Raw genomic sequence first — 142796 nt, 5'->3', positions numbered from 1 at the left:
CACCCACAGAGTCTATGGGAACACTCAGATAGAGAGACCTGCTAACCAGTGACATCTAATCAAAATCCTTGAATTTCACTCACCTAATCTGGAGCACCACCTACTTGGACAGTCTGTTAGTACAGTAACCTCACAGCAACTGTATTATTGGTCAGATGATGTCATTAAAATCGCTCCAACAGCACAAACATGGTCCAGAGGTCCAGTTCAGGTGAAAACAGCTAGCAGCTACAGCCGCCTGCCAGTCAAAGAGGCCACGTCCCTAATAATGCAAACGGTGAGCTTTGAAAACATTGTCCCCCTGTACAGATGTTATGAAGGAGTAAAGTATCTGTATCATCCTGTAAACATGTTTATTTCCTCTGTAAATTTTTAACATGGGAGTCTGTGGGACTGACTCAGTGCTGCCTCTGCTGGACGTCCTAAGAACTGCAGGTTCGGAGCTGGCTCACTGGCCTCATCTTTCAGCTGGAAGTTGCTGTTGCTGAGATTTAACTGGGACCAAGTCAGGGTGAAGCTGCTGATCTTGCCATTAGTGGCCGAGCAGCTCGACCAGCTGAGCCTCGGCTGCAGTTTCTGATATTGTTTTCCAGTCGTGGCTGCGCGTGCACGACGTGTTTTATTAACGCTCAATAGGAGAACATGTGTCTGATGAATATTAACTCGGCCGTGGATGCAGGCAGCTGTTAAACACACATTTACAACTTGTTCCAGCAGATAAGCCGCCGGAAGACACGGCTCTCCAAATCAAGTCACACATCTGCTGTTTGTGTTTGTGCGGCTCAGGGAAACACTCGGAGGGCCGAGGACACGCACATCACAGTACACTGTTAACACCCGGGCCGAGCGACAGCAGCAGGCAGCGGGAGAGAGAGAGAGCGATCGATTCGCAGACAATGAAAAATAGATTACAGCAAAACAGCTGCCACAGTCAAACCCAGCCGCCGCTGATGGATGATCGTTTCAATTAGGGTTTATTGGAGATAAAGATGGATGTGGAAATAAAAAGGTGAGGAGAAATACCAATAAACACGCGACTACACCGAGGATTATCTGATGCACCTGACAATCAGCAGCTGAGCCTACAGATTTCACAGGTTTGCACATTTAACTCAGAGACTGATGCACAACTTAGAGGTACTCCAGGATGTCACTGCTGCTTTAACCTTGTAGTCTTCTACCGTTAGGAAGCACTTAGCGTAAAATGTGCCATTGTAAATAAACAATGGTTTTATGAGGTTTGAAAATCATTGCATTCTCATTTTATTTACAGTTTTAATTATATATCACCAAATCACCACAGCAGTCACCTCAAGGCACTTTATAATGTAAGATAAGGAAACCCCAACAATCAGATGCCCCCAGCCGCTGCCCCATGAGCAAGCACTTGGTGAAAGCAGGAAGAAATAACTCCCTTTTAACAGGAAGAAACCTCCAGCAGTCCAGCAGAACCAGGCTCAGGGAGGGGCGATCGTGAGGGGGTGAAGACAGGACAAAGACAAGCTGAGAGGAATAATAACTAATGACTGAATGCGGAGAGGTGCATAAATAAATAAATGATGCTAAATGCTTTTGTTTGAAGTCTTTTGGTGTATTTATCTTTCATGATCAAAATTATATACTTTTTCTTTTTTTATCTCTAAATTCCTGAGTTACTGTGAGCACTGATGTGATGTGTTATATCAGAGAGTTAAAGCATGCTGCTGAAGCTCAGACAATGTAAAAGTGACATTTTTGCTGTTTTTGTGGATTTCTTTGAGGAATTTCAGAGTTCGGCTCACATCAGGAGAGTCATGTCCTTTACTTTCTGTAGTTTCTGTCCACAGCCATAACACCAAGTTTAATATATTAGCTAAGAGTCTGTCATCACTAATATCCATGAAAATCAAAGAACTATTTGTTTGGTTTTCTTTTCGAGAGTGAAATTAAATATGAGGGAAAAGCCTCCTGCACTCCTGAGAAAGTCACACTCTCCTTCTCTTTTATGAACCTCTTTTCTCTCGGATCATTTTCACATGGTCTCTAAACGAGGAGAGAAACCCGAACGTGGCTTTCACTTTATGGAAGTTTGAATTGGACTGCTGGGAGCTCGGCCACGTTGGTGATGTGTGTCTAATATAAGGTGGAAAGAAAGGCGCTCTGAACTCTGCACGGCTTGAACCAATCTGCAGGTAATGGGCAGCGAATGTGTATGTAGGTAATAAATGTTTAATATACTCCAGCACGGCCTTTTTACCCTCTGCAGCTGCCGGAGGTGCACAGAGCAGCCTCCATCTGTTAGCGCTCGCTGATGGTGTCTGACAAACTGCCGCGCACTAACAGCTTACTGAACTCCGAAGTTTCTTACCCAATAATCGAAGGTGTTGAAAACCTTTATTAACATCACTCACTCTGATCTGAAGCGTGAAACTCTGCCTGACCCACCGGACAGGGTTTACCTGAACAGGGCCTCAGCAGAAAAACAGCAGTGATCGATTCTTAAAGCTGCTGCTGTCTGCTCTGCAACCTCTGCAGGCTGTGTGAAAAAGACATTCGAGGAACAGAAGAAGTTTGTCTGCTGAACGTACTTTAAGCTCTACATTTGGCACAACTCTAAACTCTGTGGTCCGAGGCTGAAGACAGAAAGTCTGCAGTCAGGTCCTGGAGCTCTGCTCGAGGAAATCAGGTCAGCTGAGTCAGTGACCTCGTTTAAGTCACAAGACTGCACTTCAGTTTCCTTTGAACTGTGTTTGATTTACGTTCAAAGGAATGCTAACGAGTACAAAGACATGCATGTCTCGTTATATTAACACTGATGCTTCGTTAAAAAAAGAGTAGGTGCGCAGTGAAACATGCGACATGGAGGAAAACATGTCGGCTCCATCTGAATACAACTGAGGAGGCGAGCGCAAAAGACTTAAACTATCATTTCAAGTCTTTGGCTTAATTTAATCTGCTTTCTGATTAATCCATGACATTGTATGTTTGTTGTTCTCATGAGGAAATTTGTTTATTGTAAAAGAGTAAAATAAATAGATGGAGCCAGACCACCACTGTCAGCTCAGGGACGAAGTGCTGAGGGTGTTTTTTAAGCTAACAGCTGGTGAGCAGGTACGAGCTCCGTCTCATAGCAGCATTAATCTAGATAACAGCAGGTATTCACTCTTATCTCATGCCAGTGAGCAGTTTTAGAGATTATTTCTTTATTCTTTCTTTTTCTGTGTGTGAAACTGAGCAACTTGTATGGACCACAGAACCACTCATGACCGTGAAGTGGGTGGTCTCGAGTTAAACTTGTTGTGACTGAAGTGATCACCAGTGATAGTGAAACAAACCTCGGCTGTTTGAAGGTAAAAAAGTGTTGCCCACAATGTTGCAGGTGTTTGGAGGTGAACGGAGCAGTGCACTTACTGAATTAATGATGGTTACAGTGGTTACGAGCTGCTGAGCTTCTCCAGCATTGGATAGCTGCAACCATCAAACCTCGCCTAGATTAAAAAAAGTACACTTCCTCCTTTGCAAAAGTTGAAATCTTACATGAGATGTGTCAAAGCAGCAGATAAAAAGCTCACTACATCTGAACAGGTATTTGTCAGCAGGCCGACCCTCCGAACTCCTCCACACTTCCTTGTCTGCAGCTCTTTGTTTCCTGCTCGTCTTTAAGGAGTCTGACTTGTTCAGCAGCGCTCGCTGCAGGACTCCAGAACCAGAAAACACCTGCCGTCACTTCGAATCCACAGATGGAACAAAGCTCCTTCCTCTCTGCCCCCTTTGAAGCTGCAGGCTGGATCTGGTCTCTCGTGTTTACCGCCCACGTCAAAGTTTCTGAACCCATCAAGGTCTTGTCAAGTATCATGACACAGCTCTCCTGCTTTCAAGGCTCACTTTCACTCCCCGCTGCGCCTCCCTGAGAGTCTACAACACCTTCATCCTCCTCTTACATGAGACATCTACCATCTTCTTTTCTCTTCAGAGCTCTTCACTCGCAGTCTTTCTCTGTTTTGTGATAAACATTTCAGCTGAAGCGTGATTTGTCTCTCCTGCCATGTGAGCTGCCGTTATTTCAGCATGACCTCGGTTATTCCTCGTTTGTCTCAGACCTTCCAGATTACCGGATCCTGTTCTCTGGAAATATTGCAGAACAAGTATGGCGCTTATGTGCCGAGGAAGCCACAGCTAACGACTTCATGCGCTGTCGGATAAATCTGTTTGTATAAAGAGAAAAATTAAATCTAAACTTAAAAATTTAAATATTAAGGACTCTCTTTTAAAATAATAATTGAAATGCCTTCATTTGTCATGTTACATGTCATGGAAACAGTGACTCTTCTCCAAATCGTCAGGACTTTGGTGAAGGTGTAGAGGCTGAACGCATCTTCTGATCTTGTTGGCCCAGAAAGACCAGCCATGAAAAACAGGAGTACATCCTAAAACACAGAGAAGTTTATACAGAAGCAGTTTATATTCATCAACATAACCAAAATATGACCAGGAGCTCAGACATCCAGGAGGAGCTCTGAGCTGCTCCTCCGTGTTGGAAAGGACCTAGATGAGGTGGTCGGCGACTTTGTGTGTCTCCTTCTGGAGAGAAGAATATCTGGAATACCTGCTTAGCCAACCACTCCAACCACTCTTCAGGTAAGTGGAATATAATGGGTGGATGGAAGTTAAAGAGAAGATGATTGACCAAATTCACATCACACTGAGTTTTTATGAACCTGTCCTCAGAACCTCGTGATCGCACCTTCGTACAAGAGGACAGCAAGCGATTCATTAATGCTGCACGTGCCTGGAGATGACCGCGACAAGAAGTTTCAACCAGCCAAGGCTTTTATTTTTATGGACCAACTTTGTATACAGTCAGAATGTATGCACACACACACACACACACACACACACACACACACACACACACACACACACACACACACACACACACACAGTGCATTTCTGAAATGCCTTCAGGAGGAATGATAGAAGTGCCCATTATGAGCCATTACAGATGATTTGAAGTCATTATGAGCACTCCTCGCTCTAAATGGGTATCATTGTGTGAAATGCTCTGGCATCTTAGAGACCTGTCCAACTGTCAGAAATAAGTAGAGAGGAGAGGAGGCGAGCTGGGAGACAGCAGGGGAGGAAGGACGAGAAGGAGAAGAAGTCAAACTGAGAGCGAAAGAAAAATCGAGAAAGAGAAAAGCAGCAGCATTACTGTCAATAGCCACCCAGGCCAGGTTATTGTAGCAGCGATCAATCTGAGATAAGACTGGAGTTCAGGTCAATCTCACACTCGACACCAGAAATAAATAAATAAAACTCAGCTCGGCACATATTTGAGAAATAATGGGAAATTGAGCGGCTGCACACGCTCTGAGAAAAATAAATGTTTCTTGTGTTTCTGAGAGGATTTAATGGGTTTGCAAGGGCAGACAAACCACAGCTGTTTGTGTCGGGCGGGTGTGTGTGAGCAGATATCACTGCTGCAAACACTCCAGCATGAGTCACGAGGTCACAGAGAGTTAGATACATGCTGCCGGGGCTTTTATTTTGTAGAGAACACGGTGAAAAACGGGCGAATCTTCAGGAGCAGCTGATATCTGTTTCCACCTCTCCTGTTTCATCACCAGCTTCAAGGATTTCTACACCAGCAGCCTTTAATGTGGCATATCTACATATCTCAGCTCTTATGAACTGCAGTCACACTCAAAATTATGGATGTGATTATCACAGCTTTCAACATATTCTGAAGGAAGGGGATTTTCTCAAACATGTAGTCCATATATTTGCCTTCATCCAACTGCTTTCATGCTCATAAAGGCAAAAACACAGCAGACCCCCGTTAGATTCACCTTAGGTGACTTTGGACAACCTGCTTGCTTTCAGCTCCACCCACTCCTCACTCACCCCATCAGCTGTGCATGAGTCACCGTTCAGAGGCCTCACGACTTCCTAGGCTGTCATCAACCAATCACGTGACTCCTCAGAATGAACTTTACATAAATGAAGACATTTATCTAAACAGATGCAGAAGAATTCACTAAAACAAAGGTAACAGGTGAGGACTGGCCCTGCCTCGTGCAGCTGGGTAAAGGTATTCTCAGGTTCAGACCTGAGAGGTGAACGAGCTGTGGGTGTCGGTCTTTCCCGTGAAGCGCCTCACCACATTAACCAGGTTCATCATCAGTGTCACAGCTGTGAGTTTGTGTCTGCAGATTTTTTTGGCCCGGCTCTCTTTAAGTTCCCCTGATGAAGGAAGTCCTGCTTTGAAGCTCACACTCAGGTTACTGTGTGGGCAACGCTTCAGTCATTCGAGTACTGAGACGGCAGTGAAGCCTCTGTCTCCCTGAGTGGCCATGATGGTCTTCAAACACTCCTCGTCTTCAGAGTGGGGATGGCCATCAGTTCATCTCAGACAACCCACTGTCTGACTTCCTGTTTCACAAGAAGTAGAATGAATGGAGGTGCATGTATGTGAGAGGGGGGCTCGAGATTTTTATGGGCTCTGACTGTAGTAAAACTCCCTTCTATTAGTATCAAGTTTGTCACAGCACCATGAGCTGCTTTACTGTATCCTCCATTTTGATTTGGGGCGTGATGAGAGCAGCAGCCTCCTGATTGAATCGCCTTCAACCACCACAACCACCCACCCACACACCACCCACACACCAGCCACAGGAAAGCTGCTGATGGGCTTATACATCTCATTTCTCTTCATGACATAATCAGATGTTAACAGTTGTACAGCTGAACTGCAGGAGATGTGCACGAGACTCTATTTAGAGGTCATTTCTTCTTTTATTCAATATGATCTGAAATGAGAGGACCAGACATGATGAAGTCCTCTTCAATACTGTGTTAACCTTTCATTGTTTTTAAACCTGCATCTTTCAGTCAGCTTTAGAGCACTGCGTTTGTTTGATGCTCTCTGTGTTAACTGGTGTTTTTACTCGGACGGCTTTATGGTGCAAAAATCATCCCACTGCTTCTGAAAGAGGACTGAGGTTTTCAGTCCACATGCAGTGTGAAAGCACAGCAGCTCTTTCATGTGAAATCTCTGGCAGCGGAAGAACCAGGAAGGCTCCATGGAGCATGCAAAGAATTGCACGCTCCATCATTCATCCTGCTGCTGGCCCCTGTGGCGCTCAGTTGAAAGGAGATGTTGTTAGTCAGAAGCAGAGGAGCTGGATTATCTGCTGATGAGCGGTGAGAAGCGCTGCAGTGTGAATTTAACGTCACACACTGATGCAGAAATCTTCTCTGTACTGGTGAGAAGAACTGCAGCTGAGCTCTGGTTTACAGGTTTACAGCTACAAACCCGACTGAACTCACAGAAGTGACCAAGTGGACCAAAAGGTAGAATTCACTCACAAACCCAGAGCTCAGATGCTCACAGTAACCTCACAGCAGCCATTTTATTGGTCACAATATCTTATTAAAAATGACCCAAGAGCACAAACATGGTCCAGAGGTCCAGTTCAGCTGATGCTAGCAGACAGCTAGCAGCTACAGCCACCTGTGTCGCCATCCACCTGTCAGTCAGAGAGGCCACGGCCCTAATGATGCAGACTTTAAGCCACATAGAGCTTTTATGAAGGAGGACACGTTTTGTGCTTTGCCAAACAAGAATATAATTTAAAGGTGGATTAAAAAGTAGAGGATTATTAACAGAGCCCTGTGGAAGACCACAAGCTGTAAGAAAACACCTCATACCTGTTTTTGTTACTCGCAGTGATCTCTGAAGGTTTCTGTAGGTTTGTGTATCAGGGTATAAACATGGTTATTTCTACTGTAAAGTTTCAGCAGGGAAGTCTATGGGGGACTGACTCAGTGCTGCCCCTGCTGGATATCTGTGAGTTTACTGTCATGGTACTGGGTCTGCGACCCAGTGTTGTGTGCATTTTAGTTTTATTTCGTTGATTATTGTGCTTTTTCTCCATGTTTCCCATTTTATTTTGAAGGAGTCTTATGTTCTTTGTTCATTGTATTTGGTTTCACTTCTCCTGTCCTGTCATTAGGTTCATGTCAGTCAGCTGTTTCCACATGTGTTCCCACTACCCCTGATCGCATCCCGTGTGTCTTTAAGTCCTCTGTTTTCTGTATGCCTTTGTCAGGTCGTCTGTTATCCCCACCACAGTCACAGTCTGGTCATAGTGTTTCATAGTTTTCTCGTAGCTTTCTTAGTTTACTTGTTTTTCATGTGCATCACCCAAAATAAAGGCATGCCTTTTGTTTCACCTGCAACTCCTCTCTCAGTGTCTGCTCTTGGGTCCGTTAAACAAAACACCGGCATACCCCGCCATGACATTTACTAGTTTCCAGATATTTTCTGTAATACTTTTCTGTCCTTGAAGTCTTTTGCTGGATAATATTTTTCCTATTATTATTTGTAATAATATGTAAAAAAAAAATTGTAAAAAAAAAAAAAAGAAATTGCACATGTGGGACTAATAAAGGTTTATCTTATCTTATATTTAACTATCTGAGCCTACTGGGATCATCGTGGACATCTAATTGCCCACAGTTAGTGGAATTTCAATAATATTTTTGACGTCAGCCATGTGCCATGACTGGTTTGAGGTGAGGAGAATGAGAAAAAAAATCTACCGTTAAATTTCAGCAGATTTCAAAGTAATATTGGTGCATTAATGTGACCTCACAGTATCATCGTCATAGCATAAGAACAAGCTGCTGTGATGGACTTTAACTGCACTCGAATGTTTGATGCGTTCTGTGAGGTCCTGATTTGAAATGTGACGCATTAATGACAAATAGCATTATTGGTAATATTAGTATTAATGAAGCTTTGTTCTCTGAAGGGACAGACTTATATTTTCTTTGATTGTATTTAAACAACATTGAATTTTTCTAAGAAAGCTGACCAAAGGTTTCCTGTTGGAGTTTCCTGCTCTCTGTTGCTCTTCCCTGGACTTTCACACTGATGCTGGCAGCTGATTCCTTTCTCAATTAAAATGACAAAGTGTTTTTGAGTCCTGGGCCCAGCACTGAGTTCATCTGTGTGTGCAGACTGGAACCATTCATCTGGTGGATCTGCACAGTGCAAACATTATATTTACTGTTAACGAAGCCAGCTTGCAGAACACAAAGTTTTAATTTGTCTCCTCTCACGGTCCCCAGACGCTGCAGCATAATCACCTCAGCTCGGCTCGTGGAGCGAGAGTCCCAGGGAGGCAAGGAATTGCAGAGAGGCCGTTATTATCTGAACCAGTAATGTAAAGATTTATGTCATCTTGAGAAGGAGCTTACACAGCAGAGGCTAAATAACAAGTTTAACCTCAGATACGCTCTCACACATTCACTGTGTGAATGAAAGTGTTTCAGCTTCATGGTTTCTGCTCTCTGGCAGCTCCGCAGAGGCTGGATTTGTTGTGAGAACCGAAACTTTGCTTCAGAAGTTTTGTTGGAGCCGAGCCCAATGAAAGTGACTGAGTTCACCCACCACCAAATTCAGCTGCTCTCTCCTCCGGCCTGCAGCATGCGCCATCCGTCTCCCTTCTCTGGCACTGCCTGTGAGAGAGGTGAAGCCTTTATGCTTTACATGCAGCTGTGACCACTCGCCTTACCCTGGTGCTCCCCAGGCTTTGCTGATCCAGCATGCTGCTGACAGGAACACTCAGATGTGAGGACGTTAGTCTAGTCGTGCCTCTTTACACTGGTTGTGAGTCCATTTTAGAATCAAGTTTAAATGTAATTGTTTGATGTAAAGGTTTTAGCAGCAAAATTCTGCACACGCTCACAAAGGTCTCTCAGACTGAAGCACCTTTGTTAAGTACCAGAGTTAGCCACTAGTCCCTTTTTAAATGTGATGTCTTTTCTGTTTGCGGCTGGGATCATATCCAGAGTCCTGGATGAAGTGGATGGATTTTATTTCTATTTTTCCTTTTGGTTAATATTTTTTATTTCATGCTGTCTTTTACATTGAAAGCACTGGTTAACTACATTATTGTTTTTGAAGTGCTCTATGAATAAAGTTGTATTGGATTGAATGTCCCATTTCACTGGGATCTATTTCCTTTTGTCTACATCACCTACACCAAACAGCAGAAGCAGCTCAGCCAATGGGACATCATTAATGTCACCCTGTTGCAACCAAGAGCATCTCATCACAGAGACCCACATCCAAACATCTCAGAGGTTTACACATATGAACTGCAGCCTGACTGTGGGTCGAGGCTTTGGAGTGCAGACGCAGGCCGTTGACCTGTCAGGATCTGCAGACACTGAAGTCTCTCTTTGACCTCTGGATTTTTTCAATCCAGCCCTGAAACGGATGATGGTTTTCACATCTACTGACTGCTGGTACTTCATGAAGTTCTGATTTTGTGTGTCATATATAGGTGTATACCAGGTAAACCTGAGAGGTGAGGTCAATGTTTCCTGTATAGACTCATGAATTCAGTCTGTGTATCCCAGTCTGACTCACTGATGCTGAGATTTGTCCTCTGTCTGTTATCTGGTGGAGCTCCTTGTTCTTTTCTGGTCGGATGTTTTGAATCATCATCCTGTTGGAGAAAAAATCAGATGCCTAGCTAATGGTGCAGAGCGTTGGAACTAGTGACTGAAACTTTTCACTCAGTGCTGTAAATAAGAATGCGGAGTGAAGGAAGTGACTCAGCTTCACCCAAATCTGTCAGCATGATCGCTGCCGTGTTTCTGTGTCATTACCTGTCAGCCGCTGACAACCTGCCTCGTCTGAAGTCTTCAGGCTGAACTCTGCTCTGCATACAAACCACACCTGCAAAGCTTTCTTACACACGTGCCGTCATCATGGAGCTGTTTGAAAATCATTTAAAATGTCTCTGTGTGAAGATTAATTTTAAACAGTCATGTTTGCCTGTACATGCCCTTTCCTGCTGCCATTATCTCTTCCTCTCCCATTTAGCAGAAACAACAGCAGCTCTAGTGTGTTGTGACAAATGCTTCCACCTATAGACACACACACACACACACAGCTGATCATTTAGCTGTACAGCTTTTTCAAAGTAGCAGCAATTATCAGCCGCCTAACCGGCAAGTTAATTATGCAGGCATCTCTCCTTTTGTGGTGTTCTGAGGTAAATAAGGTGGGGGAGGAGGAGGAGGGTAGGAGGGGGAGGGCGTTTGAAGGGAAAATGTCACCTGTTAACTGAACAATTGCTACAGGCTGCATTATCAGAGGTGACGGATTAAGTGACTTTATCTGGCGGCCTCCTGCACGGACGTCAGCGTGTCTACAGCCTCAAGCCACCGGCCACGAACATGGGAACTGAAACAGAAGCCTGATCGACTAAAAGACGTTGCAGCACACAGACTAAAAGCTGTAAAATACCACCGAGAGCAGGCGACGCCTCATTCAGACACGGTCTTTATCTCCGATTCCTGCAGCAGCCACACTGAGGCCAGGTTAAGGCCCCGAGCTTTCAACCCTCCAACAACACGGCTTCAAACACAATGACCACAAAAACAATAGCAATAAACAATTATGTTAACTAAACACCTCCAAAAATGTATATTGTGAATTAAAAAATGCAAAATGACAACAAAAAGATAGAAAATCAACTCAAAATGATTAAAAAAGCAGTCAAACTTGGATCTGCGAGTGAAACAAAGACTAAAGCACCTTTGTGAGCTGCAGTGCTGTATAAACTTTGTGTAAACCTGCACACACTGGTTTTTATTATTTACTGTCAACCTGTAACCTTCATGGAGGAGGATCAGTTTCAGCTAGGTGACCTTAATAAACAGGAAACTGGGTCCATATCGCACACAGGTGTGTCAGACGTGCTTCGAAGCTGTAAACAGGAAACTGATTTTAGAAGATGATGTCCAGCTCATCACCGCTCTACCTTCTTCCTCTCCTCCCTCCCTCCCTCCCTCCCTCCCTTCATCTGCCTCACACACACACACACACACACACACACACACACACACACACACACACACACTCTCGCAGGCTGTGTCCTTGAATGCTGAAAGCCAGAAATAGACCAGTCAAATCAGACACCAGGCTGCCTGGAGGTAGGAGATGGGAAAGTCAACCAAACTTAAACTTCCTATTCCGGCCTGAACCGGCCTGGTAGAGGAACGCCAGCTCACCTGGCACAGACAGAAATAAGTAGATAAACTGTGTGCAGGAGATGGAGCCCAGTATCTCAAAATAGGATCAAATTTGAACCATCAGCTTCACCTTGAAGCTTTGCTCTGAACAAGAACTCAGGGAAAACTTTGCACAGTCATCCTCACAGCCGGGCCTCACACGCCATGGCCAAGTCCTGGACACAAGCCTACCAGAGCCAGATCTTTTGTTAAGCTCTGTTGAGCCAACCATTTCTTTAACGTTAACCAGTAACTAGCTAACTAGTTAACGTTAGCTTCATGAACTTCTTCACAAATAAAGTTTTAAGCATTACTGAAAAAATGACTCAGAATTATCTCACAGACATAACATTATCTACAGCTACTTTCAGTACCATGGATATTTATTTAGAGTTTTTTCTCCAATTGATCTTTCTGAGTTAACTTCAGTCATTACTTCCCCCAAACCATCAATGTATCTTTTAGAGCTCATTCCTACAAGACTGCTCAAAGAGGTCCTGCCATTAATTAATGCTTCAATCTTAAATATGATCAACCTATGTCTTCATGCATGCTCAATCATCCAGGTAAGTAAATTCCAAAAAGTTGATTCTGTTTATCTGGACATTGCATTAATATGCAAATTGTCGTGACAGTTTGCATATTAATTTGCATATCTGACAGCCCATTGTTCATTCAGTGGTGCTAGTTTCAGTCATTGTGCAAATGTACTGTTTATATTGTTGGGGAAACCTGCAGTCAGCTGAGACTAAAGAAGTAACTTGATGAGTGATGAAACATTTCTTCCACTGAAAACACTATGTCCAGATGAACAGAATCAACCTTTTGGGATGATCAACCCATCTCTAATAATCGGCTATGTACCACAGGCCATCAAGCTGGCAGTAGTTAAACCATTCATATTCAATTTAAAGCATCATTTCAGCTCAGAAGAAACATCTGTCAGCTTCAGTGTCCACCACAAGCTCTCAGTCTGCTGTGGGAAAAGGAAATTCAGGTGAGTTTCTTCACCTGAGGCCTTTATTACTGTGTGAACTGTTGGGTCTGTTCCCACAAACCCCGCTAATTCTAGAGACTTATTCATCATGAATGAAAACAAGACAGTCAGTGATCGATCGATTACTTGCGCAAGGGAGGCCTCATCTATGTCCAGCATGGAAATGACCCCAAATCCGGCCTCCTCTTGCTGCCTTTTATTGAGAGACAGTTCACACAAAACACAGCAAAGCAACGCCCACATGGTTCTAAGGCATTGTATGTATATGTGTGTGAACCTTTATATGTAAGTAGGAATGTGTGTGTGTGTGTGTGTGTGTGTGTGTGTGTGTGTGTGTGTGTGTGTGTGTGTGTGTGTGTGTGTGTGTGTGTGTGTGTGTGTGTGTGTGTGAGACCTCCTGCTGACCAAAGGGTCGTAAAAGCAGGAAGCTTACAACACAAGAAACAGATCTTTCAGATAGGATGTATCTACAATAAAACCTCCCCCAACACAAAGTGGTTAGAGGTGCTCAGGATCAAAGGAATGGCTTTGATAATACTGCTTGAACTAAGACTGTACAAATTTAAGAAACACAATGGCAACATTCAACAATTAGACCTAACAGAACTTTACCCACACACCACTCTTCACTCCTCCCACCTGCTGCATAAAGTCACTGAGTATAAATTCCTGCAGAGGCAGCAAACACAGACACACAGCTGCAGATAGAGGCGGAGCAACAACTGAAAGACGAGAAGTTCAACGTCATTTTCCAGAAGTGAAAGTGTGAGAGAGCAGCAGCAGAGCTGCAGTTGAGTCCTGTTTGTCTCTAAAAGAAGACTCACCGGAGTCCATCGGGTTTTTCTCAGCAACAGTGGTGAGTGCAGCTGAGTCTAAATAAATATCAATGAAAGTAGCTGTACATAATGTTACATCTGTTAGATAATTATGAGTAATTTTTTCTCTAATGGTTAAAAAAAAATTTGTGAAGAAATTCATGAATGGTAAATGGCCTGTATTTATATAGCGCTTTACTAGTCCCTAAGGACCCCAAAGCGCTTTACATATCCAGTCATTCACCCATTCACACACACATTCACACACTGGTGATGGCAAGCTAGTCATTACTAGTTAATGTTAAAGGAATGTTTGGCTCAACAGAGCTCTGACTTTTTGTCAGCCTGGCTACAGTGATGAAGAGAAATCTAGGGTTGTTCTCATTTTCTTCAATCATTAATGAATAGTAAGATGTTCTGGCTTTACGTAGGGCTTTCTTATAGAACAACAAACTATTTCTCCAGGCTAAATGATCATCTTTTAATTTGTGACACGCCATTTCCTCTCCAGCTTACGAGTTATCTGCTTTAAGCTACATGTTTGAGAATTATACCACGGAGTCAAGTACTTCTGATTTGAGGTCTTATCACTTTTCACAGGAGCTACAGTATCCAGTGTCAAACATAATGAGGACGCAAAATTATTAACAAGATAATCGACCTCTGTTGGAGTAGCGTTCAGGTAGCTACTCTGCTCTGTGTTGGTACAGGGCATTGAAGATGCTAACAGTGGGTGAATTATCTTCTTAAACTTAGAGCACTTTCAGAAAGACATCTACTGTGATGAAATCTTCTCCCCACTGCTGTGTAGTCAATTACTGTCAATTTAAATGTTACTAGGAAATGATCAAACTAAATACAGTGTGTTTGTTACTGAGTGAGTAGAGCTTGTTAGCAGAGCTATTCTTCTGTAATATCAGTAAATCAGTGAATCTCAGAATTTTTATTTTATTTTATTTTATTTTATTTTATTTTATTTTATTTTATTTTATTTTATTTTATTTTATTATCATGAACAATAAAAACAGGAACAGGAAATTAAATGTAAGTTAAATAAGGGGCGGTGCAACAACATCAACAAAACCTCATTCATCAACTTTCTGAACTGCTGATCAAATTCAGGATCCCAGACAAAGAGCTTATTCCTGTGCTGCCATGATTAGTGCCTCTGTACTGTCTTTCAGTGCAGGTTTGACCAGTCACTGATAAGATTTCTGGATGTCAGCCACTTCCTCTATCTGCCATTGGTACATACCCTACAGGAGCCTGTCCTTCCATTATGGTGGCTCCTCTTGCTTCTCTTCTTTCTTGAGTTTCTGCTGCCTGGGGTATTTACTAAGCACACGGTCAGTTGTGCTTAGTAAATAACTAAGCACAACTGTGGATATTTGTTGTCTCATATTATCCCAGCGGCGTATCTAATCCACGGCAGGGTGTAGGCGTTGATTGCCCAGGTCTTGTTCTTACCACTCAACTGACTCCTTAGCGCTTGCCTGACCCTCTGCAGGTATTTGGTGGTTGCGGCTTTCCTAGTGGCCTCTTCATAGTTTCCATTTGTCTGTGGGATTCCCAGGTACTTGTAGCTGTCCCCAATGTCTGTAGTGTTCCCTTCTGGTTGTGTGATCTCCTCAGTTCTGACTATATTCCCTCTCTTTTTTTTTGCCATCCAACTACACTTCTCCAGTCTGAATGACAATATTATCTACAGCTACTTTTAGTACCATCGCTGTTAAGTTAGACTCTTTTTCTCCAATTGATCTTTCTGAGTTAACTTCAATAATTACTTCCTCCAAACCATCAACGTGTCTTTTAGACCCCATTCCTACAAAACTGCTCAAAGAAGTCCTGCCATTAATTAATTCTTCAATCTTAAATATGATCAACCTATCTCTAATAATCGGCTATGTACCACAGGCCTTCAAGGTGGCTGTAGTTAAACCTTTACTTAAAAAGCCATCTCTAGACCCAGCTGTCTTAGCTAATTATAGGCCAATCTCCAACCTTCCTTTCATATCAAAAATCCTTGAAAGAGTAGTTGTCAAACAGCTAACAGATCATCTGCAGAGGAATGATTTATTTGAAGAGTTTCAGTCAGGTTTCAGAGCTCATCACAGCACAGAAACAGCTTTAGTGAAGGTTACAAATGATCTTCTTATGGCCTCTGACAGTGGACTCATCTCTGTGCTTGTCCTGCTAGACCTTAGTGCTGCGTTCGATACTGTTGACCATAATATCCTATTAGAGCGATTAGAACATGCTGTAGGTATTACAGGTACTGTGCTGCAGTGGTTTGTATCATATCTATCTAATAGACTCCAATTTGTTCATGTAAATGGAGAGTCCTCTTCACACACTAAGGTCAATTATGGTGTTCCACAGGGTTCAGTGCTAGGACCAATTCTATTTACATTGTACATGCTTCCCTTAGGCAGCATCATTAGAAGACATAGCATAAATTTTCACTGCTATGCAGATGACACGCAGCTCTATCTATCCATGAAGCCAGATAACACAGACCAATTAGTTAAACTGCAGGAATGTCTTAAAGACATAAAGACCTGGATGGCCGCTAACTTTCTGCTTCTTAATTCAGATCAAACTGAGGTTATTGTACTCGGCCCTGAAAATCTTAGAAATATGGTATCTAAGCAGATTCTTACTCTGGATGGCATTACCTTGGCCTCCAGTAATGCTGTGAGGAACCTTGAAGTCATTTTTGACCAGGACATGTCCTTCAATGCACATATTAAACAAATATGTAAGACTGCTTTCGTCCATTTGCGCAACATCTTGCGCAACAAGTTAGAAATATCCTGTCTCAGAGTGACGCTGAAAAACTAGTTCATGCATTTATTACTTCCAGGCTGGACTACTGTAATTCATTATTATCAGGATGTCCTAAAAACTCGCTGAAAAGCCTTCAGCTGATCCAAAATGCTGCAGCAAGGGTACTGACAGGGACTAGAAAGAGAGAGCATATTTCTCCTGTTTTGGCTTCCCTTCATTGGCTTCCTGTTAAATCCAGAATTGAATTCAAAATCCTGCTCCTCACATACAAGGTCTTAAATAATCAGACCCCATCTTATCTTAATGACCTTGTAGTACCATATCACCCTATTAGAGCACTTCGCTCTCGCACTGCAGGCCTACTTGTTGTTCCTAGAGTATTTAAAAGTAGAATGGGAGGGAGAGCCTTCAGTTTTCAGGCCCCTCTTCTGTGGAACCAGCTTCCAGTTTGGATTCGGGAGACAGACACTATCTCTACTTTTAAGATTAGGCTTAAAACTTTCCTTTTTGCTAAAGCATATAGTTAGGGCTGGACCAGGTGACCCTGAATCCTCCCTTAGTTATACTGCAATAGACGTAGGCTGCCGGGGGATTCCCATGATGCATTGAGTTTTCCTTTCCAGTCACCTTTCTCACTCAGTATTTGTTAATAGACCTCTCTGCATCGAATCATATCTGTTATTAATCTCTGTCTCTCTTCCACAGCATGTCTTTATCCTGTTTTCCTTCTTTCACCCCAACCGGTCACAGCAGATGGCCCCGCCCCTCCCTGAGCCTGGTTCTGCTGGAGGTTTCTTCCTGTTAAAAGGGAGTTTTTCCTTCCCACTGTCGCCAAAGTGCTTGCTCATAGGGGGTCATATGATTGTTGGGTTTTTCTCTGTATTTATTATTGTGCTATCTACTGTACAATATAAAGCGCCTTGAGGCGACTTTTGTTGTGATTTGGCGCTATATAAATAAAATTGAATTGAATTGAATTGAATTGAATTAAAAAGCTGCAGAGGATCGTTACCAGACTGGACAACGACAGACAGACTCCAGATAGTCACTCTGAGTGCCTGCGTCACTCAGAGTACCTCTGGCAATGTGGGAAGTGAGAACAAGTAGCTGTGGAGCACGTGGAGAGATAGAGGACCTTCCTCATCTTTGTGCTACTGCATTCAGAGCCAGGGGCGGATCTAGAGAAATTTTCTTAGGGTGGCATGAGGGTGGCAAAGAAATCAAATGGGGTGGCAAAATCAAAGCCTTTTTTTCCCAAACACATATGCAGGTGGTTACATATGGTTAAAATGATTCAAATGCAGTCAGTATACACGTTTTTCATATAAATATAGTCTATAACTTAATTATTGTCTGTAGCCCACATAATTACACACTTTAGTTACATAAAACATGTGAGTTTTGATCTTATGTACTGTATAGCCTGTGTAATAAATAAATATGTAGCCCAATAAGTATAAAACCCAGAAAGCTACACAACATGGGGCGGTTCATTTACAAACACAAGTCTAACTCAGGTTTCACACTGTTTTTTGTTAGAAAACAATCACATTGTTACAGCTTAAATTACATAAAATGTCAGAAATCTGCACTGTCACAAACAAAAATTTAAACCTAATTTTTCATGATTTGTTGGATTAACCCACTGAGGTCTGAAATACAACCGGCCATTTTTGACTCCTTTTGCGTTTACGTTTGTATTTCACCCTCAAATTGTTTCATTTTATTTTTTTCCCCTTGCCTTGTTTGGTATCATTCTTTTCAGCTCAACTGAATTTAGTTTTTTTCACTGACATACTGCATTAGTATTACTGATCTGAAATCACACAAAGAACTTCAAATCCTAGTAGTATTTTTTTTACTGTAAAAAAAAAACAGGCATGTTGACTAAATTTTTATAACTTGAAATGCAAATATAAAATGTACATTTTGTAAACATATACAACTATTTATCTAAAAATGCAGCCAATACACCTGCCGTTTCTTTCATTTTGTACAACCATTTAAAAATATTACTAAAACTAAAATGAGAGAACAATCAGGTGTTGCAATAAGATGCCCCACAAATGATGTGTGCCAGTAAAAAATATTGTTGGTCCACCAAAAGACAGAGGAGAACAGCACAGGGATAAACCTGCAGGCCTGACAGCAGCAGGTGTATCACTCCGCTGGTTTTCTACTTAGTGACAGTGTGTACGTTGCAAATGTGCCTTTGTGACATTCATTAGTGCCCTCACTGACACACAAAACAAAACGACTACACAACAGAACAACTACACAAGACAACACAACACACTCCACACTAAACGTCACAAATCTCCCACATCTCCCACATTATTATTATTATTATAATTATGTAAAAACTCTCTCTCTCTCTCACAAGCTCGCTCTGTCTCGCTGCTGTTACCGTCACTCCCAAAACTCTCCTCTCTTCCTAAACAACCAAATCCCACGTGTTGACTTTTTTTTAATTGGTCGACATGGTACATTTTTCCACCGAAAGGAAAGAGGTGGCTTTTTTTCCCCCCTTTCTTTACTGTTTTCGCGCTGTCCTTAGAAAACGCTTAAAACACACACACACAAAAACGTGACGACAGTATTTAGAAAAAAGCATTGCTTGCATATATATTATCATAGCCTTCAAAGCCTATGTTGGTGTTTTTAAAAGTCATGTTTGAATTTATGCTTTTCTGTATCGTTTCTGGGATGCTTAGAAGTCAAATTACACTGTTGGAAATAGTTTATTTTGATGGACATGCTGATTTTTTGCAAATTTGCATTATAATATTTATTTTCATTTTTCCTGTAGTATATAAAAATTAGTGTATCTCAAAAATAAAATTATGAAGACACTCAAAATAAATTTCTCGTGGTTGGAAACTATTTTGTGCAACTTTCTTGTATTTACAGTTTTGAGGGATAAGCCTCTTAAATTTCTCTAACTAGAAATACATGTAAAAAAAAAAAAAAAAAAAAAGATTTTCAATTTTATTGCACTTTTTTGCAATTTATGTAGTTACTATGGACTTAATGCATACATATCCTTAAAATTTGGGCTATAACGGTTGTATTGATGTATAGCAACTTGAAATGCTCCCACAAATGGCACTACAGCATGTAAAATGTAAAGATAAGCTCTGGCGGACTTGGTTCTATGGTAGGTCTTAAAGGGTTAAATAGCCTGTGGCAAATATATTAGTGTTGTCTTCTCACTATACATACTCTTAACTTTATGCAAGAGAAAATAAAGTATAAAAAAAATGACATTTTTCACAAAGAAACTCTGTCTTGTGGTTTTGCGACATGGTGCTGCTTTACGTGCACCCGGATTTGCGACATGCTTTACGGTAACTCAAAACAAAGACTGCACCCTCTCCACTCGCTGTTTACAGACTGCATACTTTACAAGATGACCACAGGTCAGGTGGTATATCGTGATAAATATTTTTTCCATATCGCCCAGCACTACACGTGATGTTATTTTCTGAATAAACAGTGGTGTTTACAGCAGGAAGAAACAGTTAAAAACTGCGTTTTCTACTGACAGCGCTAGCAAACACTCTCTGCTTGCGAGTGAAAAAAAGAGAAGAAAAAACACCCCTTCCATATTAGTGGAAAAATGTACCATGTCGACCAATCAAAAAATGATATGGCAACATTTGGCATTTTTGTTTGGGAAGAGGGGGAAGTTTTAGGGGTGACACCTGTGAGAGAGAGTGAGCGAGCGAAAGAAAGAGAGAGAGCGAGTTTTGATACATGTGAGATTTGTGACGTTTAGCGTGTTTGGAGGCTATAGTTAGTCTGTAGTGTAGTCGTTTTGTTTTGTGTATCAGTTCTACTAATGAATGTCACAGTTGCTCCAAAAGAGCCACCAAAGGCAGATTGCAGTGTAAACGCTGTCTCCACGTGGAAAAAAAGGAGTGATACACCTGCTGTCAGACCTGCAGGTTTAGGCCTGTGCTGTTCTCCTCTGTCTTATAGTGGACAGAAACTATTTTTTGGAGTGGCACAAATAATTTGTGTGCCTTCTTATTTGATACAGAACACCTAATTGTTCTGTGAATAGTTTTAAATGGTTATATAAAAAACGACTGAGGCCTTGGCTGCATTTTTAGGTAAATGGTACCATATAACTTTGTTGTTTGCAAAAATTGTTCATAACTTTTACAAATCTACAATTTCTATTTGCATTTCAAGTTATGAAAATGATTCGTTAAAAATGTTTGTGGTTTTTACAGTAAGAAATATCACTTTTTTTCTGCTCGGATTTTAAGTTTTTTGTCTGGATTTAGATCAATTGTGCTAATACAGTATGTCAAAACGAAAAAATAACTAAAATTTCAGATATTTGAGGTTGTGCTGAAAAGAATCATACCACACAAGGCAAGATAAACAGTTTTTAAAGGTGAAATAATGCTTCCAGGGTATAATTGGCCTTTTTTGACTACTTTGATTTGACCTCAGAGAAAACATATTAAACAAATGTGGAGGACTGCTTCCTTCCATTTGCGCATATCTCTAAAATTAGAAATATTCTGTCTCAGAGTGACACTGAAAAACTGTCTTCCAGCAGCTTCTCGGCCAAGGTGAGGCAGGGTCACTGTTTATTGAAGCTGGATCTTCCTCCATGAGCTGTGAGTGAAATAAGCTGCAGTGCTGTTAATGTTATGAACAGACATGACAGTGGAAGTATTGCACCTGTTGACTCGCTGTCAGTAAACTTTGTAATTAAGCTGATGTATTTGCTGTGACAGACAAATTAGTGTGTTGTGTGAGCTGACAGACTCGTGTTTTGTTCGTGTTGACAGAGTACTGTCTGCACGGCGCTGTGGCTCCCAGCATGCTCTCTGCTTCACACCGAAGCTGATTGTGGGCTGTCAGCTCGGCTCGCATCTCTTTCCCTCCGTCTCTTTCTGCACATCTCCCTCTCTCACCGAGCTGTCAGAGTCACTAATGTCTCTTTCTCTGACAGCACCACCCCTCCTCCTCGTCTTCACTCTCTCGCTACTTGTCCCCGACTCACATTCACATTCAATAAAGCTCCTCTTCATCAGCCCAACGATCAATAACATCAGTCGGTCCTGACAAATTCATTTGTGGGTAAATGGTGTGCATTCTCGGGCCTCCAGCTCTCCGGTGGACAGATGATCGCCGAGCTTTTCCACGGAGCGGGAGGCGTCAGCGTGGACTCCTTGGTGACCAGGTCTCTCTGGAGTTTTTGACATTCAAACTTCAGCAGCGCAAATAAATCAGATAAATATTCAATGCTCTAAGAGCTGCTCATTATGAAGCGCCGGTTCTGTGTCAGGGCAGCATATGATGATGGAACAGCCTCTCACTGATATGACGTGGTGATCAATCACCAAACAGGAAGCATGTAGAAAATAAGCATTAATGGCATGTGGCTTATAACGAATGAGCTCTGACAGTCCTTACTGTGTCCTCCAAACTACCCGGGGCATTTGGCACTCGTCCGGGGGTTTCAGGCTGCTGGTCATTTTGTGCATGTTGGACTGCGTCTACATAATAATGTTAGCTGGAAGCACAGATGGCAGAATTAGGGCCTCCACATGCAAAGGGGCCCTTATGATGGTTTGAATTATTAGCTTCACTCACAGGTGTCCCCTGACCTGCAGTGGGGTGGTCTTCAGCAGGGAGAATGACCTAATCTGAGGTTCAGTGGAAGAGGGTGGACTGTCCACTTTGGGTCAGAGAGACTTCAGGTTCCTGAAAGGGAGCTGAGCGTAAGGGTGACACTGTCAGGTTACTCGTGGATCTACATTCCTGCCCTCACCTTTGGCTAAGACGTAGAGAATGACTGAAACATTATAATCACTGACACACGTAGCAGTAATGAACGGCCTCTGAAGGACTCATGCTGGGAGCTCAGGTATTAACAGGAGGTCTGCAGAGGAGGATTGGCAGTAAAATCTCGAGGTGCAACAGATTACTCAATAGTTTGTCGTTTGAATGTCTTCCATTCTTCCATGTTGTGTTTGGTTTTGGTGAACATCATGGACAGGTTGTGGAGAGGTTAAAAAAATACTGACATGTCATGAGGGGCACAGATACAGATCCCCTACAGCTATAAGGGATTAAAACAATCAGCTGATGCATCCAGTTCCCATTTTCAATCCGTACACTCAGCACCTTTGAAGTCGGGATCTCTTTGTTATCACACAGCCTGAGCCAGAAAAAGCTGCAAGGATCATAATTCCAAAAGTGGCCCAAGTCTGAATGATAAACACAACCTGGCAAAGCAAGAATGTCACGTTCTCCAGCAAAACCCAAAGAAGGCTCAACACCCAGCAACATAGAGAGTAAAACACAAGTAATATTAGTAAATGAGTTGTTTACTGACATACTTAGACAGCGTGACTCATCACTAATATGTGTTCATCTCTTCTGTGAGCAGAACAAGTCCAAAATCTGTCACCACATCTGTGACTTCAGATGTTGGAATATGTTGCTCAGAAAGCAGAAGTTAGCCATGAAGCTGTGACTCCAACATGTGAGAGTGTATCTGCCTGTTTTTCCTGCTGTGGAGGAACGTTGCAGAGTCCTGCCTTCGGACAACCACCTGACCTCACTATGCAAAAGCAGGTCACGATGGTCAGCAGACAGCAGCAGCGTGCAGATTAAGCGATGATCAAGTTTCTGACAGCAGATGTCACATTCATTTTTATTTTGTCATCGTTTATCACGTCATGCACGACGGCCAGCATGCAGTCTTTCACAATCTGTGATTCTTTATTAGAATCCAGGAGCCATGAGGTCCTACAGATCCGGCTATGAGATGGAATTAAACTGCCGGTCTCTCCCAAGATCCATCGGGAAAGTTTGTGCAGAAAATCTGATGTTTCTGAGTTTGGTGCATCTACAAGTTTAAATCTTAATCATCACAACACACTTACTGCTAATTAAACACAGGTTTGGACTTTTACATAAAGAAGTACTTGTCTGTATTTTAAACAGTTTTTATTGCTAATTTTACACTTTTGTGTTAAGAAAGATACGATATTGTTGTTGTCATATCACTGAGTACTGCCCCCACTTGTGGAGACACTTTCACAACAGTGCACTGCATTGTGGGTAGAATATTGCTAGACTACAAGTAGTGTTATATTCACCGTCCACAGTAATGTAAAGAGAGATCATTACAACAAACTGAACATAATTTGCTGAGGTACAGAATTCAATTTGAGGTATTTGGCATGTGACCCGATGGCCCATCACAGGAGAACGAAATCCCAGCGATGATGGGGATTAGGGCAGGACCCCCCGGAGTCTAGACGCTGGTGGTGGAGATGAAGGTGGAGGCTTGGATGGAGCCTGAGTGATGAGAGGCGGTGATGGGGAAGAGGTGGGTTGCACAAAGGCAACTGTAAGGGAGAATGACAGATGCACAATGAGATTTAAAGTACAATTTAAAGTTAAGGCTGATTGATTTGAAGAAGGCTGACAGAAAGCTGACTGGACTAGACTCATGATGTTACAGTCATCTTGACAGCGTGGGAAAGTGGAAGTTTAGATTAGCCACTAACACTTGGTAAGCAGACAGATGAGTGACCTCACATGAGCATCATTTTTTCAGTTTTGTGGAAGTACTGATCACACAGTGATGCCACTCCTGCTTGTTGGTTGGTCGTGCCCTTGAACCTTGATCCTGAAGATTTTCAGGCCCTCATTACATTAACATAGATCTCTCTGATGTGTGGACAGAAGACAGGATGGAAAGACTTTGACCTGATGATGACCTGATGGTGCCCCAATGTGTTCACGGCTACAATTCGAACAATAAAAGGAGACACTAGTCGTGTCCAAATTCATGGGCTGCATCCTCCTGAGGACCCGGCCTTCGCAGTCTACGTGGGCCGGGTCCTCAGAAGGTCGGGTAGGCCGGAAGTAAACAGCTGTGAAATTGGACGGTCTAGCCTTCTGATTTGCGTCACCGCTGTCTCAGTGGAGTTTAATAAACTCAGCCTTCTGCTCCTTGCTATCTAAAATATAACAGGACACTGGCGTAAATTCTCAACCATCTCACACGTCTGTTTAATCAGTTTTCTGTTTGACGTTTATTCAGCTGTGTGAAAACCAAGGAGGAACCCAACTGGAGGCATTAATAAAGTTTTATTTTATCTAATCTAATCTAACAGCTTTAATCTCAGCCAAACCAATTTACTCACGAACAAATAAAACACTGAAAAAAGCCAAACAATAATATTTTTAGGTTGTCTAAGTGACTTATATATTACATTTAACCTGAGTAGCGAAAGTCCGCAGTGATCTGAAAATGATGTGCCGGGAGTTGCGCCGTTCTCGGTGGCTCTAGTGACCCTCGAGCTCCTGGCTACCTATCGAGCTGGTGGGTAACAGACGTCTCAGAAAACGTCAAAGCACTTTTGCAAATATGCGATATCTTGATAAACCGAGCAGTAGAGCTGGGCGATAAAACGATAACGATATGTATTGCGAAATAACTTTCTCTCGATAGAAAAATGAAACTATTGCGATAGACCTCATCTCTCTCTTCCTGTCTTATAAAAAAAACCAATAGCCAATAAAAATTAAGTAGCGCAGAGCTGAACCAATCACAGCCGCAGTGTCACGTCACATAACTTGTTACGTACAGCTCAAGTGCCAAGGCGCACGTGTGTATTTGTTTGAGAAGCAGCCAGCTGCCGTGCGGGTTTTGGTGACCAGAATACCGAAGGAACACAGATGACGGTTCCAATGTCAGAGAGATTGTCGAAAGGAAAGGCCAGAGAAGTTCCGTAGTGTGGAGGTATTTCGGCTATTTGAAGTCTGACAAAAACAGCGTAACGCCGCACTGTAAATTGTGCTGAAAGCATGTTCCCACAAAGTCTGGAAATACAACAAACCTTTTTTATCACCTGAAGCAGTGCCACCCACTGGAGCACGCTCAATCTCTGACTGAAAGCGCTAATTCGTCATCGAAAACAACCAGGGGAATCCCTGTGAAGCAGCAACAGTCAATTGAGTCGGCTTTCGCCAGCGTCTTACCATATGACAAAAAAGGTAAGAGCCATAGCAACATAACGAATGCCATAGCTTACTGTCTTGCTAAAGACATGCTACCAATAAACACGGTCGAAAATGAAGGATTCAAACAGCTAATTAAGGTAATGGATCCTCGTTACCAACTCCCTGGACAGAAGCATTTCTCTCAGACAGCGCTTCCAAAGCAATATTATGTAAGTTGGTCAATTTTGTCTCTTTTTCTGTAAAATAAACTAAGATTTATTTTTAGAATTAATATTTTGTTTCTAAGTGGAACTGACAATTTAGTAGTCTGTTTTGTTTGTTCTATTTTGAAACTTAAACGCTTTAGCGGCTGCCTTTTTTGTGTAGATTGTAATATTTGCCTTTATTTTGCATAAAACTGGTGGTGGTCAGAGGGCCCGGTGGCGCCAGTGTCCGCAGCCTCGCCTCTGTCAGTGCGCCCCAGGGCAGCTGTGGCTACAACGTAGCTTGCCATTGCCAGTGTGTGAATGTGTGCGTGAATGGGTGAATGACTGAATGTAGTGTAAAGCGCTTTGGGGTCCTTAGGGACTGAGTAAAGCGCTATACAAATGCAGGCCATTTACCATTTTTACCATAAAACTGAAGCCTCATTTTAAGTACATCTGCCCTGTTGAACTTATTATGGAAAATGAATATTTAAATCAAAACAAGCTGCTGATTATTTCACATTTTATTTGTGAGCAACATCACATTTAAATCTTACATATATAGTTATTTGGCTTATATCGTGATATATATCGTTATCGCCTGAAATGAAAAAAGCATATCGTGATATGAAAAAATCTTATATCGCCCAGCTCTACCGAGCAGATATTTGAAGTTTACACACCCACATTCTCGCCTGAAAATATGTTAAAAGTTTATTTTGTGACCCAGAAAGATTAATAAGAGTAATTTTAAAACTTAGTAGCGCGGCCATTGCCGGAAACTGGAGTTTGGCTGGGCCGCGCTATAAATTCTGGGATATGGTGGGCCACGAAGGACACACCCGACCCATCCTTCAAATTTGGGGAAAAGGAGGACGCATTTGTCGGCTGCATTCGGAGGAGTCTACAAATTTGGACAGCCTTCGGCGTGTCGCTGTGACGTAATCAGTCTACAAACGCGTCCTCGGGAGGATGCAGCCCATGAATTTGGACACCCCCACTGACTACTCTACAGAGCAGCAGGATCCATCGCTCACTGCTGGATCGTTCTGTGAGGTGGTTCAGGAGATCCTGGTTCCTTCCTGTGTTTATGGGACTAAAGGAGCTGCTCCTCGAACCATTTCACCACAGATGTCCTGCAGAAACAGGACAAAGCCACAGTTTCTCAGCTGAAGTCGTGGTCGCTGGTTTTTATCTTTATTCTGTTTCAGTCACCTATAGTGTAATCTGAGTGGTTTCTGGGTTTAGTAATAGCCCTGAGTAGTAGTGTCCCTGCCCTGGTCTATTTTTCCTTCATAAGTGCTGGTATTCATATCTATTTTAAATGCTTTGATTGTCACAGTCTGGCGGGGGCAGACTGTATGAATTGAAAAAAGGACCCAAAACGCAGACTCCAAGGAACAGGGAACAGAACTTGAATGTTAACAAAAAGCGAGCCGTTTAATGAGGCTGGTAAAAGGTACAAACAAAAGGCAAGGCAAACTGAAGCAAAATTAACACAAACCTAAACTGGGAAATCTAAACAAACAATAAGAAAAACCTAGGCAAGAAACTTGGAAGCATGGCATGGGAAACATGGCGTGGACAACAGACGACCTGACAATGACACACTGAAAACAGAGGACTTGAATACACAGGAGGTGATTAGGGGAAGTGGGAACACATGGAGGAACAGCTGACTGACATGAGCCTAATGAAGTGAAACTAAATACAATGAACACACGACTCCTTCAAAATAAAACAGGAAACATGAGACAGACATGATAATACAAACTTGATAACATAAGACACAAAGTTTCCCTCACCCTTTGAAACACAAAGGGTGAGGGAAACTTAAATACAGGGGAAGAAAACACAAGGAGTCTAATAACCCAATGAACTTCGCTAATCTAATGAACTTGAACATAAACAACATCCAAATAAACTAAAACTTAAAACGCTGGGTCAACAGACCCAGGAACATGACATTGATTTTTCCTGACTCACTGACTATTTTTACTTGTTACTGGTCACGTGCCAAGTGTCCTGTTATCCCCTGTCTTCCAAGACATGTTGAAGATGAACAACAGAAAGAACTAATGTACAAATCCAAATGAGAGAAAGTTAAGATCTCAGGAAAATATCATAAATAAATAAATGTAATTTGAGTTTTGTATGAAGCCCATACCTATGATCAATTTTAATTTAGTTATTACAACATTTCTGGCCTGCAGCACTCTAAAAAAAAAAAAAAAAGAAAAACAGATTTTCAGACGTGATCAGAGTAAGCAGCATGGTTTCTGCATAACAAACATGACTCTGTCACATATTAAGGAGCCCGAGCAACACAATGACTTTAGAAATACCACGGTGCTGTCAGGCCTTATCTATACAGTGCCTTGTACAGAGGTTATTTAGATAAGAAGAAGACATGATAAAGCAAAAACTAAGAAATACAAGATTAAATCAGAATTTAAAGAACTGGAAAATGTCAATAAGAGCTGATTAAAAGCAACTGAAAAGCAAACAGAATACATGAACTAAGCTGCCTGCAGACAACAGAAGTGACCCTCAGACATGTGTGAGGATAACATTAACCGACGTGTTCACCAAACTTTGTGGCTAAACGTGTTGCTTTATACCTGGACTCTCTGAGCTGCCACATGTCTCGGGATTAGCTTCTAAATCCCACAGAGATTAGATTGGATTAGATGAGAGCCGGGCGAAATAATGAATGCAATCAGGAGGAGCTCAAACTGTCGACCATGTTCATCTGATTCACACTGAGTGTATGCAAACCAGAGATCAGAGTTAATCCCATCAGCCCCCGTGTTATAGTGAGGGCTCATTAAAAGGGAACACTGGGAACCTTTTTAGATACAGACAGTACAGGAGAATGAAACAAAATTCTCCCACAATTTCTTCAAACCCACAAATAACCACAGACATTACTTATGCATTTTAATCCCAGCTACAAAGACAGATATTCACAGAGGACCGTTTGTTCCACCAGCAGAAGCTGTAAGACATACACAGCTATGCCCTGCACATGCTCTATGTCATGCACAACCTATGCATGCATGGGTGAAAGTTTATATCGATTTATGTTTATGAACAGACTATAAAGTCCGTGTCTGAGTGTCTTCATTAAGTATCTGCTCACTAGCCTGGTCCCATTAAAAAGTCACAAATTCAATCATTCTTTTGCTTTCATGGCAGTGACCCTGAATTTCTCAGTGATGCATTTCAAAAGGCAGCATGTACCGAGAAAACACAGCTTTGAAAGACGTGACAGCAGGTGTATTTGAACCCACATGTGACAGTTTTCTGTCACAGATCTAAACCTGCGGTTTTTAATGCACAACCTTAACCAAGACATGTTTCTGAACGCTAATAATGTATTAAAGATGGTACGAATGATACATGAAAACAAATCACGTCCACAAACATGAAACAAAAATGAGCTGGTAATATCTCCCCCTCTCTCTCCAAGTCAGCGAACAGTCCTAACAGTAACTGTCACAGCGAATAAGGCATGGTCGTTATTAATGCTGCACTGTGCCTTTTAAACCCTGTTTGCATCATTCATTTAAAAGGATGAGATACTTCTGTAAATATAAACATGTAATGCGGTCAGTAGCAGAAATGCCCATCTACACACCCTGATGCCCTCCCGTTAACAAGAAGCATCATATGCTCATTCTGGAAAACCAGAAGCACCGAACCACCTGACACCTGAAGCCATTCAGACGGCCTGTCAGCATTTATGAAGAAGTTAGCTGATGTAAAAAAATCAGCATCAATGTTAGCTGCCGTCACATCTTTCATGTGGCTGTCAGAGCTAGTGAGTCAGCGGCAGGATTAATGTCAGCGGTCCGCATTAAATTAAATCTTCCTCCAGATGTTCCCTTAAGAAACACTTCTGCATTAAAGCTGTGAACATTTAGCATCTCCTCTGAAGACGAAGAGGTTCCCGTGTTTGCCTCCGCTCCTGACCGTCCCGTTAAACGGACTTCAGCTGACTTCTGTCATTGCTGGTGTTACAAAAACAAAGTCAAAATAATCTGAAGGTCAAAATAAAAAGTCACTCAGTGTGTGAAGTATGCTAATGACAGATGGACTGCAGATAAACACTGAGGTGGACTTACTGACAATCAGCCTGTTTTACACGAGGTCACGGTGTACTAATAAAAGAAGGAGTAAACCATCAGGAGGGCCTATGAGAATATGGCTTTTGATCCTTTATACACCATCATAACATATGTGCATAAAATTTAAATAAATCATTCAGGAGTTCACAAAGGACCTGAACCGTAATGTGGTCAGTTACCTGCAGCTAACTGAGAGTGTCACTGAGCTAATATGCTCTCTCACAGAGCACTGAAAACACTATTTTAATTCAACATCCACCAAACTCATGTGACTTTGTCCTCGTCATGATAATCAAAGTTTCAGTCACAGGTTTGAAATTTTGACACAATGGAGTAAGAGGTAAGAATGGACGCCAAGTGTTGGCAAGACAGTGAATGGAGTCCTATTTAAGTCTGGCCAAGCTCCTCACAGGTCATCCATACAGGAGGAAACCAGCTGGGATGTACTGACAGAGATCCTGGAATGTCAACAAAGTTTAACAACCTATACCGTTAGCGACACAAACTGCGCTGGTCCTGGATTAAACTTTCCTCAACCCGAGGCAATCGATCGAAGTGACAGCCAATCAGAGTGAAGGACTTTGTGGTCCTGCTGCCTTTAGCTTTACATTTCACTACTTCTTATAGTATAAATAAAAAATCCATGACAAAGCACTGGTATCAGCCTGGAATACTGCTGATGAACAGCTTTAACCCAGTAACCATATATACTATAAAAACTAATCTCATTGGATGAAATAATGCAGGTCTTTTTGCTCTGAATGCAAACTTGAGGTGAAAGTCTGTTTGTTCCAAGCTGTATTTATTTGAAACGCTGGGATTTTATCCATATGGATGGTGGTGGCGATGTTGCTGTGCCGACGCTGTGATGTGGTGCGGCGTTCTGTGTTTGGCTGCCGCAACAGTTTACATCAGCAGCTGGGCTCTAATCCAGCACCACACACACTTTTACTGCAGACACACAAAGACACACACTAACACCAACATACAGACTCACAAACTAACACAAAGTGAGTGATGCAGTGTCAGTGTGGGGCTCATGCTGACTTGTGTATCCCCAGATACAAGCGTCACATCTCTCCTCGTTTCACCTTCCATGTCTGGAGCCGAGGATTCGTAAAGTAAAGAGGAAGAGACGGTGAGGCAGAGTGTACAGTTCTAACCTTCCACGCGCCATGATGTTCACCAGCAGCTAGTCACCGTGCTGCACAGCAAACACTGCACAGCACCAACGTAAGCTAGAAACGACTGCTGCCACTCAGGGCTATGAGCATGACAGCCTCAACAGTCCAGTGCACATTAAAGGTCCTCTGTGTTTGCCTTTCTGTCCGCATTTGCATACTGTGTACTCCATGTACAGTCTCCACATGTACACGGATATTTCAGTAAATGTTGTTTTTTATAAGCTTTGGCCTTTCATCCACACAGAGCCTGTGATTTAGATCCATCACACCAAGTGTTTGAAAAACAGGTTGATCAAAAACTCTGTCTCTGCCTTTACATAACAACAAGAAAACAAACATTTTTCCAAAAGTTTAAAGTCTAAAATCTTTATCTCCTTTTTTGACACCAGACTGTGTGTTGTTATTATTTGCAAGCTTCTGATTGGACAACAGTTCTATACTGTTAGGGTTATACCTCTTGCTGTTGCTTTGACATACCTCTTGACATTTTTTTGTGTGTTTTTTATCCAGCCATCAGTTTTTGGCCGTTTATCCGGGTTTGGGTTTCAAGGACAGCAGTCTAAGAAGACCTTCATGGAACAGGTTTTCATGGCGAGCGGCCACATCCAAGCCTTACGTCGCCAAAGCATCGGATGGAGTATAGCACACCACCACTGGACTCTCTGAAATGACAAATCACACGTCTCCATCCGGCACTCTGAAAGATAAGTCTGGGTTTGGCGGTTGACAGGACAACGGTACTTGTCTGACTGCACTGGGCCAAGTGTAAAGTTTGGTGGAGGGGGGATTATGATGTGGGGTGTTTTTCAGGAGTTAATTCCAGTGAAAGGAACCCTTCATGCTTCAGCACACCGAGACATTTTAGACATTTTCATGTTCCCAACTTCGTGGGAACAGTTTGGGGATGGTTCTGTAACCCAACCACTGCAGGGGCCTCCCTACACGAATGTGTAGTTCCATCCTGTTCCCACATGCCTGCACACCAATGCCCAAAGAAGCTCCATAAAGACATGGATGACTCAGTTTGATGCAGAAGAACTTGAGACAGAGTGTAGCATCCATCTCTTAAACTGATGCTTCACAGAAACTTTATTAGAGATGTGGTTCATTGTGACTTTTGGTGAAAACACCATCAGAGCTAGGAACAACAAAACAAATCCCGAAATATTACTGCCTTAAAATTAAAATATTAAGGTGACAAACATTTCTCCTGCACACACATAAACTATAACATGCACATCAAATGTACGCTTTATATCATGTATCTATGCAGAATATCTTTCATATCTCAACCCTACATAATAAATCAGGTGAGGCTGCAAGGTATTCACTGGAAAACTAAAACACCGTTATGACACTACTAAAGTTCACCTGATTCACTATATTACCTCACTAGCTTACAACGACACATAAATTCTGTTAAACAGCATTTTGATTGCACATAACTTATTACAGTAAAGGAAACATTAACAAACCTGTGCCACTGTCATCCAGGTACTTTTTGGGGGGTTTTTTGCCTGTCCCGTTTGGCTCTTTTGCCATCAGAATTATTGTCTAAAGGCAAAGAAAGATGCCCAATGGATTTATTTTACCAAATGGACCATCCCAGCCTTGCCGTAATGGTCTATTTGATTCACCTTTTATTGTTTATTTTATTTTCACTTGCTGAATACGGGACAGACTTGCCTGGTGGAAAGAAAGGGGAGAAAGAAAGAGGGAAAGAAAAGAACCTGAGAAGAGGGATGGGGAAAAAGGGCAAAAAACAAAAACCAACAGAATAAGCAGACAAAAAATACATATATCGATCACCTGGATCACCTGTTGAGAAAGAAAAAAGAAAACAAGCAGAAGAAAACGAGAGTAATAGAATAAACAACATCACAATGATATATGGGAATATGACAGTGAATACTAAATATTAAACATTATTGTGCAGCACGTAAGATCGACAGCGCACAGTGTGCTTTGAGGTAGGAGCTCAAAAGGGTGTAGTTTGTGTGTGTGATCACACGTGTGTACACCTGTGAGCATGAACGCGCTTGTTTTTAAAAGGTTCCTTCATGTAATGATCTGCTAGAGGGTGTGGGGGCCACAGCCCCGTCCTCCAGGGCATGAAGCAGGTATGGAGGAGATCAAAACTCCAGACATCCAGAGGCCCTCAGAACACAAGAGACCAAGGAAGACCAACAGAGGGGCAGCTGCGTCACTATCCCAGAAAGAGCTGAGGAGAGTCCCAGATGAGGGGTCACTCAGCAGCCGCGGAGCAGAAGCCAGGGGGGGTTGCAGTGACGTGCCCGTGAGCTCCGCCGGCAGCCAGCTGTGCCTGAGTGACCGAGCCCCAGGCCGAGAGGCCGAGGGCACCCCACCCCCGAAGTGGCCCGAGCGAGCCCCAGGCCCCAGGCCCCGGCAAGCAGCCACCAAGGAGTGAGCCGGTGTGTACCTGGACGCCCATCCCCGGACACAAAGAACCACCAACGCACCTCTGTCTGAGGGCATCCTCCACCGGCACAGGAAGTGGTGGGGGGAGATAGGCCTCCAAACCTTGGAGGGCCTGAGATGTCCCCAGAGAGGTGGCGTCTGATACCCAACCTGACATATAGACAGAGACAAACAGGCACACACAGATACAAACATCCATTCCCACCCTCATGCTCTCATATGCAATTACTCCACACTCAACCAACATGGAGACAGACATAAAGAGACACTGTACACACAATCACACTCCCCAAGCGTACTCTAAGCCCCAGGTCTAGGTACCCTTGCCCCTGGAGGGGGAAACTGCACCCAGACCCAGGTGGTGTGTGTTACCCTTTTCCCTGGGGTGGGGAGAAGCAGACCACCCCGACTCCACAGCAGCAGGGAGGCCCCACATTCCAGACCCCAGTCGGACGGCCAACTCCTCCTCCCAGCCCCCCCACTCCAGCAGGCCGCAGAGAACGGGGTTGTGAGAAGACTCCAAACCTTCCTCCACCCGCTCATATGTAGTGTTGATGTATGTGTGTTCTAAGGTGCATTTAAAACCCAGGAGGGCATGGAGCTACCTGCCAGAGAGCAGCAGGTAAGCGCATAGCCTCTCCTGCTAGCCCTCAATGTCTACGTGTATTTAAAATTGAGAGGTGGGCAACGACGCCAGGGGTGAGGTGTACACCCTGATGGTAATTTGGAGTCCGTGTTGCGTCCCCACCCCCAAGATCCTATATGTACTTGTTATGAGAGTGTGAGTAATGTGAATGTCTAAGTTGTGAGATAAAATTGAGGCAGAGGCAGCCAGAAGGGGACAGAGGGGGGGAATGCCTCCCCTGCACCCTGGTGACACACCTTTACCCCAATGCCCTGCATGTGTGGGTGATTGTGGTGGAGCGGGAAGAGGGAGGCAGCTGGAGATGGGGAGGGAAGGAAGGGAGGGGCAAGTGACCCCTCCCTGGGGCCAGCTTCCCCGCTGACCCCAGTAGGCACCCCCATACTCTGCAACCCGCCAGGGAAAGGGGGCCCAGGCCCATCCGGACCGGGGCCCAGTGCAGCAGCGCCGCCTGGCGATTAATGTGTTATTTAGTTGTGTCAGACTTTTCTCTTTGTACCTGCTGAATCACCATGGTAACCGATGCTAAACAAGGAGAGGAGTGGCCAATCAGGAGGCTTCTTCATAGATTCACTGAGGATGGAGAGGTTCAGCCAGTATTAAAGATCGCTGCTTAGCTGGAAGCCTCAGGTTCAAACAATGCCCGCAGTGTAATGGGGCCAGAAAGCAGATAAACTGTAATAGGTTTGCAGATTGTAATGTGATTAGATTCGCTGTGTTTCTTAATCAGGTGCACTGCTGGTTTCTACAGACAGGAAAAGCAGCAGTCCCAGGGTGAAATAAACCGTCTCAGCCCATGTCCTTGGGTCAGCTGTGGATCACTTCATGAACTGAATCTGCATAAAAATTAATAATCATCCAGCACATAAGAGCTCGTAACTGCTCCAATATGAACTGTGATGGTGCGTCTTTCTAACCAGACTATAAAACTCGTTGTATTTCTATATGCATGTTCAATGTCCCCAAACATGCAGCGACATTCAGTTTCAGACTTGGGAGACCTTTGAAACGCTCCAGAGAGGACACAGTGGTGAATCAGTGGGCAGGGTCAGATGTTTTAGGAGACTAACTATGAGTGGAACATGGTACATGGTCAAGGGGACCCAACAGCCCCCCAAAATCCTTAATGTGTCAGTTCAATCTGTCACAGTCTGACTGTGGCAGACTGTATGGAGTGACGAGGTGGGCCCAAACGCAGACACGCAGAGAAACAAAACCTGACGTAACAGAAGGTGAGCTGTGTGTTTAAGGCTGGAAAAAAGGGGCAAGGGCAAAACTGAAACCTAAACCTAAACTGGGTGAACTAAAATACAACATGAAAGACCCTAACATGAACACAGATAAACCTGGGCATGAATACCTGAGACGTGGAACATGCAAACCTAACAGTCGACCTGACGACAAAAATGAAACTACTCAGTGAGGTGAACAGGGGTAAAATCCTTCCACATGTAAGAAAATGGCCCTTAAATGCTCATTGTGTTCACAAAAGAGGCAGAGCGCTCCTGAGCAGCGTCTGTATGAGACAAGCTGAGCGCTCTCCATCAGCGGTAACATGAAAACAAAAATACCAAAAACATTTCATAAATCTGGCATCAAAGCAGTGACGCAAACACAGCTTCCTTTTTATCCTCTGAGTCATTTCATGAACCAACATTGAGTTCAAATAAGGAAAACACAGACTATGCTTCACCGAATGCAGGCCTGCCAAACACGAGCACTAACATCAGGATTCTGGTGTCATGGGGTTTCTCTCGTGTTTACCTCCTGATGTGTGACTCCGTGTCACCATTCATTCATCTCTTCCTCCAACATCACGCTCAGTTCCCTGTTTGTGATGCTTTGATCCAGAGACGACCGTCTTTAATTAAGAGATGTGACGAAAAATTCCTGCCGATCAGCAGCTGGAGCTCTGATTGGCCAGCTGCTGCAGCAGAAAGAATAAGGATATAAATCAGCTGAGTAGCAGTAGCAAATTTCATTTCTCATCTTTTATCTTTAAAGAAAATGAATTTTGAAATTCAAAAATTTAAACCCATGTTTAATTAATGAAGTTATGAAGCTGTGTTTGGACACAAGAACATAAAGATCACAGCGCCCCCTCTGCTCAGTACTGATAACACACTTTCACAACTACAAGTAAAATTCACTCATGCAGCTCAGTCATCGTCACTGCACCAACAGCCGTGTTTGTGTTCATGGCTGAGTTGTGACTGTGGAGGACAGGAACCTCACAGGCCTCAGAACCGGTCTGCTCATGTCTCTGCAGTTAAAGAGTTCATAGAGCAGCTTTAAAGTCTCACTTCAAGACCAACAGAAATGTACTGAGGTCTGTGGTGTGTATGGTGGTGTGTGGTGACCTGACAAAATGTCTCTCCTGCTTTGTACACAGCGCTCTTCAACACACATGACCCTGTCGTGGCGTCACTGCCGTTCCTTCCTTGGATGGCTCTGATAGTTCCCTCCCCCTGCAGACTGGGAACGCCCACAGACCTACAGAATTGGAGATGTTCTGATTAGAGCTGGGCTATATCATACCGTTCACGGTAATACCGGTGTAATTTTGGGCAACGATAGGAAAATGAAATATCGCGATAGAATATGGGTAAAATACGCATGCGCAGTGCCTATGTTTACATACGCACATGGCGGCGACGCAGAATGAGAATAACGAAAGCGGATCGTTGAATGAAACGGATGGACCAGAATTGGTTTGTAAAAATGCTGCAACTTCAGTGGTGTGGAACTGGTTTAGCTTTCGTCTGTCAGATACACAACAAAGCACTATTTTTGGTAGCGCATGCTAGCGGGCCGTCGTTATTACCGTGTTGTTTGGAAAATACGGCACACCTAAAATCAATCCTTTGATTTTTCTGAAAATCGACAGTGCCCCTTATAATCCCGCGTGCCTTATGTATGAATTCTGGTTGTGTTTACTGACCTCAAAACAATTTTATGTGGTACACGGCGCTCGAAAATCTGTCAAATGTTTTAGTACAACTTTGCTAAGCTACGAAGCCGCACCGCTTGATGGATTGTCGGAGCATTACGGCTATCGTAGGCAGGCGCCTCGCGGAGTGATACGTACTGTGCTTCAACATAATATTACCGTATTGTGTGTGTACAACCTCTTTTTAAGTTTTGTGGATATTATACATGGTTATGCTGAGGATATGTCGGACAGTTTCCACTGGAAATGCCTTTTGGTTAAACTGTCAGCAAGGAATGTACACTGTTACATTTTTATATAACTTTAATGCACATAAAAAACAGCTGCTTGTTTAAGTGAAAATACATTGATGGGGTTTTTTGCACTAATAAAGTTGTGGAGTTGTAAAGTATTTTGTCTAGTGTCAATTATATCGTCAGTTATATCGTTATCGCAAATTTTCAAATGCATATCGTGATAAATATTTTTGGTCATATCGCCCTGCTCTAGTTCTGATCCAGTCGTGTGTTACATTTAGTTCAATTCCATTTTATTTATACAGCACCAAATTACAACAGCAGTTGCCTGAAGTTGCTTTATACTGTAAGGTAAAGACCCTACAATAATACAGAGAAAACCAAAACAACCATATGACCACTTACGATCAAGCGCTTTGGCGACAGTGGGAAGGAAAAACTCTCTTTTAACAGGAAGAAACCTCCAGCAGAACCAGGAACAGAACCACAAGTTTTCAAAGTCACTGAAATCCTCATGCTCGCTCATTTTCCTGATTCTCACATCACCTCTGTGGACATGTTCACCTGCTCCCTGATAGATCCCACCCCAAGTAACAGGAGCCATGATGTAGAGGTAATCGGTACTATTCACATCACCTGTCAGTGCTCACAATGCTAGGTCTCTTTTATGAACCGTGACCCCCCACCCCCCGTATCCATCTAGTACGTGATTGGTTCTTGCTCCCAAACAGACAATTCAAGCAGCTGGTAGGTAGGTGTGGTTCATGTATGGTTGGTCCCCTCTCTGTGACATCATACAGAGCAGGGAAATAAAACTGTGATAAAGGGTTACTGTACACACACTGAGCTCATTATTAGAAACTACAGACATGTTTAACATGAATGTCCCTGTGGCTCTCTGACTGTTGTCTGCTGTCTGAACGAGCAGAGCAGGCTGGAGACCAAGTATCAGATATCAGCCGTCATGTTCCTGGTTTCTCCTGATAAGTGGCCCTTGTTATATTTTTATACACACATTTGCAAAAACTCAGAAACCCTTTTTTTCTGAAAGTGAAAATACTGCTGTGATGGCATCATTAGCGTTTCAAATATATTAGTTCCCCATCTCACAGCCCACGTACTGTCATCCGCAGTGTTTCCTGTAGGCTGGAGTGACACTGAGCACACATACAATAAATGTCAGTACTCAGACTGCCACATCAAAGCCTGAGAGTTACTTTCTGTCTCTTTTCATCCTTGTTTTATTAGATCTCACATAGAGTTTCTGCATTTGTGCAGGGGTGGACAAAATGAGGATGTACCCAGCACACAAGGTTTAAGATAAAGCTTTTAGGAAGCTCTGAGTCATTTCAAGCACAACAGAACAAAGTCAAACATGATGAAGGAGCTGCTCTGGACCTGGAATGAAGATAAGTCCTGCTTATTTCCTCAGATTATACCAATCCACGTTCAACGACTATGCTAAAAAAAAGATCTGCTTCTCCTGTGGAGCTTAAGCTGTGGAGCAGAGGAGTACAAAGGTGTGAAGGTGGTATGGCTGCAAAGAACTGCTTTATTGCATTGGGGTTCAGGAAGAGTGACAGTTTAAATATTGTCTTGGTAAAATGGCTGGTGCAACTTTACCAGATCATTTGGGTAAACAGGAACACGAGTAGGAAGGCAAAGGTTTCGATTCACGGGTCAGTAAAGATGCCAAACTTCATTTACGGACACAAGCTCCTCCGACTGAAAGAATGAGACTCCAGATACAAGAGGCTGAAATGAGTTCCTCCAAAAAGGGAGGCTGGACTGGCGCTTAGAATACAATGAGCAACTCAAATATCTAAGCATGTTATTGCCTGTGTGCCCATGGCTCTGATGGAAAACAGATCTGTGGTCTTGGACTCAGGGTTTCGAGTTTTTGTGTGAAAATGTTTTGAAAAGTGATTTAAGCTCATGTTTCCTGTTACTAGTGTTATTTTATATTTCATTGTTGTCCTTTGGCACCTGGCATTGGTTCTTTAGTTACCTGTGCTTTTAGCTCTTAGTGTAGCTGTAGAGGACTTGTTCCTACAAAAATCAAATCATGCATTACCTACTAACAGTACCACTCATTCGACCACTGCAAGTCTGCTCTCCCTGTTCAGCTCAGCTTGTCTGGAAATACTGGATTCCATTACTCCTTGCACCACTAGGTATCTAAAACCTAAAACCCAACTGTGGCTAAATAATGACGCCAGGGAACGCAGACGGGCATGTAGAAAAGCGGAAAGACAGTGGAAAAAGGACCGTCTCAGAATCTGGACTCAACAGTTCTATCAAATTACCGCCCAATCCAGTGGCGGTCCTAGCCTGTTTGGCGCCCCGGGCGAACACTCCCTCTGCCCCCCCCCCACACACACATAAAACATATTAAGGATTATACATTAACATAAAACTGTTGTCGGAACCATACTGAATTTCGCCAGAGAAACACACACACACACACACACACATATGAAGAGAGAGAGAGAGAGTATGGATTGTATGCAAACGGCTACCAAACAGCCATCATAATTCATCATACAATGAGAACAGGACAAATCAACAATTGACAATGATTAATTAATATTAAAGTCTGTAACATAATGTCTTGTTTGGAATTTAGTCTGTTACTGTTACTATTTTTACCATTTCTTATTGGAGCAACTGTAATCCACATTATTTCCTTAGGGATTAATAAAGTATGATTCTGATTGTTTCAGGATGACCTGCCATTATCCAATCACACATCTGCTTATCTGTATCTTTTGCTCGTTTCTCCTCCTCTTCTTTTCTCTTTTTTCTAAACTAAGCACCTGATGGCTTTGAACTTTTCTTGTCCATCTTCCATTTTGCACTCCATCCTCCAACCCGAGGATCACCACAACATAACCTAACAGACCTACACCTTAGTTCACAGATTCACTTTGTCTAAGGTGTATTTCTTATCAGGATTCAAATCATGAATACATAATGGGCTTGGATTTACATTATTATGAATGAAATGTGCTCTATTTGGAAGCAGCCGGCCCCCCTCCCCTTTCGACGCGTTGTGTGTGAGACTTTAAATCATCAAACTGTAAATTATAAATTTTAAATTGTCATTGATCCCTTTACCCCGAGTCCTAAAGTGTATATTTATTTTCTTACTCTTCTTATAGTTATTATTTGTTTACTTGCACTGCTGTAACTGGAGCCTCGTCGTCTCGTCTCTCTATATACTGGACTGTATGTAGCGGAGATGACAATAAAGTTTACTTTGACTTCAGCAGCGAGCAGGCGCACCGAGGGCTCTCGCGCTCACTTTTCGCGTATTGAATTTCGAAAAAACACCGGTGCAAATTATAAGTCTGTATCATGATGTCTGGTGTTTTCGTGTTTGTTGGTTTGTTTTTATTTTGTTTTATTTTGCGAGTTGATTATATGCTGCTCCAGCCAGCCAGAGAATCCCCCGCAAGCAGCAGGTGCACCTCGCAAACGGAGGGCGCCCTTACTCCCAGCAAATGGGCGATAGAAAACCGATCGGTGCCTATGCCATTCCCAATATGCGCTGGCTGATGTCGGGGCAGCATGAGTACAAGCAATTTTTTTTTTTTTTTTGCCGATGCCCGTGATGCCGCCCCCCACCACGATGCCGCCCCGGGCAACCGCCCGTGTCGCCCGTATCTAAAACCGCTACTGGCCCAATCTCTAAATTGTCCTTTTTGTCAAAAGTTCTGGAGAAAATTGTCCTTCTGCAATTCCAGACCTTATTAGACCAACACGACATTGGTGAACTATTCCAATCTGGTTTTAAAATGCACCACAGCACTGAAACCGCTCTTTTAAAAGTTTCTAATGACCTTTTAACTTTTACCAACTCGGGAGATTCTGCTATTTTAATATTATTAGACCTCAGTGCTGCTTTTGACACAGTAGATCACAGGATTTTATCTCTCGACTGGAACAATGTGCCGGAATTAAAGGGCTTGCTTTGGAATGGTTTAAATCCAACTTATCTAATCGTACTTTCTCTGTTAGATTCAGAGATAAATCGTCTCCAAAGACGACCCTTTTTTGCGGGGTCCCCCAGGGCTCTATCCTTGGTCCAGTCCTTTTTTTAATTTATATGCTCCCGTTGGGATCTATTTTTAAAAAATATGAAATTTCGTTTCACTGTTACACAGATGATTCTCAGATTTACCTTCCACTAAAACGAAAATCAGAATCCTCTGAAGGGACTGTTTGATTGTCTAGAAGATGTCAAGGCATGGATGGCTCTAAATTTTCTAAATCTAAATGAACAGAAAACTGAGGTCATTGTCTTTGGTCCTTCTGACCATTATGACCTTGGCCCCTTAGAAAATTATAAAAAACCATTTGCAAGAAATTTAGGGGTGATTTTTGACAGCAATTTAACATATGATAAACAGATAAATAATGTAGTCAAAACCAGCTTCTTTCATCTTCGCCTAATTACAAAAGTTAAGCCCTTTCTCTGTTTCCGAGATTTTGAGAAAGCGATCCATGCCTTCATCTCATCTCGCCTCGACTTCTGTAATAGTCTCTACTCTGGTGTCACCTCTTCATCAATTGGCTGACTGCAGCTAGTTCAAAATGCTGCAGCACGGCTCCTAACTGGCACACGCAAGCGAGATCATATATCTCCTATACTTGCATCACTTCAGTGGCTGCCAGTCAGCTTTCGAATTGACTTTAAGATCTTAACACTTGTTTTTAAGTCGTTGCATGGACTAGCCCCTACATATCTTGCTGATCTCCTAACCTGGTATTCTCCCCCAAGATCCTTGAGGTCTGCAGACCAAATGCTTTTGGTTATCCCTAGGTCCAGATTAAAACACAGAGGAGACCGGGCATTTGCTGTGACTGCCCCCAAATTTTGGAATACATTGCCTTTGCATATCAGATCCTCCCCAACACTGGATACTTTTAAAAGTTGTCTAAAAACCCATTTTTATTCTCTGGCTTTTGATTCATTGTGAGTTTATTACTATTATTCTTTTTTATGATTTTATTCTCTTTTTTTATGATTTTATTCTCTTCTAAAACACTATTCTGTTTTTTTTTATGTTTATTGCCTTGTCCATTTTATTGTACAGTACTTTGGTCAACACCTGTTGTTTTAAAAGTGCTATATAAATAAATTTGAACTTGAACTTGAACTTCAGGTTTATTAGTTCCCTTTCATGTTCCTATTCTGAGCCTTCATTCAGTTGTTGTTTTGCTGTTAGGTTATGCCTTTCTTCCTGTTATATTTTGGTAAGTGTTGCCTCGTGTTGGTTAGTTGTCTTTAGCTGTGTTCTCCCCCTGTTTCCACTTCCTTCATTGTCTTTTGTATCTACTGTGTCAGTCTTCGCTTGTCGAGATACCTCTCATGACTGTGTGCTCTAACTTACACCTTCCCTGTGATCTGAGTCATTTTTGGATCTCCTGTTTTTGTAATTTGCTTCTTTGATCTGGTCTTTGCTTTTCAGCATTAAAGCTCACTTTAGTTTTATTTCTGTCTCCTGCAGCCTGTGTGTGGGTCTGCAAATTATTCCATCACCACCAATATGTGTGGAGAGGATTGCTCCTATGTCACTGAAATGAAAGAGTATGAGTTGCTCCCCTGACCAAATGTGGTTGGGAAACTTGGGGTCTTCTTCATGAAGGCTGGGACGGAGTGGGGAATGGAGAGGAGGGCATTTGTGGGATTGATTGTGTGGCTATTGTAACTGATTATCTCTTGTTGTTTATGAATGATGCATCACGTATGTTAATGAACTCTGAGTCTGGATCTAAAGAGCAGGACTGTAGACACATGTGGGTAAACTGAGCCTTCGAGAGAAGGGCTGAGGAGCTGCAGCATCCTGGGGGAACTCCAAGATATACTTGAGGGATTATATTTCTTATCTACACCCCTTCTACTCAGGATTCCCGAGGAAGAAGATTGGGATAACAAGGCTTGGCAGAAGGATGTCTGTGATACTCTTGTTAGCCTGTTAACTGAAACCTGACTTTCTGAAAGAAAAAATAAAGTCAGTGAATGATGAAGTCAGTGTAGTCACAATGATCTTTATATTTGTTGCATGTGGAGAAAAGTTCACTTGTAATTGAGTGTTTTTATCAGATTTGACTGATGATTCTGTTCATGCAGTTTTCATGTCATGCTGAGCAATGCCGTGGCTTTTTCTCCATTCATTCACACAGGAGCTTCAAAATAAAAGCCCAGAAGCTGCAGAGCAGTGAGACTTTCCTCACTGCTCTGCTCTGATTTATAGTTTGTAGACATGGAGTAGCAGTGTTTAAGGTTCAGCTCAGCATACAGGACACAACCAGACAACTGACTGAACAAACTGGACAAACCAATGATGTCAGAGGCCCCATTTCTGCCCCATGTACCTTTGTGGTTTAGAGTCTAAACAAGCAGGTAGAAAACTTAAGAAAACAATCATGCAAGACTCAGTGACACAAATCCAGCTCTTTGATGAGCCATCAAAGCAGAAATCCTCCAGCTGGTCTGGAAGGTTTGACTCAATTCATAGTTCCAACAAGACTCCACAGCATGGCAACTTTTTTAAATGAGCCTCTAAAGAAACACCAACAAACAAATTCACCCAAAAAAACAAAAAACAAAGTTCAAACCAACATTTAAACCAACGTCCAAACTGTGAGAGGGAGTCGTGTGTCAGAGGTCAGTTTGATCGGCTGTCTGAGTAGAAAGCACTTCTTTGGGTTCTTTGGGTTAAGAGGGGTTTGAACACAACCTTTAGCCCCTTTAGCCCCTGAGGAAGACGCTGCCCTTCCTTTCACTGTACCTCCCACATTCTTCCTGCCGATCAAACCTCGACCTGCCCGTCTCTTTCCTAACCTTGAGGCCAGCTCTGCCCTCTCGCTCTCAGGTTGTCACTGTTCGTTACACCGTTATAGCTTGAAGTGCTCTTTTGTCTCGAGCAGCTTTCACATGTGTGAATGTGTCTGAAAACCAGGTCCTTCCTGAAAAAGAGCGCATCGCTCTCAGCAAAGTATCTGAGGCACTGGGGTGAGAAAGTTACTGCTGACCGTCATATTCATGCCCTTTTCCAAACAGAACAAATGATGCTTCACAGAGCCCATTTGATCCATCATGAACATCCACCTCACTGAGGAAGAGACAGCCAGGCACACTGATAATTACCCCGGAGCTCTCTCCCTCTGTGCTGAATGAAGAATTAGATTCCCTCTTTGTGCACGTTTGAAGGTGACTCAGCCATGCTGCCATGCAGGAAGCATGCTTTCAATTTGGAACCACCCGGGCTTATTTCATTGTTCCCTAAAAGTCAAAACACGAGTCGGCTTTGACAGCGTGACAAAAGAAAATCCAAAGCTGAAGTGATCTTACAACACTGACGCAGAGTCCCCAGCAGACCTCAAATTTACCCTATTTTAAGGTTTCATCATCATTCATCAGTGAGCTTCACATCTATCAACATCTGTTCCCATCCATCAGCTGCATGACTGCAGAGCTGCACATGTAACCAAGCAACTGCAGGAGGGCTCTGTGCGTGACTGATCGTAAATGACAGAAGCCCAAACAAACATCAAAAAGCTGCCAGTCCACACAGAAGCTTGTCAGGCATCTTGAACGGAGCTGAGTTGAGCAGGGAGTGAAAACGCCACAGAGTGCAATGTGGACCGGAATTGAGTTCTGGACCTGCTGCAGATGATCCAAAGATCAAACCACAAATGTGAAAAGGACATCTGTCACTATGGGGACTTACCTGTACCCTTATGATTTGTACCTGCTGGAGGACAGTCTTAAAGCTCTGTGCTGTACTCTGTTCTGCACCTAAATGTAAAACTGACCTTTGAAATATCGATGTGCGATTGGGTCTAAGGGTGACGAATGATATTTGTACAGGTGAACAATGAGTCACCACTCCGGCTCTCCAAGCAGGTGCTCACAGGTAGCTGGATGACTTCTGGAGGTGTGTTCATCCCTGTAAGGATGTGCTGATATTTCTACGGCTGGGCGTAGACTCTGTAGTTCTGTTTCAGCGAAGAAGATCTCTAGGAAAGTTGCTCTCCTGTATTAATGGACCTGAGAGTTTTCACTGCCACCTCATGTCTGAGTTGCAGGGGAGAGTTGAATGCAGAGGTGCGTATGTACCCAAGCATCTGAAGGAGGGTTCGTCACACAGCAGATCTTAAACTACAAATACCTGCCGGTCCGCACACAAACTGTCAGTAACTCAGAAGCAGAGGTGCGATTAGACAGGAAGTCCAGAGACAGCAGTGCATTCTGGGAGCGTCAGCAGTCATCAGATCAGACAATCTCAGGAATCTGAATCGGCCCAGAACCTGAAATTTCTTCTTCAGCTAGTCTGCTGATGATTTCCTCATGTGCTTGTGACATCAGCCACCCTCTCTGAGCTTCACCTGCCAGACTTTCCTCCCGAAAACATTTTCATCCACATCTGGATTCCTTTTCCCAGCAGTGACTGCTCGGAGTCCAACCCCAAACCCTCATTCTTTCTGCACTGTGGAGGAGGTGGGAAGACTTTTTGGTGTCAGTGAACTAATATGTGAGTTTTTCTCCTTTCTTCACACATAATGTTGTTCAAGTGCACGATATCCAGCTGCTCTTTTGCAGTCTGTTTCATTGTTTCTTTTATAACAGACGTGAGAACAGATTTTATCCGTGTGTGTGTTTCACGTCTTTCAGCATTGTCCGTCTTGCTGTGCAGTCCTCTTTACTGGACATTCACTTCCAAATTTCTTTTTTAACTTGTTTGGAACAAATTTTTCCAGCTTTTGCATCCTTATAAACCTCCTGCTATAATCCTGTAAATTTATTATGAACCATGGCTCAAACCAACCAGAGTGGCTGTTAAACTTGCATGTATGCGATCATTATAAAAGTCTGGCCTTTTTCAAACACTGCAGTGATAAAAATAAATGTATGAGCTTCCTTTGAAAGATAAATTCTAATTTCTTTGGCTACAACAAACCCCAAGTGCGATCCAAGACAGGTTTCTGCTGACCTGGTTTAAGTCAGGTAAGTGTGACTCACATTAAGTGTGCAGAAATATGAGTAACTCTAAAGGCTTCACTCTCACTGTATCAGCGAGCAGCATTCAGTTCGATGTCTCAGGTGGGCGTCCGTCTGCACAGCCAGGATTAACGGGCCCTGTGTGCTTTAGTCACGATCTGAAACCCCTTCCAACATCCAAACCTCCCTCTGTATGCAAATGAGTGCAAAACCACAAATTCCATCATTTGTTTATTACCCCTGATCTTTCTAACATGGTCATCTGACACAGTTTACAGGTCAGAGGGTTTTCCAGTTATCCCAAAGTAAAAAACAGTAGCACTTTCTATCACTCCTTTGTGTTATCAGCATGTACTCCCACTCTCTGAGTGGTTATTCAAGGGAAAGACACTCCTGACACTAGCATCTGCATTTACAAGAGGAAATAGCAAAATCAGCAGGCTGAGAGCCGAGGCAGCAAACAGGACGAGAAACCCGCAAACAGACACACACTGGGGTAATTCAGCAGCTGTGGCCTCGTCCTGCTTATCAGTGTGAAGTAGAAGACGAGGTCAAAGGAGCCACAGACACACCGAACGGAGAGAGGAGAGTGAAAGGATGTTTGAAAAAATTAAAGGTGAGGGAGGAAAGAAGAGGTTGATGGAGGGGGAGGAGAAGAAGGTGGAAATGGGAGTAGGTCCACATTAGTCATTCTGTCCATGTTAATTGGACTGCAATTATATGGCTTTTGGCCTTCTTAGTGCTTCTAAAGATAGAGCGGGGGCCCATCCATCACACTGCCTGTCTGGGCCTGCAGATGGCTGCTGTGATTGGCTGTGCAAAGAGAGTCTGAATAAACAGGCAGACATCAGCTCACCGGCACGTCCACGACTTCACAGAGACAGAAACGTCCAACAACACCGACACCAAGGACTCAAAGGTTGAACCTGGACCTCGTGTAACTCTGACTGCATGACGGTTAAACAGAGGAGGCTCCAGGGTCTGTTTGAGACCCCGGAGGGGGGGCCAGCATGGCTGGGGAGGGTTAAACAGAACATAACAGAACACTGTTAACCTTATTTTAATCAGGCTTAAAATAACAGAAAAATACTGTTATTATTTGATTTATTATGAGAGTTTATGTGAAACATGTTGCACATTTAATCCATAGTTCATGTCATAAAATGATATACCACCCATAAAAGGTCAAATACTCAGTAAAAGCAGTACACAGGTATATAACTACACATATCTACAGTTCTACTGATGACATCAGCTGTACAGAAAACCATTGGATATTTAATAAATCTTTACTTTTAAAATGGTTTTCTAACTTAAAGTAACTTTTTTAAACAGCCAGAAGATGTTTTTGTAATTATGTTATTCTGCTAATTACAGATCTCATCGAGTATCAGATATGACTCCACATAAAATCACATGTAATGATGTGACTGACTGAATACTGAATACTAGCTGTTGTGTGCCGGCAGCTTAAAAGGTGAAATGTCTGTTCTTATAGATTTAGATCCAGTGTATTGTGGAAGCTGATGATCTTTAGTTTTCCTCCCACTGATTTTCCTATTTGATAAAAGTCATCACCTCCTCATCCAAAGAAAACTCCACGCACTCCCTCTACTACCTCAGAGAGCCCACCCCACACCACCACCCCAACACCACTGCATCACCACCACCACCCGCATTTCCGTTTCTGCAGAACGGTTCCTGATTTAACTCCTACTGATATTTCTATATTAGAAAAAACTGAATAATGAAACAAAATATTTTTATAATGTCAGTCTTATAAACTTTATTTTAAAACAGGTTTTTGTGAAATTATATTCAATGATATTCACTGAATTTTAATGATGCAAGCATCTAATTTTACAGGCATTTAACATTTATTGTTCAAAGTCATTAAATCTGCGAATATGTAAATAATGAATATTCATTTCTGTTATTATCTTTCATTTAACCAGTTTTGGTCAATAATCCTACAAGTTACACAGCCACTATAAAATTACATCTTTGACATAATTTCAGATGTTATGTACTTACACAGGTATTAAAAAACTTCCATAGTTACACAACATATGTGTTAATTAACACACATATCAGTGTGAATTTCACAATCCTTTCGTTATTTTTAACTTTCACTCACTGCATCAGATTTTAGAAACGCATTTTATTCCCTGTTACAGGTTTTTTATGTTCATTCACATTAGACGTGTTCATTTTTCATTTTCGGTGTAGGGTTATGCTAACAGTAATCAGTATACCTAATATTTCTAACACCACTGCACATGGGATTGAAGCTGCGCCTCAGCTGACCCCACTCTGTGGTTTTACTGCTTCATGGCCAAGCTGCTGTCATTCCCACTCACTTCCACTCTGTTATAATTCCACAAACAGCTGACTGTGGAATATTTAGCAGAGGAAATTTCACGGCCGAACTTGTTGCACGGGTAACATCCTATCACAGTATCAACGCTGGAACTCACTGAGCTCCTGAGAGGGAGCCGTGTTGGTAGAAGCAGTCTACCTGTGGCTGTGGAAGTGATTGGAACACCTGAGTTCAGTGAGTTGGATGAATGAGTGAATGCTTGTGGTAATGCAGTGTGAGAAGTGTGAGGGTTGGCGGCCTGTGTGGTAGCAGAGTGTGGTTTCTGCTCAGCAAGAGGAGAACAGGTGGAGAGGTGGAGCAGTGCAGCCAGGGCTGATCGTCACAGGTTATGTCACTAACCAGCCACACATGCTCGCCATGGCAGCCCAGAAGGATCGACGGTCTGAGCCCACAGTCTTCGTCTGTGCTGGTTAAACCCACAGCTAACAGAACAGCTGCTCTATAGACATGAACAAGGACCTGTTAACTCAGGTAAATTCATCTGTTCCATCTGTTCTCCTAACGGTCATCCATTCAGGGTCCAGGTGCCCCCCACCTCTCATCAGCGGACAGATCGCCAGAGGTGGGTTAACTATGGCTCACCGCTGGTGCTGTACACAAACACATCCATCAAGCACACATCCAATCACAGCAAAATGTCCACGGCAGGTCGCTCTGTCATGAGTGGATCATTTAAACAGACAGACTCATGCTTATGACTCTTTAAACTCTCACAGCTGATCACTGATCACTAACACCTGGATCCGCTTACTGTCTTTAATAACAGACGGCTCCTGTCTCACACAGAGCCGTCTGTACGACCTGAACACTGCAGCGGGACGCCCTCTGCACTGCTGTCATGTCACTAAGGTGATCCCAGCAGGGCTTTGTGGGGTTTTCTTAAATATTACAGTGTGTTCAACACGTCAATGGTAAATAATCAGCAACACCTTTCTACTCCACTCAAGCACTCAAAGCACTTCATACAGCATGTTTCAGGAAGTCACGACTCCCTCACAGGAGGAAGTAACCTCACTGAAGCTCACCTGCTCATCGCGCTTTTACATTCTTATGTTTTTAAATAGTCCCAAACTCTAACTTACAAAATATTTCCTGGTTTTAAGAACTGTGTGTGTGTGTGTGTGTGTGTGTGTGTGTGTGTGTGTGTCTGATGCATCCATCAGAGTATGAATGTGTGAATGTTTAATAGAAACAGCATAGAAAAAGGTGTTTTGAGTGTTCAGAGTAGAATAGTGTTGTATAAGAACCAGTCCATTTACTACTTACAGACCCACACAGGCATGCACTGATTCAAGCAAACATGTTGCGCCCTCTGGAAGCTGCTGTTTGCTGCAACTGACACAAACGCTCGCGGCGTGCAGACACACGCCGGCGTAGAGGTTCGTCTGAGCGCGCGCACACCTTCACTCTGACGCCTGTTAGCCCTCTCAGAGTGAGCCGTGACCGGCTTTGACAGCGAGTGTTCTCCATTTATGTTTTATTCACAGTTTGGTCACCTGGAAAGCGACAGCCAGGAACAAACAAACACTTTAGGAGAGCTTTGCAGTAAACACAGGCTTCACGCCACGCCAACTGACGTGTCACGCCGACCAAGCATTCATCAGGGAAGGGCATCTATACACAACCGCTGCCGCCATGCAGCATCAGTGACATGTGACAAAATGTAGCAACGATTAGGGCAACGGCTGTCTTATTAAAGACAGAAACACAAAAGAGTTCAGGTCTTTAGTCTCAGGGGTTCGCCATCATTTATAAAGCGCCAAATCACAACAACAGTCGCCTTAAGGGGCTTTATACTGTAAGATAAAGACCCTACAGTTATACAACAAAGAAAACCCCAACAATCACATGACCCCCTATGAGCAAGTGCTTTGGCAACTGTAGGAAGGAAAAACTGCCTTTTAAGCGGAAGAAACCATCTGCCGCAACCCATTTCACAAAAACAGAGGGAGCCTGTTACAGCATTACATCATGTTACACACCTGGACTCACCTGAAACTTTCATCAGCCAGTCACATGATGACTGGTTCACTGGTGATAATGACCAGTCTGATGACTGGTGATGTCACAAAGCCCCTTTTATGTACAGTCCGTGACCTAAACATGTCCTCCTCTCCCCACACGTTAATTGGCATTTCTTTATTTCCTTGGTTCCTTTACTCATCTGCACTCTGTTTGTTTCCTCTCCTCGTGTCCTTTTCTAGCTCCCTTAGCTCTTTCTTTTTTTCTCCCACTGGTTTCCTTTTCTCATTTGCTCTCTTTGTTTGCTCTGCTCCTTCCATGTAAAGGAGACATGTAGACAAATAAGTGACATGACAGAGGCTCTTTCCATCTTTTATATACAGTGTATGATCCTCTGTGTCTTCCTGAGGAGCATGATCATAAATGAATGAATGAATAAATGAATTAATGTAATGTTTTTACTGATTCTTCCTTCAACCTGAAACGCATGCTTTTAGTTTCTGTTTACAGTGAGCTATGAAACTGCACCCACAGCCCCACAGTGCCCCCTGCTGGTGCTGTGGGTGGGGTCTCTTTAGGCAGCATGAAGCCCGTGTGAGTGGATAGTGGCTGGACGTGGTTATGGCAGCAGTAATGCAAGCGTGCGACTCCTCAGAGCGAGCTCTGATGGTTGGCGAGCATTCGTTCAGCATGTGAGGCTCACAGACTGAGAAGTGGAGAAGTAACAGGGAGCTCGGCGCCTCCATCATCGCCACTCCCCTCTGGCGGTCCTCCTGTGAGCCTCCAGCAGAAAAGGACTGTTTGTTGTGACAGCCTCTGAAATTCGTTTGTACTTCCTGTCACACTCTGCATGAATCCATTAGAGGTCTCTATCTGCTGCCGCTTTCACCTCGTCAGTTTCTTGAAGCATCTGCACGTGACAGGAAGTCCAAGTGCACGAACAGCGGACCAAGTCCTCGGGGACGAGCCGCAAAAGAGAGCTTGTTAGCAGAACAAACCGACAGGACGGAGGCGAGCGAGGAGCAGAGGGAGGCCGACCGAGCGGCATTGCATCCAGGACCCCTTGATGAATAACCCTCACCTCATTTCTTCCTTTCCTATTTTTGCTTCCTATCCTCTCTAAACTTTCTCTCATCTCCTTCATTTACCTCTGCTTTTCTTTCCTTTCCTTTTCTTCTTTCCGCTTCTAGTTTCTTTTACTTTCCTTTACGTGTTTATTTCTTTACTCTTTGGTTCCTCTCCTCCTTTCCTATCCTTGTTTCTTTCTTCTCCTTATGTCCTAGCCTGGTTTCCTTTGCTTAAATCATTCCCACCTGTGGACATCTCTGTACAGCTCCTCCATCTAAAGCACACACCCACTCCAGAGAAAATAACAAAGTTTACTCAAATATATTTAATCTCTGTAATATTCTGGATATTTGTAATTGAGCTGTTTCTATATATTAGCATTATTTCTTATATTTTGTAAACTTTGTAATATTATGTATTATTTTATTCAGTTCAGTCTGTTACTGTTCTTATTGTCGAAGCGACTGCAACCACATAATTTCCTTAGGGATTAATATAGTATTCTGATTCTGATGTTTTCCCCATCCTTGCGTCCTTTTCACTCAGTTCCTCTCCTCCATTCTCCTCCTTGTTTCCTTGCCTCATTTCCTTTTGTTGATTTCTTTCCTCTCCTTGTTTCCTATCGTCAGGTTCAGAGGAATACTCAGTTATTAGCTGTGTAGAAGGCAGAAAGACTTTCACTTTCAATTTTGTTTAAAACTCACAGCGCTGTATACTGTCGACCTGACAGTTAAAGAGGCCCCGCCCCTAAGGTCTCAAACTTTAATCCAGTTTAAACAGGTGATTTATAAAAACATTGTCCCCCCTACAGGTGTTATAAAGGAGGAAATCTACAAATTATCCATACAGACCAAACACTTTGTGTATCAGGCTGGAAACATGTTTATTTCTGATGTAAAGTTTTAACATGAGAGTCTATGGGGACTGACTCATTGCTGCCTCTGCTGGACGTCAGCGGAACTGCCTCGTTGAAGGACACCCACCATCTCTGGCTGGGGTTTTAGATTTTTTTTAAGCCAGTTGGACATGTATAAATTGCTTCACAGCAGACCCTCTGGTATAATCTCAGTTTCTCTTTCTCTTCTTGTCCCCTCTTTCTTCCTCTGATAGTTTGCTTCCATTTCCTGTTTCCTTGTTTTCTGTCCTTGCTCCCGGCCCTCAGCAGGTCTCCTTTATATTCCACAGATCACCTGCTCACACAGCTCTTTGACAGCTTCTGACAATCCTGCTCATAGAAATGCTGCACTTGGTCCCTTGTGGTTCACGCTAAGGCCAAGCATCACCCACATTCCCCTGTTGGATCTCTCTCTCACAGACACACAGGAAATGCAAAAATCCTACAGACCTGTGGGGAAAGACAGTGAGATCACCCCGTGAATAGAGAATAAGGAAATTTGAGCAGGATGGAGAATTTAAGCCTCATTTCGACCTTTCCACTGTTATTACAGACAGTGAAATATCCACAGACCCACAGCTCTGCTTTTCTGCCTCACTGATATTCTTTTAAACAGCTGAGCAGACACACTGGCACATCTCAGGGTCCTTTCAAAAAAACACCTTAGTGTAAGCGTAGTAAATGCAGTGTTGCAGGTCAGTAAATGCAGTGAGTGTGTATGTTTTTCTGTTGCTGCATGCAGATAGGTGACAAATGAAAGGGTAAGATCCAAACTGTACAAAGTGACAGAGGAAGGAGAAAGTAAACTGGCACTGATGCACAAGCACCTGCAGTTCCTCTTACAACCACGAGAGACTCCAGCATTGAGTCGGTCCCCCATAGAGTCACATGTTAAATGTCCAACTTTACAGCAGAAATAAACATAAATTTAAAAAAAAAACTTTGAGGTTTTGTTCAGTTCCCTTAGTGCCTTCAGCATCTTCTATCCATTAGCTTTCATAAATGATGTTTTCACAGCATGCAGACGACATAAATTATTACTGCGTCTGTCACAGGACTTCAGAAATAATTCAGCCTCTGAGACCAGCAGTGGGAACAGTGGAGTGATTCTGATGATAGCTGTCAGTTTGGATGTGTGTGCAGCTGTAATCTATCAGTGAAGAAAAACAGACGCCTCACAGTGTGCCGGAACATCATCAGGACTGATCCAGGTGTCTCTGAAAGGATAGGCTGGCTGTGCTCTTTGCTTCATATTAAGGTTGAATCTGGAGGTTGGACCTCACACATATCCAGGGTCAGTGCTTCCTATATATGAAGCCAACATGGCAGCACCAAACAAACGCAGTTTCATCCTCAGTTTTCCTCTGTGACCCGGGGCTGAATACTTATTAGAATAGATCCATGCTAGCCCAGCGAACGTCTGAATGGGCTGGTGGGTTTTTGTCAGCGTGTAGCCATCTCCAGAAATTAACACACTAGGCTAACAAGTGAATTATCCCAGGTTTGATCCTGGGAGGAGACACACATGACTTAGGTTGGTTGCTCCTGTGACCACATTTTTGACACCAGGAACGTGAAAAACACACTGTTGTATAGAACAAGTATTTTCATAGGAGTTCTCCAAAAGTTGAATCTGTTCATCTGGACATAGCGTTTTGTGGGAGAAACGTTTCGTCACTCAACTTTTGGAGATTTACTTTCCTGGATGATTGAGGATGCATCAAGACGTTTCATAGGAGTTACGCTCTTGAATTTAGAAGCAGTTTTTAAACAGGTGCACTGAGGCAAATTGGTGTATTTGTCAAATCTGAGCAGTTGGAGTCAGTTGATGACTTTTAGAATCATCTTTTCTGACTGGATGAGTAGAACTAAAACTTTACATGTCTGTAGTGGATTCTCCCACATTTCAACTCATCTAACCTAATTTAAAGTCTCTGTTTTTAATCTGTATAGTTTATCTCCCCACTATCACACAGTTAGTCTCAAAATAAAACTCACAAAAAAACTCCAAACAGTTAAAGATTTAAAACTATTTTACCTGCTCATTTGATGCCAGTTCCCTTCTTTCTCTTTATGCCACTCACTCGCTGATACTCTCGCACACACACAAACACTCACACACACAGTAAATATTCTGCAAATATTCGTTTTTTTCATTTGAGATTCTTGAGTTTAGATATTTAAAATACATAATTCCACTCTTCAAGTGATTTAAAGAATATGAGCTTTCAATATTCATTCAGATTTTTTTGCTGATTCTAAATTTTCTTTTGTTATTAGTCAGTTTTTTCTAATGTACATTTTAAAGATGTTCAGCTACTATCCAACTTTGAAACTTCGTCTGCTGTGTGAACTTTAACTTTCAACAGCTCTGCACTTTGCCTTTCAGGTGAATGATTCGGTGTATTTAATATCCACACCAGTGTACAAAATTAAACAATTATAAAAATTCAACTCAAATCATTCAGCTGTCAGCATTCACATTGCATTTTCTTCAGGAAATGTATTCTCTAGTTTCATAGTGTAATCTTCACGTGCTTTATCCAAAGCACATTCTCTGTTGATTCACTCGCTAATTATATTCACAGTATTCACTCTGTCTCTTTAGGGATTCGCTAGCTTAGCTTAGCTCATAGCTAACTCGCTAGCAGCATGGCCTCTTCACCTGTCCGTCTTGCACTGCTCATTGTGACAGAAGTTTAGTTAATCCTCTGCCTCCTTTAGCAGCAATGGTGCTTGTAATATAGGGTGACCAACCGTCCTCTTTTCCCCGGACATGGTCCTCTTTTCCCCGGACATGTCCTCTTTTCACGTCCCGTCCGGGGCGTCCGGGGGGATTTTCGAGATTGATAAAAATGTCCAGGTTTTCCTGTAGTCCGACAGAGGACCCATGTGTGTGACGTCATCCCCAAACTGCTGCTTTGTGAGCGCTTGTTCTGCGCTCACAGACGGGACAGACAGCGCGCAGCAACGCGCCTAATGATGTTTAAAAGATCCCAAAGCGCAAGTGCATCTTTTCAGACGAACTGCAAAAGAAATTTCCCTCCTACCGACCGTAGCTGGACATGGCCATTGGGCATACCGGGCATTTGCCCGTTGGGCCGATGTTTTTTGTTTTTTTTGTAACGGTATAAACAATGAAAGGTGGTGGATTGGCCAGATGCTGGCCGATGTGTAAAAATAACTCAGTTGTTTGGTAGTGCTCCTTCAATCATGAAACTGATCAATGATCAGCTGATCGGCTTTTCGCTCTTGTTTGTTTATCGCCCACTTTGCGCCAGAAAGAGGAAACCAGCGGATGTCGCGCTAAACAACAGAAGCACGTTTAAAGTTGATCAGCTGTTGTTAGAATTGCTTTAATATTAATTTCTAGTATCAGCTGATGTTTGCTGGAGCCACAGCTGTAAAAGCTGCTGGTCATGATGTCGGTTTGGTTATCTGGTGAGAGGGAAACATGAAGATGAACCCAGGAGATGTCCTTACTGAATCATCAGAGCTGAACAGGTGATGGAGAAACAGGTTTACCTTTTAGGTGACATGAATGAGTTGAAGGGAAGTTATGAACTGTTTCTGAGAGACAAATAACACCAGGATCCTTTTCTATGTAGCTGACAGCTGGTAACTGTGCAGGGGCAGGTCTTGCAAAGTTTTGCCAGGGGGCCAGGTAGGACATTAACAGGGAAAGGGGGGGACAAAGAAATACTTTTCTTTCTTATTCTCATTTAAAATGTCTAGCTTTTATTAAATAATTATCTGAATCTTACAACCAGTTTTTATCCGATGTAAAATGTATAGAAATCATATATATACCAACAAGACAGTGTACATCACTGTCACAACTGCGTTTGTTTTCATTCAAAGGCTTTATGGTTTTTCCTATAATACCTGGTGGGAAGGTCTCTAGTCAAAATGCCCGGGCCGATTTTATGTTTCTTTAAGCAAGTTCTTCATGCCTGAGCCAAGTGTCCTCTTTTTTGGAAATCAAAATATGGTCACCCTACGTAATAAATTTAGCCTATTTGCAGCTCTGGAGACTAGGATAACTGAATTGGAGGCTCTGCTTCACACCCTCGAAAAACCCGTAGCTAGCCAGACCCCTGTACATCCCAGTACATAACCAACCCATTCATCTGTCTCCAAGTGTTTTTCACCACTTGATGACACACCCGCAGGGGATCAAACTCCATAGTCAATTGTCTTCCAGGAGCCAGAGCAGGCAAAATTGATGCACTGTAATTTTAAAAATTGATCAATAAATAAATGTGCTCTGCCTTATAGAAACCAGGTTACAGCAGCAACACGATTCTGATTCATTTAAACTACTGTCAGAATCCTCAAAGCACAGGCAGAGGAGAGGGTGTGGCAGCAGTCTTCCACTCCAGTTTATTAATCAACCAGAGACCAAGACAGACTTTTAATTCATTTGAAAGCCTGATGCTTAGCCTTGTCCACCCTAGCTGGAAAATTCAAAAACCAGTCTAATTTGTTATCATCTGTCAGTCAGCTGGGCCTTACACTGAGTTTCTGTCTGATTTCCCAGACCTTTTATCTGATTTAGTGCTCAGCTCAGATAAAATAATTATTGTGGGTAATTTTAACATCCATGTAGATGCTAAAAATGACAGCCTCAACATTGCATTTAATCTGTTATTAGGCTCAATTGGCTTCTCTCAAAATGTAAAAGAACCCACTCACCACTTTAATCACACTCTAGATCTTGTTTTAACATATGACATAGAAACTGAACATTTAACAGTGTTTCCTGAAAACCCTCTCTTGTCTGATTATTTCCTAATAACATTTAAATTTACAATAATGGATTCCACAGCAGTGGGGAGTAGATTTCATCACAGTAGATGTCTTCCTGAAAGTGCTGCTCGTTATTGCTTGTTACAGGCCCGTGTCCTCGGGTACCAAATGCAAACGAGAGCTCGTTAGCTGAACAAACTGACAGGAAAGAGGCGAGTGAGGAGCAGAGGGAGGCGGGCCGAGCAGTGTAATATCGAAGATCCCTCAATGAATCAGGACAAGCTCTCTCTTCTCATGTCCTGATTTTATTCCTATCTTCTTTCTCCCTTATCCTTCACCTTATTTCCTTTTCTTTTCTCCTTTCCTATATTTGCTTTCTTTCCCCTCCTCATTTGCTACCCTGATTTATTTTGCTTGTTTCCTTTTCTATCCTGGCTTCCTTTGTACTACTACTACCACCATTTCTTTTCCTTTCCAGTACTTCTTTCTATTCTCATGTCTTTCCCCATCCTTGCCTCTGTTCCTCGCCTTCTTTCTTTTCCTTATTTCTTGAAGGCTACTTGTTTGCTTTCCTAGGTTCCAGTGCTCCATTCCTGTCCTTGTTCACTCATCTCATGTACTCATTTCATTTTGTTGTTCTTTCCTCTCTTTGTTTCCTGTCTTCATATTCATATTCTCATTTATTAGCTGTATGTCAGCACAGATAGATTTATAGTCCCAAATCACCTGACTGCACTTTATACTGTAAGAAGCTGTCATGTAGCTGTTTGCAACCATGCTCTAACCACATTAGAAAGAAACACATGTATGTAATTCATCCATTAAATAATAAAGACCTGATTGATATTTCTCGCACTGTAAGAGACAGTCTAACTGGACCTGGATTCTACATGAAAACATCAACATCTACACTTCGACCAGATATGAAAGAACAGATGTCAATTTGTTCATGTAAATGTTCCAGTGGGGTCAGTGCTAGGACCAATTCTGCTTCCCTTAGGCAGTATCATTAGAAGACATAGCATACACTTTCACTGCTATGCAGATGACACACAACTTTATCTATCCATGAAGCCAGATAACACACACCAATTAGTTAAAGTGCAGGAATTTGTCAAAGACATAAAGACCTGGATGACCTCTAATTTTCTGCTTCTAAATTCAGATAAAACTGAGGTTATTTTACTCGGCCCTGAAAATCTTAGACATATGGTATGTAATCAGATTCTTACTCTGGATGGCATTACCTTGGCCTCCAGTAACAATGTGAGGAATCTCAGAGTGATTTTTGACCAGGATATGTCCTTCAATGCACATATTAAAAATATATATACAACTGCATTCTTCCATTTGACCCTGAATCCTCCTTTAGTTAAGATGCAATAGGCTAAGGTCGCTCCTGAACTCTAAATTATCAACAGCTGTGGGAAAAGCCAAATTTCCTGATTGATTTTCACCCTCAGCTCCTTTTTATCCTGTAAAAAGGACAAAAGAACAGAAATAAAGAAGTGGCTGTCAAGCTTTTAACCAACAAAAATATCACAAGTAAATCCCCAAAAGATGAAAGTGAATCAGTGCAAACACAACTGGAAATCATTCATGTTGATGTGATTAACAGTGTGTGTGTCTGCTGATGATTTCACATCATAACAAGCCACAGAAGATTAAAGTTTGGGAACAGCTGCTCCTGATATGAAGCTGCCAGTAAACACTAAAAGTACTTCTTATTCTAAATGAGCCATTCCAGTCGCATTAATCTCAGTTAAGATAGTCTGTAGCAGCACATCACGATGAGTTATTTAAACTCATCAAATATGCCGTAAACCATAAATGCTCTGCAGCGTTTTCCTCTGAAATCAAGTGATGGAGCAGAAAAGTAGTCTGAAATGTTTTTTCTGTTCTGTTCTGTAATCTCAGACCAATATCTGATGTGAAGTGCTGTTTTTAAAATCCCGACATTTCACCGTGAGGGTGGATTCCTCTGAAGTGCCTGGCCTTGAGTGCAGGTTAATAACTTACACACACTCCCACTTCAGATCATCAGCCTAATGCATAGTGAAGAAAAACACGACATTCTGGTTAAACGTATGGACTCTGACAGGAAGTGCGGTGGGATTTGTTCCCATGGAAACGCTCTGAAAGCTTTGTGACAACTACTGACGTCATCTGAGCTGTTTCTACTCTTTGAGGTGTCCCTTTTTTATTCTTTAATCTTCATTGGGTTCAAATCCCATTTATCCAAGCTGAACAGCAACAGGGTCACCATGGGCAGAGAAAACAGTCTCCTGCATCCACCTGCTAATATCTACACTTTGCTCTCTTTATCTGTCGTGTAACTGCGAGCATCTCCAGCCGCTTCAGTCAGTATCCACCTGCACACAAAGCCTCCAAATCTGAAAGGTGCCATGGTCAGTGGTCCTATGGAGCCTCTGGAGTAGAATGGAAGCAGTGCAGCACTGCAGGAACCTGCAGGTCTGAAAACAGTTTGCATTATTAGGGGCGTGGCCTCTCAGACTGACAGGTGGATGATGACACAGGTGGTTGCAGCTCCTGGTTTCACCTGAACTGGACCTCTGGACCATGTTTGTGCTGTTGGAGCATTTTTAATGACTTCATGTGACCAATAACATGGCTGCTGCGAGGTTACTGTACTAACAGACTGTTGTAAATGCTAATGCTGAAGCTTCAGACTGCGGCATCAGTGAAACTCATGGTGGCAGGTCTGTGATTATCATGCTTTTCATGTTTCAAGTCTGGCAGAAATTCTGCAGCGGTCGAGGTGAAAGAACTCGCCCGAGTTCTTCAGGCTCTGTATTCTGTGCGCTAAGCACTTTTCACACAGATGTGGCGACGTGCATAAAGAGCTTTTAACTTGCGAAACAATTACCGACTCTTATAAGGTTGTTGGAATAATAAAAATACCTGCTCTTTCCTGTTACATCCATAAACTGACAGAGGTTCTGTTAGAAGGAGTGACAGACAGATGTCACGCACTGATTGGACCGCATTACGCTGCTATTACTGCAGCTCAACAATCATGAGCAGAAGATCAGCCAGTAAACTCTGTTTACTACTGTGTGTGTGTGTGTGTGTGTGTGTGTGTGTGTGTGTGTGTGTGTGTGTGTGTGTGTGAGAGAGAGCACGCACGGGTATTTTCACATCGTTATTTCAATTATATGTGTGTGTGTGTGTGGTGGGAAATACACAGTGACAGCTCATGAATAATTCTCCCCCTGTGCAGGAAGCATGTGTTTATCTACCCTTTAGACTGCTTATTGACACACACACACACACACACACACACACACACACACACACAGACACACACACACACACACACAGAGAAATGATAATGCCACAGATAATTAAGAGTGATACTGAATTAGAGGATGGATGAGATAGTCCCACTTTGTGTCCAATTAAAAAGTTCTGCAGCCCTTGTTTACAGAAAATTAATGTGAATCCACACGGAGACGTTCATGTATGTTGGATTTTCGTTCCTGCACACACACACACAGACACACACACACACAAATACACACACACACACAGAATAAACACGCTGAGGCGGCCGGGTGGGAGTGCTGCAGACATTTATCAGATGGGCTAACAAAGGGAAGTCAGAGTGATGCTCCTGAAGATTAACAGGGTGGTTTCACTGCAGTCAGTGTCAGTTTACTGCCTGATGCATTCCCTGACATCCTGTTCACAATGCAGTTTGAATCCACTTTCCTCTTTGAGGCTGCGTTTCTGTTCAGAAAAGTTTTTTTTTCTTTGTTTGTGCATCTGCGACAAGGCCTCACAGGTGACGGGGGTCACCGGCAAATTAAGATCGTCTCTCCAGTCCCACCGTCCCACAGTGACATCACTACATGAATACTCTGTCCACCCCTCCCCCTGTACACATGCTGTGTGGCCCAAACAGGGTTTAGTTACATGAAAGCAGCAAAGTGTGCTTTAACATATAACAGGCAGCCTTACCCAGCACTCACATCTCAGCACCAGCATTTTGCAGTATTCTGACCATGTCTGGGTGAGAGGGTGGAGATGTGCTATAAATAACAAACCAATAAATTATAATCTAATTTATATCAAGTATAAATTATAAAGGTGCTCAATAAAGCTGTTTGGACTGAAATAATAAACCAACAAAGAAAGTGACGGTGACTGATGCACAACCCATTCATCCACTATGACTAACCTTTGTTCCTGCCATGGTTACTACATGGTAGAGGGCGCTGTCTAGCAACTGAAGCTGTCTAACAAAAGTCACCAAAAAAACCTGGTGGATCCAAAACACTGATGTCCAGAAACCTTTCCTATTAGTGATTTTTATTTAGTGATTTTGTTGGCATCAGTAATCATCATGGATCAATTTTTAAATCAGTCATTGGTTTATTTCTGTTATTACTGTTGTTGTGTAGAGTGCCTTGGGTTGATACAAGCCAAAGATTCCTGTTTGATCCCGGGAGGCGACAACGATCTCAAGTGATGTAAATCGAATACACACCCCTTCTGTGGGGATCTCTAGTGAATAACAGAGCGGCCGAAAGCAGCTTTTTGTCTCACGGCTGAAGAAGTGTCACGAAAAGTCATTTGCAACTGATCTGCAAACATCCTTTGTCGTGGTTTTTTGTGTCCAAAGTTTCCATAAACTGCTGCGGTCAGTAAAACACCCAGCCGAGGGCACCACGAAGCACAGAGGCGCTCTGAGGAGACGCCCAACCCTCCAACACCGCCGCCTGCTGCAAGACCACACAAACGCACACTGACACACACACACACACTGACACACACACACACACAGTGACAGGGTGGCAGGGTTACCAGTCACTGTGAGCAATCAGAGCAGTGTGCAGAGACAGAGATGCCACATACCTGCCACCATCCATCAACATCACAGCCTCACACTTGTCCATTTAAATTCATGTCAACAGCAGCGAGAAGAGAAGAGAAGAGAAGAGAAGAGAAGAGAAGAGAAGAGAAGAGAAGAGAAGAGAAGAGAAGAGTCAAACTGAAACCATGAAGCGGTTTAATAAAAATGTGGTAATTAAAACAGGAGCTCATGTCGCAAAATCTGATATTGTAGTGGAAAAATAATAAACCCAGTTTCGTTAAAAGCACCAGGATTACCAGCAGGCCTGATTCTGTGCTGGAAATCACTGCAGGTGCTCAGAAATGCTTTTGAAAACCATTGACAGTGAGCGCAGCTCATTACTGCATCCACATAGGAAGTTCAAACCCCACCATGCAAAGAACAAACAGAATTACCAGAAACACTGACCCCTTCTCTGAGGTCATGTCAGATGGACTGAGGCTGAGTGGAGACCATCCCACACTCTTCAGGCTAAATAGAGCAGGAACCATCCAGCCTGGCGTGAGCACACAGGTCAAAACGCTCTGTTAGTACAGTAACCTCACAGCAGCCATAGTACTGGTCACACGACGTCATTTAAAAATGCTCCAAAAGGCTCCAGAGGTCCAGTTCTGGTGAAGCTAGCAGACAGCTAGCAGCAACAGCTGCCTGTGTCACCATCCACCTGTCAGTCACAGAGGCCACGCCCCTAATGATGCACCCTCTAAGCATTAATGCAATTTAAACAGGTGAGTTATAAAAACATCTTCCCTCCATAGCACTGTTATGAAGGACGAAACATTAATTTGACAAAGAAGAATATAATTCATAAGTAAATAAAAAGGAGAGGATTTATAATAGAGCCCTGTGGGACACCACAGTGCCCCATATTAGTTTTTGTTACTCTTGTGATCTCTGATGATTACTGCTTCCAGAAAAACTCTGGTTAGGGTGTAAAATACTTCAGGACGGACTTTTAGAAGCCCATAGTAAACTCTACTGTTGTACTGTACTGTTGTGTTTAATACAAAATCCCCACTGTTTCCATTATCAATACATTCTGTGTTTCTGTGTGACACTGAAAAGTGTCTTTAGTATTTTTATCTGACTCTGAACCATATCAAATATCCAGATATTTTACCACAGTTAAAGTACTTATACTACAATGCACTTTAAACAAGTAAGTCATAAAAAAGTTCTCTCCTCTTACGGGTGTTATAAAGGTTTAAATTATCCACAGAGACCAAACAGTTTGTTTATCATTCTGTAAACATGTTTATTTCTGCTGTAAAGATTTAAAATGGTAGTCTATGGGCACTGACTCCCTGCCGTTTAACGTGTGCTCTGTATTTTCACAGAGAGATAAATGCAGCGCTGACAGAGATGATATTTTGTGTCTCTGCCTGCAGTTATTTGCATGTCTCTTTGTCAAAGCAAAGACTTGACTGACCTCAGGGACGAGGAAGCCGGCCTGTTAAAATGTCAGCCCAAAGACTCAGGCTGATTTACATCCAGCTCCCCGTGGGACTAAGCTGACACCTCCCAGTGCCGCAGACAGACGGGTGGAGTTTCTCCAGCCTCTGTCTGCGGCAGGGGGCGCGTCCTCTGAAGTCTGACATTGTAGAGGTCTGTTAACCATCATGTCCAGCTTCCTAACCCCAACATGCAGCAGTTAAAGTGCTAACTGATGGGTGATGTCATAGTGCCGTCTTTTATATACAGTCTGTGTATATCACTTTCTCTCCATGCTGAACGTGAGAAATAAAGTCACTGCTCTCTCTCGCCTGCATATTTCCCCTTTCGGACAAATGTCAGCATGTGTGCTGTAATGTGCGGTGATTGGTCAGTTAGGACGCCTGTTTCTTCACAGCAGGAAGTGCAGTGTGGTCAGAAGCAGCAACAGCTTGTGGTGGTTGAAGGTGATGCTCTCAGAGGGATGCAGGCAGTGATGCTGGAGGATCACGCACAGGCCAACAGCACCTCCCTCTGGACCCCTGAAGAACTGCAGGGACTGAGTGGAGCACCAGCAGTTGATTCGTGTCTGTCACTGTTTTTAACGTGAGTGTTTGCTGCTTTGACGTCATCGACTTCTCCTGTAGCTGGTCGGCGTCCACAGGGACTCGGTGTGGATTTTTTTAGGCTTTAACTGGAATCTTCTGCTCTGACTCTTTTACAATTTTGCAGCACTTTTGTTTCTGCACTTCAAGCTGTGTGTCTGTCGTGCACGTGCTCACAGAGCTCTGCATGAAGCTCCAGCTGTTCCCCACGCAGTCCTCCACGGCAGCTTCAAGCAGTGCAAAGCATAAAGTTCCTGTTCAGGCTGTGCTGAGACTGAGGTTTAAGTTCAATAAACCATCTGGGTGCTTTGATAAAATCCTAAATTATAATGAAATAAGCAGCACAGCAGGTGATTCTCATTCATTAAGAGAGAGAAATTAACTTTTATGGATTCATAACTTTCCCAGACACTTCAAATAACAGGTTCAAGCATCTGTTGGACTCCTTTAATTAAAAGGAGTTCACCTGTCGCCTCCCTAGGTTACTCCATGTGCCCACACCTGTGTGACATGAAGGAGCCAAGCTTGATTTCATCAGAGGGACTTATTGTGAGCTCACTGATGGATATTTATTGGTGAATAAGTGATGTGATGATGAGTCTCAGGAGCTTTGGTTCATCAGTAAGATGTAAAAACAGTTTGATGGGTGTTGATGGAGCTCTGCTTTGGTGGAGGTTTGTGCTCTGAGCTGCTGCTATGCCCTTTGTGTTTTCATGCACTTTACAGATTTCTGTGAATCTGCAGCATTAATAATGTGCAGCTGTGTGGACCCATGAGTGACACATCCACAGTAAAGGTGACTCAGGTGTCTCAGCAGACTGAAGTATAATTCTGCTGCTTGTGGTTAAATGCTAGCTCGGTCCTTATAAAACCCACCAAATCAACAAGAAGCTCCTCCCTGCACTCCAGAATCAGCTGATTTTTTTGTTCTGTAACTTTATTATATTTAATGAAGACATTCAACGTTTTACTTTCATACTATGAATAATTTGAGAGCTACAGGAAGTACATGGGGGGGGGCATTTTTACTGATTCTTCCAGCATTTAGCCCTTGAAGCTTTAGTTCAGCAGATCTTCACATGAAACTTTGAAAGTCAATCCACCAAAAAAAAAAGTTCCACAACAATTTAGGGAAAAACACAAATTACTTCATGAACACAACAACACACGCAATGAAGGCGAGTCCACATTATTTTGTGTCGCTGTCACTCAGTGTACTGGGTCATACAGCACACCTGTAGCCCATCCTTCTCTCACTCTGGCTGCAGCTGACGCAGGTATGTGGGAAAAAGACTCACCTGGGGAGCAGCTGGTAGCAGCGCTGGGCTGTCCTTGTGTAAACTTCCTCCCAGCTACCTGTGCTCACCTGGAGGTTGAGCTGAGCTGCGTTTGGTGTGGATACTGGACCACATGTAGTGAGAAGAGTTTTCCTGAAGTAGATTCATGAGTTTAAGGATGTTTTTAAGCAGGTGTAGGTGTTTCCATGTCACACCATCCTGTGCTCCAGCCGTCCATCCACCACGACCTCCTCGCTGCTCAGACTCCTTCATGTTAACCCACAGCTGTGTTGATACACGGCATTAAACACACGACCGCTCAGGAATGATGACACAGCAGCTTTTATTTCAGACTGCACTTCAGGCACCAACAGGAAACATTCAGCGGCGACGCATGCAGTTTGTACATCCAGCAATGAGTATGCAGCGCCTACAAAGAACACAGACATTCATCATCACATCAAGGTTTTGGCACGAGAAGAAAAAGAAGAGAACACTGAATCTAAAGGAACCACAAGAACCGCACAGAACCTCACACCTGATTTAAAGACACAATAAAAATGGAATTTACACTTTTCTTTGGACGTGTTTGAATTATTATTTTGACCTTGATCAGAAGACATCAGCATTTCTAATGCGGCATGAAATGAGCATGACAGAACATCTGGATTCAACATCTGTCTCTGCTGAAGTTCTGCAGGTCCTCATAAAATAACCTCTGACGTTAAACTGACCACAGAGTGCAAAACATCATCATCGTCATCATCATCATAATCATCATGAACACGCTGATGTGCAGGCTCCTCCTCCTCGTCTCCTTCCTCTCTGAGTGGAAGCAGGACATGAAGGTCATGAGTGTGAGGACGTCACAGCATCACAACACTACACTGTACGAACACAGCGAGGGCAGGAAGCAGTGTGTGTGTCTGTGTGTGTGTGTGTGTGTGTGTGTGTGTGTGTGTGTGTGTGTGTGTGTAGTTAGTGTTTGGCCTCTCGGGGGTAGAACTCGGCCAGTGTGCTCTGGGGGATCCTCTTCAGCATCTCTTTGGGGAAGATCCTCATGAGCTGCCAGCCAATATCCAGAGTCTCAAACACGCTGCGGTTCTCGTAGGCACCTGAACACAAACACAGGGACAGGTGAACACCGGTGTCTGACATCACAGCGGTCTGATGTGGGTATCAAATGGACAAAGAGTCACATGACCCGTGAAATGCTCCTCCTTATGTGAGGGCACTCAGAGCCTGAAGCAGATAACCCGGGTTAACAGAGAAAGTTGATAACCATCATCATCGTACCTGTCATCTCTGACTGGGAGTTAGGACTTATTAAAGCAAATAGCTCAAAGAAAGCTGGATCTGTTCAACCTAGTTACATAAAGGTGAACAAACAAGCAAACAAAGAGTCCAACGGCACCTTGGGAGATGAAGTTTTTCTCAAACTTGGTGAGGAACTCCAGGTACAGCAGATCATCGGCTGTCAGAGCCTCCTCTCCCACTACTGCCTTCATGGCCTGGACATCCTTCCCTATAGCATAACAGGCATACTGCACACACACAGACACACACACACACACTTAGATTAAGCAGGAAGACAGGAGCGTGCAGCCTGGAGCAGGTGTGTACATACGAGCTGGTTGGAGACGTCGGAGTGGTCTCTGCGGGTCATTCCCTCCCCGATGGCGGACTTCATGAGACGGGAGAGAGACGGCAGCACATTGATGGGAGGATAGATCTGAGTGGAGGAAGACAGGGAGGATAGGTCAGGGTCACCTGATGGCTCTAACGTACACCAGGAGGACTGACAGAGCCTGGCATTCCTCTACCTGAGGCTGGCTACAGGGCTCAGAGCTCCACAGGTGATGTCTGAAGGCGGAGCTTTGTTACCTGTCTGTTGTGAAGCTGTCTGTCCACATAGATCTGTCCCTCAGTGATGTACCCGGTCAGGTCAGGGATGGGATGGGTGATGTCTGCGATAGATGAGAACTCACTGTGAAATCCACAAAATCCCAATCCTTTGTATGTGAGATGAGCACGTGTGTGTGTCTCTGTGTGTGGGTGTGGGTGTACCGTCGTTGGGCATGGTGAGGATGGGGATCTGGGTGATGGAGCCGCTGCGTCCCTCAACCCTGCCGGCTCTCTCATAGATGGTTGCCAGATCGGTGTACATGTATCCGGGGAAACCTCGGCGTCCTGGCACCTCCTCTCTGGCTGCGGACACCTGGCGGCGGGGAGAAATCACGTGATCATTTCCAGTTTCCTGCAGCGATTTGGGGTTAAGTGAGAGTGAAAGAGCAGCTGACCTCTCTGAGTGCCTCTGCATACGAGCTCATATCGGTGAGGATGACAAGCACGTGCTTCTCACACTGATAGGCCAAGTACTCGGCCGCCGTCAGTGCCAAGCGGGGGGTGATGATCCGCTCGATTCTGCAACACAATGGCCCGATAGCCTGTGAGTGTGGGCTGACCCCCGGTGCAGGTTAGCCTTAGCCATCACTAACTCTTAGAAGAACACACCTCGACCTGCAGAGCACACCTGTGTGTACCTGCAACATTACAAAACTGCTGTTTGAGCGCCTGAAGGTGAACCCCCAAACACTTGACCCGCTCCCATGGCACATACAGCAAATCTGACATCATCTATGAAACACCTGGAAATCTGCCTTCCGCTCTGTCTGTTTGTCTGTGTGTATGTAAATGTCAGTGTGTCTGTGTGCATGTGTGTCTGTGTGTGTATGTAAATGTGTGTTTCTGTGTGTGCGTGCTTGTGTGTGTGAGCTTTGTTCTTAATGTTTTGTCCTACGTCGGGTCGTTGGCCAGGTTGAGGAACAAGCAGACATTGTCCATGGAGCCGTTCTCCTCGAAGTCCGACTTGAAGAACCTGGCTGTCTCCATGTTCACCTGAGGGTGGAGAGAAGATCACTGAGCTCTGTGAGTGAGTGTGTGGGGCAGCTTTAAGACATCAATAATTCGGGATTAATAAAGTATTCTGATTCTGATTCTGAAACTTGCTCTCATATTCAGAGGCTTCTGATGAGGAAGCATCTGAAGAACTCACCCCCATGGCGGCAAAAACAATGGCAAAGTTGTCCTCGCTGTAGTCCATCACGTCCTTGGACTTCTTCACCAAACCAGCCTGCCGGCAGATCTGAGCTGCAATCTGAGACAGAGGAAGAAGAAGAAGAGGGATCTGATTTCCTTTTCAGTCATTACATCCCAATAATGATGAGGAGGTGATGTGTTTACTGACCCTGCCCCCTCTCGGAGCAGGGTGTGAGTACCTCGTTGTGCGGCAGCCCAGCAGCAGAGAAGATGGGGATCTTCTGCCCTCTGGCGATGCTGTTCATGCCATCGATGGCAGAGATGCCGGTCTGGATCATCTCCTCAGGGTAAATGCGGCACTGAGGGTTTATGGGCTGGCCTGAGGAGAAAATGGTTACAAACACATGTATGAAGGAACAGAACACGTGATCCACTGCAGTGATAACTCCAAGATGTCAGACACAAGTACACTGAGATTCACAGGTGCGGTTTATGAGTACTCGAGTAAGTCAGCATGAAAGCTGAAAACTGAATCTATTTTTCTATTTCAAAACTACAATTTTTAGCAAAATAAAGTTCCTAAAGATTTAAACTCATCATGACCTGCAGCACAAGAGACTCCACCCACAAGTCTACATCCTAAAACGCATCCTTTAAATTTATTCTAATCACATTTTACTAAAAAACTCATAGAAAGAGGTTTTTATCGTTTCCCTCCTTCTGAAATCTGACTTTTCTCCGATTAATCCTCCAAACTTTTGAGTCTGTGGGTCGTTCTTTGACCTGAACCGCAGGTGAGTTCACGCTGTTCCACACTGAGGTGAGGTATTAATGAGAAGGTGGGCGTTACTGTGACTGCGAGTCAAACATACAGACAGAGCCTGATTTTGACCACGTGTGTCTCTATAAAACATTAAAACCGAGATCAGGTTAAATCTGCTGTCTTTTCTCTCATTTCTGACATTTTTCCTCCAAACAAGTCGAAGAAATTTTACTGCCTGTTCCAGACGTTTGCATCAGACTGCTGCATCAATCAGATCATGGCGAGTCTCCTTGGAGCAGAGACATACCCATGATGTCCAGGAAGTCTTCGGCCAGGACAGCGGGTCCTCGGTCGATGGGTTTACCCGACCCGTTAAACACGCGACCTGCAAACACATAAACATGCCTCAGCACACATCTGGGGACCTCATCACACATTCAACAGCTGACGGGGATTTATGAGGACCTTTGTGAACCTCACTCTGTCACGTGACATACCCAGCATGTCCTCTGAGACCGGCGTCCGTAATATGTCACCTGTGAACTCGCAGCTGGTCTTCTTGGCATCGATGCCTGAAGTCCCCTCAAACACCTGCAGAAGGCAAAGCAGAGGAGGAAACGGTTCATCGGGGTCCTTCTGGAAGTGCCCACATTGTGTCAGACTGATGTGAATACCTGCACCACAGCTTTGGAGCCGGTGACCTCCAGCACCTGGCCGCTCCTCCTGGTTCCATCCGGCAGCGTGAGGTGGACGATCTCGGCGTACCTCGGGAACTGTCGGTGTGAAGGGAGACCACGAGAGTTACCGACCTCCACCATACACGTGTCAGAAAACATAGCACAGTTCACCTGCAGTTTAGCAAATACATGCTCCATTCCTCCTTAAAACCTACCGAACACCACCCAGTTCACCTGCAGCCCAGGGACGGTCTCCTCCACCCTGGGTGGGGACGTCATGAACTGACCCGTGGATCTGCTGCTTCAGTTCAGAACAGCTCACTTGGTTAAAATGACAATAAAGCCACTTGACTACAGAAACTCTTTGATAATATTAATAAATGTGAGCTGTGGAATGTCCAGTGGACGCAGAGCAGTAACATCATTTATCTGTGGAGCTCTGACCATCTTCCTCTGCAGTGTTAGCTAACATCTCCACTCAGCTGTGATTTAATCTCGTAAGATTTCCAGATGAGTGGTAACACTCTCTGAAGTAATGTCATTCTGAAGTTTTGGAAAACCTGCATAATTTCTGAGGATGTCACCTATCCATCTCTAATGGATTGCATTTATATAGCGCTTTTCTAGGCACCCAAAGCGCTTTACAATTCCACTATTCATTCACTCTCACATTCACACACTGATGGAGGCAAGCTACAGTTGTAGCCACAGCTGCCCTGCGGCAGACTGACAGAAGCGAGGCTGCCATATCGCGCCAACGGCCCCTCTGGCCATCACCAGTAGGCGGCGTGTCTTGCCCAAGGACACAACAACCGAGACTGTCCGAGCCGGGGCTCGAACCGGCAACCTTCCGATTACAAGACGAACTGGCAACTCTTGAGCCCCTAATGGCTGTAATAGCATCTTTAATATCCTGCTGTTTCAGCTGTGTTGGGAGTAATCTATAAAAATTAGCTTTAAGATGAAATGATGCATATTCTGCTCTTTTATGATCATTTATTGTAATTCAGAAAGGTCGATGTCACAAGTAAAGAGCTCAGGAAGCTGCTTTGAACCTCATCTTAACCAGGGAAAGTACATAAACGGATTCAAACGTGGTCGAAGGACGCTCCGCCTGCAGGATCTGCTGGTTTTATTGAGAGACGCTTAGTAAAGAGGACACTGAAACAAACAGCTGAGGAGGTTGTCCTCTTACCTTAACCTGGTCCAGGATCACCAGCGGCCCGTTGACTCCAGACACAGTTTTGTAGGCTGAGGAGACAAAAACAGCACGAGTCAATACGGCGTGGGTGGAGCACAGGTGGAGCGCTGCACGGCTGCAGATCTCCACCATGTGAAAACTTCTTTTATAAGCTCAGAGTCTCCACCTGCTGGAAGTCACATGAACCACAGCCTGACGAGAGATAAGAGCCTTAGAGACTCTGCAGTGTGGAGAACCTAAATATAAATAAAGTCTGGATGTTTCTGTTCAACACGACCCTCTGAAGACCGTTTGCCTCACACTTTAAATCACATCACACTGAAAGAACGGGCGTAACGAGCTCACACACGTTCACCTGTGCAGGTGAGCCTCATCGCTAACACTTTAATCCTGCTCTAAACACTCAGTTTATCACGTCTGTGCTCCTCTCAGGCCTATGTGATGTCACAGAGAGGAGGCCCAGGATCAGACACAGGAGCATTATTCTGAACTGTGACTGTGAACTGCTGTGAAAGAGTGCAGAAATAGATATATCTGTGAGCTGTCAGGAACATTTTTAATGCTCTGCATGTAATTTACAAACCGACAAAAGCAACAGATTACAATGCCAGCACCTGAGAGTACTCCGACATTAAACCCATCAATAAATAAAATGCAGTTTTACTGAACAGCTCCATCAATCACTCTGATCATAATCAGCCTCCACCATCGCCTGGTTTATTCCATTAACCCTCATCCTCCTCCTCCTGCTGCGGACCTCAGTCTGCCTGATAATGATGATGATGATGATGATGATGGTGGTGGTGGTGGTGGGACTCACTGAGGCGCGGTTGGGAGATGTAATCCCGTTTCACGGCCATCACGTGCTCCCGGGCGGCAGCGGTGGCGGAGGTGGGAGCGGCGGCCGGGGCTCTGCTCCCGCTGACGGCCGAGGACAGCTCGCTCATCGCCCCGTTCACCATCCCTCTGAGTGCCTTCATCGCCATGTTTCCCCGCAGCGGCGTCCGAGTCGTGACAGCAGCGGCGCATGCGCACGAAACATCAGCTGCATCAGAAAGCATGCCGAGGAATGTTTCTTTGGAAGCCCAGTGATGCCAAAACAACATTATAATAATAATGATTATTATCATTATTATTATTATTATTATTATTATTATCATTATACAATAATATACTAATGTAAATGAATAAAAGACAAGCTGATGTTTAAAAAAATATTTTATTTAACTGAGCTTTCTTTGTCAATAAATTATTTTTGGAATAATAGTACACTTTTTTAATCTAAACCTCTCATTAGAATAAAAAAAATGTTATAATTATAATACATATAAATGTATGAATTTATAAGTTGAATTTGTTGTGGATGTTCTGTGATCCACACAAGCTCAAATATATACACACACCCACCTAAATCTTTAATAAGTGGTGTAGAAGGTTCTTACAGTAGCTTTAATTTGACATGGCCTGTTAAGTTCTCGTTAGTGATCACCATTGATGCTGGTAGTTTCTGTTTGGAGCATGAAAGGATTTATTTGAGCACTGATTGGAGGGACCAACACTCAGACCAACACTGTGGCTGCCCACAAGGATGAGCCAAACACCTTCTGTACAAAGGCCTGAAGATCAGATGAGACAAAGACTGAGCTGTTTGGACACGATGATAAGAGGTATATTTGGAGGAGTAAAGGTGAGGCTTCCAAACCTAAGAGCACTGAACCATCTGTCAAGCATGGTGGTGGTAGCATCATGCTATGGGCTGTTTCGCTGTCAGTGGCTGGAATAATGAAGGAGGAGGACTGCCTTCAAATTCATCAACTTCACCTCAAATCAGCAGCTAGACGTTTGAAACTTGGACACTAAGGGTGTCCAAATTCATAGGCTGCATCCTCCTGAGGCCACATTTGTAGGCCGATTATGTTACAGCGACGCGACGAAGGCTGTCCAAATTCATAGACTCCTCCAAATGCGGCCGACAAATGCGTCCTCCTTTTCCCCAGATTTGAAGGATGGGTCGGATGTATCCTTCCTGGCCCACCATATCCCAGAATTCATAGCACAGCACAGCCAATTCCAGTTTCCAAGAATGGTGGCGGTTACTTAGTTTTAATATTACTCTTATTACTTTTTCTGGGTCACAAAATAAACTTTTAAGATATTTTCAGGCGAGAATGTAAGTGTGTAAACGTCAAATATCTGCTTGGTTTATCAAGACATCACATATTTGCAAAAGTGCTCTTTTTCTGAGACGTCTGTTACCCACCAGTTTGATAGCTAGCCAAGGTGAGAACAGTGAACTCGTGGCACATAGTTTTCAAATATATTGATAAAACTGAATTGAAATGAACTCTGCCAAGTATGGTCAGTATGGTCAGAAATCAGCCAGAAAATGTTTGGTCAACATGTAACTTGCTAAGAGACAAAGATATGTGTGCAGGTGGATCTCTGTGTAGATCAGAGAAAATCCAAAATAAAGTCAAACTTGTTCTTTAAAGTCAGTAAAGATGTTGGACAATCATTCCAACCTGGAAACATAGCCGCTCAAAGAAATTATTAAAAGCCCAAAATGACCCTGATGTTGATGAGTGGATGGAAACTTTGACCTCAGAACAGCTTCAGACTATCTCACCCTGCTTTAAAAGTTAGCCTAAACTACGTTTTGTCCAGTTTTACAGTCTTCACTCAGAATTTTAATATGATCACACAGACAGACATTTCTTCATCAGACAGATGGATTATTACACAACAAATTATTAAATGATTTTATTTAAAGTGTGACACAATAAATGTTTCGGCACACACTGACAGCTTTCTTCTTCACAGACAGATGCAGAGATTTCTTCTACCTGTTCAGGTGCTGCAGCCACAGTTGTCATGGAACTGACTGTTTATGCACATGTTTGACCACCAGGGCGAGCTGGAGCATCAATGATGTAACCTGATGTCTTGACCTGTTGCTGTGGGAATCAAACCATCAACTTCGACATTTCCTGTGTTGTGTCTGCGTCTCTGAGCTGAGAACCCAGCGTATCCTCTGAAAACCTGAAACATGTCTGATGTCACTTCCTGAAAAACTGCTCTGTGGTGAACAGACCAGACGCGCAGCTGGCGGGGACTATTTTAGGTGGCGGGTGTATATGGGTCTCTTGGGGCAGGCGGTCAGAGTATGTAAGTGTGTTTCCTGTGTGTGACATCACAGTGGTGCTCACATCGCAGGGCAGAGTCTGAGTGTCAGGTGAATAATCCCAGCTAACTTCAGCCTGCTGTGTCTGAGTCTTGCTCACAGCATGTGCTTAGGCATGAAAATCGACGCGCTTAAACGTTTGTCAGTCTGACTGAAGGAAACATGAAAGTGACTCGAGTCCAAATTTGAACCTTTTTAATTTTAAAATTTTGTAAAACATTAAATTTAATGGAATTAGATGAGTACTAAATGTTCAGTTTAATGTGAGCACATTTTTCTTAATGATTGATTATTTGGACAAATTCTTTTCAATTCAATTTTACAACAGTCGCCTCAAGGCGCTTTATATTGTAAGGTAGACCCTACAATAATACATACAGACAAAAACCCAACAATCATATGACCCCCTATGAGCAAGCACTTTGGCGACAGTGGGAAGGAAAAACTCCCTTTTAACAGGAAGAAACCTCCGGCAGAACCAGGCTCAGGGAGGGGCGGGGCCATCTGCTGTGACCGGTTGGGGTGAAAGAAGGAAAACAGGATGAAAGACATGCTGTGGAAGAGAGACAGAGATTAATAACAAGTATGATTCAATGCAGAGATGTTTATTAACACATAGTGAGTGAGAAAGGTGACTGAAGAAGAAATACCCAGTGCATCATGGGAATCCCCCAGCAGGCTACATCTATTGCAGCATAAAAGGGAGGATTCAGGGTCACCTGGTCCAGCCCTAACTATATGCTTTAGCAAAAAGGAAAGTTTTAAGCCTAATCTTGAAAGTAGAGATAGTGGCTGTCTCCCGAATCCAAACTGGAAGCTGGTTCCACAGAAGAGGGGCCTGAAAACCGAAGGCTCTCCCTCCCATTCTACTTTTAAATACTCTAGGAACAACAAGTAAGCCTGCAGTGTGAGAGCGAAGCGTTCTAATGGGGTGATATGATACTATAAGGTCATTAAGATAAGATGGGGTCTGATTATTTAAGACCTTGGATGTGAGGAGCAGGATTTTGAATTCAGTTCTGGATTTAACAGGAAGCCAATGAAGGGAAGCCAAAACAGGAGAAATATGCTCTCTCTTTCTAGTCCCTGTCAGGACTCTTGCTGCAGCATTTTGGATTAACTGAAGACTTTTCAGGGAGTTTTTAGGACATCCTGATAATAATGAATTACAGTAGTTCAGCCTAGAAGTAATAAATGCATGAACTAGTTTTTCAGCATCACTCTGGGACGGGATATTTCTAATTTTAGAGATGTTGCACAAATGGAAGAAAGCAGTCCTGCAAATTTGTTTAATATGTGTATTGAAGGATATATCCTGGTCAAAAATGACTCCAACGTTCCTCACAGTATTACTGGAGGCCAAGGTAATGCCATCCAGAGTAAGAATCTGATTACATACCATATTTCTAAGATTTTCAGGGCCGAGTACAATAACCTCAGTTTTATCTGAATTTAGAAGCAGAAAATTAGAGCTCATCCAGGTCTTTAAAACTTTCCTGAAGTTTAACTAACTGGTGTGTGTTATCTGGCTTCATGGATAGATAGAGTTGTGTGTCATCTGCATAGCAGTGAAAATGTATACTATGTCTTCTAATGATATTGCCTAAGGGAAGCATGTATAATGTAAACAGAATTGGTCCTAGCACTGAACCCTGTGAAACTCCATAATTAACGTCATCATGTGAAGAAGACTCCATTTACATGAACAAACTGGAGTCTATTAGATAGATATGATGCAAACCACTGCAGCACAGTACCTGTAATACCTACAGCATGCTCTAATCGTTCTAATAGGATATTATGGTCAACAGTATCGAACGCTGCACTGAGGTCTAGCAGGACAAGCACAGAGATGAGTCCACTGTCAGAGGCCATAAGAAGATCATTTGTAAGCTTCACTAAAGCTGTTTCTGTGCTGTGATGAGCTCTGAAACCTGACTGAAACTCTTCAAATAAGAAAGTCTGCAGGTCTACATGTAATCGGTTTACTGTTCCAATACTTTTAGCCCTCACTGTACTTCCATCTGTGACTTCACCAACATGTAAGAATAACCAGGAAGTGTGAGTACGCCATCTGTAATAGTGTGGTAAGCACGCGAGCTGAGATTTCCTCCTCTTTGTGTGTCCTTGAATTGCATCTGCAGATGATCTGTTAGCTGTTTGACAGCTACTCTTTCAAGAATTTTTGATATGAAAGGAAGGTTGGAGATTGGCCTGTAATTAGCTACAGCTACAGATGGCTTTTTAAGTAAGTACTGCCAGCTCGAAGGCCTGTGGTACATAGCTGATTATTAGAGAGAGGTTGATCATATTTAAGATTGAAGCATTAATTAATGGCAGCACTTCTTTGAGTCAAGTAATTACTGAAGTTAACTCAGAGAGATCAATTGGAGAAAAAGACTAGAGCCTCATAAATAAACCTTTAATTTTACATATTTCAGTTTAGTTTCTCTCAGATTTACTGCTTCATGTTTTTCAGTGTCCTCGTGTGTGAAAAATGAGTATTCTTAGAATAAACCACTGCTTCAGTTTCTTTGTGGTCGTCTCCTTCAGGGTCACTAAATCCTGCAAAGCCCTAAACTGTCCCTGATGCTCACGGAGGATTTATGCTTCAGCAGGAAAACTGTAATGTGATCTTTCACCTCCTGGGAATGCAGCGACACGTCAGGCCGACGCAGCTGCAGCTGCTGTCATTGGTCTGTTCAGCATGGTGAATTCCTGTTTTTGAATGTATCAATGAAAATAACATCATCATGTGAGTATGTGGAACAATAATCACAGCATGAACAGAAGAATTCCCAGACTCTTGAGGTCACTGAAACCATGCTGACAGCATGTTTGTCCTCCTGTTTCATTAAAGCAGATCCAGATGTGATTATCATGTGTTAAATGTTTCAGTGCTGTGACAGCACCTGGAGTGATTCATGTGTAGATGGAGCTCTGCAGGAAGTGCAGCAGGAGAATCTGTCCTGTCAGACTCTGCAGCGGTGCTGCAGGGTCAGAGGTCAAATGATGGACAACTTTATGCTCATTAGCTGGATTGACCGGCAGCTAGACAGGCTCTCATCAGAGGAGTTAGAAGGACAAGAACACGTCAGACAATGCATGACCTCACAGAGGCGTCATGTGACATCTCTGAAGCACACGGTCAATAACACACTCAGCTGTCCCGCTGTGACAGCGCTGGCTGCGTGCAGCACTGTGTTCCTCCTCGTCTTCGTTAAAAAGCTGCTGAGTCCACACAAATAGGTTGTTGTGGTTTGTTCCTTTTTCTGTGCTTTGATTGGACGCTCAGAGCGTTAAAACTATCTGAGGTCACAAATCTGTGAACTTTGTTCAGAAATAAAGGCCCTTTACTCACACCAGCTCACAGCTTTCACTTTCCTCAAGCATCTCTCACACTCAGATACCTGCTAATCAGTGACATCCAATCAAAACTCTCAGGTTTAGGGTGACCATATTTTGATTTCAAAAAAGAGGACACTTGGCTCAGTCATGAAGAACTTGCTTAAGGAAACATATTTAACATGATGCCTTCTCTGTGCAGTTAATGAATTGTGCAATAAAATATATCATATAGGCTTTTACAAGTCAACAAGTGCAAAAAAATAACTTAAAAGCCTCTGGAATTAAATAATGGTACAGAAATAATGCCTCATCTGCATAAGAAAAGTTACCAGTACTAGGCCGGTACGAAGGGAATTTCTTTTGCAGTTCGTCTGAAAAGATGCACTTGCGCTTTGGGATCTTTTAAACATCATTAGGCGTGTTGCTGCGCGCTGTCTGTCCCGTCTGTGAGCGCAGAACAAGCAGTGTTGCCAACTCCTCAGTAAGGAAAATCGGTATTCGCTGTCCTGAAAGTCGCTAGAACTCGCTAAATGACGCCATCGCCTAATTTGCATAATTGGTCATGCCCACGTAGTTGTAACAAACGCTGTAGGTGAGAGAAATAACATTGTGGAAGAGACGTAAAGTGAGTTAAAAAAAAACCACCCAAAAGTATTTAGAATATGTTTAGAACCACAAATTAATGTCTTTTAGCAATTATTGTTTTTTTAATGTCACAATTCCAACCCTCCCCCTTTATCTGGACTTGGGACCGGCAAAAGTGACCCGAAATAGGCACTCTGGCGGAGTTACTTTGTGTCTGTGTGTGTGTCTTTTTAAGTAGTTTTAAACCTTGTGATCCATAAAAAGTAACAGTATAAGAAGAACATTTTTGACCATTAACAAACAAAAAGGACATAGCAAGCCTCACAGGACAGCTTCAGTCGAAATCGGATGTACAAGATGGACTTAAGGCTCTGCAAGGACATCCGATTTCTAAGTTTTCAATAATGGGAATGATGTATTTTAGTGCCTTGATTTATTTTAGACAAAGAAAATGTACATTTACTGCTGCGATTCATTTGCAGTTTGTATGCATAGGGGTGAATATCTCCTGCTCTGACATCAGCTAGGACTGCTCGGTGAGGACTACCCGCTTGCCTGTGAGCGCTTTGGCAGTTGGCACGGGCGAGGTGCTCACGGCAGCACCCGCTGCTTGTTGAGAGTAAGAGGGATAGGTGCTTTCACGTCAAAAAGTCGTCAAAAGTCTCCGATAACACCGGAAAAAGTTGCTAGATTTGTCGCTGGTTGTTTTTTAGAAAAAAAAAAGTCGCTAAGGGAGTCTGAAACTCGCTAAATATAGCTAAGTTGGCAACACTGTGAACAAGCGCTCACAAAGCAGCAGTTCGGTGATGACGTCACACACATGGGTCCTCTGTCGGAATATAGGAAAACCCGGATATTTTTATCAATCTCAAAAATCCCCCCGGACGCCCCGGACAGAACATGAAAAGTGGACAAAGAGGAGGGAAAAGAGGACGGTCGGTCAACCTACTCAGGTTTCACTCAGCAAATCTGAAGCTCTGCCTTATTGGATGGTCTGTTAATACAGTAACCTCACAGCAGCAATTTTATTGGTCATATGATGTAATTAAAAATGCTCCAAAAAGCTCCGAGAGCACAAACACGGTCCACAGGTCCAGTTCAGGTGAAGCTAGCAGAGAGCTAGCAGCTACAGCCACCTAGGTAATCATCCACCTGTCAGTCACAGAGGCCACGCCCCTAATAATGGAAACAGGTGAGTTATAGAAACATCCTTCCTCCATAAAGGTGTTATGAAGGTTTAAATTAACCACAGAGACCAATCAGTTTGTTACGGAGCCCCGCAAGTGACATGGGAGAGTTAGATCTCGCAAAACTAACTCGGGATCTCGCAAAAGTTTTGCGAGATCTTGTGAGATCCCGAAAAAGTTGAATTCCAACAATGGCGGCAGCTACTTAGTTGTAATATTACTCTTTTTGGGTCACAAAATAAACTTTTAAGATATTTTAAGGCGTGAATGTAGCTGTGTAAACGTCAAATATCTGCTCGGTTTACAAGACATCACATATTTGAAAAAGTGCTTCGACGTTTTCGGAGATGTCTGACACCCACCATCTCGAAGCTAACGGGAGTTCGAGACCTACTACAGCCGGGGGGAACACCGCTCTCCCGGCACATCGTGCCTCGACCTCCCGGTCGGCTTCGAGCTGGCGGCCTCAACTTTTTTGGGGATCTCTTGCGAGATCCCGAGTTTGTTTTGCAAGATCTTGCAAAAGTTTTGCGAGATCTCGCAAAAGTTCATCGTAATTTTTTTTTCTCCCATGTCCCTTGCGGGGCTTCGTAGTTTGTGTATCAGGCTGTAAACATGTTTATTTCTGCTTTAAAGTTGTAGCATGGGGGCTAACTCACTGCTGCCTCTGCTGGATGTAACAGGAACTGTAGGTTCTTCACTGTCCCAAAGACAGCTGAGAACATTAGCTTTATGTTACAAATATCAGACCTGTTTCTTCATATCTGCTGCTGAGGAACATCCTGAGACTCAAGCTTTAAGCCTGATATAATATTAAACCCAGCTTTAAACCTGATATATTAAAGCCAGTTTTAAGCCTGACTCATTCATTGTTTAGCACAGCACTCAGATTACAGCTGCTGCGCTCGTGTCAACGTTTGAGAAGAGGAGCTGAACTCTGAGATAAGCACTCTTTTTTTAACTCCTTCATGAGGTGCTGAGGTATGGACTCCTGTGTTGGACGAGGGTCTCATCTTTATTTCGAGCTCCTCAAAAACTCTTCCGTGGTCGCCTTTTATCAGCTTTTTATCAGCTTTGCTTAGGATCAGGAGTTCTTCCAGATGATGGGTCATGATACCTGAAGAGCAGAGGTGTGAGGAAGGCTGCTGAGTCTATGTCTGACTCCAGAGAGGAGCAGAAGAGGCAGGCGAGGGATGGGACAGGATGCAGTGATGGGGGTGGCAGCTCATTGTCCCAGGGGCAGGTTGGTCCATCAATCATTCATTCATTCCTCAGAGGAGCGCCTGCTGGGCCGTCACATTGCCGGGATCAGTGTGTTCATGTTAGATCACATGATGACCTCAGCACTTACTTCCTCTGTGTCCAGTTTAAACTTCGTGTATCATTTAGGGTAGCATGTTGGTGCGGTGGGTTGGCCTGTGAACACGGAGCTGTTATCACCTGGTGAAGCTGCGGTGAGGCGTCACTAAACTGTTCATGAGCCCCTGCTGGGAACCAGTGAGCCGTCCTGGGTTTCTGTGGGAGTCCCAGGACCTGAAGCCCTGTGTCATGGAAAATGTCCTCTAAGATAGCCAAATGAAACCTCGCTGTACTCACAGCTGACTGATTCTGATTCTTGGACCTTACTGGAGCAGCTTTGCATGATTTAGAGTCCAGAATAATCCTTCTTTATGATCCTCTGTCTAATACAAGCTCCTGAGCAAGGAGTCAGCTTCCTGTTCATGCTGACAGGCTTTTTAAATGCTCTTTTTTTTTTCTAAAGAGTGAATATTGGCCTTGAAAACAGTGAACACCTGACAGCAAACAATCAGACATTAACGGCCTGGAGGCCAACACAGTCACCTGACAGTATGGCTGCTGTCCTGTTAACGGCACTATCAAAGCCTCCAAGCTGGCTTAGCTCCAGGTTTGGTGTGCTGTTAAATTCAAGGACTGTGATTGGATGTTATTGATCAGCAGGTCTTTGGGTGCAGATTCTCATGTGAACACCTCCAAAAACAAGAATCAGCTTGTTTGTGGGCAGAACGCTAACACCAAGGCTCAAAGATACTTCCAAAACCAGTGAGTGGAGTCAGGAGAGAAGTCACTGAGAGTTGAGCTCACTGTATCTGTCATTTAAAAGTTATGTGCTTCAACCCTGAACTCTGACCTCTGACCTTAAGCATGGCTGCAGACACTGGGGAGCCTGATCTGGGGTCCTGCAGAACGGAAGAAAGAAACAGCTCCAGCTGCAGACTTGACCGGCAGCTGTTTCCTCTTCTGCGTCCAGCTGTCGATGACATCATTTCTCAGACACTTCATACACGCACACACACATACACACATACACAAATGCTGCTCAGCATGGTGTCTGAGGCTTCCATGCAGCCACTTACAGAAACCCTCAAAGGGGAAGTTTCTGACTTTCACAGTAAATTAGTCCGGGGGGTGATGGAACAGCTGGAGTTCGGCTGTTACGATTCCTCTGTTTCTGGGCTGTGACGAGCTCAGAGCAGCACAAACACTCACAGACGAGTTGATAAACTCACCTGAGCTCTGCCAGACGTCCTCGCTCTGCTGCAGTTTAATCTGCAGACGGCTGACAGAGGGAACGGGAGCCCACTTACCCCCTGAGTCCGAGGGAGGAGGTGTAGATGTTTAAACTTAAACTTTGGAAAAATGTCATGATCAAAGCCATGATCATCAGCTGTGAATTTAAAGAGCTGTGTAATAAAACAGGATGAAGCTAAATCTCCACGTGCTGATGTTCTCCAGCTGTTTTCAATCTGCTCCTTGCGAGGCAGACACTCAGGGTTCAGGTGTTTTTTCTGCTCTTGGCTCTGTATGATGTCACACAGACAGGATATCCCTATATAGAGTGAGGTTTCCCCTCGCCTGCTACACCTGCTTTATGCCAGTGGCCTCACAAACGCCAGAAGTGACATCACAGTGGAAGATATGGATCTACGGTTGTGTCTGTCTTTGCCACCATCTCGGCGGTACGTGAGGAGCTCAGAGGTTACAGAGGTTCTGCCCTGCTGGAAACCTTCTGCAAAAAACTTCCGTAGAAACTTTACATCCAGTTTCTTTTTCTTCTCCTGGATCAACGCTGCTTCACTTATTGTGACATGCTCACGGGCCATGAAGCCCCACCAACCTAGGTTCAACCCTCTGTTTGTGAGGGGGAGCCAGTCAAAAGATAGGGGGAGGAGCTAAAACAGCTAGTTTAAGACAGGCTGCACTGAGGCCCAGGATCACATAAAAAAAGAGTTATTTTGGGCTGCGATCATGCAAAGCTGCCCTGAGGAGCCTGAGAGCGAACATGCATTCTGTTGTCAGTGATGAACACGCTGCGGCTGCTTGAGGTTTAGGAAAACATATTTTCTGTACCAAATTCCACATCTTTGACCTTTTTCAGTTTCACTTCTATATTTTCACCCACATGCACACTCAGACTTCCCAAATTAAACATTTGTCCTCTGCACGAGTCAGAGCACCAGCAGGATGAGCTCATCTCTGTGTGAGCAACCTTTAGGTTTATTTGCAGGTTTGTATCATGACACTCCATGCTGTTCTTTTTCTGGCTTTCAGTAAAAGTCAAAATGTGTTGCTTCCACATTTGACCTCAAATGTCTGGAAAGTTTTATTCATTTATTTAAAGTGACTGTCAGATTAAAGTGCACAGCTCCAGACTCTCACACAGAGCAGCTGTGAATTATGAACACCTCAAAATAATTATCTCATTCTGGTTCTTGGTGTAGCTCTGGTTTAAAACAAGCTGTTTAGACTCCACCCTCTTAAACTCAATTTTCGTCTGATTGGCCGCCGCTCACAAACGGAAGCCGTGAGCAGCATGTGGGCGGAGCCTCTCCCTCTCCTAACAGCTGTGCCTTCCAGCTATGAGCTGCTCTCTGAAGATGCTGGTTTGTCTTGTGGTTGAGTTAAACTTCAGCTCTGTTTGTCAGAGTAATCTGTAATCTGGAGTTTTTGGGATCTGCTGAAAGCTGCAGCTGGTAAAACAATGAGTTTGAGTGAGAAACCTCAGCAGATGTTTTCAGCCTGTTAGGATCCATCATGTCTGCTCTGTGGATCTGATCGAGAGCTTTAGTTTGAAATAGCAGCAGACACTTCCTTCACTGCACGTCCTCACCAAGCTCCAACACTTTCACCGTCTTCTTTCTCTGAGGAAGAAGTCAGAGAGCATGAGCACATCTGGAGGGGGGAGGATACACCGGAGTGTCCACTTTCATCAGCAGGAAGCGGGGTTACGGACCTGAAGCCCTGTAAGGGTTCAGGTCTGATTCCCGGCCCTGTTTGGCTGTAGCAGCTGAAACTCGAGCAGCTGTGCATCAGCAGAAGGATCACAGTGAGGCTCCCCAGGGCTCTGCAGGCCCGCATACCGCCGCTCAGTCGTAACCACAGAGGCTGCCTCCTACTGCAGCCCGCATCGTGAACCCGGTGACCCCGGGGACCGGGACCAGACACATATGTCTAACTCTACATGGTTGTGGGTGTGTGCTGAGCTTCCAGAGCGTCTCGGTGAGGAGGAAATCCCTCTTTTGTTTCCAAGGAAGTGGAGTGTGTGCTGTGTGTGAAGGAGGGTGAAGTGTGGCCGAGAGACGCTTGATAACGAGCTGCGCTCTGAGAAAGCAGCCACTTCCTCTGGCACAAGCAGGCACACTCAGTGAGGACGAGAGGCTTAATCTGAGTTATGTTAGACGATGAACACATGTTCATTACTGTGTTAGCACATCCTCATGAGCACAGCTTTAACAAACGCACACACACACGAGGACTCTTAAATATTTATTATTTACTGAACATTCAATGAATCGGTGTGATTCTGTCAGCAGGCTCAGGACCAGCTGTGAGGAACAGATATCCACAAATATAAGTGTGTGTGTGTGTGTGTCTATGTGAGTGTGTATCCCTGTGTGTATGAGTGTCTGTGTGAGTGTGTGTGTGCATGTGTGTGTGTCTATTTGAGTGTGTATCCGTGTGTGTATGAGTCTGTCTGTGTGTACGTGTGTCTGCGTGAGTGTGTGTGTATCCATGTGTGTATGAGTGTCTGTGTGTGTGTGTGTCTGCCTGTGTGTGTGTCTGTGTGTGTGTGTGTGTGTGTTCTAAGTGATGAAATTATTATTAAAATAATCCAGTGATTAAGAAAAAGATCAAATCAAAAACATCAGGAGCTGCTCAGCTTTGCATGATTTACAGTTCAAAATAATTCTTCTTTGTGTTATTCTGTACCTTCAAACAAGAAGCAACAATTCTGAGTGAAATTCTGAGTCCTCAGACTCAGGGATGTGTTTATGATGGAAACAGGCTCTTTGTCTTTAATGAGAGCTGATTTAACAGAGCCAGCCTGTCATTAACGTGAAGGTAGTCTCTGTGAGGCCTCTGTGTCACTCACATACTCAGTGTTTCTCTGCTTGGTCCTCAGACTTCCTCTGCAGAGAGCTGCTGTAATCTCAACATGCATGACTGTAATCTGCATGGTGCGAGGAGGGGGGACAAAGAGAGCCTTGAACATGAGAAGAAAACAAACAAAAAGACAGAGGGGGGAGGGGTGGGGGCAGTGGGGCAATACTGCCTAATTGCCAACATGCTGCTCTCCACAGGGAGCACAGCAGAACTGTGAGTGGGCAGTAATGAGTGTGTTCAGTGTTTCTGGGAGGGGATAGTACATCCCTCCTGCTCTGCTTCATCAGCACAGGCAGACAGGCTGGAAACAATAATCAGCTCCTCAGCCCGGCTCTGCTGATGATAGCTTATTTTCTTCTTTCCATCAAACCTGGAGCTCCAAACCGGCCCTAAACGCAACCCAACGTTTCACAAACACGCACGCAGTGCTCGGGCCAAAACGGTTCTGGCTAGAACCAGAACCCATCACTGTGCAGCAGAAACTGATACCGGACAGAATCGGTGTGCCAGCTGTTTTTACCTCATTTCCACCAATCCAGAGCCAGATCCACACGCTCCCACTGATACAGACAGACCTGTGAGCTGCAGCTCCTCTTCCGTCCAGCAGAGGCAGCAGTGAGTCCGTCCCAGTAGACTCCCAATTTTAAAGCGTTTATACAACTTGTTTCATTCACCCATTTATAAAAGCACTTTTGTTTCCTACACTCACCTGTCTAAATTGGATTAAAGCTTAAAGTTTGCATTACTACAGGCGTGGCCCCTTTGGCAGGTGGCTGGTGACACAGGTGGCTGTAGCTGCTAGCTGTCTGCTAACTGGACCTCTGGACCATGTTTGTGGCTGTTGGAGCCTTTTGGAGCATTTTTAACGACATCATGAGGCCAATAAAATGGCTGTTGTGAGGTTACTGTACTAACAGACCATCCAAGAGCTCCAGCTGGGCTCATAACACTTTTATATATAGTCTGTGGGGGCGACATGTGGACAGATACAGGTCTACTACACTCATCCAACCCGGATTTCAGACTCTCTGTAAAGTCTACTCCCAATATTGTTTATACAGATACCTGCTGAGATGAAGATAGCAGACAGCTAGCAGCCACAGCCGCCTGTGTCTGTAGTATTTAATATTTGTAGTTTTTGTCTGCAAATATTTACTAACTACTACCTGAGCGGGACATAAACTGGAAATGGAGACTTCCAACATAAAAGTTTTGCCTTATGAACGATGTTAGCTGCAACCCTGACTTTTACTTTGAAGGTGAACTTTCTCTATTTCCAGTTTACATCACATTTTTACAGTTTTACTACTACTTAGGTAGTAGTTAGTGAATATTTGCAGACAAAAACTACAAACATTAAATACTACTGTATGTATGTATGTATGTATGTATGTGTGTGTGTTTATTTCTTTCTTTATTTCTGCTGTAAATGTCGGACACGTTAACGCGTGAGTGTATGGGGGCTGACCCGCCGCTGGCGCCCCTGCTGGCCGCTGGAGGAGCTGCAGGGTGCGGAGTTTGAGGCCCGGGGTCTGTGCTCGGTCTCTGCGGTGGAAGTGTGTCCTGTTTCAGTCCGTTGGGGCACAAAGTGTCGAACTGCTCCTTTAAACTCTGAAAGTCTCCTTTTCTTCGTATGAACTCCTCCTCCTCCTCTGCGCGCAGATAGGATCAACCTGTTGTGCCTGATCCGGGATCAGCTCAGCCCGCGGCCCCGTGCACCCGGCTCCGGTGAACTGATCCGGGGCCAGTGCAGGTCCCCTGCTCGTCCAGCCTCCACCCCCGCAGTCTTTTCCTTCCACTCCACTTGAGTGCAGCCCGTCTCCGTTCCCACGCCTCCAGCGATCGGCTTGAATCAGCAAACTGTGCGATATGCGGAAACGAGCAGAGTAAAACCGCAGCTGTGTGCGGAATTATGCACGTTTCAGAGCGGACTAACGATGCAGGGATCACCGCGGGCAGGCCCTCCACTTTCTCCGCTGGAGTAACTGCACACAGGGGGACGTGAACTTTTCGGGCTTGCTTTTTAAGATGTCGACGGTCCGTCCGTGAGGGATTTTAAATTCTAGTTTCATGTTTGGTGGGACGGGGTGTTTTAAAATCACTGAAGCATCTGTGGCGGAGAGTTTGCTTTTGTAAGGAGGTTTTTCTTGGAGGAGCTCGACTGAAGGAGGACCGCGCTCCTCAGGAATTCGACGCCTGAGCTGAAGTGTCCGTGAACGCCGCACGGAGCTAGCTAGCATGTAAGCTAGCTGTTGGGGGAGTTTTTTTGTTTATTTAACGGATTAAACGGAGAGAAAAGGCCGTTAAGTTGGCGTTAGCGCCGACTGTACGGGGGTCCCGAACAGCCGACCTTAGCTAACTACTTTCCCGGGGGAGGGCTTCGGTGTTCCGGGACTTTTGTGCAACTGCGAGTTAGCCCTTAAGTCGCTCCGAGTGTTAGCCGCCGTTAGCGTCCAGCCATGCCGCAGCTGAGCCGGGAGGACGGCGACGACCTGGGAGCCAGCGACGAGCTCATCGCCTTCAAAGACGAAGGCGAGCAGGAGGAGAAGCGCAACGTGTCCGCCGAGCGAGACCTGGACGACGTCAAGTCCTCCCTGGTCAACGAGTCAGAGACCAACAGCAGCTCGGACTCAGAGGTGAGTCCAAGCGGGGCCACGGCGGTGCAGCCGGGACTCCAGCGGGCTATCGGCGCTGTGTTTACCCGCCCCGTGTACTCCTCTGTGCAGGCAGACCGGCGCCCAGAGCCCCGTCCAGGTGTGGAGAGCAGGGCCAGGCAGAACCAGGTGTGCGAGGAAGGTAAGAGCCGCAGTGCTGCTTTATGAAGTTTATGAGCCCGCTGGGAGGGAGAGGGTCTCCAGCAGCAGAACACCTGGACACGGAGCTCTGTGTACCTGAGACCAGGTGAAACCTCCAAGAGACACACCTGTAACAGAGTCCAGGTGTTTCTGGGTACTTTATTAACATCATCCTCTATTTTCATTTAGATTGTGTTATTTCCAGCCCTATTTTACACCCATGTTTCTGTATTTGTAAACATGTCTGACCTTTTTTATTAATATTTTAAGCACATTTTTTCTGCATTTAAGGGATAATGCCCCATTTATGTTTACATTATTTATATAAATATTTCTGGATGTCTCAGAGAGCTTTTAGCAGTTATATTTAGAAACATATTTGCTATTAAGTATTTTGACTGTTTTAATTGTTTTAGAAAATTTTATTGGATTTATGTAATTTCTTGGACAACTTGTCTTGCTTCATGTATTTGCTCCTGACTTTGCTGGAATCTTATTTAATTATATTGGGTGTGTTTCATTTCTTTTAGACTTTTAAGTACATTTGTAATGTAAAAAAAAATACATTTTTAGAAACTATTTACATTAAATTTAACATAATATATATAAAATATTAATATTTATTAAAATTAAGACATTTGTTGAATATTTAAATATTAAAATAGTCTTAATATTAATAATATTTCTCATGCATATTTCTGTCATAATGTTTGGTGGGGTTTTTTATATTAATAGTTTTTTATTTTTATATCTCTGTTATTGGCTCTTTTAGAACACTTCATTTATTTTAATTAGATATTTTAGTAATAATAAATTATTTAAACATTTTTCATTAACTTGTTTTAAATTTGGTTTTTGGTATTGAATTATTTTAGCCGACATTTTTGTGCTTACAAATGTAAGCTTCCTCCTTCCAGCAATGCGGTGAGGTCAGAGGGTGTTTGGCGTCGTGCATTCCTGATCTTCATCAGGATGAGGGTTTCACTGGAGATGCAGCTGATTAATAATCTGATTCAGGTCTTGGGCTGTAAAAGCTGAACTGAATGTGAACCTGAACTTGAACTGGTCTCAGGTCAGCCTGCACTGTTGATCCTTTTTATCTGTTTCTCAGCTCTGAGGAAGCAGCAGCGTGATGGACGCCTCCTCCAGCCCTCGCCCTACGTCGGGTACCCGTTCTTCATGTTCCCTGACCTCGGGAACCTCTGCAGCCCGTACCTCACCAATGGAGCGCTGACGGCGGGTGCCCGGACGGTAAGACGCAGACACAGAGATGCTGAAAGTGTTTTTTTCATTTGGTTTTCTTTTTTCGTTTTCATTCAATTTTTAATTAAAACATTTTCTTTTTTATTTTTAGATTTTTGTCAATGTTATCTGAAAAACAAAATGTTTTCTATAGAATTTTAAATTTTATTATTGATTTTTTTAAATTTATTTTATGTTTTTCAGATATTTTTTTTACTTTTTAGTGTTTTTTTGTTTGTTTTGTTTTATTTTCAGCCGTCTCAGTTGTCTGATTTATTTTTTTTTATCAGTTTGAGCATTTTTTTATTTGTTTAGTTATTTATTTTTTAACTTTTTTTAGGTGATTTATTTTTAGATGTGTAATTACAGTTGGTACAGCTCAGTCACGCTCGTGCACGTGAAGCCATTCACGTGACACACTTTAACCCGAGAGAAGGCAGCAGCACAGGCGAAAATCACCCTGACTCACCTGAAGGCTCTGTGTGTGTGTGTGTGGGCGTGGGCAGGTCGAGCTCAGTGAGGAGCTGCAGATTAGCTGCTGTAGCTTGGGGTGGGTGAGCTGGGATTAGAGGTTAATGCAGTGTGACGGTGAGGGGCTCTGATCTGAAGGTTGCTCTCGGGCAGAGGCGGGGCTTAAAGCAAACCGTGGTTACAGAGCAAAGTGGATGATGACGAGAAGAAGGTGGTTTTACGGTTGTTCAGCCTGATCTGGAAGTCTGTGATGCGGTTTAAAAAGAGTCGATATGACAGACCGGAGGAAAGGTGGATGCTGTTTTAGGGACCACTGTGTTGAGAGGGCGGAGTTGTCCAGTTGTTATCCTGGCACCAGAGGTGGAGGATGATTGGTGCCACTCCCTGAGGTTGTTCCAAATAATCATTTTCCCCCCTGAGGCCACATTTCATGTCAGTTTTACAGCCGAGTATTCCCAGGAACCCGGGTCTGGGGTTTCTTTCCTTCTCTGGTGTGTTTGAAAGTCTGAAAGCTCTCAGGTGGGTTTGTTATCTTTATCATTACCCGAGAACCCGAGAGCTGGTTAGCTAAGTCGCAGTTCGGCCTCCGACTGCTGAACCGTCTTTTGACAGAAACACTGAGAAAAGAGAAAAAGGAAAAAAGCATCAGGATAAAACTGACTCTGCAGTTGATTTCAGGTTCAGAAAAATTACATTTTTGTAATTTCTCTTCAGATTATTTTACATGTGTGATAACCAACAGTGGGTTATGTTTATCATTGAGATTACACAGCAGTGCAAAGGAAGCCTTTATGCAGCTGCTGAAATACCAGAGCCGGGTCCAGGTGTCGGGTACAAGCCACACCTGCAGTCTGGTGATGCTGCTCAGGTGTGAAATAGCACAGGTATCCCTGCTCCGCTCACAGTTCAGACCTCCTGCACCTCTCTCAGGCTACGTCCACACTAATGCTTTTTTGGTTGAAAACGCATCGTTTTCTCTCCGTTTTGGCCTCCCGTCCACACTGAGACGGCGTGTTCCCCAAGGAAAAACACAGCGTTTTGAAAACGAACACATTTCTAAACGGAGCTGTCCCGTCGCAGTGTGGACACTTAAAAATGCAGACTTTCTAAAACGATGACACATTTTAGTCATGTGATGCAGTCATGTGACCAATTAAACAAAGATAGCGGAGTGCATTATACAGCAGTTGTTTTGATTGCTCTCAATTTTGACAGCCCTAAAAAAGATTAATATCAGTTTGTACATGCTCCAGATAGCTTTTCTTCAAAATCTCTAATTATCACTCGCTTTTGCGCATGCGCAGGACTGGAACGTAAGCGTTGTGGGCCGTTTCAATGTGGACTCACAACTATGTGAAAACGACTGAAAACGCTAGTGTGGACGCGGAGCATTTTCAGACCAAAACGCCGTTTTCAAATCTATCCGGGCTAGTGTTGACGTAGTCTCAGTGTTTCGGAGGAGCAGGAGGAGGAGGTGAGCCTGGCAGTCTGACCCATATGGAAAAGAAATAGAAAAAACTTATAAAAGACTTGCATAAGATGTGGCCTACTTCATATAGTGAATCATATAAGGCTTATAAGATTTACTTATGAAAGTGGCCACATTCTCATTACTTTCATATATTGTTTTTGTAAGTATCCAAAACATACAAGTTTCATTTATATAATTTTTCATGGGATCTTATATCTGTTTTCACTCTTGTATGCTTTTCATACAAGTTTCACACAAGACAGATACAAACTTTATAAGATTTATATACATCTTTTCCATATGGGGAGGGTGGGTCAGAGTAACCAGGCTGTCATTAATCGGACACTGCAAACATGCGCACATGCACACACACACTGCACACATAGACACTGCAAACACACTAGCTTCAAGGATCTGAAAAAAGTTATGCGTGTGTGTGTGTGTGTGTGTGTGTGTGTGTGTGTGTGTGTGTGTGTGTGTGTGTGTTGTAATCTGAGCGTGTTAGTTCTGTGTTTTGGTAACACGTGCATGTTGATACATGTGAATGTCTCCATTTAAAGCTGCCCACACACTCAGGCCCTTTGCAGGTTAGTGCATAGACTGTATACAAAAGATTGATGGGGTACTGTGACATCATCATTGGTGTTTAAACTGGTGATTTATAAACACCGAGGTGTTTATAAATCACCAATCACCTGGCTGACCCAGGACACGCTGGAGAGATTATATCTCTCGGCTGGCCTGTAAACGCCTTGGTGTTCCCCCGGACAAGCTGGAGGAGGTGGCTAGGGAGAGGGAGGTCTGGGCTTCTCTGCTTGGGCTGCTGCCCCTGCAACCCAGTCCCGGATAAGCAGAAGAAAAGGGATGGATTTATAAACACGTGACAGGAGAACAGGTTTGGAAACGTGTTCATGTCTGCTGTACTGTCTTGATGATGTTCAGTCATCCAGTCCCAAAAAGGTGAATGTTCATCTAGACATGAATTTTCAGTCACTCATCCAAGTGACCAATCATTTCTCCCAAAGTTGGACATTTCAGTGTGGAGCCCCTGGTGGCCATCAGAGGAACTGCAGCTTTCTGACTCTAATCTTTTAGCCTGAGGTTACAGCTGGTTCTCCACCTGCTCTGTGGGGTGGTGTCTGAATGTCTGCACAGAAGCCTCTGCAGAACAGAGAGCAACACGATGATTATATTTTTATTATATCTATATTTTTGTGTGAGCTTTGGATTTAATCCCAACTTGAACCAGTTTAACCAGTCTGATGTGCTGCTTTCAGTGTCTCTGTTTTGAGTTGAATCTCAGACCTGTGGGGACAAGCTGGTGAAGTGTTGGTGATTCTTATTTTATACATGGAGCTTCTCGGTTTGTTTGTAGTGCTGTAATCAGCGTCTGACTCTAATTGGCTGAGCTGGCTCGCAGTCAGTCACACCTGAGCTGTAGTGAATGGAAGCAGGAGGACCAAGGGGGCTGAGCTTTAAAAGGTTGTTGATAAAGCCGGCCGTGTGTGTGTGTGTGTGTGTGTGTGTGTGTGTGTGTGTGTGTGTGTGTGTGTGCTTGTTTAGTTAAAGTTGGTCTCTCTCAGCAGGCTGAACAGTCCCACAGCTCCTTTGTTTACCTTCATATTGTCTGCAGAGTCTTAAAATACCAGGAGGACGACCTATTTAAACAGCCTCACACACAGAGGGACACACACACTCACACTAACACACACACACACACACAGTTCTGCTTTCTTCCTGTACACAGAACAGAAACAGTTTATTCCCAAACATGGAGGAAACAGGAAGTGCTTGCTGCTCTCTGCAGATCTGGGTCAGACTGAAGGTTCATGACACATGCTCTGACATCATCAAAGTGAAGGCGTCTCCTTCATCTGATCCTGAGGCAGAACCCGGACAATCAGGACCAGAACAGGAAGACAAGGCAGCAGCACAATAGGTGCCTTCACCTCCCAGACTCAGATCAGCAGTCAGGGTGGAGGCATCCTCCTCCCAACCACGCCCTCCAGGAAATGAAGGCCATTACATCCCTCAGAAAAGACCGCAGCACCATAGTTCTCCTCTCAGCCAATCATCGCTCCAGAATAACCTCCAACAGCTGGATAGCGAAAAGCACCTCGACCACAATCACTGCCTCCTCCATCCCACAGCACGGTGTAGGTGGAACATCTTCAGTGACCTACAAAAAGGAGCTCCATTCAGGCTGGAACTGCAGGTGGAGGTGGAACATCTTCAGGACCCTAAAAGCAGCTGGATGACTGAGCACCTGACGTAGCAGAGCTGTGGACAAACATGTCTGCTGTTCGCCGTGAGCCAACGCTTCTGAATCCACCCAGAACATCCTGCCACCATCAGCACGCCTCTTTTCACTCAGGGTTACGCAGCACTACTTTTCTGGGGGGGTCTGCTTTGTTTATTTTGGAGTGCCTCGGTAACCCTGAGGTTGGACTCTGGAAGGAAGCTGCCGTCATTCTTCTACCCGGAGATCGCAGCAAGTCAAGGAGATGTTCAGACTCTGCTGCTCTGGCTAGTCTGCAACAGGAAGTCCTACTCAGCAACTTCCTGTTACTCTAAATATGTTGTGACACTGCCTACCACTAGGTGGTGCACCGCTCTGTGTGTAAACAAGCGAGGCGGAAAGTAAGACGATGCAAAGAAGTCATCTCACTGCAGTGTGTGTGTGTGTGTGTGTGTGTGTGTGTGTGTGTGTGTGTGTCCGGGCTCCGAACACATACGGTGCATCTTTACTTTACAGCTCAGTTAACAGCTGCACTGAAACACTCTGACCCACCTGGATGTTCAGGTGAGTGCTGATAATGTGCAATGATGGGGGTGATGGAGTGGCCTGTCCAGGTGTGTTGATCTGAAGCTCTGTATGTCCGTGTTGCAGGAAACAGTGACACCAAGATGAGACATTGCACTCAATGGCTGTGTCCCAATTGAGGGTCTGCACGCTTGAAGTACGCGCACTACGCGTACTACGTACGGTGCATACGTGTGTGTCCGGGCTCCGAACACATACGCACCACCGTATGTGTTCGGAGCCCGGACACACACATACACACACACACACACACACTTTGGTGCCGCTGCACCAAAGTGTTTGTTCATCCTGATGTGAGGAAACAAGGTGTCCAGATGGTGTAATATGACTTCCTGTGAGCTGTTCTCCTGCAGACATGAACCTGATGTGTGAACGTGTTCTTGGACACGTGTTGAAGCTTCACTTGGATCAAAACAGAAGTGGGCGTGTTGGGTTCTCCTTGTGTAGTGTTCCTCAGACGAGGTTTAGGTGAAACGTGTCTGAGCAGCTTTCGTTCCAGCATTGATCAGGGTTCGTACGGGTGCTTGAAATCCTTGAAAATGCTTGAATTCTAATGTCGTCTTTTCAAGGTTTGAAAAGTGCTTAAATTTCAGATGTGGTGCTTAAAAGTGCTTGAAAATGTAACTGTATTTCATTCACAATAAATAGCTATCTGATTGAATAGTTTTCTCATCAGATAGAGAAATAAAATGAGTCGCAAAAAGCAAAATTTCCCCGCCTGGGCTGCCTTGCGTCTGTTTCAATATGTGACCCCGCCCCTCCCTCGGACAGTCGGGGATGAGTGCGCTAACATACCCGCAGGTTGCTGTTTTAATGAGTGTTTGATGGAAAACAACAATGGCGGAGTTTGTGTTCTCCAGTCGCGTGATAGGTGAGTCCTAGTAAATAATTTTCCAGTACGTGTACGTTACACATGCTATTTTTTTAAAATTATGATTATTTTGCTAGCTATCAAACTATGGGAGAAATGATTGAAATGCACTGAGTGTGATGCAGTATGACAACGCTATTATGGAATATGCTGTGAACTTAGCTAACATTACTTAGCAGTAATATGAGTTAATTTACTCAAGTGAAAGCTTTAAACATTAGCCCGATACATAACTAACTAACTTAAGGCTTTCTGATTAACTCTCTGTGGTCGAAGTGAAATGTGCATTTTGAGTTTATACACTATGTATATAAGGTGACCGTTTCCTTTTGCAGTATTTTTGTGTGGTGCGTTTTTCTGTGTCCTGACAAAAGGGGAGCTAAGGTGTCTTTTCACATGGTCTTACTGAGGTGATGCGAATTGAAACATGCATTTTTGGGGGGGGGGGTGCTGGAAAACCTTAAAAAGGGACCTTGAAAGTGCTTAAAAAGTGCTTGAATTTGACCCTGAAAAAAATGTATGAACCCTGATTGATGGAGTTTGGTCAGTTATGACAGAGCCACTGAAACACGCAGTGCTCAGCCAGCTTAGCTAAAGTCTGCAAAAGTCTGACCTTTCAGTTCCTCCATCAATAAGTTTGCTTCGTTTTCATGAGCTGGGCAGCCTCAGTGATGAGTTTACGTTTCACAGTGAGTTTGAGGCCGGAGGCTGCTCCTGTGGATTAGTCCGACCTGCTGGGAGGAAACTGAGACATGGCCTTCAGCAAAGACTTTATTAGGCTGAGGAAGATGATTTCCTGCAGGCTTTAATCCCTTCATCCAGATTTGTGTCAGTGCTGGAATTACTGGTAAATATTGCAGAGAAATCATGACCTGTGTGTGTGTGTGTGTGTGTGTGTGTGTGTGTGTGTGTGTGTGTGTGTGTGTGTGTGTGTGTGTGTGTGTGTGTGTGTGTGTGTGTGTGTGTGTGTGTGTGTGTGTGTGTGTGTGTGTGTGTCCACAGTACCTGCCCTTTCAGTGGCCGCTGCTCGATGTCCCAGGAAGAGCATCCGTCAGAGACACAGCGACTCCCTCTCACCTGGTAAGAGCTTAGAGATGAAACTCACAGCAGCTCCTTCCTGATTGGTTCTCAGGCAGGTGGAGGATGATGTTCCTCCAGTTTATCATGTTGTCATGGAGATAGTCACTGATTCAACGTGTGAGGTTAAAACAAGACAGACTGTGCTCCTTCTCATCCTCAACATCACCACACTGTAAATCAGGGCGATGTGCACAGCCTCTTATGGAGAGTGCACTTATTTATTTACTGCCCTAATCAGCTGCTCGGCCTTTGTAGTTGCAGTGCGCCCTCTGTTGGACAAACACAGCCATTTCATCCATCTCTTCTTCACTTCTTTGAGTTTCATTCTTCTGATGTTGCAGTTTTAATGATGTCCTGATGGATCTGCACACAGAAGAGCCGTCAGAAAGCTTTAATCCGATCATTCTGTTCTTCCAGCTCTGTGCTAATCCCACTAACTGTTTCCCTGTTACTGAGTGCCCCTCACATAGCAGTATTACAGTAGTGTCACCGGTAGAGTCAGACCAAGACCTGGGTCGGGGGGTCGCTCTGAGGGGTCAGTAACATGAAGAGCTGTTCATAAGAAAATAATCTGTCCTTCCTCTGATACAATAATCCAGAACCCTGAGATTATAATCTCATCTCAGCTGCTGTCTCTGTGTCCATCTGCAGTCCAGCAGTGTGCCGATGGTGCAGCACCCCCACGTGTCCCACCTCCACCCGCTGCTGTCCTATAGCCCCGAGGCCTTCTCCCCACCGAGGGCCTCACCTGGGTTCTCTCCTGAAGCAGGTAAGCGGCGTCCCTGCCTCCATCTTTAATCCTGTGGGCATGATGGTGAAGCTGAATTGTCTCTGCAGCAGGGGTGTCCCGGTCTCCTCACGCCTCCTGCTACCCGGTCTCCCCTGGAGCCATGCCTCAGATCCCACACCCTCTGGGATGGCTGTGAGTACCACACACACACACACACACACACACGGTTCACGGTTTCCATGGTAACCTCACAATTACAGCCTTCGCAGGAAACAATGATGCTGTTTCTGAGGGCAGAGAAAAACACTCAGTCACATGGAAGCAAAGAAGAAATGTACTGAAGTACCAGTGCTGACATGGATCACTGATGCTCTGCAGTGACCCTTTAAGCCAATCAGAGCTCTAAGCTCTTCTGGCACGGTTATGAATGAGGAAGCGACAGAGCGAGCGCGAGGAGCTGAACTTTCTGTTTGTTGATCCAGTTCAACCTGAAGGCTCCCGCCGACCAGGAAGTTATAAAAACACGGCATCACGACGATTCATGTGAAACCTGTCATACCTGTGCAGTCAGCTGTTGAATAATACGAGCTCATGTTTACCTAAAACTGGTAAAAGCAGGAAAACCCCCGGCCTTAAACACTGAGGGGACACGCCCACCCCCTCGGCCGTCCTGATTGGCAGATCCAGTCGTGGGGCCGGCGAGACTGCAGAGCAGGTTTCTGCACATGTTACACGGCTGTCAGGTAACAGGAAGTCCTCACATCTGCTTGTGTTTCTGTCTGCAGGCAGGGCCAGCACATGTACTCCATGGCCGGGGGCTTCTCGCCAGCAGCACTCGCCATGAACGCCTCCATGTCGAGGTAAGTGACCGAGACTAAACATGCCGTTTTGATGCTCATCTGTAGTTTGAATCAGCTCCACCTGCTCACTGAGGCTGAAGTGAAGCGTGATCCTCCAGTAGTCTGACATTTAACCTTTCCCTGTTCTGTTCAGTCTGGTGTCGAGCAGCTTCTCTCCTCGCTTGGTGCCCACCCCTCAGTCGTCCGTCCCCCACCCCGCCATCGTCCCCACGGGAGTCAAGCAGGAGCCTGAAAGTGACAGCTGCGACGGAGGCGGGGCCAGCAGCGTTCAGCCAAGGTAAAAACAAATGGCCTCACAGTTTAATTCCAGCAGCTGCTCCTCCCACCCATTTTGTCACCAAGGTTACGCTTACTGCGTCTTACCCCTGTGTCCCCGCAGGAAGGCGACACCTGAAACCAAGCGTGAGGGCGACGAGGACAGGAAGCCGCACATCAAGAAGCCGCTGAACGCCTTTATGCTGTACATGAGGGAGGAGCGGCCCAAAGTGGTCGCCATGTGCAAAGTGAAGGAGAGCTCGTCCATCAACCAGATCCTCGGACAGAGGGTACTGCACCAGGGGGCGGAGCTTAATTTTTAGTCTAATGTCTTTACACATTTTAACGTTCCAGCCACATTTTCTTCACATATTCATGTTTTCATATTTACATTTATTTCACGTTTAAAATGTAAAATTATTGACAGCTTTGATGTTTTCAGAATAAATCAAGTTTTATTCTTGATTCATAAATCAAGACAATTATGAATAAAATAAATTTTAATAATTAAGTCGTCATTTGGACAGAAAGCTGGAGGTCAGAGGTCACTCTTAGTGACTTTAAGGAGAAAGAGATGTCAGGTGTAGTGTCATAAAGCCGTCAGGATGAATTGAAGAATCTGAAGTTCAGAAAGGATCGAATCAGTTTCATGTTTGAGATAAAAACTTTATTAAAATTACATAAAGGAAAGTTGTAAGATTCTCTGAATCATCAAACATTCAAAGTTATGATGACATCATTTCATCACAGCTAACATAATAGGAAAGTCATGTGATGAGGTAGATTATCCCTTCTTGATCCTACTTCCTGTTAAAAGAAGGTTCTTCCTCCTCACTGTGGCAGAGTCCTGCAGGACTATATAAATAAATATAAGTATATATAATTAAGTTTAAATTCTCAGTGGTGTTTTTTTGTTTGTTTGTTTGTTTTACGTGTTCGTGGATTCGTCGTTTTTCACGTGTCTGCTCTGTTTTTTCTGTCGTCAGTGGCACTCACTGTCGAAGGACGAGCAGGCCAAATACTACGAGCTGGCACGCCAAGAGAGGCTCCTGCACTCCAAGCTTTACCCCGGCTGGTCGGCCAGAGACAACTATGTGAGTATGAGAGGTCATGTGATCAGGTGTCACATGTTCGTGTCAACTGACGTGCTCACGACTCGTTTCCTGCAGGGTAAGAAGAAGAAGAGGAAGAGGGCGAGGATGGAGATGAAGCTCGAAGGTGAGGCAATGCTGTTTTCTTTGCGACAATGTAGAAAATGTCACAATGATGTCACACATTTGTGCGTCTGCTCCTCAGTTGCCGCGGCGGCACCGTCAGACGACTTCCCCCTGCAGCTGAAGAGGCCTCGTGTCTCCGTGGGAGCCGAGGACCCACCACCGCCTCCACCGCACACGCAGACTGCACACACGCGCCATCACCTGACGCAGCCGCACACAGTCTCCCACCTGACGCACACCCACCTGTCACAGGCGAGCCCCGCCTCCTCCTTGGACTCTCCTGCGACACCCACCACGTCACTGGCCTCGCCCGCCGCCCCGGCGCCGACGCACACGGAGCACACACACTCGTCGTCCTTCGGTGGGCACACGTCGCCGTACCCCGAGCAGCTGCAGCCGCTCTCCCTCACCACCAAGCCCCAACGGCCGCCACTGTCCCTGAACCGCGCCACCATCACCACGGGCCCCTCCACACCGTCATCCAACACCGCCTCGTCCCCGCCACAACGGCCCCCTCCTCTGCGCTCTCAGCCTTTCCTGGCCCCACCTCCTACCTCCTCGAGCTCTCACGGTGCCTTAACTCAGCAGCTCCGAAGAACCAATCAGCCGTGACGAGCGGCGTGAGAAACACAAATGAATTCTGACCTCGTTTTTACCGCCGCTGTTTTTTATGCTCTTTTTTTATCCGTGTCATATTTGTATGTTTGTACGAGAATAAAAGGACGTGTAATTGGTCAATATTTGACTGCACCTCGGACTCCAAGGAACTATTTTTACACTTTTTCAGGAAGTAACGGTGAGGAGGGAGGGGGGGCTTAGTTTGTTTAACATGCTTTTTTTACCTGGTAGTTTTGAGTGTAAACAGATTTCCTGTTTCCTCCTCTTTGTCAATAAACCTTCACTCAGCTCTCACCTGACGTTTCAGAGCTCTCTGTGTGCAGCGTCAGACAGGCTCTGACTCTGGGGTCAAAGGTCATCATCAAAACATCACGCAAACATTTACGGTTTGCAGCAGATTATCTGAGTCTCTGTGGAATCAGAGTCAGGAATATTTTGAAAAAATCAAGCTTAGATAATGTCCGAGATTAACGTCATGAATTATAAAGAAAACAAGCTTCATCTCTGAGACTAAACAAGAGAAATAAAGGTGCACACGTACACAGTACTTTATTACACGCAGGCTTTTTCTTTGTTGCTTCCAGAGTTTCAGTGTTTTATGTGTGGACGAAGGAAAAAGAAAACTTGGCCTGTGTGCCGTGTTTTTGGATCAAGCTGAATTTCATGGATATGGTTATGTCACCGCCTGCTGCTCTGTCGAGCTCCTGAGACCTCGAGGTTGTTTTTTTTTTTGCTTTGGTTTGGTTTTATGAGGACAAAAACATTTTCCAAAACTAATTTGGGAAAAATAATAAACTCGCACCTGTGATCATAACCTTGATTCCACTGACATTAATATCTTGGAAAGATTTAGGAAAAAGGTTTTGAGAAACACTCCGCAAAAGGAAATAAACTTGGAAAATCCAACATTTAAATTCAGAAATTTATCGCAAAAAAGGGCGACTCTCTCAGGAAGTAACAGTGAGGGGGGCCCCAATAAGCTGTGCCACACTTTATGCTGGGCATACACTGCGATTTTTTTCAGTCGCGTTATTCAGCTTCTGCTCAAACTGTACGATTGACTCGCAGGGGTTATAAGTTCGCAGGTCACGATGCAGGGTCTCACACTATACGGCCCGATGCTCTGATGTGACCTGAGTGCTCACACTGTGCGTCCATAAAATGAAGGTTATAACAGAAAATCTGTCACTCGCTCTCCCTCTCTGTCTTTCACTCACACAGACACACACCACCATCATCAACTTTACTAAATTGCTAATGAAAAACATTGATCAGGCAGCTGTGATTGAGCAGCAGTGTAAATCCAACTATTTTCACGGTTGTTGTGGTCGTGATAATTTTGTGAGGCCACATTGAAAAGGCTCGGATGAGCTTTCCAAAGTTCTACAAGTGCCTCCATCGCTTGTGTCCAGATCACACGCTGCACTGCTGTGCTACTCCGTCTTTTTCACCGACGTTTATGTGTTTGCGCGTGCGCAGTGTGAGCGGCTGCGGTGACACCCTCGTCGGTCGTGAGGATTTCAAACAGGTTTGAAATCCTCCCGACCAAGCGATTGATGATCGGGAGCTGGTCGTGAGGTGTTAATCGCTTCTCGTTACCCCATGTATACTACACGATGCACGACGCACGATGAAGGCCAAACTCGGGCCGATCACCAAAACGGTCGCACGACTCAAAAATCGGCTCAAAATGGGCCAAAAATCGCACAGTGTAAGCCCAGCATTAACGGTGGCAGGTGACAAAAAAGGTAGATTAAAGTCATCAAAAGTTAAAAAGATGTTTTCCTTGTAAAATTATAATCTGTACAGAAACACAAATTTAAAGAGCTCTGCTGTTTTCTGAGATTAAAGTCATTAAAACATTAACATATCTGTAACTGCGTTCACAGGAAGGTAAAAAACGTCATGAATGTTCTTTAGAAATGTGGCTCCTCTCCGTGAGGTTGTAAGGAAAAACATGGATGCTTCCTGAAGGTAAGATTCCTGTAAATCTGTGTTTGGTTAGAGGCGGGCAGATGGATCTAAATATTGAGCATATCGATACCAACACTGGTACCAGTATCGGATCCATGCTTTGTTTCTCAAAGACCAGTACGTATCCCACTGCCCACCCATACCTACATTGTCTTCTGCAATTCATGGTCATGGGGGGTGGGGCTTGAGCCAATCACTTACATTCACACCTACAGGCATTTAGAATCACCAATGAATCCAACCCCACTGTATCCCACTGAGCTGTGTTAAATAAATGTTTTAATCTTTTTATGAAAGAATAAACGTCAATCGTTTGCAGCCTTTAGCACATTTAAACAACAGACCCTGACCTTTAAAGACGGGCACATTTACACCCCAGTTCTCCAAAACACACAGCATCAATATGTAAGAAAAATGTTAACCAATTATTGTGAGTAGTAAAAATCACAATGCTGTCGTTGTTTAGTGTTAATTAAAATGTGTTCAGAATTTGGCAGATGTAAAAGAAAAAAGAAAAAGCTCATAAATAATGACACCCCTACATAAGCTAGTTAAAAGTATCAGTATCAGTAATACTGCTCTTAGTTTGCTTGGTATTGGATCAGTACCAATGTTTGCAGTGTTGCACAGCACTTCCAGATTCAAAAGCTCAACCAGGAAGCAGCTTCTTCCAGCTGTGAGTCCAGCTCGCTTGTTAAAGGCGGAGGAAGATGTGGCAGGGCAGAGACGGAGGCGGCCTCCACCTGCAGACACCAGCAGCTTATGGTACACGACTGATTCCACATTGGAGTAGAAATTAGACCAGAACACAGCTGGCAGGTGGTTAACTGGAATGAAAGTTCACACTGGTTCACAGGAACCAGGAATGCGATCATGATCCCCGCTCCCTCTGGAATCTTTGAGTCCTGGTCCAGTTCCTGGGACACGTTTATCTGAACACCCAGATGAGGACGAAGATGAGCGAGTCCATGAATACCTGAACCTGCTGGACTGAAATCAGCCATGATAAACTTGTTAATTACGTTTCCTCCAAACTCAGAGCCGCTGCTGGACCATTACATGAACATCACTCACCAAATATTTCCGAGGTTTGACTTGCTGCTGTTTTAGGTGCAGTCATGCCCTGGAAGGTGCCCAGTGCTCTCTGAGCAGGTAAGAGTTTCCTGTGTCACCCTGTTCTGACAAAGACCCGGCAGAGGAGCTTGAAGGAAAGACCTTTACTCCCAATAATCTGGGCCTGAACACAATCCACACAGCTGCAGGTACATCAGCCAAATCACGCTGCTTTATGCTGTCAGGTAAAAACCCTGTGATCATGGACAGGAAACCCTATACGAGCTACACTGGGGAGGAAGAGGTCGATTTAAACAGCACGAGGCCTCCACCCGAAGCACAATCATGGAGGGTGGAGGGGGTAATGTCATCAATGAAGCTCTTCCATCACCTGACCTCTGGAGGGCGCCATAGATCATGGAGAACAAAGATGTGCAGACGTCCTGGTGAGAGCTCAAAGACGTCCTGATAGCAGTAAAGTAAACTTGATTCCACTTCACTGAAACTGACTTTCACTTTTTCTTTCAAAGGAAAGACCATCTCTGGACTGAGAAGGGAGCCTAAGGGTTCATCTTTCACCATCTTACAATGCTGTGATTGCAGCCAACTCTCTGTGAATGTGCTCATGACCACTGATCAATGGTCATGACAATTTGCATATGAATGACCATAAACTGACCTCATATTGTTAGTCAGTGGTGCTAGTTTCAGTCATTATGCACATGTACTGTTTATAAGGTTGGAAATCTGCTGTCAGCTGAGACTGAAGAAGTCACCTGGATGATGATGAAACATTTCTCCCACTGATATGCCATGTAGATTCAAGATTCAAGGTCTTTAAAAACCAGAAATTACAAATAAAAAAAAAGTCTAATTTGGGGTAAAATTAGGAGCTAAAAAGGTACTATTACGAACTATATCTATGAACAATACACAAAGAAAGGACAGAGACAATACAAAGTTATGGTCAGGATATTGTAAACAAGAGGACGAAGACACGTGCAAGATGCAAAAAGTGCAAATAAGCATATTGTTCCCAGGTCCAGTTTGTAGTAGATTTGTGGAAGTTTGTGTTGTTTTTGAGTCTTTTGGTGAGTATTGTATCAAGAAATAACCCCAGATACTTTCTAAGATTAAATAAAATTTTTCATAAAAAAAAAGTAAAAATCAGTTAAAAAACCTGACTGTCCCAGTGATTTATGGCAGTTTATGCACATTTCCAAAATGGATCAACTGTCAGTGCAGTGTAAGAATACAGAAAAGAAAAAAAGAAAACTCCACTGCAGGTTATTTTTTGCTAATTTTTAATTTTTTGTCTTAGATGATAAAACTGTAAAAAATTCAACCATTGTTTATCAGTCAGTGATTAAAAAACCTTAAAATTAGGGCTAAAGTTTATATTAAAGTTTAATTTAAAGTTTATAATATCATAAATCTCTGAGGAAAGATGATAAATTGTACTGAGATTTTCATTTCTGCTAATCTCAGATTACAGTGAAGCACATCTAATCTGCTGTTCTCAGATCACACATCACAGGCACTCAGCTCACGCCTTTCATGTGTGAGTTGTGCTGCTCACAGGCCGAAGGACACATCTTGACCTTTGACCTGCAGGTGTAGCTGATTCCTAGCAGCGTGCTGGGCCACGTCACTGCTGTCAAACTGATGGATTTATGGTCAGCAGGCGAGTGTTGACTCATTGTGAAACTCAAACAGCTGAGGGCATCGTGACCAGCGTTACCTGCAGGAAAGGAAAAAACATAGTTGTTCAACACCTGTCCAGGGCAGTCCACCATTCTGTCAGGTGTGCCAGACGGCGGGGTTGAACCTTCACACCTGCTGCAGGTGGAGAGCTAACAGATGCGCGATGGATGCCGGAGCAGGGAGTAACCGCGCGGTGGTGGTGTACATGGCCCAGTTTGACCCCGGCGTGAGTCTGGGGGACAGGGCCGGAGCCCAGAAAGACGCCAAGAGACTCCACGGCACCCTCAGCAGGCGGGGCTTCGAAGTGGAGCTGCACAGCGACCTGAGCGGTGACGAAATCTACGAGCTGTTTGTGCAAGGTAACATTTCCATGGAAGCATCATGTGTGGTTTGAAGGATAAATCACCTGCAGCGGGCATGAGCTCATGTGCAGGGCGTGAATACTGTATGTCCAGCCTCACTCATCTCACAGGTAACCAGGTGCTGCTGATCAGCAGGTGAGAGCGCCTGTGTAAACGCAGAGCTCTGAGCAGATCTGCAGCTTTCACACGTACAAATTTCCCAGCAAAGTCATCTCAGTTAGATGCTTATTGGCCCTGCATGCCTCGGTTAGCAGGTCAAAGGTTAAAGTTCACGGCAGCAGCGGTCTAAAGGAGAAAGCCTCTTTTCTCTGTGACAGCGCAGCTTAGGTGTGCAAACCTGCATCTGACTCTGGAACAGCGAGCTCTGGACATTTATTTATTGCTCTATGGATTTTTGGATTTATTTATTTTCAACTCTGAGCACCATGAGACGAGTGCCAGCTCTAATACATTAAAGAGAGAAGAAGAATATACTGATGGATGAATCCATGTTTTATATTATTTATATTATTACATATTAAAGACCCAAACAGCTGCAGGCCGGAGGGCAAATTGAATCATGGCGTGATGAGGTGAATGATCAGCTGACTGTAGAGTGTCTGTGAGCAGCTCACTGTGCCATTCAGCAGCTCCAGGCTTGAACCTCCCCTCAGGAGGAATGTTGGTCTCGTTACTGAGAGAACCTGCTTCTCACAGGATGGGCAAGGTGGATCATTTATTCACTCCAACATCAAAACAAAAGTTCATCGTAAGTTTATCTTATCTGAACAATCACATGACTGACTACTGGTCACGTAGCCCAGGTGTGTTGGCTCATTTAACAATTTCCCATACGGGATCAATAAAGTATCTAATCACTGATCTTACAGTAGCACCAGCTCTGTATTTGATGCTGTATTTTTATAATCTTCAGAGCTCTTTCACCACTGATAATGTTTGCTTTGTGCAGAGTCACGTCATGCATGCCTTAACCAGTAACAGCCGTTGTGATGCCAGTAAACTCAGACTGGATTTAATCCAGCTAAAAGAGAGAAAGCCTGGCTATGCTGGGCTGCTTTTGCACTTCAGTTAGCTGAGGTGAAGCTAGCAGATAGCTAGCAGCGACAGCCCCCTGTGTCACCATCCACCTGTCAGTCAAAGAGGCCACGGCCCTAATAATGCACACTTTAAGCCTTAATCCAGTTTAAACAGGTATGGGTTTATTAGTTTTAACATGGAAGTCTATGGGGACAGACTCCCTGCTGAAACTGCTAGATGTCAGAGGAATTGCACTTTAACACCTATTTAATTACTAACAGCTTATTAGATAGTAATAAAAAAATAAAGACAGGCTGGCTTTTGCTTCAGTGTTCCTGTTCCTCATGAGTAACCACTCTGTAGACGAGGCGTATGTGCATTGAGCACGTGCATACCTGCTGTCATGTATGCAGTGTTATGGCTGCTGTGAGATTGCTGACTGAGGGTCACTGACGGCACTTCGGCCTGTTTGTGTCTTTTCTGCAGAGAGCAGGCGGCCTGTGAAGGACTGCTTCCTGGCTGTCTTTTCGTCTCACGGGGAGGAGGACTGCGTATTCGGAGCTGACGGGAAACCCGTCCGGCTGTCTCGAATCTTCGCATATTTTGACAACGAGTGCATGGAGAATAAAGCCAAAGTGTTTTTCATACAGGTAGGTGGCAGAAGGGCGAGGACGACATGAGTTTAGGTCTTGTTGAGGGAATAAAACAATCAATTTCCTTCTGTGATGCTGAGGTCATCCTCTCGATGCTGTCTCTGCAGGCGTGTCGGGGAGACGCTCTGGATGATGGAGTGGAGGTGGACTCGGCCGGTGATGCCACCGACTGCAACTTCTCTCTCCACCTCTCTGCTCCTGTAGATACAGCTGTGATGTATGCCACGCCCCCAGGTAAACACCAATCCTTCAACAGACCACCACCACTACCCTCTAAACCTCCTCAGCGGACACTCAGACCTCCTAAACTACCCTTCAAACCTCCTGCCTGACAGGCAGCTTAACCATTTTATCCGTCCCTAGAACCTCCACAGTTACCATGAAACATAGAACTTAAACCTTCTTTATAACAACTATAACACTTGCAATATGATCACATCTCTTCGGGGACTTTTAAGGCCTACCAAAGGACTTCTAAACCTCGTTAGTAACCACAGAAATCTTCTATACTTAGGGCTGTGCGATATGACCAAAATCTCATATCCCGATATTAAGACATCTATCGTCCGATAACGATATAAATCACAAAAATGTAACATTTTCTGTAAATTCTGTGAATCTCGGGCAGCTCGACTTGCGTGAAGTGTTTCCAGCTGGGCGTCGCGTACCTGGAGTCGAGTGTTTTAACTGATGCATGAAACTATACATTTTTAGACATAGGCTGTAACAGCCGCTGTTTTCTTTGTGAGTATTTATTACACAGCGTGCTGCGGGGAAAAGCCTGTTCTAACGTTTGAGTCTAAGGTTTATTTTTTAGCACCTGACGGCTCTTTTTTGCTTCTCATCCGTAAATACTCTGCATCTTTCAGGTGATTCAGTTTATTTTGAAAAGTCTCAACAGGATCTTGAGCTTTATTGTGAAAGGTTTATGTGGAAAATAAACAAGCGGACACGAGGTGGTTTTACCGTCGTTGTTGCTAACGACAACGCATAAAAACAAGCGCTTGTCCGTCTGTAGTGTGGTTATATTAAACATAAGAGAAAGAGAGAACTTTAGGAAATTAATATAGCCACTACAGTGACCATCAAAATAATGAAAAAATATTGCCGTAAACAGTTTATTTTGCGACACCACGAAACAAACGATAGCGTAAAATGAAACGATAGACGTTTTTCTATCGTCATCCGATATATATCGTTATATCGAACAGCCCTATCTATACTACCCATTAACCTCCTTTATAACTACTGAAATCATTTTAACTGTTCATGGAATCTCCTCACCTGCCACAAAAGTGCCCACCTCCTCAATGACTACTGAAATCTGTCAAACAAACTCTCAGAGCTCCTCCATCATCACCAGTGTTGGTCAAGTTACTTGAAAAAGTAATCAGTTACTAATTACTGATTACTTCCCCCAAAAAGTAATCCCGTTACTTTACTGATTACTTATTTTCAAAAGTAATTAATTACTTAGTTACTTAGTTAGTTACTTTTTAAAAACACGATTTACAACCTGAATAGGTGATAAAGCGATAGATCTTTCAGCCCAATTCTACTTTTTCTGCATAATCCATCATACAAAATGTAATCAAATGGAAACGTATCTTTTTAAAACGTTAAATCTTTTAACTTTATGCATCAAGCAAAAACTTAATTATATGCAACATTCTCTGACTGGAAGAAATTTGTTTAACATTTAAACCTATTTTCTGCACATTCCAGCACATAAAATAAAATATTTTTTGTGTTTACACTCACTCTTTCAAATAGATGCAAGTAAAACACAGCAGAAAATAAATAAAATCAAAGACTAGCGGTCCTGTTGCTCTATTTTCACCTGTAAAGCAGGACTGGGGCAGGCGGAGGTTTACCCTGGTGCAGGTGTGCTGCAGCGGTCAGTGGAAGAATCCGCGAGTTTCTCTGTGAATTTCCCATTACAGTCCTAGCGCACTCGCTGCTTGCTTGGAAGTTTAGGGGGTTTTTTCGCTGTAAAAAGAAGTTTTCTTCCCACGCACAACAGACACTAATGTTTTTGTCACTTTTTATGGAATCAAACTCAAAATAAGGTCAGTACTTCCACGCTTTAAACGCTGCACGCTCATACTCTCTCCCGCACTCGATATATTATCCATTGTTGATCTGCAGACAGCTGTTGTCAGGAACGTCGCACTCGCTTACGTCACTGTCATGAGACATTCTCGCAAAAAATCACGGTTTTATAATGCAGTAACGCAGCGTTCCTACGGGACAGTAACGGTAATCTAAACACCGTTTAGATCACCGTAATCTGTTTAGATTACGGTGTAATGTTAGATTACTCGTTACTTGAAAAAAGTAATCAGATTACAGTAACGCGTTACTGCCCATCTCTGATCATCACTATGGTTTGTCTTTTATGACAACTAAAACAAACCTCACCAAATCATCTCTAGAACAATCAAATAACCAAATGTACCTGCAGAACCTCCTCAGTGACATCTAAAACCATTTTGAACATTTCTTCATACCTGTCCAGTGACCTTTGAGGATCTTGACTATTTGGTCTGTTCTATGAGCACCTAAAATACCCCTCAAACCTCCTAACTACTCCTAGAAACTCCTCAGTTACCACAAAAACACCCATAGGAGATTTTATAATATATTTATAATAGGATTTATAATAGGATCTCTTAAATAAATCTCAAACCACCTGACACGTAAAATCTTCTAAAGAATCTATTGAACCTTTTCTGTGATCATAAAACTTCCTCAGTGACTGCTACAGCATCCTAAAGATCCCTCAAAACTTATACTGAAACCTCATAAACTACGCTTAGAGGCTCCACAATGACTACAAAGCCCTTGAACTTCTTTAATGACCCTACACATTCCTAACTGAATCTAGGTGACCTTCTCCATCCTAAATATTATTAGAACTTCCTCAGTTACAACAAAACAAAACAAAAAAAATAAGTTCACTTTTCAAGCAGCTTTTTAAATCTCTCTGACCATAACCAGCCTACCAGAGGTCCTTGAACCTTCTCACTGACCAGTCAAATCTCCACAAGGTCCTTTCTCCAGGAGCCCTTAAACTTAAATTACCAGTGCAACTTCCTCAGTGAATCCTACAACTCTGTGAGGACCTTTAGAACCTTTTCCTGACAACTGAAGTAGTAGTCTTGTCAAAACTCTACAGAACCTTCTTTGAAAACCATAACACCTTTGAAGAGACCACAGAACCTCTTCATTTATGACACCTGGTGGTGACATTTGTCTGATTCAGCAATCTCCAGATTTTTCACCATGGTCCAGAGACCAGTATCTCTGTTTACCTCCTCCTCTCTCCATCAGGTTACGGAGCCTTCATGAGCCCGCTTGGATCTGTCTTCCTGCAGACGTTCTGCACGTTGTTGGAGGACGAGGCCCATCAGAAACTAGAGCTGACTCGCCTGATGACCCGCCTCTCCCACAGGGTGGCCTACACCTTCCAGGCCAAAGGTCGTGAGCTGGGCGGGAAGAAAGAGATGCCGTGCTTTCTGACACGACTGACCAGAGAGGTGTTCCTATCCTCAGAGTCAGAGAGAGAAGCCAAGACTGCAGATCTCTGATCCTGGGAAAGGTTTTCCTAAAGTTCTTGAAGATGTTGTGTCACCATAAGGCTGAAAATTTCTTGAGAAGTTTCACAAATTTCTGCTGTTCATTGATCAACTTTAATGTGACTGCAATAAACTGGAGCTTGTTTTCTCATTTATGAAGGTTATTTATTCACTTATTCACTCATTATCCACATAGTCACACATTTTTATATCTGCATTTATTTTTACTTTGATAAATACATCTGAATATGAACAAATAACTGAGTATCAGAAATGAACCGCAGGTAGTTTTTAATAATAAAAAACAGCACATTTAGAATTGGTGCAGAAATCATTTTTAGTGCTTAAAAATTTCTACTCTTGTACTGAAACATTAAAAATAAATCTTGAATTGTTGGTTGAAGAAAAAAATTATTCCTAAACTAAAGTGTCAGTCTGAAGAACAACGTCGTATATTTAACAATAAAATCTAAGATCTACTGCATATGTGAGTCTAACAGGTCGGTATAAACATTAATTTAAGAGTTTTAACCTCCTCATCAGCAGTGTGAGGGTTCAGCTGCGGATGAGTCACATGTTTAAGCACTTAAACCAGAAACCAGGTGAGGGTTTGAGCTTTACATCTGTTAACAGGTGACCAGTCAACCTCCAGGGTCAGGCTGGATTTACATTTCACGTGTTTTGTCCTCTTAGAGGACTGAGTTATGGGAATCTTAGGTGGAGATAATGAACATTTGACCCTGATTCAGGAGGCTCCACTTTATCCATCAGAAGAATGAATGATCATTTATAGCCTGATGTTTCTGAGTCATCTCCTTGAGTCAGCAGGTGTGTGCTCATACAGAGACACGTGTGGGAGTGCCTGAATGGATCACATAAAGTCAGTCTGTCTGGGTTTGAGTACTTCCTGTCTGAGAGTCCACACCTGTTATCACTGAATGTGTAATCAATCAGATCATGTGACCTGGAATGAGCAGTCAGCAGGTTGGGAAGTTTACGCTCACAGAGGTATGGGAGCAGTTTTGTTCTGAGGCCTTCCTTGATCTACTTTCAGTTTAGTACCTGCAAAACATTTATGATTCATGTCTGACACACAGCACATTTCCCAGAACTCAGCTGTTTCACCTCCCCACAACTGCTCCATCACGAGCTCCATCACATCATTACACCCTCTTCATTCACAGCTTAGACACGTTACATGGATATTCAGTGGTGCTCTAGAAGCCAAATAGTTCCAGTGTTACATTCACAAAGGTAAAAAAAAAAAAAGAAGCTCCCGTCACATACTGAGTTTATTCTGACCACAAGATTAAAATCTGAAGGCGTGAAACAAACATCATCCTCCTCGTTCTCTAACGTCACAGGTTTGGAAAGACGAGCAGAGCAAGTTCACAGACCTCTCCACAAAATCATCTGCAGGTCAGTGCAGAGCTACAGACAGCAGATGAAACTCTGACGCTTCCCTGGCTCTCCTGACATGTTTCTGCTTCACAGAGTCCAGATGTTTTCAGATGTGATGGGTTGGATGTACTTAGTTATGGATCTCAGTGAGGTTCATTCATCATCTACTGCAATCAGAAAGAGCTTCCCTGACCTGCAGATATATTCAGCATTAATGAGCCTCATAGAGGTTACCCCTGCAGTGGGCACTGAGAGAACCACCTATCTCACCAACCGCTCTGTAAAAAAGAACATGTATGTGGCTGTGTGTGTGTGTGTGTGTGTGTGTGTGTGTGTGTGTGTGTGTGTGTGTGTGTGTGTGTGTGTGTGTGTGTGTGTGTGTGCAGGGTTTCCAGCTCAGACTCCAGTGTGTTTACGATGTTGACATCCACATCGTCCTAGCAACACTCGTTTACCGGGTCAGACGTGATTATTTACACCTGTCACTAATGGACGTTCAGGAAATAGACCAAGCCGACCCGTGATTGTATCAAACATTGTGTATTTGCAGATAAATAATGAAGTGTATACATGGATGTATGTACAGGACATGCGAAACATTTTCTTCACACAGTTTCAGAACGACGTCACACAAAAACAAGATCATTTCCATTCCTCCATGCGCTCTGCCATGATTTGTTCTAACTGATGGAAGGTGTCCGCGTTCTGGTGCTCTCAGTGCCGACCAGTAACATGGCTGAGATTCCCGCTGCTTTTCCGTCTCTCTCCGGTTCTGAGGACAGGAACACCTCTCTGGTCAGTCGTGTCAGGAAGCATGGCATCTCTTTCTTCCCACCCAGCTCACGACCTTTGGCCTGGAAGGTGTAGGCCACCCTGTGGGAGAGGCGGGTCATCAGGCGAGTCAGCTCTAGTTTCTGATGGGCCTCGTCCTCCAACAACGTGCAGAACGTCTGCAGGAAGACAGATCCATGCAGGCTCATGAAGGCTCCGTAACCTGATGAAGAGAGGAGGAGGTAAACAGAAATCCTTCATGGTTAAACATGTAGAACCTCTGAAGAATGCTGTGAGCTCCTGAGGACATAACTGAGAAAGAAAATCACAATTTATCATAATTGGAGTCGGACTTGTGTTGTTGTATCAACCATCATATAAATGTTTCTGCCAACCAAAGAAGCTCTGAGGTTTTTTTTAATGTGTTTGGGCATCATGAAGGAGGTTCTGCAGGCTCAGCTGGAAAAGTGTTCGGGCCTTGGAGGAAGTTAGAGGTCGGCAGTCATTGGGGAGGATTTACAGGTAGTAGGAGGTCTGAGTGGCTGTTGAGGAGGTTTAGAGGGTAGTGGTGGTGGTCTGTTGAAGGATTGGTGTTTACCTGGGGGCGTGGCATACATCACAGCTGTATCTACAGGAACAGAGAGGTGGAGTGAGAAGCTGCAGTCAGTGGCGTCACCAGCCGAGTCCACCTCAACTCCATCATCCAGAGCGTCTCCCCGACACGCCTGCAGAGACAGCATCAAGAGGATGACCTCAGTGTCACAGAGGAAAACGGATTGTTTCATTCCCTCAACATGACCTAAACTCATGTCGTCCTCGCCCTTCTGCCACCTACCTGTATGAGGAACACTTTGGCCTTTTTCTCCATGCACTCGTTGTCAAAATATGCAAAGATTCGAGACAGCCGGACGGGTTTCCCGTCAGCTCCGAACACGCAGTCCTCCTCCCCGTGAGACGACAAGACAGCCAGGAAGCAGTCCTTCACAGGCCGCCTGCTCTCTGCAGAAAAGACACAAACAGGCCGAAGTGCCGTCAGTGACCCTCAGTCAGCAATCTCACAGCAGCCATAACACTGCATACATGACAGCAGGTATGCACGTGCTCAATGCACATACGCCTCGTCTACAGAGTGGTTACTCATGAGGAACAGGAACACTGAAGCAGGAGCCAGCCTGTCTTTAAGTTCACATGCAGAAGATTCAAACTAATGAAACTTTATGTACACTATGCTCGCTGCTGTCCTACTTATTTATTTTAAAAGAGTGTGACCTGTGTTTGATCTGTGAGTGGAAATCAGCTGTAACAGTGTTTAATCACCATCTCTGTAAAACACACACGTATAATCACATCCTCACACGTTATATAATTACAAATGTGTCAGTCAGCGCTGACAGATCACCAATGAGTGTCAGGGCAGTGTAAGCCTCACCTTTACCTGTAAATAGCACAGAGGTGTGACTGTGTGTTTGGACACACACACACACAGAGACACACAGACTGTAATGTTAAAGCTGCGTGTGTCTGTCAGGGAGGTGAAGCTGCAGATGTTTCCAGATGTAATGGTCTGGAACTCAGGTGAGTTATGGAGTCAAAAGGAGCTTCTCTAACCTGCACGTGTTTTCAGCATTAACGGGACTCACAGACACGACCCCTGCTGTGGGCACTGATGCCCCGCCCCCATTTTGTCTCTGTGCTGTGTTTAAATAAAGTGTGAATGGTTTGCGTCCTGTTTTTATTGTTGGAAGTGGGCTTTTCAGTGTGATGTGATTGGTTACCTTTCTCAAACAGCTCGTAGATTTCGGCGCCGCTGAGGTCGCTGTGCAATTCCACCTTAAAACCCCGCCTGCTGAGGGTACCGTGGAGCCTCTTGGCGTCCCTCTTCGCTCCGGCCCTGTTCCCCATTTTCACCCCGGGGTAAAACTCGGCCACGGACACCACCACTGCCCGGTTCACCTCAGCCTTCCCACCCACTGGTCGTCTCTGCTGGGACATGGTGATGTAGGTGAGGTCCGGTTAGCTCTGTCTCTGTGAGTGTCTGTCAGACTTTAAGCTCCTGGCTCTGCATTGAAAGCACTTTAAAGCCTCTGAGCTGTAAAAGTGTGACCACACCTCTTTACCTTACCTGGAACTTCCTCTGCTGCCTTATCAGCCTTATGTGCTCAAGTCTTACACAACTTTTTGTTTTTTCTCGCTGTGCCAGAAATCCAGGTGTGTTCCACTCAGGGATGACGTCATCATTTTTCACGGCAGACAAACATTTTCCTGCAGTAATTGAAAACAATCAAGGAGTTTTTAAAGCATTTTGTGGTTTTTGATTTTAATAAAAACACTTTACTAAAAATGTGAAATTTGTGTTTGTCATCTTTACAAATAAAGTTTGTTTCACTCCAAGCAAGAGTGAATAAAGAAAAACCTGAATAAAGGTGAGTGTTTCCACTTTATTCTATCTTTTTCTACTTCACTGGCTGTGGCGTTTATTTGGTCCTCTGAATCTTTCAGTGTTCCTGAAAACTCCAGACAGATGGTTTAAAATCAGCTGCTCCAACTGCCACCAGGAAAAAATAGGATTTAACAGGATGACAAACAGACTGTAAATAAAAGATGACTGCATCTAGTACAATGTAGCACACTCATTTCTGAAGCCCCACAGTTAGCATCTTGGTGCCCACCATGTTTGGTTTTATTTCCATAATTTGATCTCGAGTGTGGGTGAAATTCTGAAATCTGTCTCATTAAACGGGAACTCAAACTTCTGTTAGTACAGGAACCTCACAGCGGACGTTAGGGCTGTTCGATATAATGATATATATCAGATGATGATGTGAATATAATATATAATATAATATATAAATTAACATATTAATTTCTTAAAGTTCTCTCTTTCTCATATATTTAAAATAACCACACTACAGACGGACAAGCGACTGTTTTTACGCTTTTATGATGGTAAACCATAGCTTGCCTCCACCAGTGTGTGAATGTGAGAGTGAATGAATAGTGGCATTGTAAAGCGCTTTGGGTGCCTTGAAAAGCGCTATATAAATCCAATCCATTATTATTATTATTATTATAAACCCATCGTGTGGCTTCGCCGTCCGCTTGTTTATTTTCCACATAAACCTTTCACAATAAAGCTGAAGATCCTGTTGAGATTTTTCAAAATAAACTGAAATGATGACAAGCAGAAGGACCAGTCAAAACAAATCAAGGACCTTATTTCTAAACGAGGGGCTACCTCGGTAGCATGGACATGGTTTGGTTATAAAAGTCTGACATGGACCAGAAAACTGTACTATGCAAATTATGCATGAAACCGGTCCCCACCTCAGACTCAAACACGACAAACCTCTTCTACCACCTACGCAAGAATCATGCGAAAGAGTATGGAGAGAGTTTATGGATGAGAAGCAAAAAAAGAGCCGTCAGGTGCTGAAAAGAAGCCTTAGACTCAAATGTTAGAACAGGCTTTTCCCCGCAGCACAACGTGTAATAAATACTCACAAAGAAAATTGCGGCTGTTACAACTTATTTCTAAAAATGCATAGTTTCACGCATTGGTCAAAACACTCGACTCCAGGGACACGACGCCCAGCTGAAAACACTTCACACAAGTTAAGTTCCCCGGGATTCACAGAATTTACAGAAAATGTAAAAATGTTGCCATATATATTGTTGTCGGGACGATAAATGTCTTATATCGGGATTCTTCATTCATATCGCACAGCCCTAGTGGACATATTATTGGTCAGATGAAATCATTAAAAATGCTCCAGGAGCACAAACATGGTCAAGAAGTGTCTATGGGTGTCTGATGGGACTGACTGACTGCTGCCTGTCTGAGCTTCATGTTTCAGGCAGCAAACAAACTGAGGGGAAGTTAAAGTGTCCCTACGAGATAACAAGGGGTTTTTGGTTTTATGTTCTGCGTCTTTGTCCTGTCTTTCTCCCCTCACCCCCAGTTACAGCAGATGGCCTTCCCTCCCTGAGTCTTTTTCTCCCAGAGGTTTATTCCACTTTAAAGGGAGGTTTTCCTTTCCACTGTCGCCACAGTCTTGCTCACGGGGGGCTCTGTGATTGATGGGTTTTCTCTGTATTGTTGTAGGGTCTCTGCCTTACAGTATAAAGCACCTTGATGTGACTGTTGTTGTGATTTAGCACTATATTTTAAAAATGATTTATTTTTTTAAGCTTGTTGAGTTTGCATGTAATGAGACACGCTCTATAAATAAAGGATTTTTCCCTAAAACAGACAGACAGACTGGAGTCTGGACATGATTGCCTGCTGCAGAGATTGAAGTGAGTGAGGAACGTGGCTGTTTGCGCTGTGCGGTCTGCTGTAGTCGCACTCATGAATGAAACTGTCAGCTGCTCGTAAACTCTAATCACAGGTCACACGCTTGACCTGGCAGCATCTCAGAGGAAACCTGCTTTTCCTGCCGCACACGGGAACAAGACGTCCATAAAAACTAACACGCAAGCAAATCAAAGCATTCCAGGAATCCTTGAATACGCTCACATATGTGCACGTACACTAGTCTTTATTTCAAATTCTTGATGAGGTCGGCTGCTCCCACACACAACAGAAGAAAACATTAATTCAGCAGAAAATACAAGAAGTTGATCATTTATAAATACAAAATGTAGTCATTGCTAATAATTACAAAATAAACATTTGCATATCCAAAGAAAAATTTAAGTAAAAATTATTTATTGTTTAATTTCTGCAGACATTCACTCTTTGTCATCTTCTTCCTTCTTTCTCTCTGCATGTCCTTCTTTTAATTCCTGCCTCGATTTCCAAACTGATCCTCTGTGGGAATCTCATCCTCCACCATCCACACATCTCATTTGACTGACCCCTCCGTCATGGCTTCGATCTATTTATCTATTCCTCACTATTTAATTAGATCACTCATTCCCAAAGTCAAGAGTGCTGTTGTCCCACACATTTATGACCCAATCATAAATCTTAATTCTGGCCCACACTCTGGGAATCCTTACATATTTAAATGTATCTATTTAATCGTATATTTGTTATTTTGATTTTTTTTTTATTTAAATATTTTTTAGGTAAAATAAATCAAACAGAAAGGATTGATGGAGGCAGATGAGCCACTGTGGCGCCACCTAAAGGAAGCAGTTGGAAGAAGAAGAAAAAGATTCATATCTTGATTTGCTTTATTTACATATTTGCAATTTTTGTATTATATTCATAATGTTTTATAATTCATTTATTCAAGTATTTATTTATTTATTTTTATACTTCTTTATTTACTCATTTATTCAGGTAGTTTTATTTGTTTACATTTTTTATTGATCCTTGAATTCCTTTATTATTTATTATGTATACATGTGTTATGATGTTTCACTGCTTTAATTATGTAATTTCCTAATCTGGGATTAATCCGCTCATTAATTTAATTTACCTGTCTTCAATTATACAACCAAATAATGAACAAAAACATAATTAAATATATTAAATTAACTTTTTCTTTTCCAGTCACTTAACAGAATCACAGAATTCGTTTTACATTACGTTTACATTTATTCATATAAAACTGATCAAAGTGTTATTTGTATGTTAATACCACAGTAATACCTGTGTGTATACCACAGTGATACCTGTGTGTATAACACAGTGATACCTGTGTGATACCTGTGTGTGTACCACAGTGACACTTTGATAGCTGCACATGATCATCAGAAACCTTTAGGAGTCAAAATGACGCCTCAGCATAAATTTTAATACACCACATATTAGGAAAGACTAATCTGGGAAACTAAACCAAAACTTCTGTCTATTTTCTATAAATGTCTGAAACAGTTTCAACACTGTCTTTACTTCAAAACCACAAAATCACATCAGAACTCCTGTTTCTACTATTTGTTTTTGTTTTTGTTTTGGGGTTTGTTTTTTTTTACTGGTTTTACACTTTTCTGAATGAGATGTTTATCATTCTTATGTTTTAATATTATTCTTAATTCATATAATGTTATTATATGTTAGTATGTACGTTAGTAAGTATGTAGGTATAATGGATGGAAGTGTGTCAAAATGTATTCTGAGATTTCCAAAAGTTGAATCTGTTCATCTGGACGTAGCGTTTTGTGGGAGAAACGTTTCGTCACTCATCCAAGTGACACAAACAGAGTAACATAGTGTACGCTGTTAAGTGCCAGGAGGATTGCCAGGATTTATACATCGGGGAAACCAAACAACCTCTAGCGAAGCGGATGGCACAACACAGAAGAGCAACCTCATCAGGCCAGGACTCTGCAGTTTATTTACACCTACAGGCCAGTGGACACTCTTTCAACGATGAGGATGTACACATCCTGGACAGGGAGGAACGCTGGTTTGAGCACGGAGTCAAGGAGGCCATTTACGTGAAAAGGGAAAGACCATCTCTGAATCGAGGAGGGGGCCTAAGGGTACATCTTTCGCCATCTTACAATGCTGTGATTGCAGCCATTCCCCAACTCTCTGTGAATGGTACTCATGGCCATTGATCAGTGTTCTTTGATCAGTGGGTTTTGGTCAGTGATTGTTGATCAATGGTCATGGGAATTTGCATAATTATGATTAAGGAACTGACCTCACAGCCCATTGTTCCTTCAGTGGGCTGGTTTCAGTCATTATGCAAATGTACTGTTTATAAGGTTTGGGGAAACCTGCAGTCAGCTGAGACTGAAGAAGTCACTTGGATGAGTGACGAAACGTTTCTCCCACAAAACGCTACGTCCAGATGAACAGATTCACCTTTTGGAGATTTACTTTCCTGGATGATTGAGAATGCATCAAGATATTCTGAGATTACAATATTTCCATCTTTGTTAAGAAAAGAGTAGGAAAAACCAGCTGTTCCAAATTTTTTAAAAAAAGAGTAAATCTTTTTGTTTTCATCCGGAATAATCTGGATTGATCTGGAATCATTTATTTTTCGTATCCTCCGTCTGTGAATAGTCTCTCAGGTGCGACCTCTGGCGGCAGGCAGGCAGCAGGCGGGCGGCAGAGCGGCTGTCACTTCGTCATCAGTGTGCGCCGTTTCCGGTACGGATCGGGTAGCGACAGCGACAGTCCCGCACAACGTTCAGAGCACAACATAAACTAATCCGGCTTTTTAACTACCCCGAGCGGAGGGACACAGCGGCGGAGGAGCTGTGGTTCGGCTCCGAGTCGCCGAGGCAGGGACACGTGGTCAGAGACGAGCTTCCGCTGGGTTCAAGCTTTTACTCTTACTCTTTTATTTCTAACGTCTAGCAGTGGAGACATGTCCAGATCTGCGAAGAAGAACGGCATACCTGACAGGTGAGTGTCAGCCTACAGCTCCACGCATGCACAGGTAAAACAAAGAGTCCGGGGTTTATTACAAAGACGGTTATTAATAACACCTTCATGAAACCTGAGAGCCTCCAGTCTGCTGCTGTGTGACCTCATGAACAGCGCACGGTCTTACGAGTAACCGCGATTACGTCATCACACACGTAAACAAATAATGACCTGTTGGTAAATGTAAAAAAATAAACATCTAGCGCATAACCGTAATGACGTCACCGATGTGACGTTTAAAGGGTTTTACACTGAGCGTTCATGTGTAATCTGTGATCATCAAACAGACTCACACGGAGTCATGTCATCAGGTTCGTGGTCATTATTATGCAAATGAGCGTTAATCAGACAGGGAAGGACTACAGGCACAGCTGAGATCCTCAGACCCGCCACCACCACTCCTCTTCACAGATCAGGGTCACCCAGTGCAGTGTTCTTCTTCCCTCCTCAGCTTATCTCCTCACCTTCCCAGCTGTGATGACCACAGTTACTCAGAGCCTGGTAGCTCTGCTGTGTCTGTGGAGACACCGCTCGCTCTGTCCTATATTGTTCTGATGGTGCTGATGAGGGTGGGGATGTCCTGTAATGTGTTGCTGTGACCGCGGTCGTTCCCTCTGTGAGTGCCGCTCATTCATAACCATTGATTAGTGATCATTTACATATAAATGATGATGTCACAGCCCATTGTTGTCAGTGGTGCTAGTTTCAGTCATTATGCAGATGTGCTGTTTAAAGGTGGGAAACCTGCAGTCAGCTGACACTGCAGGAGTGACCTGATGAAGATGAAACGTTTCTCCCAGTGAAAACTATTTGTCCAGATGAACCGAACCAACTGTTGGGGACTCTTTCTCTGTGGTTAAATAAAGGTCACTGTGGCATGAGCTCCATCTGGTGGCTCACACTGATACTACATGGAAGTTCACCTTTATTTTGGGAACGTCTTTGAACATTTATAACTGCGTCTTTAAACTGAGATGTTATTGTGAAGGTTTATGCAGGGATCTGAACTCGACTCTCTCAGGTGAGAGTAACGGCAGTAGAAGTAAGAATCGGGCATCTTCAGGTTTCCATGACAATGCTGACTGACTGCTCATGTCCTGCAGGTGGCTCGATTACTCACCGGTTGGAAAACGCCTTCGCGGGACTCGATTCATCGCCTTCAAAGTTCCTCTGAAGCAGGTCAGGGGGTCATCTGAGGTTCTTCCCCACAAACGCCTCGCTCAGCTCCACTCACGCCATCATCATCATCTTCTTCTTCTTCTGTGCAGTCTCTGAACCGCCAGCTGCCGCGCTCTGATGTGTTTGGCCCCTGGGAGCTGCTAGATGCTGTCAGCAGCGAGGAGGAGGAGCTTGGGCTGATCATCGACCTCACCTTCACCACACGTTACTACAGGCTCGAGGTGAGCACGAGATCCTGCATTTATAGACACATCAATTAAGTCTGTGTTTACTGATCAGTGTTATTGATTATACTGCATCCACCTGACCACATACAGAGACACACACAAACACACAGACAGACACACTGCTTATCCCACAGAATGTATATTAAAGATGGATTTTCTCTAGGCGTTCACTCTCTTTCAGAGCCTTATCTGGACATTAGAGGAACTGCAGCTTTCTGATGATGATAAAGTAAACTGTGTGTGTGTGTGTGTGTGTGTGTGTAGGACATTCCCAGGTCCCTGCTGTGTGTGAAGATCTTTACACGAGGTCACGAGGTTCCCAGTGATGACACCATCCTGAGCTTCAAACGTGCTGTCCGCAGCTTCCTGCGGGAGAATAAGGAGAACGGTGAGAGTGAGCTAATGTGAACCTCCCACACGCTGACACAGGTTTAAGTCTGACCTCCTCCTTCACCTCCTGCTGCTCTGTTGCTCCTGCATGGCTGCCATGCTTTGCACATTCGAGACTGCTCAGATTTTAGATTTGGGGACTTTTGGGAACAAAATCAGCTCTGAGCATTTTAATCAGCTGCTGTCTCACAGGAGCTCTCCTCCTCTTCCGATGAGTAGGAGGAGGAAGTCTGTTGGGACAGCAAACCCGTCACATGCCTTTTAGGCTTTGCATGAATGAGATCGTGTGTGATTGGCATGGGGTCCTTCAACAGGAAACCACAGTAGAAGAAGAAGTGCGATCTGAGCTCTAACTGTGACTTGTGTCTCCTGCAGATAAGCTGATCGGCGTGCACTGCACCCACGGCCTGAACCGCACCGGGTACCTGATCTGCAGGTATGTACAAACTTAAGCTTGCTGGTTGGCTGGACTCAAGGGTGTGGGCGGGATCTAAGTGCCACGTGTCACCTGCAGGTATCTGATCGACGTGGACAGGATGGACCCCAGGGAGGCGGTGCAGCGTGAGTCGGTTTCTTGTGTCCATATTTCATATTTCATGTGTGAAGCATGTGTAAGCATCATCTCTGTCTGCAGTGTTTAACTCATCCCGCGGTCACGCCATCGAGAGGCAGAACTACCTGCATGACCTGCAGCACGGGCGCAGGAGGAGGTGAGGCTCCCCCCGACGCACCGCACCCACCCACACGAATTATTCAAAACCAGCAGACAGACTCTTTAGAAATATCCTAAAGACGAAAATATTTCAACTAAACTTTTTTTTTAGCTAACAAAAAAAGAATCAAATAACAGCAAAAAAAAAGAAATTATTATTAGTATTTGATATATTATTATTAAATATTAATATATTATTATATATTAAATATATAATAATATATTATATTAATATTAAATATTAAACAGTCTCAAATATTTTACTGCAGCAGTCCCCAACCCCCGGGTCGGTCTGTGAGTCGTTTGGTACCGGGCCACGAAAGTTGAGGCTCGGGTGGGAAATTTATGGTTTTTGGGGATTTTATCAGCTTTTATCATTATTTTTTTTATAGTTTTTATTGTTAACTTGGTTTCCCTGGCTCTTTCCTGTCTGTTATGAATAAATCTTCTTTTTTTATACTGGTAATAGGTTTATTTTGTTGTATTTATCCGCAACACCTTAAAGGCCGGTCCATGAAAATATTTTCGGACATAAACCGGTTCATGGCGCAAGAAAGGTTGGAGACTTAGACTGTTTTACAGTGTAAGTTATGAATATAAGGGTTAAAGGAAAAGTTTAAAATGTTGTAAAATATCAACAGACAGTCTCTTCATGTGTTTTCATAATCAATTTTCATAGAATATTTTAAAATATTTGTGTTTAACTGCTATGAAATAATAAAAATATTAAAAATAAAGAGAAAAAAATAGTAAAACATGACAAAAACATTTAAAAATGTAAATATCTCAAATTATTAATCAAAGAAGACTCAACACATTTCCATACTGAAAATGTTTGTGAATGTTTCTTTTGAGGAAAAACAAATGTTCTTCTATTTTATTTGATTAATTATTACAGTACAAATAAAATATTAGAAATACATATCTAATATATTTTTAACCACAGTCTAAGCTCACCTTTAGAAATTGTATTTACATCTGTCATTTCCGTCTTGCTCTGAGTCGTCATGCCGACTGCCTGCTGCGCTCTGATTGGTTCCTGACTCTTTCTGGTGCATTGTCACAGTAACGAAGGGATGGAGGAGGTGGAGCAAGAGCCAATGAGAGGTCAAGCTGTTCATCGGCCGCTTTCCAGCTTGCCAAGCGACGACTGTGATCAGAAGAGGCACGCGCACGCTCAAAACTCCCGGTACCACAGGTAGGACGACACACCTGAATATGTTCATCTGTTCATGAGTCATAGTTTAATAAAGGTCAGAGAGTCATCATTACATCCTGCTGCTTTCAAATTCACTCATTACAGAAGTGAATAAAGTTTTTTAAATGATTGAAATATAATCTTGTGTGAGTGTGTGTATATTCTTAAATAAAACAAAAAAATATAATTTTTCCATATATTTAAAAATATGAATAAAAGTATTTTCTTTTCTTTTTTTTTCAAATGAAAAAAGACCTACACGAGGAGGGAACGTCCACCGTCATCACCGCCCTCCTCAGCACGACTTTCTCCCCCCTCCTCCGCCGTCGCTCAACCCGTATCGATGGACACGTCCTCAGGCGGATAATCAGTGGAGGAGACCGCCACACTTGGAGGATAGCCGTGTGGGAAACCCTCAGTGGAGGCCAGGCGCCGCAACGCTGGACACGTGGAGAGCTCCTCCTCCTCCTCCGATCCTCCCTCGCTACTCACCACGCTGGACTGCTGAAGGCTGTGGGGTGCCTGAGGAGGAGTGGGCGCGGCCAAAAATGAGACACAGGGACAGCAGACACACACACGGAGGCAGAGCAAGCGGATACGACTACTAGATTTTATTTGATAGAAGAAGAATGGACTGAGGTGATGTGGCCTTTTAAGGACGTTCGTGTTTGAATGAGAATATTTAAACAGGTATTAAAATTAACGCTGCTGAAGTTCACTTCAGCCAATCACAGCGCAATTCAAATGTCGTCATTGTTACTTTGATGACCTCGCTCTAGCTTCCAAGACTAACATTCTATGTGCGTTTGTGTGTGTGTGTGTGCCACATGTCTGAAGGTCAGAGGTCATGGTTCAGGGTGAAGTGTGGAGAGTGATTTAAAGTTTCATGTTTTCATGAGTGAATAAGAAGAAAATGAAACATGTTGTTTGTGTGCTTGTTTTATTAAATGAAAGCTGAAAATGTTGCGTGTCAGTAAATTATAAACTGGTATGAAGTGGTATGACCTGAGCGCTCTGTCGGGCGTCTGTGAGCTCACTGAACTGTGGACAGTCTGAATCCATGTTTCTACCTTCAGTCTCTCCTGTTTGTGAGATAAATGCCACCCGATTCAAACGAGGCGCTGCTCTGTGTTTACCCGTTGCCATGGTGAATGCTGGTGTCAGAGCTCCATTGATCATGGCTTTCATAGTCTCGTTAACCTGCTGTCTGCCTCTCAGGTGGGAGGGGTCGTACGGGTGAGGCTATAGAAACAGAAAGACGGAGCGGTGGGGTATTTTTTTTTTTTTTTTTTGAAGAACATTTATCTATTTATTTCTTCTAGTTTCACTTGTTTTTGTGCTTTTTGAAGGTTTTCAATTTTTTTTCCTTCTGTAAAAAAAACAAAACAGAAACTCAGGTGAGTGGGTGTGGCAAGCTCCGCCCCCAATAAGCCAACAATAACACAGCTCACACCCTGTTCACTGTAATACACAGACACACTCCCTGCTGCAGAGGCTCACATGATACACTCACCTGTGTCCTGTTGCTGCTGAGCACAGGTGTGTAGGTGGGAGGAGTCACCTGGGGAGAATGCGGTCAGTCAGGTTTGGGTCCTCCGACCCGCCCGGTTAGTCTCCTCAGAGCTGAGCTGAGTTGGCACCTGTGGGAGGTTTGCCACAGTACTGCTGGGTCGCTGCTGCCGTGCTGTGGAGGAACATGTCTGTTAATCTAAGCAAGAACGGAGCCGCGCTGATGGCCGCCTACAAGGAGGTGGTGGACGGCAAGTCTAACACAGACTGGTGAGATAAAGTTCACCCGTGTGTCTGTCCACACCTACATCTGCTGCACACCCACACCTGTCTGTCTGTTTCAGGGCGCTGTTCACCTACGAAGGAAACACCAACGACCTCCGAGTGGCACAGAAAGGAGGTAAGCGTTTGGATCCAAACTTTTGATCCCTCTGAATTTATTTCCTGTGGATTTCCCCTCACTTCCTGTTTTATTTTCAAGGTCACACCCTCTGTTGCTGTCTCTGCTGTCCTTCCTCTCTGACTCTTCTCTCTGCTGGTTTCCTGCTGTGTTTGGACCTGGGGAGATGTTTGAGGTGTTCTTGCACTCCACCCTGTTTCTTGACCTCAGTTTGACCTTTTTCAGCAGTGCTGCAGTCTGTCCCTCTGACTACAGCACTGCAGCACTTTACATGTGTAAACCCTAAGACTTCTTAATGTAAGACAGCCAAGTTCAGCTTTTTCTTACAGTCATGATGATCATCATGACTGTAAGAAATACACTCGTCCAGACTGTCCGAGAATATAAAACAAAGTTGTGTTCATCACGGAAAATGTCCTTTTTGTTTGGACCCACTGTAAAAACAGACATTTATATAGAACACATGTCAGCGTCAGCAGCAAAAAACATTTAAGAGTCCAAACATTTATCTCCTCCTGGAGGCCGGATTGGAGGCTTTACTGGGTTGATTTTGGCCCCCAGGCCTTATGTTTGACTCCTCTGGTCTGCTCCCAGCGTGTTTTCTGTTTCTGAGGGTTTCAGGTTAAAATCCAGGAGCAGACCAACTGCATGCAGAGTGGTGTTTGCACTAATACACTAAAAGCTTATTATTAAATATGAAGCAAACATTAACAGTATGGTTATTACAAGCATTCAGCTTGTACCAACAAGTTTCAGCAGCAGAATGGAGCAGAGGCTGCAAGCGAAATATACCTGCGAGTGAAAGCAAAGAAAACCACTGGGCTCACGGCTGTGAACACTGGTACAGCTGGCGTGTTGAAGCACACAGATAAGAATGTGCTGCTCTCAGGTGGGAAAAAAAAGTTTTACAAAGCAAAAGTTGCTCAGCGCTCCAAACTGGTTTGTGCAGCTGAGAAATGATGCAATGACATCACCGGCATTAAGAGTGTCAGAGGAACGTCTCCAACAAGCTGTGGAGGGTTTTTCGTACAGCACCAACCTCTTTATGTGTTACACAGGACGTGCACGCAGGAACACCAGCGTAAACCAACCTCATTTCTGCCACCATGACCCTCTGATCTCCAGTCTGACCTTCAGGTGTCTGCGGTCTGATCTAAATGAGATCATGTTCTCCTTTGTGTTTTGTGTAGATGGAGGGTTGGAGGAGATGGTGGAGGAGCTGAACAGCGGGAAGGTGATGTACGCTTTCTGTCGAGTCAGGGACCCGAACTCTGGACTGCCCAAATACGTCCTTATAAACTGGGTAAGACCGGCTTTAACTCAAGGCTTTTTTTCCCTGAAGTTTTTCTTTTTTCTGAAAACCACAAACATCTGAAGATTTCAGTGTGGACGTGAAGCTCAGGACTTCTTCACTGTGAGTAATCCAGACCGTTATTGAGTGAGCTCATGCTGTGGACGGATCATCTCAGACCTCTGGGGTGAAGTTTGGCCGGTTTCAACATCTTCTTCCTGTCACATGACAGGAAGCCCCTCAACATGAACTTTTTTAACCCCCATCCTCCATCTTCAGCCTGCTGATGTGTTTATATTAGCCTAGCTACTGGGTAGCTCATCGTTATATGTCCAATTCATTCCATCTTCGATCCTTCAGTCAGAACATGACGTGTCATCGTTAGATGGAAACTAGCCCTCCGACTTCCTCCTAAAGTCTGGCAGAGTCTGCGAGGGTAAACAGTCCATATCCAGCTCTGAGATCCTGTGGAGAGCTCTGCAGACTTTACTTTCTATGAGTGTCAGTGATGGAAGGATGCTACAATTACAGGATTGAATGGATGATTTTTGTTTCCTCAGACAGGTGAAGGTGTGAAGGACTCTCGGAAAGGACAGTGTGCCAATCACGTGAGGACCATAGCAGATTTCCTGAAGGTGAGTCTGGCCACTTTTTCCTGTTAATGTTTGTGAAGAGCTGCGTCATTAACACATATGTGACATCACAGGGAGCCCATGTGACTGTAAACGCCCGTGCGGAGGATGACGTGGACCCAGAGACCATCTTGGCCAAAGTGGCCAAAGCGTCCGGCGCTAACTTTAACTTCCACAAGCAAACACAGGAGTACAGAGACGTTCCCAGAGGACGGGTGGTAAGATCACTTCGCCTGAATCGGCAGCACAGCCTCGTTTTACCATCCAATAAGCCAATATTTCATCTCACAGTGCAATCCTACCCCTGCATGAACATTAATGTAGATCTGCTTCACAGCTCAAACACTTCTGTCCACAGAGAGAGAACGCTGGAATAAAGAATAAATAATCAGGGTTGTGCACAGAGAAGAAAAACAGGACATTTCTGTTTTTAAAAGTATAATTCCTGAGCCTTTTCTCTCATCACGCAGGGTTCTGTGTACCGCAACGCTGTCGAGGAAATCCAACAAATCAACAAGGATGACTTCTGGGTCAAAGCTCAGGTTCAGTTTCAACTCTGAGTCCCGTCGCTGAGATTGTACCACAGGTTTCAGTCAGCAAAGTCACATAACTCTCTATTTCTTCTTCTTCTCCTTCAGAGGGATGAAGAAATGCGTCAAAAGGAGGAGAACATTCGAGCAGAACAGGAGAGGCAGAAGGCGGAGAGGGAGAGGAGGGACATGGAGGAGAGACAGTCGAAGGAGAGGGAGAGGATAGCGAGAGAGAGAGCTCAGCAGATCGAACAGGAGAAGTGAGTCAGACACACAAAGTCACAGAACAACACACAAAGTCACAGAAAAACACAGAAAAATCACAGAAACTCATGAAGAAGACACTTAAAGTGATTTGTGTTTCAGGCTCCGGCAGAAGCAGAGGGAGGACGAGGAGCGAGAGCAGGAACAGCAGCGTCGGGTAAGCTCAGCTTCAGCTCATCGATCCTGATTTATTCCCTGTGTCGGTTCAGTTTATGCATCACATTACTGCTCCTGATAAATTATAAATAAATCAAATAAAAAACAACAGTTTTTATTTGTTCACAAACAGATAATATAAAAGCCAATATTCAACATTACTATTTAATCGCATTTTTAAAAAATGATAAAAGATAAATAAACAGAAATATAAAGGGGCGAAAATCCTGAAGTACACAAGAATAAATTCAAACATAAAAGAAGTTATTAAACTGAAAACTATTTCAGATAATGAAAAGTAAATAAACAGGAAATAATGGAAAGGGTAACATTTTTTAAATTACCCAACAATAATGACATAGATATTAGTAAATTAATTAATTTTGAGGCTAAGAGAAAGATGTTTTTAACTTTTAAAGAATAAGTTAACTTATGTATTTAATTCATAAATAAATAAAATAATATTAAGAAAGTAAAAAATACTGGAGGAAATTAAAGGAGAATCAAATTTTCTGTGTTTTATGCGTCTGGATTTGTAAAATGTCAAATAATATTGATTATGAGTCATTTCTTTATTGAAACTTGATTTTAAATCCTTTTGGCAAATCACTGAGGCAGAGAAGTCTGTGTTGTGTGATGTTAAAAGTATATTTAACGTGATGTATGAAAGATTTGTGTGTTTCAGAATGAGCAGCTGGAGAACAGGAAGATGACGGGAATCTCCGCTGCTGCCTCGGTGCAGAAAGCTAACGTGAGCGCAATTTTGACCATAAGTTTCTGTAACGTTAATATCTGCTCCTGTTTCTCCCTCTAAATGTTCATTATTTATTTTCACACAGCATTGGAAACATAAAAAATGATCATACAGGTTTAACTTTTTTCTTATTCAAGCTTTGTTTTTTTTTGATCAGCTGGGTGGATGGCTCTGGATACTACATTACCCATGAGCTTCAGCGACTGACATAATGTTCTCAAAACCAAATACACATTTTAATTGAGAATTCACAATGATTCAATCTGAAGATGTTAAAACAACAGAAATGAGTATTTTCTTGGCGATTTGTTTACATTTGTTTGGCTCTGTGATTGTACGTGCCCACCAAGATGCATCATGGGAACTGTAGTCTCCTTCAGATGTTTACTTCTACAGCCTGGAAGCCTTTACATTTTTTACTGTAAGCCAAATTGAGATAATGAAGAGGAAGAGCTGAATTACAGAAGCTGAAAAGTTGCATTGTGGGAAGTGTAGGATTCTGCCTCTTTACTTTAACGTCACTGTTTCATTCACAGGAGGCGAAATCTCTGATTTCTCAGAGAGCGTTTAATCCCAGAGACATCTTTAAGCAGAAGGAGCAGAGCTTTGACGCTGGCGACACACCTGCTGCATCCAGACCCGGTAAGAAACATGATGATGATAATGATGAGGATGATGATGATGATGATGATGGTGGTTCACCTTCATGTTTCCCCCTGCAGGGAGGCTGCAGAGTCCGTTTCCATCGCAGAAATCGTTTGAGCGAGACGTCCCGGTTCAGCCTCGGTTTCCACCGTCCTCTCCTCCAGCAGTGACCCCCCTGTCTCCAATTACATCTGCCTTACCTGTGATGCCTGTCTCACCTGTTGCAGCTGCCTCCACTACAGCACCAGAGAGCGCACACTCACCTGTGCAGCCTGCAGGTGAGACATATTGAGACAGCTTTTCAACTGCAGGAGGTTCCCAGGAGGAACCACAGTTCTTTGGTGTAGAACAGAAATAAAAAATAAAGCAAGTTTTGTGGAGTAACCATTGTTCTCACAGTTCTCAAAGTTAACCAATGGCTTTGTTTTTTAAAATTTAGCTTTGGCAAAAATACTTTCAAGTTTAGGAGTGGATTTGTGTGATGAGTAGAAAACTCGTGTTCTTCAAAAAGTTGAGTCTGGAAACCTTTTTTTATGTATTAATTTCATTTAACTGATTAGTGACCTGAACTGCGAAATACCCGCGTGTTGTGTGTATGACATGAAATAAGAAGTCTCTCCTGCAGACACAGGTGCTGGTTATGGTGACGAAGACGAGTGGTCAGATGATTTTGATGAAGATGAAGCTGCACAAGGTGTGAACTTTAAAGTTATTTCATTTTAAACTGTTGTTTTGTGTAATTTTGATCATTTATCAATAATCAGAGTAGTTTGAATTAGGTTTTTTTTTTTTATCTTTTTCTTCCTGTAAGACCTTATTTTATATGATGGTTTTTGTAAAGAACATTTTGACGCTAAGCTAATCATTGTTATTATTATTAGCATGCACTCACTTTGCCACTAACATTAACACCCACAAAAATCACTCCCCAGTACATTTACACAATACTTTATACTTCTAGTATACTACGTTTCAGAGTTTTCTTAGTCTTATAACTGCAAGTGAGATTGCTGCAGATACTAGCTGCAGAACAACACCATATCAACTTAATTCCATTAATTAGTCAATGAATCTAATGTTCAATACATTTAAAACTAACAGACATCTCAACAATAATTAAAACAAACAAAGTAAACCTAATAACAATCTGAAACCACAGCAAAGAGTCTGAATACATTAGAAAACATTAAAGTAGAGTTTAAAATGCCACTTTTATCCATTTCAAATTTAATCTATAACACTGTGAAGTGAATAATTATGAATTTTTCCTCAGTGGTGCTTTTACGTTTGAAACATTAAAGACAAAAACAACAAAGTAATTAAATATGTTAAATACTGGAAACTACTACTGTTTAAAGAACTTTGTTATATTTTCTCATTTTTTGATTAATAAAATTAATGAATTTGAACTATTTTACATATCGAGTAAGAGTCACAGTCAGAGTTGGTGAGTCAGTGAATTTTTGAGTTTGCAGCAGCAAATGATGGACGTTAGTTGAAATAATTTGCAGTTATTCTGTGTTTGCTCAATCATGTTTACAGCTCACAGCTTGGGTTTTGTTTCGTTGACCTTCATGTTAGTAAAGCTGTGACTCCACGAGTGTAGCACAGCGCTGGTTAGATAGACGTGTGATTTGTTCACTGGCTATATCAGAATCTCAGACTATGGGTAAAATTCATAGTAAAATTTCTGTAATTTCTGTTTTTTGAGGGTTGTAGTGTGGTGATAGTTAGTGTATTAGAGTATTAATACTTTATCCTGTTGGTACTTTTGATTCTTCTCTCACTGTCCTGGAAAACAAAGAACACTTTTTCATCTTTAGTATTTAAAACCTGTGATTTTTATAATGTGCAGAGGGAAGTCCAGCTCAAGATGATCCGTACATGGCACCGCATTCAGCCCGGAGTAACGAGGACCTGTATCAAAACGTTTCCCAGCATGCACCTGCAGTAAGTCCACTTCAGTTAGTCCAGCAATCAGCACTTAAACATAACTTCATCATAAGTACATTTACATGTACAACACTCCCATTAAATATTTTCCTTAGAAATTAACAAAGTATTCCGATTCTGATTCCCCCTTAACGTCCTACTAACAGTTTGAGAAATGTGTCTGAGTCAAAAAATGACCAATAGACCTGAGACTTAGTGGGTGTATCTCTGTGGACTCGAGTAAGTGCAGCGCTGAGTTTGAGGTTGTTTGGATGACTAGATCTCAGACTTTGGCTAAAATTTGTTCTCTGTTAGAATAAACCGATGCAGGGGGAGGCGTGTTTGTTCTGATAATTTTCTGAAGATGATATCCCCAAGTTTAATCATAGCAAAACACTAACCTAAACCAGAGCATCTAACTCTACGTTTAACCCTGACCCCAAGATTGAACCTTCAGTCAATCCTTTTAATGTGTCCCACCTCGACCAAAGAAATCATAAACAGGATTGTGTTTTGTAAAATGATGCAAAATCCCTAAAATTTGCTTACTATGACTGAGAGCGCTCTGCACAAGAATTCCAATGTGCCTTGACTGTTGGTTTTATGCACAAATGGCAAATAAAGAACCTTGAAATGGGAAACATACTTTGAACATGCCTCAATCAGAAAATGTTTCATTTAGCATAAGAAATAATTGTGAATTTCCAGTAAAGCACTATTTAAATAAATGCTCTTCCAGCTGTTTCTGTTTACTTTTCCAGATGTTTGTTTTCTCATTCCAACTTTTTTCAGATATATTGGTACCATTAGATTCAGAAGGAGCTCATATTTGTCATGAAATAACATACACATAAGTTCTTGGCTTCTTAGTTCATGAATACCTACATTTTATAGGCGTGTTTATTGAGGTGATTTATGTATTTATTTAATCTTTTTTGGCAGATTTGGTCCTCCAGTGTTTGAGTAAAATGTTATTGAATGAAATGATTTAAAATACTGTTTAAATGTAAATTAGCTGTTTTTGAATTTCAGGCTAATAGTATTAATTGGGATGGCAGTGGACAAGGTATCTGTGCCAGAGCTCTGTACGACTACCAGGCTGGTACGTACACACACACACACACACACACACATACATTCATGTTTTTGGTAGTTGTGCGGTCCATCGCCTTCTCTGTGACTACTGAGGACCATCGCGTCTTGTGGTCTAACATACCTGAATGAAATTGGAAAGAATCCCGAGTGTTGTTCACCATACTGATATCATGAGAATACAACTTTTGTGATATCACAACGACATTATTGTAACTGAGTTTGCACTGGGCCCTCTAGTGGCCTGTGAAGGTACAGCGATCATTCACAGTAAATATGTGACATGTTTTTATTTATCCATTTATTTGGTTTGATTATCAAATAATTATCAGTTATAGAATATTAATGATTAAATGCTTAACTAGTTAAAAGCATTCAGAATTAATTCATTAACAAAACTGTGGAATTTTCAATTCAATTTTTAATAAATTTACCTGCAAATATTTAAACAAAATGCATTCTGTATTCTTCAATTGAGGAAAAGTGTTTAAATGAACCACTGACTGTCATGGGGGAAAAGCTGTTAAAGAAGGATGAATCTCAATAAATGAATCAACAGAAGATCAAATCAAATCTGTAAAAACATGATAATACTTTTTCTTGGATGTAAAATAAGCTTGCAGCGGTCTTACATTTGGAAAGAGCTTTTGTACCTCCACAGTGCAGTAAGCCATCCAGTTTGGTTATTATTTATCACATTTACCTGGTGAAACACTGAAATTTTGTTGTTTTACATACAGATCTAAAGTCGAGTATACAGAACAGTTTCTTTCATTTCTTTTTTTAAATGCTTGTAATTTGAAACTTGAAACTCTTGAAAGGTGTTTCTAGATAAACCTTTAGTTTAACTGAGTTTTCTCTCTTTCCTCTTCCTCACAGCGGATGACACTGAGATCACCTTTGACCCTGATGACATTATTACTCAGATAGAAATGCTGGATGAGGGTTGGTGGAGAGGTTATGGACCTAATGGGGAATACGGCATGTTCCCGGCTAATTATGTGGAGCTTATCTAGCTTTCATTGGCTCATTGTCCTGTTAATTTTAATAAAGCTGGAGGTTATTTCAGATGGATATTTTACTCACACAAACTTGTTCAGCATCACTGAATTAATAAACCTTTGTAAAAAACCAGTAAACAATAAATACAGTCATTTTCAAGTGCAGTTTGGATATTGCTCTTATTTTTTTTCTTCCATTTTGGGCAGTCTTGCTAATTAATAAATATTAAGAAGCATAAATTAGGTTCATATAGAGCCTTTTAATAAACTCAAGGTTGTTTTACACACAAAAGTCAAAGGCCTCAGTGAACAGGTGGCATTTCAGCAGATACAGGGACTGTGGACCTCAGAGGGGGCCTGCAGAGCATCTCAAGGAGGACACACAGCATGTGGTGATGCTCTTGTGTTCTTCAGGCAGTCACTGACTTTCTTACAAAACATATTTTAAAAAATGTTATTTTGTCCAGATAGTTTGGAGTCTCTGAAAATGTGGGAAGAACTGTTAATATGACTGCTCTTCAGTCAGACTTTCCGTCAGAATGGTTTCAAATATAAAAACTGTCTTTGTCTGAACAGTTCTTCAGTTCCCCTGTTTTTTAATTATTATTTTTATTTCCATACCTCCTTTAAATATCCATGTCAACATTCATTTAATTGATTATTTTATATTTATTACAATATTATTTTTTGTATTGTTAATTTTTTTAATGTCTGTCCTTAGTTTTAATGTTGTCATGTTTCATGTCTGTCTTTTGTGTTTTATTACCTGATTTGAGCAGACTGTACTGTACGAAGGAGTATCATGGTCACATTAAGAAAAAAAAATTAAGTATTTTGAGAATAAAGTTGAAATGTGGAGATGATCATTGTTGTTTCAAGACAAACTGCCATGTTTGCTGTAATTTCTACAAACGCCTAGATGAGTTAGATGAAACGAACTGATCAGCCGTCCTGTGATCCATCATCCATCCTCTTTATAGTACGAGGCTGTGACCATCGATGACCATCTGCCCATGACCAGCTGTTTCCTTGTTAGGCTGTTTCCTTATTTGTGCTGAATAAAGTTTGTTTTTTTTAAAGCAGCACGATGCGACTCTGACGTCATTTCCGTGCGCCCAGCCTCCCTGACAGTGAAGAAGGAGAAATGGCTGCAAGGTTACTGCTCCGCTCCGCCGCTAGAGCCGCGGTGGCCTGCCACTCTGCCCGGACCCCCGCTCTGAGCCGCGGCATGGCGGCAGGAGGTGAGCAACGAGCCTGCACAGAATACCCGGTACCCGCTGGGAACAGGCGGCTAGAGAGGGTTTAATCCGCGGGGAGGACGGAGGACGCCGAGCGCTTCCTGTCCCGGTGACTCCTCCTCTCGGACCAGACTTCATTTTAATATCCTGCGATTTATTAAAAACAGTGTTTCGACTGATTGTTTGACTTGCAGATTTAAAAAGTCTTAATTTATCAGAATTTAGTAATCATGACGGTCAATACGGTGAGATTTAAAACCTAAAAACTTTTATATCTGAAATAATTAACCTGTCATGTTTTAACCTTCTCCGTGAAGGTCCCTGAACGTCTTATCGGTATGAAGATTAAACACATGAAAGAGTAGAGGAAGTTGTCATTGGTGTTGGGTTTGCCGATCGAAGTGATCAGTAAGATTGTAATGGTATCGATAAACATACAGTTTTAACATAACGTTTTAACTTGCAGTTTCCTAGAAACGTGAATAATTTGTATGTTGTCTGGAACAGCTAAAGGGAGTGATCAATTAATTTTTAAGGTGCTCTGTGTGACCATGACTGACGATGATCAATGAAGTGAATCAGAGTGACGTGAATGAAAACATCAGGATCATTGTAAGGTGCTCTGTGTCAGTGAATAGTCGAATGAAAACATCAGAGTGCCACAAACGATTATTTTGATAGTCGACTAGTCACCGATTATTTTTGCGATTAGTCGACTAATTGCATCCATTGTACGTAAAACGGACAGCTTATTGCACCAGCATGCATCTGCTCTTATATAACTATCATTAGCTTACAGCTTTAACTAACTAAAAATAAAGACAAGATGATAGTTTATTAAATTTAAATTAAATTTGCAGATTGTGTGTGGAGTTTAATAAACTCAGCTGTCTGCTCCTTGCTATCTAAAATATAACAGGCTATAAGTTGTCTGGACGTGATTCAGCTGTGTAAAAATTAACTTTAATTCAGCCAAACCGATTTACTCAGGAACAAATAAAACACTGAAAAAAGCCAAACAATAACATTTTTAAGTTACCATGACTATACGATGATTAATAGTAGTGAAAATCGGCGTGGGTTTGAAAAGAGTCCGGTGACGGGCTCTAGTGAGAATAGCTAAAGCTATCAGATCAAACATTTCAGCTTGATAAACTGAGAGATTTGTTACACAGATGTCTGCCTGAAAATATGTTAGACGTTTATTTTGTGACCCAGAAATGACAATGCTTTATATTAAAACAAACTCAGCAGTTGGAAACTGAGAGGTCATAAGAATTCTGGGACACTGTACTTCTTCTTCTTCTGGGTTTACCAGCAGCTGGCATCCTTAACCGCCATCTTGCAGTCATGTGACCCACAGGAAGTCCACACATTAGCCTGTTCTGATGATCTAAATTAGTGTCGACTTTGAAGCTTCGTTAATCACACAGATCAAACATTTGTTACACTGAGGGATGTTCCCACTGATGTTTCACAAACTCAGCAGCTCACTGAGGTCATAAGAAAAAGTCATCATCAGGAAGGCCATGAAGCCTGTTCTGATGATCTGTGTTTGCTTTGAAGCTTGTTAATCACACTGTGCTGTTCACAGGGATTCCCACTGATGAAGAGCAGGCCACAGGGCTGGAAAAGGTCATCATGAAGGCCATGAAGCAGGGTGAGGTAAGACGGAGCCCCGACGCACAGGAAATCTGACATCATGTGTTCCAGAAACATGAAAAACTTAGTGTTTAAAAAAAACAGCAGTAGAAGAGCGCGATGCTGATTCATCTAAACGCAATATTTCACACAGACCAGAAATTTAAATCAAGATTAAAATCATTAAAAATCAAATTTGAGTAGAAATGAGCAGACTCAGGCCGTCGGTGTGTCGACATATTTCAGCAAAACTATAAAACATTTTAATTTTGAATAGTTACTGATTTTGTTATTCATAATAATATTGCTTTTTCATATTTCTTTTTAGTATTGTTGGGCTTGTTTAAGGTTGTGTTATTAATTGTTAATGTATTCTCGATTATTTGTTTATTTATTTTCATACAGCAGTTATTTGATTAACATTAGTTTTCTGTGTTTTGCCTTTTTAATAATGATTAATAATTATTTTGTAGTATTTTCACTGCTCTGCTCATTTTCAGATATTAATATAAATTATAGCTGTCGAAATTAACGCGTTAATTGCGATAATTAAATTTTGGAATTAATTACGTTAGAATATTTAACTATTTAGCGCAACACGCAGAAAAGTCGCTCCCATAATTCCACTTGATTTGTTTACCGCGCCACTGAAAATGGAGAAGCAGGAACAGGATGGCCTTCTGGATGGGGAATTTAAATACAAGAAGAACATAGATGGGACAATAAACAAACGCGTTGTAATTTGCACTCACTGTAGTAAAGAGTTTCAATTTCACCGTTCAAATTCGACCTTAAAATACCACCTTAATGCCAAACACGCGTTTGTCGGGCAGCAGCTTCACCCGGCCCGCGTCAGACCACTCTTAGTGAACGAGGCCACTCGGTAAGTCTTCTTTGGACAAACTGACCGACAATATAGCCAAATGGATAGCAAAGGACTGTAGACCGCTAAGCATTGTGGAGGACAAGGGCTTTGCGGATGTTTTAAAGGTTGCATCTCAGGACGCCGCGTCCTACAAGCCCCCAGCGAGAAGCACAATAACAATTGAATCCACGAACTGTATGAAACGGAGAAAAAGAAAAAGAAGAGGCTTTAGTTCACACAGAATGCGTGGCTCTGACAGGAGACCACTGGACATCATTGAGTAATGACAATTACCTGGGAGTTACTGCGCATTTAATCACTGAAGCCTGGGGTCTGACATCCTTTGCGCTGACTATAATGAAAACGGAAGAGCGGCACTTTATGGAGGCTTGTGCAGAGCAGTTCCAGACTGTTGCTCGCAGGTGGAGAATTGAGGAGAAGGTGACAACAGTAGGCACGGACAGTGCGCGCAAGCAATGATCGCCGTGGCTCGCATCATGCCATTCAATCACATGCCGTGTACCGCGCACATTCTACAGAGATGCATCACAGTGAGTCTCGCAGACAGTGGCTTTTGTCACTGCGCTGGCCAAATGCCGCATAAAATTGTTGGCCATTTTAAGCACAGCCCAGCAAACACAGCAGAGCTGAACGCAGAGCAGGTGTCACTGGGGCGCAAGCAGGAGCCGTTGGCCCAGGACGTGCCTACGCGCTGGAACTCCACGCTGGAGATGGTGAAGCGCTTGATCCGCAACCAAACTGCAGTAACCGCGACTCTGGATAAACAAAAGCATAAACTTGTCCTCCTGACGCCTCCAGAGTGGGACAAACTCCAGAGACTGGAGACACTTCTAGAGCCCTGCAGGTGAGCCTGTCATTGTGACCATAATTGTAGGTTTAGATTAAATGTATCAAACATACATCTTAAATCAGTTTTGTTATTATGAAAATGTCTTATTTAAAAATAAATGAAATCAAATATTTTATTAATATTACCTAGTATTAAAAAGCTTTTTTTAATTTGCTGTCTTATCTGTGTGTGTGTGTGTGTGTGTGTGTGTGTGTGTGTGTGTGTGTGTGTGTATTCCACTGCAGATATGTGACTGAACTGCTGGGAGGAGAGGCCTACGTCTCCTGCTCTGTAGTTCTACCAGCCTTCTGCCACCTGCGCCGTGTCATGGAAGTAACTGATGAGGACCCTGCATATGTGGTGAGGTTTAAAGAGAAGTTTAAGGAAGACCTTGCTTCCCGCCAGGAACATACCAACTATGCATGGCTCCAGATCGCAACTGCACTGGACCCACGTTTTAAAGACCTACGCAGTGTGCCCAAGACTGACAGAGAAGCAGTGTGGACCACACTGGCAGGCATGCTGCATGAAGACTCTCCTAGAAGATCACACACTGCAGAAGAAGGTCCAGCCAAGAAGAGGCTGAGCCTGCTGCAGATGGACTCTGACTCTGAGTCAGAGGAGGAGGTACAGCAGGACAGAGCCATACAGCGCTACAGAGCAGAGCCCTGCACTGCCTTAGAGGACTGTCCTTACAGTGGTGGGCAGCTCATGCAGGAGCCCACAGCCAGCTGGCCCGCCTTGCTCGCAGATACCTGGCCACTCCTGCCTCCACAGTGCCCTGTGAGAGGCTGTTCTCTGTAGCAGGGCACATTGTGAACAAGAAGAGGTCTGCTCTGCACTCAGAGAACGTGGACAAGTTGGTTTGTCTCAGCAACTGGCTGAAGGATGAGTAGACCAGAGGACCGTGTGTTTAGAGCTTGTTCTATGGTTGAATGTGATTTAAACAATACTTTTCACTGTTGTTCATATTTTTTGCACTAATCTACCTTACCCAAAAGGATGATTGGAGATTTTTCTATTTTGCCTGTTGAATTAGGCCTATGTTCTGTGAACTTGAAGATGTATATGGATAAAACAATGTGCTAGATTTAAACGGGTGGAAAACATTCAGTAAAAATCCCTCACAATTATTTGAAGCCCTGTTCTGCTTGTACTGCTTGTACTCACAATTAATAATAAATAAAACAAACAAGTGTGTTAAAACCACTATCTGTCCCGATTTTACACATATATACACATATACACATATATTTCGAGTTGCGATTAATCAATTTTTAGGCTGTGATTAATTCGCTTCCAGCACAACACCCAGCCTACGCCAGACCACGCTGAGTGAGAACGAGGCCACTCAGCGTGGTCTTAGCATTAAATAACACTAACAAGTGTGTAAAAATCCGCTATCTGTCCGTATGTTTGCACACATTTTGGTCATATTTCGAGTTGCGATTAATCATGATTAATTAATTTTTAGGCTGTGATTAATCTGATTAAAAATTTTAATCATTTGACAGCCCTAATATAAATTAATCTGTGTTTGCAGCTCAGTCTCAGCTGACCTGAGGTCAGCCTCTGAGTCGTGTGAATCGTTCTTGATGAACAATAAATTTTGAAATGAAACTGATGTTGAATACTGTCATGCCCCGACTCACCTGACTCCTCCCCCTCTTGTAGGACCCCTACAACATGATGAAGCCAAAGCACTATGCAGGCTCCAAGGCCGACCCCCACCTAGTTCCCTCCATCACGAACAAGAGGATTGTGGGATGCGTGTGTAAGTTGTTTCCTGTGTGAAAGCGTGTGTGAGCGTCGGCCAAGACTTTCTCAGGTGAGGGTTAAACTCGGCCCTGGGCTTAAAGATGGGCGGGGCTTAATCCTCATCGGGGAAACCTGAGCGTGCGTGTGACCTGCAGGTTAGGGTTCTCACCCAGTTTCTTGTGTGCAGGTGAGGAGGACAACACAGCCGTGGTCTGGTTCTGGCTCCATGAGGGCGAGGCCCAGCGCTGCCCATCCTGCGGCGCCCACTACAAGCTGGTTCCCCATGAGCTCCCCCACTGACCCACCACCACCTCCTCCTCCTGCGGAGCGAGTGGCACTGTCCGCTTCCCGCCATCTCCTACTTGACGTACCTGCTGACCTCATCAGTCGTTGCTTACACGTTACATGTACTCGGGATCAGACACGTTCGGGGAACAAAGAGTTTCTTCAGATATTTCCATTCAGTCAGTTTACACACACACTTGTACTGCACACGTTACACTCCTCCCATCTCCCGGGAGCAGCAATAAACTTAACCTTCTGTTTGTGGGCGTCTCTTCTTCCTGTTTTTCTTAGTTAACCATGATTAATGTGTTTTACATCAAACTTCTGGACTTGTGCTTGTAGTGTGAGTGAACTGTTCCTTTAACAATAAAGTTCTGTTTATCCTGAATCAGCTGAGTCAGTCTTTTTATTACCATATTTATGATGTTACGGATACAGCAGCGGCTTCTGGTGGTAATATCGACATGCTTACATAATAATGACCAGAACAGCAGCATGTGGCAGTTATGACGCTGTGATGACGGGACTGCAGTGAACGTCCCACTGAGCCTGAAAAACAAGGTCACACTTTATAGTGCAGCACATGACTGAAGCCGTAATAACTCTGTGATTAAATAAGTAACTTATTTTATATGAAGTTATTGTGTAATCATTTACCTACAAATACTTAATACTAGGAGGTGAGCAGTCAGGTTACACAGGAAATAAATCATTACACTAAGTTTATTTAAGCAGTGCGTACATTCAGCGGGTTTACAGAAACACTGTATTTACATATTACTTCATAAGTACTCTGTATTTTTCAGGGCGTGGGCAATATCCATGGATTAACCTTGCCTAACTTCCAGGTGTTTTATTTTGCTGTACATGCCTTTTAAAAGTTAACAGTGATGGTGATTATGGAAGATTTAGTGAGACTTGTCTCCATCATTATAAAGTCACATACGCCCTGCACTTATATAATTATTTCTTTACTTCCTGTAAAAATGTGTTATTCTATCTTTAATGATGTAACATCATCACACTGTAATTTCAAAACACACTGAAATCCTGTGTAACTGCCTCTCACCCATGTGCTTCATACAATAATAATCAAAAGACTAAGCACTGAAATATTAAAAACTGAAGCTCCACCTGTGTGGATGATGTCACTGATGGTGGACAATGCTGAGCTACTGATGAAAACAGTGGAAATATTTCCATGTCTGGCAGTGGTGGAGGTGTGGTCTTTGGATCAGCAGGCTTGAGGGCCAGTGCCAGGGAGGCTGGCATGCCAGCTGCAGCTTGTCAAATGTTCACATTTTTCCTGTGTGGTGTGATATGGAGACAGCTGGAAAGCTGTCTGGAACAGTACTGATCAACAGTAAAAGCGGTTAACAAGCACGCTTGTTGCGAGTGGTGACTGAGGTTCCCACTGGTTCTCTAACATGCAGCTGACTGATCACAGGTCAGAAAACTAATCGTGAGCTCTTGATCAGGCCTATCTGAACACACTGATGACCTTTGACCTTTTAGTGTGAGCGGTTTAAAGTTTCTGTGTGAGAAACACAGACCTTATAGTATCATATCGCCCCATTAGAGCACTTCACTCTCAGACTGCAGCCTTACTTGTGGTTCCTAGAGTATTTAAAAGTAGAATGGGAGGCAGAGCCTTCAGTTTTCAGGCCCCTCTTCTAAGGAACCAGCTCCCAGTTTGGATTCAGGAGACAGACACTATCTCTACTTTTAAGATAAGACTTCAAACTTTACTTTTTGATAAAGCATATAGTTAGGGGTGGATCAGGTGACCCTGAATCCTCCCTTTGTTATGCTGCAATAGGTATGGATAGGATAGGAGCTGCTGGGGGATTCCCATGATGCACCAAGTGTTTCTTCTTCACTCACTATTGTTTGGACACCTCTCTGCATTTAATCATTAGTTATTATTAATCTCTGGCTCCCGCCCAGAGCATGTCTTTGTCCTGTTTTCCTCCCCTCACTACCAACCAGTCGCAGCTAAGCTTGGTTCTGCCGGAGGTTTATTCCTGTTAACAGGGACTTTTTCCTTCTCACTGTCGCTGTTCAAGTGCTTGCTCATAGGAGGTCATATGATTGTTGGGTTTTCTGTGTATTATTGTACAGTCTTTACCTTACAGCATAAAGCACCTTGAGGTGACTATTGTTGTGATTTTGTGATATTTAAATAAAAGTGAATTGAATATTTCTGTTTAGCCTCAATTCTTTTACATTTTTTTTCAACAAATAAAAGGAACAAACACATTTTTTCTAACTGGACACGCCCCAAACGTGTGAGTGTAAGTAAAGCTCTCTGAGATTTAAATGTGCTTTAATTATTGCTTCGACAGTCATCAGGGAGCGCAACTGTGAACAAGAACAACAGGGAGGAGGGAGAGAGGAGAAAACAACAGGTGTGTGTATGATTTATTTCATCCCATCACATATCACAGGTTAAACATGTAGAAATGAAGAGCATGATACTGGATATGCAGTGAGCATCATAGAGAATTCATAACAGTCAGCTTATTTCCATAGTGGACACTCTGAAGGGCTCAGCTGGAGAAGAGGTGAAGAACATAAATGTATGAATATTTACAAAGTTATTTGAATATGATCCTGTCTTATCAGTTTTCAGTGAACAGACCAAAAACCATCACAGACCCAAAATAATCAAACAACTTTTTGTATTCACTCGAAGCATTTAACAAACTTTATTCTGAAATGAGCTTTTTGACATTTATTCTCTGATATTTGGTCATCAGCTCGAGTCTCCATTAATGGGAATATTTCTTGATTCAACTTTTCTTCTGTTTGCATCAAATTCCATGAAAATCAAATCAAAGTGTGAGAGTCCCCTGATAATCATATTCTACAGAAAACATGCAGACTGTA

The 142796-nt window shown here is 43.3% G+C and overlaps 7 protein-coding genes across 9 annotated transcripts; 5 read left to right on the top strand and 2 right to left on the bottom strand.

Moving 5' to 3' along the window:
- Positions 1 to 66023: 66023 nt before the first annotated feature.
- On the bottom strand, positions 66024 to 72387 carry atp6v1b2 (ATPase H+ transporting V1 subunit B2). Its single transcript, XM_031741073.2, has 14 exons — positions 72198 to 72387; positions 71372 to 71427; positions 70174 to 70272; positions 69997 to 70090; positions 69807 to 69884; positions 68976 to 69115; positions 68753 to 68854; positions 68498 to 68595; positions 67998 to 68121; positions 67765 to 67915; positions 67582 to 67664; positions 67325 to 67429; positions 67112 to 67241; positions 66024 to 66812 (listed from the first exon to the last, which is right to left on the bottom strand). Exons 1-14 carry the CDS (start codon positions 72361 to 72363, stop codon positions 66676 to 66678), a joined length of 1563 nt encoding a protein of 520 aa, XP_031596933.1. The 5' UTR covers positions 72364 to 72387; the 3' UTR covers positions 66024 to 66675.
- Positions 72388 to 86464: 14077 nt separating this feature from the next.
- LOC116321645 (transcription factor 7-like 1-B) lies at positions 86465 to 99809 on the top strand. Of its 2 annotated transcripts, none has more exons than XM_031741561.2 (12): positions 86465 to 87717; positions 87808 to 87877; positions 88988 to 89127; positions 95758 to 95835; positions 96487 to 96604; positions 96676 to 96757; positions 97351 to 97425; positions 97559 to 97702; positions 97805 to 97970; positions 98667 to 98774; positions 98850 to 98898; positions 98977 to 99809. In XM_031741561.2, the coding sequence occupies exons 1-12, from the start codon at positions 87541 to 87543 to the stop codon at positions 99507 to 99509; spliced, it is 1740 nt and encodes a 579-aa protein (XP_031597421.2). In that variant the 5' UTR covers positions 86465 to 87540; the 3' UTR covers positions 99510 to 99809. The 2 variants fall into 2 exon arrangements, with proteins under 2 accessions (XP_031597421.2, XP_031597413.2); XM_031741553.2 differs by having other exon boundaries at positions 96673 to 96757.
- Positions 99810 to 104061: 4252 nt separating this feature from the next.
- On the top strand, positions 104062 to 109984 carry LOC116321418 (caspase-7-like). Its single transcript, XM_031741262.2, has 4 exons — positions 104062 to 104605; positions 106112 to 106275; positions 106386 to 106512; positions 109612 to 109984. Exons 1-4 carry the CDS (start codon positions 104410 to 104412, stop codon positions 109866 to 109868), a joined length of 744 nt encoding a protein of 247 aa, XP_031597122.1. The 5' UTR covers positions 104062 to 104409; the 3' UTR covers positions 109869 to 109984.
- A 1797-nt stretch (positions 109985 to 111781) lies between these two features.
- On the bottom strand, positions 111782 to 114076 carry LOC116321289 (caspase-3-like). The gene is made up of 4 exons (XM_031741083.2): positions 113804 to 114076; positions 112864 to 113027; positions 112627 to 112753; positions 111782 to 112251 (listed from the first exon to the last, which is right to left on the bottom strand). The coding sequence occupies exons 1-4, from the start codon at positions 114018 to 114020 to the stop codon at positions 111938 to 111940; spliced, it is 822 nt and encodes a 273-aa protein (XP_031596943.1). The 5' UTR covers positions 114021 to 114076; the 3' UTR covers positions 111782 to 111937.
- A 4957-nt stretch (positions 114077 to 119033) lies between these two features.
- dusp11 (dual specificity phosphatase 11 (RNA/RNP complex 1-interacting)) lies at positions 119034 to 124111 on the top strand. Its single transcript, XM_031741571.2, has 9 exons — positions 119034 to 119337; positions 120462 to 120537; positions 120627 to 120758; positions 121029 to 121152; positions 121530 to 121590; positions 121669 to 121715; positions 121789 to 121864; positions 122933 to 123064; positions 123318 to 124111. Exons 1-9 carry the CDS (start codon positions 119300 to 119302, stop codon positions 123670 to 123672), a joined length of 1041 nt encoding a protein of 346 aa, XP_031597431.1. The 5' UTR covers positions 119034 to 119299; the 3' UTR covers positions 123673 to 124111.
- Positions 124112 to 124389: 278 nt separating this feature from the next.
- LOC116321672 (drebrin-like protein B) lies at positions 124390 to 133435 on the top strand. 2 transcript variants are annotated; one of them, XM_031741590.2, is made up of 15 exons: positions 124390 to 124843; positions 124918 to 124973; positions 126164 to 126276; positions 126825 to 126899; positions 126971 to 127114; positions 127367 to 127438; positions 127535 to 127686; positions 127793 to 127847; positions 128532 to 128597; positions 129137 to 129242; positions 129323 to 129523; positions 129877 to 129939; positions 131101 to 131195; positions 132210 to 132279; positions 133149 to 133435. In XM_031741590.2, the coding sequence occupies exons 1-15, from the start codon at positions 124761 to 124763 to the stop codon at positions 133283 to 133285; spliced, it is 1488 nt and encodes a 495-aa protein (XP_031597450.1). In that variant the 5' UTR covers positions 124390 to 124760; the 3' UTR covers positions 133286 to 133435. The 2 variants fall into 2 exon arrangements, with proteins under 2 accessions (XP_031597450.1, XP_031597442.1); XM_031741582.2 differs by having other exon boundaries at positions 124397 to 124843; positions 129871 to 129939.
- Positions 133436 to 134360: 925 nt separating this feature from the next.
- Positions 134361 to 140063, top strand: LOC116321697 (cytochrome c oxidase subunit 5B, mitochondrial-like). Its single transcript, XM_031741610.2, has 4 exons — positions 134361 to 134511; positions 136103 to 136173; positions 139539 to 139638; positions 139810 to 140063. The coding sequence occupies exons 1-4, from the start codon at positions 134415 to 134417 to the stop codon at positions 139920 to 139922; spliced, it is 381 nt and encodes a 126-aa protein (XP_031597470.1). The 5' UTR covers positions 134361 to 134414; the 3' UTR covers positions 139923 to 140063.
- The last annotated feature ends 2733 nt before the right edge of the window (positions 140064 to 142796 follow it).

Source organism: Oreochromis aureus, linkage group 7 (genome assembly GCF_013358895.1).
Source record: "Oreochromis aureus strain Israel breed Guangdong linkage group 7, ZZ_aureus, whole genome shotgun sequence".
Taxonomy (NCBI): domain Eukaryota; kingdom Metazoa; phylum Chordata; class Actinopteri; order Cichliformes; family Cichlidae; genus Oreochromis; species Oreochromis aureus.
The sequence above is the reverse complement of the archived record's forward strand: the minus strand, read 5'-3'. Positions and strand labels throughout refer to the sequence as shown.

Excerpts from the sequence above, each read along its gene's own strand:
- LOC116321289 (XM_031741083.2), bottom strand. The coding sequence starts at position 114,020 with ATGTCCCAGCAGAGACGACCAGTGGGTGGGAAGGCTGAGGTGAACCGG. Across the intron at positions 112,754-112,863 it reads CCAAAGTGTTCCTCATACAG|GCGTGTCGGGGAGACGCTCT; the intron begins GTAGGTGGCAGA and ends CTGTCTCTGCAG. Across the intron at positions 112,252-112,626 it reads GATGTATGCCACGCCCCCAG|GTTACGGAGCCTTCATGAGC; the intron begins GTAAACACCAAT and ends TCTCTTCATCAG.
- dusp11 (XM_031741571.2), top strand. The coding sequence starts at position 119,300 with ATGTCCAGATCTGCGAAGAAGAACGGCATACCTGACAG. Across the intron at positions 121,153-121,529 it reads GCGGGAGAATAAGGAGAACG|ATAAGCTGATCGGCGTGCAC; the intron begins GTGAGAGTGAGC and ends TGTCTCCTGCAG. Across the intron at positions 121,865-122,932 it reads CAGCACGGGCGCAGGAGGAG|TAACGAAGGGATGGAGGAGG; the intron begins GTGAGGCTCCCC and ends GCATTGTCACAG.
- LOC116321418 (XM_031741262.2), top strand. The coding sequence starts at position 104,410 with ATGGATGCCGGAGCAGGGAGTAACCGCGCGGTGGTGGTGTACATGGCC. Across the intron at positions 104,606-106,111 it reads CTACGAGCTGTTTGTGCAAG|AGAGCAGGCGGCCTGTGAAG; the intron begins GTAACATTTCCA and ends TCTTTTCTGCAG. Across the intron at positions 106,276-106,385 it reads CCAAAGTGTTTTTCATACAG|GCGTGTCGGGGAGACGCTCT; the intron begins GTAGGTGGCAGA and ends CTGTCTCTGCAG.
- LOC116321645 (XM_031741553.2), top strand. The coding sequence starts at position 87,541 with ATGCCGCAGCTGAGCCGGGAGGACGGCGACGACCTGGGAGCCAGCGAC. Across the intron at positions 96,758-97,350 it reads CCACACCCTCTGGGATGGCT|GCAGGGCCAGCACATGTACT; the intron begins GTGAGTACCACA and ends TTCTGTCTGCAG. Across the intron at positions 97,971-98,666 it reads ACCAGATCCTCGGACAGAGG|TGGCACTCACTGTCGAAGGA; the intron begins GTACTGCACCAG and ends TTCTGTCGTCAG.
- atp6v1b2 (XM_031741073.2), bottom strand. The coding sequence starts at position 72,363 with ATGGCGATGAAGGCACTCAGAGGGATGGTGAACGGGGCGATGAGCGAG. Across the intron at positions 68,122-68,497 it reads AACCTGGCCAACGACCCGAC|AATCGAGCGGATCATCACCC; the intron begins GTAGGACAAAAC and ends ATTGTGTTGCAG. Across the intron at positions 66,813-67,111 it reads GAAAAACTTCATCTCCCAAG|GTGCCTACGAGAACCGCAGC; the intron begins GTGCCGTTGGAC and ends GTTTGTGTTCAG.
- LOC116321697 (XM_031741610.2), top strand. The coding sequence starts at position 134,415 with ATGGCTGCAAGGTTACTGCTCCGCTCCGCCGCTAGAGCCGCGGTGGCC. Across the intron at positions 136,174-139,538 it reads AGGCCATGAAGCAGGGTGAG|GACCCCTACAACATGATGAA; the intron begins GTAAGACGGAGC and ends CCCCTCTTGTAG. Across the intron at positions 139,639-139,809 it reads GAGGATTGTGGGATGCGTGT|GTGAGGAGGACAACACAGCC; the intron begins GTAAGTTGTTTC and ends TCTTGTGTGCAG.
- LOC116321672 (XM_031741582.2), top strand. The coding sequence starts at position 124,761 with ATGTCTGTTAATCTAAGCAAGAACGGAGCCGCGCTGATGGCCGCCTAC. Across the intron at positions 126,277-126,824 it reads AATACGTCCTTATAAACTGG|ACAGGTGAAGGTGTGAAGGA; the intron begins GTAAGACCGGCT and ends TTGTTTCCTCAG. Across the intron at positions 132,280-133,148 it reads TCTGTACGACTACCAGGCTG|CGGATGACACTGAGATCACC; the intron begins GTACGTACACAC and ends TCTTCCTCACAG.